General features: G+C 40.8%; 4 protein-coding genes and 1 long non-coding RNA gene across 12 annotated transcripts in view; 2 read left to right on the top strand and 3 right to left on the bottom strand.

Moving 5' to 3' along the window:
* The window catches only part of setd5 (SET domain containing 5), a 41,251-nt gene extending 21,085 nt beyond the window's left edge, over positions 1–20,166 (bottom strand). For 4 of the 5 annotated variants that reach the window (XM_086167736.1, XM_086167738.1, XM_086167740.1 and 1 more), the window contains exon 1: positions 19,744–20,165. The gene's annotated coding sequence lies outside the window, so the exon portion shown is untranslated. Of the gene's footprint in view, positions 1–19,743 lie in introns of all 5 variants that reach the window. The other variant, XM_086167737.1, reaches the window with a different exon arrangement.
* A 3,109-nt stretch (positions 20,167–23,275) lies between these two features.
* Positions 23,276–28,956, bottom strand: LOC147222264 (putative peptidyl-tRNA hydrolase 2). Of its 2 annotated transcripts, none has more exons than XM_086167733.1 (7): positions 28,701–28,956; positions 27,292–27,405; positions 26,255–26,326; positions 26,074–26,148; positions 25,028–25,125; positions 24,244–24,358; positions 23,276–24,154 (listed from the first exon to the last, which is right to left on the bottom strand). In XM_086167733.1, the coding sequence occupies exons 2-7, from the start codon at positions 27,397–27,399 to the stop codon at positions 24,068–24,070; spliced, it is 555 nt and encodes a 184-aa protein (XP_086023859.1). In that variant the 5' UTR covers positions 27,400–27,405; positions 28,701–28,956; the 3' UTR covers positions 23,276–24,067. The 2 variants fall into 2 exon arrangements, with proteins under 2 accessions (XP_086023859.1, XP_086023861.1); XM_086167735.1 differs by having other exon boundaries at positions 26,074–26,145; positions 28,701–28,955.
* A 769-nt stretch (positions 28,957–29,725) lies between these two features.
* Positions 29,726–124,660, bottom strand: plxnb1b (plexin b1b). 3 transcript variants are annotated; one of them, XM_086167730.1, is made up of 40 exons: positions 124,331–124,660; positions 103,961–104,027; positions 91,020–91,096; positions 71,520–71,609; positions 70,098–71,268; positions 65,665–65,847; positions 57,265–57,393; positions 56,868–56,968; positions 55,592–55,724; positions 53,762–53,918; positions 51,208–51,316; positions 49,724–49,832; positions 48,351–49,274; positions 45,903–46,037; positions 45,638–45,760; positions 44,835–44,928; positions 44,544–44,710; positions 43,505–43,656; positions 43,261–43,366; positions 41,189–41,325; positions 40,926–41,102; positions 40,670–40,844; positions 40,338–40,580; positions 39,861–40,040; positions 39,581–39,729; positions 38,620–38,720; positions 38,163–38,380; positions 37,906–38,084; positions 37,768–37,834; positions 37,044–37,190; positions 36,794–36,959; positions 36,048–36,151; positions 35,884–35,968; positions 34,050–34,216; positions 33,797–33,957; positions 33,561–33,708; positions 32,864–32,928; positions 32,609–32,684; positions 32,458–32,532; positions 29,726–32,069 (listed from the first exon to the last, which is right to left on the bottom strand). In XM_086167730.1, the coding sequence occupies exons 5-40, from the start codon at positions 71,256–71,258 to the stop codon at positions 31,965–31,967; spliced, it is 6,708 nt and encodes a 2,235-aa protein (XP_086023856.1). In that variant the 5' UTR covers positions 71,259–71,268; positions 71,520–71,609; positions 91,020–91,096; positions 103,961–104,027; positions 124,331–124,660; the 3' UTR covers positions 29,726–31,964. The 3 variants fall into 3 exon arrangements, with proteins under 3 accessions (XP_086023856.1, XP_086023858.1, XP_086023857.1); XM_086167732.1 differs by lacking the exon at positions 48,351–49,274; XM_086167731.1 differs by lacking the exon at positions 91,020–91,096 and having other exon boundaries at positions 124,331–124,393.
* On the top strand, positions 123,950–128,936 carry LOC147222262 (uncharacterized). Its single transcript, XR_015107738.1, has 3 exons — positions 123,950–124,370; positions 125,133–125,354; positions 126,026–128,936. It is a non-coding gene; the product is annotated as an uncharacterized LOC147222262 (long non-coding RNA).
* Positions 128,937–130,781: 1,845 nt separating this feature from the next.
* ube2v1 (ubiquitin-conjugating enzyme E2 variant 1) lies at positions 130,782–135,391 on the top strand. Its single transcript, XM_086168429.1, has 4 exons — positions 130,782–130,825; positions 132,932–133,080; positions 133,682–133,807; positions 134,435–135,391. The coding sequence occupies exons 1-4, from the start codon at positions 130,804–130,806 to the stop codon at positions 134,573–134,575; spliced, it is 438 nt and encodes a 145-aa protein (XP_086024555.1). The 5' UTR covers positions 130,782–130,803; the 3' UTR covers positions 134,576–135,391.
* Positions 135,392–144,179: the final 8,788 nt, after the last annotated feature.

The raw sequence follows: 144,179 nt of genomic DNA, 5'->3' as shown, positions 1-144,179 counted from the left end.
GGATGAGCTCCAAGAAAACCAGACAAAAGGAAACCTGGTACACAAACAACCGCCAGCGCATTATTGGCGACAGAGAAAGTATTTTTTGCGGTATGGATGAATGGTAACACAGAAGGAAATCCAGATCAATATGGACCGTCCAGAAAAAGGAGCGACTGCCCAGCTTGTACAATGTCAACTCTCTATGACTGAGTGGAGCTGGTGTGATATGATAGTTTTACACAAGCCTTTTCCAAATGTTCTCAAAGTATTTAGATGTATGGTTGGCATTACACAGATACAGCTCCTTACCAGTTTAAGGTGACAAACGTTATGCTTACTTGCTTTAACTGCAAAATAAACCTCAGCTTCAATAGCGAATAACTACAATACATAATTATTATTAAATGTATCAACTTCTAAATTATTGTTGATAAGTTTGAGTCATATTTGAAGAAAAAAAACAAGAATTCCCTGATCCTGGCTTATTAAATGTGGAAAAACTGTCATTTCTTTAGCTCTTAATCATAGAAACTTTATCATCTTTGGATATCTTGTGTTTCGAATCACCCCAAATGTATTCAGTTGATGGACATTTCATAGACGTATGAAGTGATTGATTTATGAGAACAATAACTGACTTAAATGAATTATCTCATAAGGCAATTAAACAAGGCTGAAATACAACATCTAACTCAGTGTGAGGTAAAAAAAGATACAGCAAAATGAAAAATTACCTTCTGTGGTACGGGACATTACTGCAACCATGGTGTAGGCAATATAACCAAAGTATTTTCTCAGGGTTAACTATTTGTCACAGGAGCAATATACATCATGGTACTTCGGTTGTTTGTATGGATTACTGAGCAATTTAATATCGTTAGGCCTTATTTTCAATTACAATTCTTTGTTTTCATCTGTTTTGGAAACAACACATTTGAGATTAAATAATTTCAGTGTCAGATTCCATTTTGCAATATTTGTGTTTTTTTTTGTTAAGACTGACTACAGCTGGCCAACAACACAATAAATCCAGCTGTTGGGAATAAAGTTGGTTTCATTAACAAGGAACAGTAAATATGGAAGAGCCAAAGTCAATGAATGGTCATGTCCAATTATTGTGAAAAAAATATTGGCCAAACTGATCATAATTTGAGGTGAGGTTGGTCAAATTAAAACAACTTTGCACTGCCAAGCATGTTTTTATTATTAATTAGGTTGAGAGGCTGAACTGATTTCAGACTAAAGTAATGTTTTAACTGAGATTAATTTATATTCATTTTGTGTGGTTAACATAAAGGCCAATCTCACTTTCAAGCACCATAGCGACAGACTATCGTTCCAAATATTGGGAGACATACTGTTTTTAGCAATGTGTGACACTTAGGAACCTCTCTGAGGAGTTCTCGTTGAACAATATAGAGAATTCCTACTTGGCATGGCCATCCCAATCACAAACGTCCCCCCATTTTAAACTTTAACTTAGTGATCAAACAGTCAAGAAGCAACCATAATACAGTCTTGCACATAAGCCGGTGCAGCATGCAACATATGTCAATAAGTGCAAAGGAGAGCGCAGTGATGGATAGCGACTGTGTCTACACAGAATTTACACAGCAAATAGTTAAACGACCCTCGCTGCCTCATTCAAGGTCCAAGGATCTCACTTCATACAAGCTGTTGCAATTTACCTTTAAAAATAGTTTGCCTAACTCTGACAATGGTAACATGGGCAATGGGGGTTGCAACAGGATAATCTTTTGATCATTGTGAAAGGTAGTTGTTGCCAGAAGGTGCTCTATTACATTTTATATTTATTGCCATATCAGAACAAGGCAGCAATAAACAACTAATTTTTTTGCGTGTCAGTTTTAAATACATCTTGTGCAACCAAAAATACCGAAGTGCAAATGAACTTTCAATCTGCCAAAGTGGCATGATTTTGGTGCCATCAAAAAAGCAATGGCCCAACAAGGTATGGACACCACTTAAGACCTCTGGAGAGGTGCTGTGACACATCTTGCACCAGTGTTGAGCAGATTATTCAAGTTCTAGAAGTTGGAAGCTGGGTACTACATGGACTGGATGGGATTTCAAGCACATCCCACAAATACTTGACGTGACAAATATCCGGGAATTCAGTGGGCAGGCCATGCCCTTGAACAGATTGTTAATTTACCAAAGGTGTCTCCCTGGTATGCAGCTCTGTTACGGTAGGTGATTCGTTACAAAAGTAACATCTCCACAATTGGCCGGACCCAAGACTTTCCTGCAGGGCATTGCCAGAAGAACCACACTGACTCTACTTCATAAAACCGGGTCACAGCTGTTGTCCTGATGTTCTTATCCCCATTGTGGGCACTTTCAAGGGTGGGCAAGGTCAGCATGGCCGCTCTGACATGACGATCAGCTATACAGCCCCATACACAACAAGCTGTGATGCACTGTGTGTTCTAGAATCTAGATACAGCTTGAACAAATCAGCAATTAGCTTTTCTTTAGGATCTGACCGCAGGAGCCAGCCTTCGCTCCCCAGGTGCATCACTGAACCCTGGTTGCCCATGTACCTGTCACAAGTTTACCGTTTTTCTTTCCTCGGGCTAATCAAGGTAGGTACTGACCACTACAGACCGGGAACATTCCACAATACGCTGCATTTATGGAAAAGGTCAGAAGCTGTTGTCCAGCCATCACAGATTGACCCTAGTCAAATTCACTCACAGTATTTCATACTTCAGATTTTGCTGCATCACACACACAAACTTTGAAAACACAATGTTGACTTGTGGTATGACTATAGTCAGATAAACAATGGCACTTGGTATGGCTAGTGGTATGGCTAATTGTAACTATTTCAAACCATTTTAAGACAGAGAAAGACCAAGTCCAAATCAAAAAGGGGAAACAGGCCTTTACAAAAAACTACTTCGTAAGTGATTGGGTAAACTACGTCTCCATCACAGCAAATAAGCCCCACTTAATCAAAGTCTTACATGAGGCAATCAAGTAAAAACAGAAAAATATCTAAAGGGTCAAAAACCTATGTTCCTTGCACCTTTATCACTCATGCTTCACAGATAATTCTCACTGCTGTCATGCCTCAAACCAACAGTGATAGGCTGAACCACTTTTAGGTGCAGCACAAATGGATAACAAAATGAAAATAGGTACAATTGAGGTACTTATCTCTATGATAACTACACCAATAAAAAGCTAACAGTGTCCTCAGGGGAGGAATTCCACAAGTTATAATTATGGTAACCATAATGTAAAATCAGAATTTCAAACTGTTTCATGTCCATTATGAGAAGTTGTAGCTTTTCTTGCAAATGAAAAAATATCATGCAAAAATCCTCAACCCCACTACTCAACAGTTCAAGCACTGCTAGGAGATTGCCTGGACTGAAAAACTGGGACACATTTGTGCATACTGTACACATTTATTGTAGGGTGGCATTGTCCACACTGGGACACTTTCAGGAGGGATGCTCGACCAAAGTGGGGACCACTTAATTATTCTTGAACTTTTATCACAGGAATAAGGATTTGTGGTTTTGTTTTCCCACTATACTCTATTCTGACCTATGTTCAACCTGAGGTTTTATCTAGTCACTAGTAAATAAAAAATACATACATATATACACATGCATACACACATGACTTGTTGATACACTGATATAAGCTAACGCAAGCTAACTTTTAATTTTGATAACTGTTAATAAAAAAATAGAGTATTCTGTATATACTGGAGTATATCATTTTATTTCAATATATTTTGGTGGTGGGTGGGGATGGGAGGAAAATGTATCCCGTAGGTATCTAACAGGTTTTGGATGGTCCCAACAAAGGCCGATGATCAGAGGCAACCTCTGCTGGAGCAGTGTGTCAGTGTGTGTGCGTGTGTGTGTGTGTGTGTGTGTGTGTGTGTGTGTGTGTGTGTGTGAGACCTGTTCCGAGACCATTGAGGATCATATTCCACATAGCTTGTTTGTGTGTTCTCTGGACGAAAGACATGGTTTTGTCTCAAGACAGAGACATTCGAGTCAAAGTAGAAAGTTGTACCGTGTATAAGAACACTGTGACAATTTTGTCCGTTGTGTGTTAAGAGCTCGACTTTACCACCAATAGGAATACAAATGTCTGATTTTGTGTCTGTGAGAGCTATAGAAGTGAAGATTTGGTTGAAAAACTAAATGAAATGAAAAAAGGAACCTTCAGAAAATATGTTTTTCAACACATCTTTACACAAGTTATGAATATAAACAAGCTGTGCTGTGCAGCTGCACTGTCAACCTCACTCTTACATGCCTGAGCGTCTTTGTCCTTCGGTTCAAGCTTCAGATAAAACATAATATTGTCAAGATAATTTGGTTTGTATGGTGACTTTGCTGTGTGCTGTGCTGCTTGAGAAACACGTTCAGTGAAGTTTAATATGATCCATTCTAATGGATTATTGGTATTATTTTTTTTTCAATTCTCCTGAATTAATATTTACTTGCCTCAATTGTAGTTAGTAGTAGCAGAAACTTAAGTCTACAGCAGTCCTTTTCAAACTGTAGCTAAATGATTAAGAGACCCATGAACAGTGCCAGATACAAAAAGAAGTTTTCACACTTATAATTGCATTATTAAATTATGTATTAATTTACATACATTTCCATAAATTTTAAACCTTGGGTCAAGAGAACCTTTGGCCTCATGCAGGTGATAACATTTTTCAACACATTTTATTTTGCAAATGCTCTGTGCATTTGTTTTTTTTCTGTATAAATTAGGCTTCAAATATGTGAAAAACCATAACCCATAAATAGGGTGAAAAATTGACAATTATTTCTGAAACCAAGAACTGAAATCAAATGGTACAATGCACCATAAAGTATGACAGGTAGTTAAAATTACAATTTTCTCTTTAATGTGACTTTTGTTTCAGTTTTTGTTAAGATTAGATGTAATATGAATTAAGGTCAGGGCAAAACATAGAGGCGAAGGATCAAAATATATTACCGGGGTATGAAAAATACAACCACACCATTTGATACTTGGTGTGCACACAGTCACGCGTGTCTATCAGTTAAATGGTTTTACTTTTTGAAACTTTCTGTCCAGTGTACTGGCAACACATTTCACAGCATCACCCTAGAATCCACATACTTCAACAAGTCAGAGCTTGCTTCTTTGCTAGAGCCAAATTATTCTTTCCCCCAGTGGGCATTGGATAAAAAGCCTGGCTTTGTCCTGGAAAACAACACCACATTACTTAAAAGCTCAATGACAAAGAGCAACAGACAGCTGATCATAGTTGCCTACTTTCAGAGAAGTCCAGTATTTCAAGCCCATGACTGGCTGTTGCTCCTTTTTAAAATCCTATCGTTATAGTTGGATGTTTTTAATTTGGAATGGATCACAAAATGTGAAGTTTATAAATATGAATCTTACTACTTTACTAGTTTAGGTGGAAGAGAATGCAAAAGAAAACCTGCAGGCTTTTAACATTAATGCTTTCTGATGTGTTGTACTGTCGACAGTTGCAACATTTTGTAATCCTCAAACTGGTATGAATCGGCCTGGGATGGGGAAAGCTCATTATGGGGATGAATGGGATTTTATAATTATGTATTTGTTCTCAACTATTGCTTTCAAGATGGCAAAGGACCATGTGTTGATTACTCACAACAATGAAGCATGTCATTACATGCTGTAGCTATAGCGATTAATACTATTTTTAAAACCTGAAATGTTCTAGAGGTAAACTAAGCTAGCCTTCAGTTATGGGGGAAGGATCTCACAAATATGGCATTGGTTAGGAGTTGATAAATAAAAATAATGTACTATCTTTCCATACCCTCACTTTTGTGTCAGTTTCTCGTAATCACAATGTAACCATCACAAAATATTGTTTGCTTTTCTTTTTTTCAAATACCTGAGGTCTTGTTTTATGGTGGAGCTGCAGACTAGTAATGAATTCTTTCAAGGACATTAAACATTGAAAGCATTTCCCGAGTATGCCAGTGGTCACATTGGAGGTCACCTCTCGACGTATCCAGATGATCATTTACCACACACTTATTTGTTTCCGTGCTGAGACTATTCCTGTCACACATAGACATGACAGATAGCCAAGAAAAACAAATTGAAAGTCCATCTAGTGTGGCTAGAGATTTCAAATGCCTACACGTGTGTTCCATCCCACTTAATTGCTTTTGCTCTCGACTGCTTACCAATTCCATCATGCATTCATTTCCTACTGGCAAAACACATTTCATGTCTGTAAAACAACCCAAGAGATATAGTATTTGGCAATAGCTAGAGTAGTGCATACCCATGGGATTTTCTTTCTTAGATCCTCCTCGCAGCAGCACTCTGCATTATCCTGATACGAGAGACACAGCGTTTTCAAGGAGTCATGTCCCAATTAATCTGCAACTCCTAGCTGTACAAAGTTATATGTTTGAGGTCACTGCTGTCCTTCAGACAGCTGCTTGCACAGCCAGACTTCTGAGGAGGCTTGGAGAGCTGCTGTCTTGGACACCACTGAGACTAAAGCAAGCCAATTTCTCAATCAGGAAGGGATACCGGAATGGTGACATTAGCATAGTAGGTCAACAACTAAAAGATTCCTCTTCTGGTGCACAGACCAGCTTTATGTGACTCTTTATGTGACCTGAATAATGTCCAGTTGCCACTGTAACACCATATCTAGCTTAAATATGGTCTGAGCAAGCTTGATCACAACTGGCTTCCAAGGGTATTTAAGACCTGGTGATATCAGCATAGACCAGTGACTGATGTCACTGAGACTACAACATCACCCCCACAACAACTGACACTAAGGGCAACAACTACATCAAGAAATAGCTGTGCCTTCCTCATAACTTTCTAATCAAGCACTGAATAGGGACAAATCCTGGAACTCACAAAGACATCAATGAGACTAGGCTTCAGACAGGGGATGGTGAGTCTGGTCTATCATTTCATTTCATTTCTTTGTTTTAAAAACAAAAAAAAAAGAGAGAGAGAGAAGAGAAAAAAAACAAGGTCAAACAGGAATCAAGTACTGTGTAACGCAGGCAGTGCACCAAGCCACCAAACCATCTGAAGCATCACTATACCAGTGAGTTACCACAATCAGGAAGGGCAAGCCTTGGATGGGGAGCCTCGCTGAAAACGGGGTCCAAATCTTTAGAGAACGATCTGTGATTTCCAAAGTAGGAAAATTGGACGAGGGCTGCTGTAAGACCAAAGCTGTGATACCCGCCCAACCTGGGTGGTCTTTGTCAATGGGAATATCATGTAGACTAAGCAGTGGAAGATGCCCCAAGCAAGACTTAGCCTCCTCATTAGGGTTACATATCACGACCCTGCATAACCCAACACATGCACAAATGATACAAATCACAAGAGACCTGCTAACACTCCCCCCCTCAAAATCTGAACTTGCAGGAGATCCTTTCTGGGTTTAAGGCTGCACTGAGAGACAGTTGGTACACATGGTGACACAGACAAGTTCTGCGTACGCAAATTGTAGGAGACGCGCACACTGGAGTGAAACAGGCCCAACTCAGCAACAATACAGCTGTGCACTGGAAGTCCGTTTTGTCGGCCAAGAGGGGCAAGACCAGAGCACCAACCAAAACGACTGGTCTCTAGTGTCACTGACGGGGGAGTGGAAAACGACAGTTGACCTAGACCGCCAGCAAGATCACCACAACTTCCTTATGGCCTGACATGGTCCTCTTTTTATTTTAATGTTGGGGCAGTCGTCACGGCTGAACTGAGTGTCCGATGGGAGGAGGGACTGGCAGCTAACTTAGGGAGGAGAAAAAGACAAATAAACAATGCTCGCAGTTTCGGGATGAAAAGAGTGGACCAGTGAAGGGTGATTCATTGCTGGTGGTCCTGCAGCTGGCCCAGTGACAGCATTGATGGTGCTTCAAACTGAACCCTCAAGATACAACCAAATCACACATGCACATTGAACAGTATCCACAAGTTAAAAATAAAGCCTTAATTGGTTGCAACAATTAAGTGCTCGAACCACAGTGGGGTCCTAGTTATTACATTCTAAAAAAAATACAGTACATACTCAACTGCAAACCAAGGTAAGATAACTTTTAAAAGCCTGTAAATTAATCTTGTCCTGGTTTGTCTAAAATTGCCAAAACTAAGCCCATTTTACTTCTATGTCTTGCTCCTCTCCCTGTAATCTCCAACTGACCAGGGACAGGAAAAGCATCATTGCAATTTTCTCATGTTACAAGTACTTCTAGTCAATCCAGCAGTCAGCCAGCTTTCTGCAATCAAATTCAATAATACAGCCGGAACATCCAAGCATGTCAATTTTCTTCATCGACTCTAGAACAGAGCCATCCCTCACAACTCAGGGAAACATATGTTCCACAAAAAAAGGAAATACTGCTGGTTAAAGAGAATCTGAAAATGATCATAGAGATTTGATCATTAAATTTCACAGGAAATGATGTACAAAGCAGTTTAGAATGAGGAGCACAAATGTGCTTGCTCAAAGCTGTCCAAATGTGACATGAATAATATTCAATCATCTGCATTAAGGGAAGAGTAGGCATATCACTGGTTTCATAGTCCAATGTTAGCCACAATGTACCAGCAATAATGGTTGTACCACTCAAGTTCCATAGCCGAATGCTTCCATTGTAGCCATCAGGAACTGCAAAAAACAACTATGAGAGTTGCAATGAGCCAGTCGCCTTCTTTCTTCCATCAATACACAAAATGCATAAACACCATGTAAGACAGGTTGGGTGGTGGTGTGAACACAGGGGAAAGATGTGCGCCAACATTAGGCTGGAATCCAATTGAGAAAGATAAGTTGAGTCACCCTTGGGCTAAGTCAGAAATAACATGGCTTGTGCACTTGAAGCTCATTGCTCAAAGAATAGTTATGTCAAATCTGATTGACTAACATTTGCGATCACAGCGCATTTGGTAAAGACAGGTCAATTTCAGGTTTGAACTGCATGTGTGAAAATGGCTTAGAGGGTAAGTAATCATGCTGATCCAGTTACTATCATCCTTTACGTTACACAATTCTTTATTTGAAAACAATCTAGTACCATGTAAATTCTGAATTACAGCTTATCCTGTCATTCAGACCTTACGTTTCTGCTAACTTTCAGATTAAGAGTTATCATTGCTCTACAGGTTTCATTCTGCCATCTATGACTATTTGAAAAAAAAATTCTTGCAACTGTAACAAGTATCAGACGGCCTAACTGTTGGTATCTTTGCATCTCCTGTCCCATAGAGTATCCTTTAATCCTGTTACCCTTATATGAGCAGGTGAACCAATGGAAATACAACAGGTACAAGGTAGAATAATTCACAACAAAGTACAAACTATTAACGGGAAAAACCCGGCACCAAAGTAAAATATTCTACATTTAAGTACTTATCTTTTTGGGAATATTAGCCCAATTCTCATGCACCGAGGATTGCTTAAAAATACAACACAAATCATGGTTAATTATAACACTTAAAACATTTAAATAACTGTATACATCCACAGGGCTTTGGCTTTGAAAAACATGTCCATACTTGAAGTGTCCACCTGTGCTTCTCCAACGGCCACTAATTCATCAGTGCAAGTGAGATTACACCAGCCCCCTCAGTTTGCCCCCGCACAGATGCTGGTTGTACAACGAAGGAAATAAATATGTGTGCTGCTCCCTAGAGCTGCTCAAATGGAGCTGGAGTCTGCTCCAGTAGGAGCAAATCGTACATGAACAGGCAAATTATATGCAGCCAATAATATAACGCAGTCTCTTACCCTCACCAAAACACATTCTTAATTGCCAATCACAAAATTCACTCACAAAACAAAACACACAAAACCAATGGTCAGGGAATTTTATGCTGAGTCATGCTGCCAACGTACCGGTGCTGATGACAGGATCACAGAGAAGTCAATCACAGAACTATCCCTCTATATTTTGAGAAAATAGTAGGAATATATGTTCCCAGCTTTAAAGTGTTCTTTACTCGAATGTATTACAATGGTCTTTAATACAAAACTCCTCAGGGACAGCCGAGTTTTATAATAAGACATAAAAGACTAAGCAACCTTTATGAGATTTCCGTTAGCACGTTCAAATTAAATCTGATGGGTTTCTAATGGCATGATAGACAAATAAAATATTAGAGCCTACCCTAGTACAGTATCACCAACATAAGTAAGGTGGTGAGGTTGGGGAGTGGACCGATCAGTCTTCATTCCGTGGAAGCTTGGCATTCGAAGACCAAGAACCATGGGGAGTAAAAACAAGGATTTTCCTTACATAATGGACATAAAAGTATCATAGCTTTAAATCACTGTAGCTTAAGTTAATTAATTAATACAGTTGGCAAAACTTGACCGTTAAACACTAATATGTTTTGCTTCTGCATCATCCAAATCATGTTTAGAAATGTATAATGAGATTTAAATGTCAACTCCGGGCTTGTTATTGAGACATTGGGAAAGAATGTCATCCACAACTGCCACAGACTCATGTTAAAATTAGATATGTGTGGGCTCTACCTGTCAGCAGCTAGATGTGTAACAATACATCAGTAAGAATTTCATTTCAATCTTATAGGAGCCTGTGGACACATATTTGAAAACATCGATATGCCGTGATTTTTTTTAATTTGGAATCTGTGTTGTAGTAGCATGATACCTATTAACAACTGAACAAAATAACACTTGGTTTTTTTTTTTAATCATAAGAATGTAGATTGGCCATGCTATATGGATTGAACGGTGCTAAACATAATATAGAGTGCTGACTATATTATTATTGCCCTATGAATGCAAATTTCTATCATTTTTAATGTCTATTTCAGACTGTCCAACCTTACATGGTGCTGAAAATTCAGTTTTGTTTTGTTAAAAGAGGTTCTCAGTCACCCAGGTCACAGTTAATCCTTGTCAAAATCTTAACGTAGCCACTAAACTTGATTTCTTCCTTTGAGGACGTTTCACCTCATTCAAGAGGCCTCTTTTGAATCTGCCAAAACTAAATCTAAGCTAAGTAACTGCACTGGCATGTAGCCCAAATTTATGGTCCTTGGGTTTAAAATGTTTATGTCACAATTTTTTGGATGACACTGAAAACCCCAAAATTCTGGGCCAGGGGTGGGCTCGGGGGCCGCATTGACTTTTAAAATTTGACAGACGGACCGGGTCAGCACACGATATGATACATTAAAAAAAAAAAAAATCGCATTTGTTAACAGTAAATATCAGACTCGCCTGACGTTTGCTTTTAAAATAAAATCTGTTTGGTTTTAAAGACTCTGACGTTTGTTTGTATTTCATGCACAAACCGTTTTTTCCCTTGCAGCCTCACGTCCAGTTCATTCATGTGTGTCAATTTGTCCACAGTAAAGGCTAAATCACAAACCCAATCTCTGTCATGTCATTCAGCTCAGGAAAAAACTCAAGTAGTTCCCAAAATGAAATAATCTCCTGTTTGAGCTCCTACATTAATTGATCCAATCATTCACATCAAGGATGAATTCTGTACCAATCTTTGGCGGGCCGGATTAAAAAGACCAACAGGCCGGATGTGGCCCGCGGGCTGTAGTTTGCCCATCCCGGTCTAGGCTGATGTAGGAATTTGAAATAACCCTTTTCATGTTAAAGGTTAACTCAATGTTGTGGGCTTTGTTGATATCAAAAACAGGCATCGGTTTACATTACATTACATTAACATTTCGAGAGTTGACGCTCAAATCAAAATCTTCTTCATGGAAGACCTGAGTTTGCAGCACACAACCCTTTCTTCGACAATAAGGAGAAATCTACAGCGGATACTATCGCAGGCAGACCCGAAAACCATAATAATATATGTAGAAATATGTAGTTATGATAACTACAAATATGTAGTTATGATACGGCGCACACTTGGTTTTCTGAGAGCTCAGCAGGCACTTTAGAGAGAAGATCAGTCTATATTAACTAATTTCACTTTGTTATGTTACTTTAAATTGTCTTTATTAAAATTGAATTTAAAATTCCCCAGAAGCACAAAGCACGTGTTGAACAAAAATCCATCCATTCCTTTACAAGTGGCAGATAAGTGTCAAGTACCATACACAATGATGCTCTGATAAAATTATAGGAGAACATCTCATAGCAATGTTGGCCTTGTGGACAGACACGCCGCAGCTGTGACCAAGCACTACATAAATGTAGTCAGGCTGCAACCTGTACAACTTAGTACTGATTATCATTACAACTCAACAGTTCTTTTAAAAATATATGTTAGCCCATGTAGCATTTAATGACATTTTCAATTGATTCAATTGACTAAATGACAAAAAGAAAATATTAGAAAACACACTTTAAAGAATGAGCCCAAGAATAATTTAATACATAGTAAACATTTAGTGTTTTGCAAAACTTGCTAAAAAAGCTATGAAACTAACTAAACCAGTACTAGGACGCAGCATTCAGCACCATTGGTCATGCCATTTCTTACTACAGGGGTAAAAAGACAAGTCTCAACCTCAAGAACAAAGGCTGCATGAAACAGATACGGCTGCAGCTTGGCATGCAGAAACCCCTCCTGGAGCACACTGATCAGTATGAGGCACCGGCCAACTGTTCAGGCAACAGCGAGGAAATAACAGGACCACGGCCAGGGTTTATTTCCTGAGGAAAAAAAAATAATAAAAAAAGATAGGGTCTGCATGAAAAATATAATAGGTTCTTCTTGGACCAAGGCTTCACCGTCTTTCATGAAACTGGCCTGGTAGCTCTTCATGTACAGCAGCAATGAAAACATAACCGCTCAGCAGCGAAAATGAAGCTGGGGGTTTAATCAACGCAAACTGTCTTCATTATTCACAGGATAAGGTGTTACGTTTGCACCCTAAATGTCCGTTACTCTGAAGATATCAAATCTGTAAACCAGCAAACTGTGGAATACAGCAAATTCATTCCACCACCTTGACAAGTTGGTTAAAGCTATCATACTCATGCCAGGGCCTTCCTTCTTCTCATTAACTTCAACCAAATGCACAGTCTGTCACCCTGTTTGCAAGCATCTGCCTGCACACAATTTGAAATTCATCATACTTCTCTCTGAATTTTCACCCTCACTGTCCTTCATTCTATTTTCTTGTAACTAAGCAACTGACTGCACAGACAATTGCTCAACTGCTTACACCAGCACAAATATGCCTGGTGTACCTGAATGTTTTGTCAAGATTTTCAACTCTACAAATAGTCCCCATTGGCAAAGTTGAAAAATTATTAATTACTCTTCTGTTCTTTGGTTTACAGAAACAGGATTCCTTTTCAAATGCCTGGTTTAAAATGAGATTGGTGCCGTTTGACAGTAAAGTGTAGGACGGGAGGTATATTGAGCGTTTCCTGGGGCCTGTGGCTGTCAGTCGGTATGTCTTAGCTCGAGCGCCGATGCAACTGTTGTCATGCTGAGTGGCCGAGTGTCCTGAGAGCGGAGTCTGGCCCACCATTAACACAACAATGTCCAGCTGCCTGAATGGACCGGGACCAGGCCAGGGATGAGGGAAACACAATGGTGAACAAAGGCCAAGTGGGTGCTTAAAGAGGGGTGGGGGTGAGAATGGTCGACAGCAGGGCCTGCATGACACAAAATCAATCATCTATTTCAAGGCAAACAAGCCAGCCACTGTGGGTCTGAGACTCACAAACCCGAAGAAAGGAAGAAGCAAAACCCATCTGATTCTGCTTGATTTCTTCTTTCTGATCTGCTTTTCTCCCATGCCAGGAGTTCAAATGAGAAACAGGTTACTTGTATAAAAGTATTTTGTTTCTATATATTCATGTCATTTATCATTAATAATGCAATACGTTTTAAGGGACAATTTAAGGAAGTACTACAACACCCCGAATGAGATACATTCTCATTCTTTACAGCTAGCGTGAGGATTACGGTCGTCGCTGAAGATAGAGAAAGTCATTCAGCAACAGCAGACTCCTTCCAGGACATATCTGCGCCCAAAAATGGAGCGGGATGTTTTCCAAGTAGTGGTCTTGCAGAGCCATCTTGTTGTTAGATAAGGTCTATCATAACAGAAACCAGAGACACCCTCATTCTTTCGCCATGTGATCACACTGCATGAGAGGCACATTTACTTGACATTTCCATTTCCTCTTCTAGCAAACAGACTTACCCAGGATGACATAAGGGTTAACCCGGGCTCTACCTCAGAGCACTCAGAGCACAACACGTATGCGAGACCGGCCAATGCTAAATTACTAGGTATCACTACAGGAAACACACGGGCTTGGCAGCCATTTTGAAATTGCTAAAGGGCTTAAGCTGTCTGGTTCTGCTTCAGAATCAGTGAATTAATTTCAAATGTCTGAGAGAGAAAGAAAATATCAGGGAGCTGGGAAAGGAGGGGGGGATATGGATAAAACTGCACTTTATTTTAGAGTCCTAACCTGCTTTAAAAGAACGACTGCATTTCAAAGTATTAAGCCTGTTTAGAAAAAGAGGAAAACAGAACCACCACTTCATCCTTTACCAGGAAGTTGGTGAAGGTGACAGAAGAGGGAACTTATTACCGGGAAAAACCTGGCACCAACCATTCACTTCTTTTGTCTTTCGAACTGCTGATGTAGATTGCAAAACAGGGCAGCTGTGTTGTTGTCAAGTGGCTGTCTTTTGTGCAAAAGCTCTTCTGGTAGTTTTTTTCTGTCTGCTCTGCTCCTTATTCTCTCACTCTGCCTGACAACACCCTCTGAGCAATCACACTTGGAAATGTGCTTTGAGATTCTGAAATCTTTGCTCCAGCTCCCACAAAGCATTGTGGATTGAACATTATTCCCAGGCCTTTCATGTTCTGCTCTGTTGTTTGAAAGAAGCAATGACACAAATAGAAGGGTAGAAAGAAAGCAATGGGGTGGCTTATGTTGTGATGCCTAAAATGGCTGCTCCCACTTCATAAGGTTGGACATAAACTCTGATGTTTGATGAGCATTTAAAGCCAGGTATTTCAAGAAAGGCAGGCATGAGTGTGAGAAAAAGAAAAGGAAAGGAGGAATAAAAAACAAAGGGCCCACTAAAATCATGGAGAGAAAGGGAGGGAGAGAGGTTGAGAGATTACATAGGAGCTTGCTTTGCCCCCCTTTTGGCCTTGCTTTTTACCCCTAGCCTCCTCCATTATTCTCCCAAGAAGCATTGCTTCTCGACACAAAACAGAATTAACCAGGACAGGCCTGTGCAACACTGGTCCTCCAATGATGAGGAAATGCTGCGTCTCATTGGACCAGCTCAAGAGCTCTCGCACCAATTGGAACGCCCAGATGGGGAAGGCGTCAGAGCAACTTGTTTTTTAACCCCATTGTGCAGGAGAGCAAGCCCCAGAACACACTCTGGCTGCAGAGGAGAAGCTGCACAGAGGCGTAGGTACATGGACTGACACCATGTCTGGATTTGAGATTATAAGCTGGCACAGCAACAAAAGACATTAGAAGTAACAAAAAAAGATGCTTTTCACGTGAGTTAACCACTGCAATTTGGATACCACATGATGAATGATCAGCAGGATCTACGTGCATAAAAAATGTACATTGCTTTACTGCTGCACAGAATAAAATGTGTTTGTACTCATCTGCTGGATGAGATCACTGTGTCCACATTATCTAAGGATTGTGCAAATCGTGAAAGAAATGTATGCAATACAGCCTACCCATTCCTTTTAGCTATTTTTGGCCTGAGATAGTGAATATTGCGTACAAACAAATGGGCCAGAAACTCAGTTATATTCAAGGAACCACTGGTATGCGTTGTCCTAAACAGCACAGTCATGTAAGTGCTTGTCTGCTAAGATGTTGACGTTAGTGCAAGGGACACATGAGGGTTCCAGTTTTGTTTCAAACAACAAATGAGTTGTTTCTGCTTTGGCTTACCGAGAACACACTGAACAAGTCCTGCCCACTGCCTCAGTATGACAATTGTCAAAATTGTGAAACCCTTCGTTACTGATTTTGGCCTATCGGCCATTCTCCTAATCAAAAGGTTTGAGTTTGTACGTCGACTCGTGCCACCTATCCCCGCGTGACTTTTTTTTACATTGACATTTTTTTCCCATTCGAAAAGCATTCACAGGGGCTGTAAGCAGCCCCCTTTGAGTACTTGTGAGCAGATGGGGGTAAGCTGGCTTTATCAGTGAAACTTCCAGTGTTTGGGGGAGGAGAAGGCACTGTTCTATGTCTTCCCCCACCTACAATTTTGCCAGACAGACATGGGACTGAACCGGCAGCTTTCACAAACAGGTTGTGACCTTTAAACCACAGCTTCCTTAAGCCATAATACCTGGAGAGGACAAACTGGCACCAGAAGAATATGTAAACTCTATTCGGCCGAGGGAAGAATGAATGACAATGCAAAGAGTGACGGAAGAAAAACAAAATCGGAAATATTGTAACAAAAAAAATTGATAAGGCTGCATTACTGTGTAATAATTACGATTTCCAAACTCAGTCTGTGATTATTGGCTGACGAGCAGGTTAATGGTAAGATAGTTTTTGATACAAAATCAAAACAGGTTAGGGTTATGTCTAAGGTGAATTATCACGGTTAATAAAAGCCCTCTAGTTGAGATTGAATCCCATCAGGGGCTTGTTAATACCAAATCTAAAACATTTGAAAACTGGTTAACATATAACTAAATCTGCCCTCCATGAATGGTACACAGAAATTAAAGTCAAATTTAAAGATTAAAAACTTCCCTTCCATTTTTATTTCTCATAGTAATACTCCCTTTCCCCTCATCTCAGCACTGAGACAGAATCCTGCCCTTTTGAAAAATGGCCAATGTCTTGTTCCACTCCATCTTGTAAAGGCACAGAACAACCAAGATTTTAATTCAGATACACCCTGAACACATCACTCACAAGTCCTGCTTAGAAAGGGGCTCTGGTGATTTGAAGGCCATCTAGGATTTGCAACCATTCTGAATGTGAATGGGAGGGACAAAACATTTCCTCAGTAAACACAAAAACTGGGCCAGGGTAACCTGGAATGTCTGCACATTCCTTACATCTATAAAGTTTCAAGAGGCCCATATTGGGAAAGAAGGCTCTCTCTAGCGCACACACACACACACACACACACACACACACACACACACACACAGACATACACTCTGAGTATGAGCAATAATAATCTATCTCGATCTGAACAAGCCATGCCATTGTGTGCCTTGCACGTGTCCAAATCCTCCTTGTGTCCTCTGTGTACATGTCCTGGTCTCTGTTCGTGAGTAGTTGAACGGTATTTGCTCTAGATAACATGGAGGTTCGGGTCATGGGGAGCGGTGAAGGGGCTCATGTCTCTCCTGGTTTGGAGTGACCAGGTTTGTCGGTTCAGCCCACATAGTCTATTAAAAGATGAGAAACATATTCTGAGAATGTATTTTGCGTTACAGGGGGACGGGATGGCTAAGCACGCCACACTCTTGCTTTTCGACATGTGTCCAATTCTGTCCCGGGAACCTGGCGCTGGCTGAACACCCGGGCAAGGTCAACAGGAAGAGTCTTGCATATATTTTTAACAAGTGGATGTTTCAACCGAGCTTCCTCACATTCAACTGATAAGTCAGCAAAAAATACTTGAAATGCAGAGAGGGTAGAAGCAGTTTCTCCCGATGCCAGTTAAGGGGACGTGCTCAGTTGAAGAGATTGTGTCTAATAACCAAGGCGTGTTTTATTTTTCACGCAGACAGCAATATGGCTCCGGCGCGAACGACTGAATTTTCGACACGTCATGCATAAATATCACTGCAGGGAGGGACGCACATCCAGCGCCACATTAATTGACCCGGCCGCGTCTACGGGTCCTGTCCCTGCGCCGCCTCAGGCTCCCGATGCAAGGCTACGTGGTGCGGCTGAGCCGACCAAAGCCTTTCCTGCAACGATCAGGGCAGCCATTTGTGCTCGGAAAACATGCCATGCCTCTATTTAAAAAAAAAAAAATGGCTAAAAGCACACCGCTGGAGGGGGAGGGGGCGCATAAACACCCGGTCGTTTCCTAACAGCACCTGACAACCTCGGAAATCTCGTCTGTACACTTCGTCTAAACCGAGAACATTTTCTTCTGCTCGGATTGATGGTGAAAGCGTCGGGGCAGTTTGTCCTCCTCCACCTCGACATCCGCGGCCGAATATTCTCATAAACATCGGATATGCGTTTACGTGCATCGCGGCGATGAGGTTTGTGAACTTGGGAGTCAAACTTGTGATTGTAAAATTCGGGGACACAACTCGACCCTTACACGTTGGAATAAAAAAAAATGGAGGCTAAAAAAGGAAACAAGAGCTCCCCTCTAAAATACCACCCATTTCTCTTAACCGCCACCGAGGTTGGGGGTTGGTAGGTGGGGGGAGGAGAAGAACAGCAAGTCACTATCCAACGGCTGTCTTTTTACCGCTCGATCCCACATGAAGAAAACAGATAATGGGCACAAACATGAACCTCGGCTCCCATTCACACGCCCCGGCAAAGTTGGGGATGTTGCCAGCGACCAATGCTACAACATACTCTGGCCAAACACCATCTTGGGAGTCGAATGTCCCTTATAAGTAACATTTAAAAAATGCAATCGATGATCACACAGTCGAGGGAAATGCACAGTCACCTCAATAAAGCAATGTATTTCGATAAGGCTTTCTGTTGGTACGAAAACAAAAATCACCTGGGAAAAAAAAACATCCGAAAAGTTAGCCGGGAAGCTATCGCAGCGGTTGCCTGTGGGTTCTCTGCTAACCTTATCCAAAACGGCAGCTGGTAGCTTTGCTCAAAACGAGTCGCCAAAATGATCACATTTCGAGTCAACCACAGCCGACAAGCTAGAAGGTCCGTGGCGTTAATACATGCCCGTGATGCAGATGTCATTACAGCGGTGTAATAGAGGATATTTTGGGGGGATTCTAATAGATCAAGCGGTTATTTGACAGCGGGGATACAGCACAAAACTGTCTGTCGTGTGGGTCTGATTTTGCACATAATGATGTTTAATTCATTGAATATCAAGGCAAGGTATACCGTGCTGCATATGCTGTTATAGGGGGTTAACGCTGAGGTGTTCTAGTAGCACACAGCTAATCCAACAAAAAAAACCCAAAACCTACTGATTCCTCCGATTCAGATCTTACTATTGAAGCTGTAAGGGGCAACAAATCGTGTTTGCTAATTGTAACGCTGAGTAATCGTAAGGACACCCGAGTGTGACGGGGTAATCCCTGACAGAAGTTAGGTCTGAAGTTATCTCTAAGATTACTCGAGTCAAACTCCTCAAAACTTACAGAATGCTGTTCGGAGCTTTGGGGCCGTGGTCGAGCGGAGTCATTTCGGGGCTTTTATTTACGTGCAACGCGGTGTATTTGTATGTGTGCCCGGACCTCCAACATAGCTCTCAAAAACAACATGAGGGGCTAATCTACAACCAAGAAAGATATTGTCCAGACACAACCAAGGGCAGCCCTGCGAGGCACACCGTCAATAGAAAGGAGCTTTTGGTCAACCCAAGCTAAGCTGACCACAAGACATCCGAAAGATAATGGACGCAAGATAACTTTTTCTAATAGACTTAAGTGGATGCTAAACAGTTAGCCGGCCAAGTTAGTTAGCTTCGCAGCATTGAGGGGCTCCACTGAAAACATGGTTATTAATGTCTGTGGTATTTACTACACTTACTGCCATAAGTTATGCAAGGTAATATTTCCAGCTAAACACAGATGTGAAATACTCACCTAAAGTGGCATTCCAAACTTGTACAAACGAGGCAAATTCATGTACAGAAGGAAGTCCTTAGAGTATCCCAACATCGAATCCAGGCAGACCAGTAGGCCTGAAAGTCAGCCTCGGAGTCTCCTGAATCCTGTGCCCTTAAAAGTAGCTCCCTCTCCAGGGGTAGGAAACAAACTTCTCAGCGTCTTCCACACACAGACGGAAAGTTAAATTCCCTGTCCTCTTCGGGTGCATACATCCATTGAACGTCTACGATAGATCCCCGATGGATAAATCCATTTATTTGAATGTATCGTATATTTACACTCGCTATTTATATTGGGGTATATGCTGCTGTATGTGATACAGGGCTCTGATTCTGTCTCGGATCCTTACATTCGCGGAGGTGCCCATCCCCCCCTCGCCGGCATCGACCGCTGGTCCCAGCGAAACTGACACACAACCACGCCATGGGGTTTCCCTGGCGACCGTGCAGGGGCTCTCTCCTTGGGCGGCCTTTAACGCGAAGGCGCAGCGATTGGCCACCGGGCCTGTCAATCATCTCTAGGACGGCGTCATTGGCGGAGAGTTCGATCGCGGTTGTTTTTTTTTCCCCCCATCGACCACGCATTGCGGGGCGGGCTCTGCATCGAGGACGGGTGCGAAAATCCGGCTCCTTCACGATATGTTTGTACTGGTGGCGCACATAAGGAGATCTAGAAGGGGTTGCTGGATTCTGGAGACTAACCTACACCCAAACAAAGGATTTGGTCATCCTCGTAATTAAACTCGAAAGCCTTGGATTTTTATTTTTATTTTTAAAATACCTTAGTGGAATTATTTGACTTTTATTTGAGGGTTTACATTCTTGTGTCTATTGAGGAAGGAGCGTTCATATCAGCTCACATTCGCAAGCGTTAGCCGCACGGGGTCTCCGGGGCCCATTTGCAGGGACCCCATATGCGGGGTTGGGTTGGCCCAGCGGGTCAGCCCCGCCCACCGGTCTGTGATAGGCGCGGAGAGGCGCGTGAGGTGTCCCTCTCGTAGCATTCGGCTGCTGATTGGTCGAACCTGGCGGACGACAAGGACTCTCACTGGACCGCTCTAGCGCAGGTCCCTCCCACTTCCGCGACAGCAGCGCGGCTCCCGCTCTTCCGGGCTCAGACACGAAATGAGCGACACGGCGAACGCACCTCGACCGGCGGCGCCTCTGTGAATCAATCGCGGGAGTTTTTAATCACAGCGCCGGCCGAGCAAAAAGAAAAACAAAACAACAACTAAACCATTTTTGGTTCAATCTTGGGGTTAAAGTGTTGACTTTAAGGAAATTGGCGACGGAGATCATTTGCTCTTCGCCCACTGCTCAGTCATTGTTATAGCCCGCCACATACTGGATATATAAACTAGACGTCTGCACTGTGTGCACAATTATTAGCCAAGTGAGTATTTTGACCATATCACTTTTATGCATATTCTGCTCAACTCCAATCTGTATAAACATGAGTGCGTATTGGATTTGAGCATATCAGGTGATGTGTATTTGTGTAATGAGGGAGGGTGTGGCCTAAGGAGATCGACACCCCATGTCAAGGAGTGTATTAAGCAGATTTTTTCCTCGGGCAAAAGAGGTATTAAAAAAAAAACCTTTCGCTCTGAAAAGTCAAATTGGCAAAAAAGATATAGATTTCAGAAGGATGCAGCATGCTTGAAAAATCAAAGATAATGGGTCGTGATAATAGAACTGTTAAACTGTATATGCCATATTCTAACTGTAAATCAAACTAACCTAGCTGGAGTACCCAGGTGTTCAGTGCTCAGAGCTCACAGTGCTCACAGCCAGGGTTTGGCAGGTTAACCCTGACCACCATTCATCAAAACACAGATTGAAAGTCAAAAATGATCCATGGGTTTTATGGACTGATGAAATGAGTGACTCCTTACAGACCAGATGATCGAGCCTTTGCTCGATCAGTGATATGCACAAAGCTGGGTGTCGGCTGGTGTCATTCATGAGCTAGTTGGATCTTTTCTGGTTGAAGATGGGACTTCAAATCAACTCCCACAATGACTGCAATTTGTTAGAGCCTGCATCTTTAAAGAAAATGATGATTATGAATGCCAGAAAATGCTCTACCCCGTGAATTAAAGTAGTCCACCACACAGGTTAGGATAAAGGCCTCAAGTTTCTCGTGGCCCATCCTCCTTCGTGGACAAACCCTGTTTAGAACTTGTGGGCTCCTCTTGAACAGGGGATTTACCGTGATAGAAATCAGCACAGCTCCCTACGTTGTTAGGGAGGCTGTGGTTGCTGCTGCACAAATAGTTGATTGCCAACCGATAAAGAAATTCACTGACTCAATGGATGGCAGGCTTGTGATGGTTATTGAAAATATTGAAAAGGAGGGCTGTCTTGGCTGTTTTTTTTTGTCGAAATTATGAAGAAATAACCAAGTTAAAAACAACAGTGAGATGGGAAAATCATTTTTCCTTTAGCCGCCTACTGATTGTGCACACAGAGACATTCTCTGTAGACAAAGACACACTCCTAAAATATACAGGTTTGAGCGCTGTAGTTTATAAAAAACGGATCGTCAAAAATACAAACATCCTTGCTTTGCATCGACGAACAGCGGCGGCAAATGGCGCGTCTGTCTCCGGTGCCATGTCATGAGACCGGGGGGCGCCTAAGATTCTCCGCGCTCATAAACGCACACGTCATTTTGTTGACGGGCTCTATCGTGGCGAACCCCGGCTCGGAGGATCGGATCGTCCCCTCACCAGCCTGTTAAAACGGAATACGAAAAAGCTTGTTTTCAGTCGCCCGGGGGGCAGCAGGCGCAGACAGCAGGCCGGCGGTAAACAGCGCGCTGGAAAACTCGCGGATCGGCGAGTTACGTCATGGAAACTTACATCACACTTCCCCCGGCAGACAGGAGGTGTCAGCGGTCACTTCTTGTACAACCCAATTTTTTTTTAAAATTCAGAATATTTATGTAAACGATCCCCCGGATCCGAGAGCCACACGTTTAACGTCTTTTTAAACGGAGCTTTTATTTCCTATCCATCGAGAAGTCTTCTGCCACGAATGTAAAGCCAGACGCCCCGAATGATTTCCCGGAGCACCGTCAACCCAGCTGTCCCGGGGGCGGGGGGTTCAACTCAGCTGTGCGTTTTACCTTACCATCTGCACCTTTTGTTTTCAAGAAATTCGGTAAAAAAAAAAAAAAATAGATACTCGACCATGTAATCCGAAATAGCCACATTGTTGCACAATGGGGGAGGTGACGCGGAAATGGACATCCTCCAGTTTGCAGATACACGTTTCTCACTGGATGCATGACAGTGACAGGAACAGCGTTGCAGAGAAGATGGCTGACTGTAAGGGGAGGTGAAGGAGTGGCAAAGCCCTCAAATATTTGTTATTGAAAACAGGAAGGGAAAGCGTGTGTACAGATTATTGGTGCGCAGGCTGTTACACAAGGACTCTTCACACACAAAGCATTCAAGCTTTGAATTAAAAAACAAAATCCAAAAGACCATACAGAAGGACAGGGGTCACAGCAAAATCCTTTACTAACATAAATGAAAACTGTGCTTTCTTCTTTTTTTTAAACAAAGAAAGAAAAGAGTAATACAACATAGTTTACATACGGTGCTTATTAGTTAGGGTGGCAATCCAGGGATTATACAGTATATAGGACCAAACACAGAGAAGAGATACATTTTTTTCAACACTTATTTCAGCAAATCTGCAGTTTCTTTGCAAGAAAAGAGAAAAAGTCTATTGATAAATTAATGTTAAACATTAGGGATCACATCAGCTCACAACTTGTTGCTGTTCACTTGGGAAAAGTGACTTTTAACTAGGAAACACGTTACATCATTTATGATGAGTCAACAATACTCCATTTTCTGTTAAACTGACACAGCTAGCAGGGGAAGGGACTAATCCTGGTTGAAGCTGATGGAGGTTCTACTAAGTCCGTCTTCTAAGCGGGTGACTTATTTCCAAACAAAGTGACCGGAACAAACAAAAACCTGTTTGCCCTTGACTTGCTCCGTGAGCAGCTCCCCTCGCTCCCCTGCTCCTGCAATGGCCGACCGAGCCGTTCAGACAAAGAGTGAAAGGGAAACAAATGGCTGAGAGTGTTTGGTTTGTGGTTTCGGACCCCCCCCCCCCCTTCCTCCTGTAGGTCTGAGCTTTTAGAAAAGGTTGTTAAACTCTTGCGTGCCAAGACTCTCTGTATGCTGGAAAACGCTGCCATCAGCTGGTTGCTTTGCGGTACAGCAAAGGTGTACATGTACAATTTTTTAATTTTTTTCTTTTTTTCTTTTGCTCCGGGCCAATTAGAGCAGCTTCAGACTCCCTGTCACGGTGTTCACCGTTTCCTCTTCGCCCATGATAGCCAGGATGGTGCGGGATCCTGCCTCCACCTGTCACAAACATGACACGGGACGTCAAGCACAGTATGTCACTGGCGGCACATCCAAAACAGTGATGTAAGCGAGTGCTTTCCCCCCACCTGGGTCAGCCCTGCATCCTGGACCAGATAGGTGGGCAAGCTGAGGCTCATGGCCAGGGCCTGCAGCTCCAGTAGATGAGCCACGTTAGTGCCCTGGACCACAACTTTCTTGGCTCTGCAGTGACAGCATTTCACAGCAATTCAATTATGTTATACATGACTTATTTAAAATACAGGCACAATGTATGCATAGAATATTATGTAGTAATTAATGTAAAAGCATTGAGTTGATATATAGCGGGTGGCCAAGTGCATCGGTAAACCAGATTCTTTATCTACATTCTTCAGAATTACAGAGACGAGCATTCCAAGGATCAATGATTTTCTTTTCCCACAAACAAACTGCGGGCCCGTCGTGTGACGGGACCTCCTTCTGACCGATGAGATGAACGTAGAGATATAGATTACACCCATCAAGAGAAAAAGTATGTCCATAAAAAGATACTGCGGAGCAAAGTAGGACGGCAGGGTTGCTGCAATTTGCTGCAGCAAAATCAGGTTGCACCTCCAGAGGACAAAAAAAAAAAGATGGGGCTCCCCGGAGGGTGGGGGCGGGGGATCTCTGAACATTTCAGCCTGGGCCCGATCAAGCGCTGCTTTTGAGGTGGAATATTCAAATCAAACATTCACAGTAAGTCTGTTCGCTAAAAATATCTTCTTTGTATGATTTGATATAATTTGTATCACACATTACATCCTGTCGTGACGGCGTGACAAAAGGACAAATCTACTGGAATGATCTTTGAAGGTAAACTGGGACGGGGGAGCTGATTGGATTTCTTACCCGCTGTGGTCCCACTTCCAGGCCATCTCCCTCCAGCTGTTCTTTTCCTGGAGAGCCTGGTAGAGACCCACAGCAGCGTGGCCGACCTGGGCTGCCACCTATGAATACATACCTCTGGTTACAAGCTGACCGATCTACTGATCTTGTCTCCGGTTAGGTTGCAATGTTCCAGCTATGCTCCGACCTCTAGATGAGTTTGAGTAGGGGCTAGAACTAATCACTGTGTTGTAACAGCCACTCCTTTGGTCAATAAAGTCTCCTTCTGGAGGTCAGAACTTTACTGCACAAAATTATTTAATGGCGGTGTCACAGTATTTCTTTTTATGTTCACAGTCTGATTTTTTTTCCAAAATATTTATTTTGGAATTTTAAAACAGAATACTGCTTTTTCCCTCTAAAAAGGCAAAACCAAAAGTAAACCCAAGCATTTGATTTTTTTCAAACTCAGTTATATATTTTTCTAAAATAAATATGGTTTCTCCAGACCAGATCTCTAAGGTGAATATTGTGGGCCCCCCAAGCTGATGTTTTACATTTCTGTTCACAGCAGACAAAGGACAAACACAGCTGGCTATTACACCAACCAGTCAGGGTCAGGGAACAAGTGGAGCAACAATCAAAGACTAAATGTGTGAGAGACATTGTTGGTGCAGAAAGAGAGATAAAACTTGACAGGCAACTTGCACCTGACAAAGTACAACACGTGTTTCTTCTCAGTTTGATTTAAGTGTATATTTGTTCATTTTTACAGTCAAATCTTCCTGATAGTTCAGTCTACTTTTGCAGCAGAAGTCTTGTTTTAAATAGTTCCTTCTGGAGTTTTCTTTGTAACATTCGGTTTTGGTCCTCACTCGCTAACTCCTTTTCAGATGACTGGTTTTAATTAATTTAGCAGAGTGAAGCTGCTGAAAGCAGGACTGAAAGAGGAACTTTAATCTTTATTATTCATACACTGAAAATCTCTTCAGGTTTGCAACCTCGTCACATATGAATTGTCGTCACATATTTCTGCTAAAAGTGCATCTCGTCCCACACACTCCACTGACCTTTCCCACCCCCATGGCGAGGTCCATGTTCACGACAAACACCATCTTGAACATCAGGTCATCATCTCCGTCCTGCTGTGGCAGAGACCAGAGCAGACACTGAGATTTGGCTTTGGACAAACTCCAGGAGGTCTAATGTACCAACGTGTACCTGTTGAGAGTAAGGCTAGCTTATGGGCACCTCATTCTCCAGTTTGTTGAAGTAGTACATGGCCGCCTCCTCAGCAGAGACATTCCGAGTGTGCAGGAGCGCCTGAAAAGAAAACAAAGATCTTTAGACACGTGTTGCCGATGGTGTGACAATGCCTGATAGAATTCTGCAATGTCTGCATCAATGTCACCCAAAAATTCAATTTAAACACGAAAGAAAAATAATTTGTTCTTAAAACTGATTTCACTTAGTCTCATTATTGTCTGCAATCTTATTCCTCTTAAATATATCCTCTGTTGACCTCTGGTGAAACATAGCTGTCTTGCTTGCAATCACGAGGAAGACATGGCCATCAATCGGGCACAGGGAGTCAATGAATGCTTCTGTCACTTGACTTATACCTCTGAACATCTAATTTTTTAACCGTTTTGTTCAATAGTAATCTCCTGCTGCATTTGTAATGAGGGATTATAAAAGTAGAATCCCTGTTCAACAACAGATTTGAGGCCTGAATGACATGACCTGGCGGAACGAAGTTGGACTTTGGGTGTTTTCTGGCTCTTTTTAATTGTCAATAATCAAGTTGTTTAAAATGTGTTAGTCCAAACAATAATTCTTGAAGACGGACCATGTGTTCTGGATTAGAGCACAACTCTACTGCTTATTTTTCCACATTCATAATCTTTGTTCAGTTATTCTGACTATAAGAGTTCAGGTCCATGCTGCGTCCAAACAAAAACAAACCTAAAAAGAAGAGGTATGCTGCTCAGACTTAAAATAATGTATTTTTGGATCATTAGCACCAGGCTATACTTTGGAGACATATATTTTGTAGTACAAGGAAGAATCCAAAGACCACCATGAAAGAAGGGTCTTAGTTTTGTTGTCTGTGGATTCACTGAAATTGATTGTTGTGGTCCAATGTGACAAAATGAGCTGCATGAAATGAACAAATACCCCAAAATTGACCTTTTTTACTTTTTACTACTTGTACTAAATGAGTCTGCTGTCTGTACTCTTCTGTTGCATATTTTAAGTCATTATATTAGGCTTGTGTACCGCCCCACCTGTTTCGCCGCCTCTTCGGGAATGTCCAGCTCTCTAAGCTGCTGCAGAAACACAGGATTAACATCCTGAGGCGCTGAGTCCAGGCCTGAAAGCTCTGATGGCTCCATTCTCCCCTGCATTTAAGTAAACAAATATGCTTAACATCCGGCACGTCTCAAATGCGCATGAAATAGGACACTGTTTATCAACCAAATGTACCACATATCCATTAGAGGAAGACTCTAATTCACAGAGGAAAATCATGCATGCAGTTAATCCTGATGTCAGTACTTAAACATGCTTCATATGATGTGAGGCAGCTGATGAAAGTATTTTGCTTGTCTATGAATTGGAAACTGCCGACGTCTATAAGAATTATGATTTTATGCATTTTGTAATTCTGGGTGATACGAAGCACAATCGAAACTCTTAACCCTCTCAGGCTCAAATGAAGTTGTGGCGTAATTAGCTAAGTAGCCTTTAGCTGTTGCAAATCTGCAACATCTGCCTGGAGAGGGTTAAACATGATCACATTGTAATAACCCCTAGTAAAAATTTAGAATATTTTTGAACAATTTCAAATCCATAAAATATTATCTTTTCAGCTTTGTGAATCTTATCAATTCAGCAATACAGTTCCCTCAAGAGACGTTCTTTTGCGAAGCTGTTCATTCTTGCATAACAAAAAAATGTAAGTATTTTGGAGGAGAACCTTCATTTGCAAGTGAGCGTAAACGCTGTTGCCATGGCAATTCTATATAGGCCAGTAAGAGCACGACATATTAGGGAGGCAGTCTGACCATTTAAAGCTCTTTATGCGGAGAAGCAGAAAAAAATGAGAACAAAAACAAATTCAAACTGGTGCTCGGATTACTACAAAACATCAAATCGAAAATCATATATCGATAAATGTTAGCCTGCGTGTTTCCGATAGCTGCGTTTTGAAAAATGACTCTGCAGTTCACCGGAACCGCTGACGCCTGCGGTTACGTAACACGTAGCGGCTTGCATTAAGACAGTGGCGAATCTGTGAACTGCAGTCGAGAGCACGGAACGTGTATAGCGTTTACGCCGCAGTCGTAAAATCCATAAAAGAGAATTGAATAAAAAACAGACGTCATTGATGCAACTTAATGTGCAACATTAAGCTGTTAGGTAGTTGTTGTCTGAACCCGAGCTTAACACTACATCTGCGTAAATGACAGATGCAGCTAGCAAAGACGTTAGCATGGAAGACAATGTAGCTAATGTTAGCGTGATTGATTTTCGTTCAGAATTCGGTGCAAAGGGACAAAGGCTGTCAATCAAAAACAAAGTAGACAATATGGTAACAGAAATGGTTCCAAAATATGGGTATTTTGGATTCCATAATTTGTATCTATTGTTTCTTTGCTGACTAATATTAGCATACATCGCTCACACAACTTGCCTGTAAGGTGACGGCTGTCCGCGGCCGAAGAAACAAAAAAATACAGCGGCTTGCCGACGACGGACCTTCAAAGTCGTACAATTCAACACACGAATTGTTTTAGAATTACGAAGAGAACTCGACGAGGGTGTCCGTCTGTTACTGCCTTCGGCGTCACTCCATTTTGCATCCCAGTGTTGTTGCTCGGGACGCTGTAAGACCAGAAAGGCGTCAACGGATTTTCTCGCGACACGACCTTGTATTGTCGCGATGCGCGCCCCGACAGGGGCGTGCCCGCGGACCGCCGACGATTCGGCAGTGGTTTGAAAAAAAAAAAAAGCTTCACTGCGACATAATTTCTCGGGTTTTCGACCCGACACAAGACAATGAGACTCACAGAGTACATTTTCCAATTAATAAAGATATTTAAAAATCCAGGTTTAAAATGATATAAAAACTATATATTACTTTGATATTATATTTCGTACAGGACTATCTCAGAAAATTAGACTATTGTGATAAAGTTCTTTATCTTCTGTAATGCAATTAAAAAAAAAAAAAAACTTTTTCATGATATTCTAATATTTTAAGATAGGATTTTTGAGTTTTCTTAAGATGTAAGCCATAATCAGCAATATTAAAATAATAAAAGGCTTGGAACATTTCAGTTGATTTGTAATGAATCCAGAATGTATGACATTTTTGTTTTTGCAATTGCATTACAGAAGATAAAGAACTTTGTCACAATATTCTAATTTTCTGAGACAGTCCTGTATAAATGTTTAAATATAATACAAATACACAAATTATGATATAAATAATACTATAACATAATTTATATGATAAGACACCTTTTTGGGGGCCAAGAGGTGTGATATGTAAATGAAGATAAATTCTATAGACTGGGAGACCACTACAACTGTTTTAAAGCATATATGTCTGTGTTGAGGGTTATTTGATTCACCACCTGTGAGTTAGAAATCTTGTATCAGGACAGGCATAGAAAAATAAAATAAAAAGATAAACAGAAAAAAACCCACAGTGAGCAGTTTTAAGAATACTTTATTACATCAGCATCTGTCTGAATTCGCACCTTCTCAAATTAAACAGGTTAAATCACTACAGTTACATCTGGAATCAATATGTGCAACAATATTAACACACAAAATTAGAAACATCTTTAAAACTGCTCCTTGCAGAGCCTGCTCTACATCGCCTAACAGCTACAGCTCATCTCTGTCATGGACTCAACCCACGGATGATCCCCCTCACCAGCGGCTGGGTGCCTGTGTGTGTGTTTGGAAACATGGTGGTAATGGGCTGATGTGCCAAACACAGCCCGCCGGGGATCCACCTGCATGGCCACTCAGATTTCAAGTCATGGACACAGGCCGCTGTGGACTTGTGAAACGTTGATGTGTTTAATTGTCTGAAAATCAGGATATTAATGGGAAAAGGAGAATAAGGTTCCGGCTCTGGTTTCATATCTAAGGAAGCCCAGAGAGGTCATTACTATAAATCAGGTTTCCCTTTAAGACAATTTGATTTTTATTTTCCTTTCTTGAGCTCTACAGTTATCTGGATAATTTCCTTAAAATAATATCTGTTATCCAGAGTTTATGGGATCTGGTGATATTTGAACTTTGCTGATCATGACAATTAAGAGTAAATGTATAAAAAGAAAACTAAAAATTATGGGTATGGAGGTACGCAGAACAAATACTGCAATGTATATTAGAATTACGAAAAACATGTAATCTATTACAGAAAGTAATTCATGTACTTTAGGCTATCGCGCCTTAATCAGTGATAAATGCTGTAACAATACTCTCCTCTGACTTTGCTGCACTGAGTGACATCTCCTGCAGTTGTATCTTACACAAACAATGTCTTTCTCTTCTCAGCACCCCGAATATGATTCAAATTCTGTCCTGGGGGGGGAATAAAAGTAAAAAAAAAAATCAGACACTGAGAAATGATCGTGTTATTGCGGAAAATCAACTTGTAGAAGATTCAAGACCCCTAAAAGCCAAAGAAATGTACAGCTGTCTCGTAAAACAAATAAAATACATAAATACAAGACCTCTTGAGGCTTCCATAGATTTTTCTTCCCATGATCTTTTGTTTCTATCCACTCAGGTCATCTCCACTTTGTGAAGGGAACCCGCAGACGCAGCCCAGCAACCCGTGAAGACACATCTCAGTTTTTGTCATTTAAATAAAGAGAAACATTGGCAAACTGAGCCTCCGATCAGGATCCACTGAGCCTGCAGACTCCAGAAAGGGAGGATTAGAACCCAGTGGTGGGTGAGCTTTCGGCAGAAGGAACAACGCCACCTTGTGTCTGCACAACGACCAGGGCAAAGAATGATTGCGCATGTTTAAAAAGGAATGTTAAAAATGTAAAAAATAAAAAAAACATAAATGACTAACAGCCACTGTGGTTTGCACGAGTGCTGCCTGTCACTTCATTCATAGCAGTTTTTTCCAGTGACTTGTTCTCTACAGCAACGGAAAGGAAGCCTACAGAAGCGAGAAACAGTCTGTACCGTAAAATGCACACAGGAGTGTGATGAGACATAAAAAATAAAATAAAAAAAAAATTAAATAAAAAAAAAAGCAGACAATTCAATGTACACGCTCGATTGATCCGGGAGTGCAAGTGTTGGCTTAAACGGTGGGAGGTGAATAAATGAATGCAGCGCGGTAGGCTGAGGTAGAGCAGCAGCGTCCCATCAAAGGTCTTTTTTTTTTTTTTTTTTTTTCAAAAGCTGGTGGACCTGAAATGATGTGACCAGGAGTTAGTTCTTTTGAGTGTTTCCTGAATACTGTTGACTGACATCTAAAAACACAATAATCGGCTACTCTTGAGACGTTGCACTTGAAACTAGGGATGCGACAGCACAAGGTGAAGACTGACAACCAGTGAAATGTGGAGAATAGCTCACGTGCACACAAAAATCACCATACATGCGCACGCACGCACACGCGCGCACGCACACACACGCACACACACACACACACGCAAGAAATCACTTTGACCCAACGGCAGCTACAAGCTGTTAGAAGAACAGCGCAGCAGTCTCTGGCATGACCCCAGTGGGCCAGGGTTCGCGCTGCTGAGTCAGAGGTGTCCAAAGAGGACAGAGGGTGCTGGGCCACGATTACGTCGGTGTTACTTCTAGATCCTCAGTCTGGGGGAAAAAAGTTGGAAATCCTCCAGCTCTCTTTCCTGCTCACGGTTTCAGCCTGCAGGGTGCGAGTCTCTGCTTGGACTTTCCTCTGTCACAAGTCTGTGACTTTGTTCTCCACGGCGGCGGCGATCTGCTGCAGTCTGTAGCCCAGCTGCATCTTCTGGGCCGTGCTGTCTTCCTCCAGTGCAGTGATGATCTGTGGCCAAGATGGGAAAAATGAACACCTTTCTTCAACCTGACCATTATTATCCTTGCTTCCCCCACAGCGGGACCGATAAAAGACTATGCTACCTTATCTTATCTTATCTTATCTTATCTCACACATGGACACACGTAGATAAAAACATAACATGCATCCTGACTGATGGTAAGTCTGTGAAAGAAGTCTGAAAACCCATGGTTATCTGAAGCTGTTTTTTTGTGTATGTAAAACACATGTAAATCATAATGCAGGATTAGGATAAAAGTAATAATTTTAGCAGTTTGGAGTTAGGCAGGTCCTGTATGAGAATCTCAGGACTGCTCCTCTGCACATTTTCTTGGTTTTCCATGGCCAAACCCCACCCTCCCCGGGTGACACTCACCTGGTCATAATACTTGTTGATGTACTTGTAGAGCTCGTGCAGTGCCACCAGGTAGTTCAGTTCTCCGGCGTAGTTCTGAAAGACAAGGCAGCATGTTAAGACTTGAATCTGTCCACACACCTCAGGACAGCATAATCAGGTTTGTACTCACTCTGGACAATTCAGCCAAAGCAGAATTCATCTCCTGGTCGCTGGCTGAGATGGTCTGTCGGATGTCAGCGTAGTACCTGCAACCGTGGCAACAACCGTCAGCGACAACTGCCACTTTCAGATACTCCTGAAATCAGTATTTGGTGTATTCCCTGACTGTGAGCTAACTGTACTTAAGCAATTTCTCCCTTGGGGATCAATTAAGTATTCTGATTTTGATTATGACTAATTGTTCTCCGATTCAATGTGACCCTACCTTTCTACCATCTGCTTGTAACGAGGGATGTCTCTGGCATAGAGCAGCTTGTTGATGGGAGAATCCTGTGCAAGGGAAAGGAGAGGCTGAGTCGTGTCCAACATCTGTTTATCATATTAGCGCTCCCCCCTCTTCCTCCGGTCAAAACAACCAAGCATTCGTGAATCAGATGTATTGGAACAGATTGTTTCATCCCAACCGATTCCGACAGTATGCACCCTTTTCCAGATTCCCTGTGGAAACCGTTTGGCTTCAAAAAAACATCTGGCAACAGTCAAGAGCTGGTCAAAATTTCTTGTGGCTCGACTCCTCTTCTAAATATATTCATGATATAATAGTAAAATAAAAACAAAGCTCTTTATTAAAAGACATATTTGTCAAAATCGACTTTGCTTGACACTGAAATCTAAAAAAACACCGGTCACACATTGATGGAAAATACGGTTCTTTAAATGTGGAAACATGTCAATTGTCCCACACAAATTCAGAGAAGCACCTATAACTGATCATACATTCAGAATGACATCTAAAATAAAAGGGTTCAGTATAAACTGTAATACAATTTCATGTCACATGAGACTGGCTATTTTAGACATTAAAATAATCAATAACCCCTCTGTGGAATAACGTTCAGATGTTATTTGAGTGGTGGTTTATGTGTGTGACACAGCCAGGGCTGACAGCCTGGAAGTCTTACCCGCCCAAGTTTGTGCTCGGCGATGGTACAGGAGTCCATGAAGGTCTGGGCAATGACCGACAGGACGGCGTCGACGTGGTCAGATGCCTGGATGTCAAAGATGAACTGCGGGTTCTTCACGATGTTGATCCAGAATCGAAGCGGGAGGCTGCGACAAGAGAGGAAGTGAGACCCCTCTCTCCAAAAGCCAAAAGCATAAGTCAAAAACATGGGCGACGGGGAAATGTCCGGCGCACCTGTTGGTTTTCCAGATATGTATGGTCTCGGGATCGGAGATTCCGTGTTGTCCAGCCTGATCGTCCAGCAGGTCGAAGAAGTATTTGACAGCCAGAGGGACGGGGCGACTGGTACTGAGAATGACGGTGAACAGGTCATCCACGAATTTCTGTAGTGTCCCCTGAATCAAATAGAGTACAAGTTTCATTCACACACCCTGCTTGACAGAACTGAACTGAAAGTGAGCATGTGTTTGTGTGTGTGTGGCTGTACCTTCATGGAAAGCAGGCGGGTCAGGTAAATCTCAGGGATGGCCTTGGCCCTCTCCCTCTCTCTCAGGCTGCCCCGCCTGTGTTTGGGCAGCTCTGGCTCCTCACTGGCCTTCACCAGGTGCCATAACCTCATGCCACCCTCGTCCGCATCCTCCAGCATTGGTGTCTCTGCAGGCCAACAATTCATTTAATTCATTCACTGCTTGACCAGTAATAGCAGCTGAGAACACACATTTGTTATTCAAGATCTTGATTTGTTAATTCCTCATACTATATGTCTTTTGTGTGTTGAGATATGACTAGTTTGACACACAAAAATGTGACTGCCATTGAGGAACGGTCCTCTTTACTTGCATGACTGGGAATTTAATTCAGGAGTAAACCGGCACCAGGGTGCTTTAGAAATTTGAGAACAGTTCTTTCAAACTCGTCCTATTAACTGACTACAGAAACTATGGGTTGTGTGAAAATGGATACACATCATGTTGGTGGAGGATCATAAAATAACACTAAGGAATTCTTGTCGGAATCTTTTCATGGCGACTGGACTTGAATACAGGAGGTCCTCCATAAAGTTAGAGTTCAGTTACTATGGCGCGACGTACCGCAATTTTCGTCGGTCGGAATAACACAAACAAAATCAAAAGTACAACCGGTGAAAGTAAACAAAACCTGTCTTCCTAGCACCGTGCGACGACATGTTCTTCCATTAGTTTCCGCACGGGATTTATTTTAATGTTGCAAATGGCGTATGTCGGAATGATGGAACAAGACTCTCTCAATAAATTTATGGGAGATGGCAAAATACCCACACAACACTGTAGGTTGAGGACATCGGAAACCAAGGACTCCTATAAACCTGAATTCAAGTCCAGGTGCCCTGAAAAGTTTTCCACAAGAACTAACTGTGACCTGGATGACCGAGAATGCTTAGGAAAAAGATCAGGCCTAACTGATCAAATTTGGAAAATACATAAAACATGCACTGTTCCCCAGATATGGCCTGATATCTGTTGAAAAAATTAGCACAGGCACTTTGAATATTATCAAATTGGACATAAGTTCAAACATTAAAGGCCCTCGAGGGAAAAGAGATAGTGGGAAATCCAAAGGTTATTTACACATACAGTATGTTGGAAACAGCACTACAGTAATGGTGAACAAACCGCTTTTTTTTAACCTTATGATTTACACAATGAGCTAGAAAGGACTCTGTTATAATTTTACTGAAGAAAATATATACACTGCTCAAGAAAATAAAGGGAACACTTAAAAAACACATCCTAGATCTAAATGAATGAAATATTCTGATGAAATACTTTGCTCTTTAAACAGTTGAATGTGCTGACAACAAAATCACACAAAAATGATCGATGGAAATCAAATGCATTAACCCATGGAGGTCTGGATTAGGAATCACACTCAAAATTTAAGTGTAAAAACACACTCCAGGCTGATCCAACTTTGATGTAATGTCCTTAAAACAAGTCAAAATGAATCTGTGTTGCTTCCTGAGTGGACACTATGATTTCACAGAAGTGTGATTGACTTGGAGTTACATTGTGTTGTTCAAGTGTTCCCTTTATTTTTTTGAGCAGTATATATGTAAAATGGAATAATAGGTTTCCCCCCTTAGGATTAGTGTGAGGTGACAGAATATGATCAACCAACTACATCCATTCTTTGAGACACCAGAATGCACACCAGCAAAAAGCGAGGCAGGAGAAAAAGTAATGCTTCCATGTGAGTTGGAAGTTTAGATGACAGCGGTGTGGTGAAAAGGGAGGCAGGAGTGAGAGAACTCATGGAGTGGTGAGAATCGGCAATGAACTCACTCTCTCCCGCCACGTAGTCATGACTGTCATGGTGGATGTGTTTGGTGTGGCGTGGGACGAGCGCTGCTGTGGCTCCATCTGGGACCTGAAAGACACACAACACACACAATCAGTCAAGGCAGCAGATGGCTGCGGGAGGATGTGTGTGTGTGAAACGGGCTGACCTTATAGTGCTGCAGTGTGTTGAGCCGCTTCCAATTGCCCTGGACCACTGAGGTCAAGTCTTCGTCCGACAGAATGAGATGACCAGCAACACCTGACCGCCACTCTGAGAAAACACACATGCCAAAACACACCCCCTTCAGTAAGCAGTGTAAAATTCTGTATGTTTACTTCATTTCACTTTTGGGCAATATTTTGAGATATACCTGTACGGTTTGTCAGACTCTAAAACCATATTATAGATGTTTATGAGAATTTATATTAGATAATAGAGATGCACCACTATAATCTCTACATCAAATTCACCGAATAGTTTTTCAAATTGTGAGGAAAATCCAAAAGTAAGTGGGATGCTTAAACAAATTACAGCTAGCAGCAAGAATTTACTTGAGAGTTCACAAGAAATTAACAGAGAATTAAGATGAAATATAAGAAATAAACAAAAAAATTGCCAAGCGGGTACACAAAAATGATCAGATTATCAGATACAAAGCTTGGATCAATAATTTTATAAACTGCAATTTGTATTTTAATGCCAGTGATGCTGCATCACATTGCTCGATTTAGTCCAAACCATTTCCTGAATTCTTGTAAATATGGTTGCAATAAAGATATTTCCAAAATGCAAAGTGCCATTTTATTGCTAGAGCACCAAATCCCTGACGCAACTACTCTTGTCTTGCAGTAGAGGGAGCCACAGCTCTACGAGACAGAAATGCATTTCCACAACGGTGTGCAACATTCTCACCAAGGTCCAGGGAGTCTGTGTGAGGTCGGTGGGAGAAAGAGGTACTCTTGTAGACCTGATCCAGTAGCTTCTCTTTCACCTGTGTGATGGTGTCAATATCCAGCACCTTGCAGGGCAGCGGCTGGGACTCGTTTAGCCCCCCGCCCTGTACGAGCACATTCAGAGTCTGCAGGAGAACAGAGGAGGAGTCACTAGGTGGTCGAGAGGACCTCTGTGGAGGACCGTTTGGAGAGGGGTCATTTGGTCTCACCAGCGTCTTGTACTCCACGTCCTCTCGCAGAAGCCGGTTGTCGTTGAGCGTGTACTTGGCTTTTCCGGTCACGGCGTCCACCGGCCCTTTGTCCACCTGGTGCTTTATTGCCCTGAACAGCATGTAAAGAGACTCTCCCGCGGAGTCCTGCACACGCGCACATGCACACACAAAGAAGGGGTGGCAACACTTAGATAAGAGGGTCTTGATATGATTTCCAATCAAATGACTTTCATCATTACTTTTTTCCCCAGTTGATTCTGCTTTCTCAGCATTTTTCCTTGATTATCTTGAAAACATGAACAAATTGGTTTAATAGCATGAAATTATGGGGGGGGAGAAAAGATTAGCAAGCATTATATGATTTAAAAAGCACTTGTAAATCAGCATAAATATCTAGCAATCTGCAATGAAGTGCTTAGAAATGAACCAAAAAAAAAATCAAGATTTCACAGCAGATCATTACATAAGATTGTTGGACATTTATTCAGGGGTCTACACTGAAAAGTAGAAGAACTCACTTTAGAAAATTGAAACTGTATGGCGAATTAGACTATTTTTGACCACAGCAGAGACACAGAGTTTACCTGCCCCATGATTTTGACAAAAATGTGCACGCTTAAATATAATTTGACAACACAGTAGTGAGGACCGCCGGTATTTGGACTTTAATGATTCCCATTCCCGATCTGTTATCATATGTCTAAAGGATTGACAAACTCACCCTTAGAAAGGCATAAAGGCAAATGGACATCCAATTGGTTAACAGCTTTTCAACCACGGTCTCCGTCCTGCCGAAGAAAGCAGAGTCAGGAACCCGCACTCACATCCGCGGACCAACTGAGACCAACACTTTTCTTACCGTCGCAGCATCAGTTTCGGATTCTTGGCCACGTACTGCTCCACCAGGTCATTGAGGAGGGTTTTCAAGATGTCTGTGAAATATTCCAGCTTGCCGTGCAGCGCCACAGTGAGTAGTGAGGCTACGTAGGCTCGGTCTCTCGGAGAAAAGGTACGCTGACCTTCCAGAGTGTGGATGAACTGAAGGGAGGAGGAGAAGAACACTCAGCTGGTGTGAAAATGGGCCTGTCATCTACAGTCAAGTGGTAGCTCATGTACCTTTGTGAGAAAGAGTTTGCTGTTGAGTAGGTTGGACAGTTGGACAAGACCTTGCTCCACTGTCTGGCGCCGACATTCCTGGACATCGAGGTCTCGCCTTAAAGGGGACTCCCGGTGGCCAGGGAAGAAAATGCGCTCTGCATACATCCGGTAGTCGAGGAAGGGTATTCCAGAACCGACAAGGTCACTGGACATGTCCATCATCTCGGTCATCAGGTCTGGGTCAATGTGAAGGGTGAAAGGTCAAGGGGGGTTTGCTACCACAGATTTCACCAAGTTTCCAGAAGTAATCCAGTCACAGTGCATGCTAGGAAACAATTATACTGGATTGAACTGAGCAAAGCAGGATCAGGGACTTCATGACAATGGTGTAACTGAATGGTTACAGGTCAATCGGCATCAAAATTTGGTAATACACGTTGATTTCTTCAGAAACTTTGCATGCCAATCATTCTACCTGTAAACTCCTTTTTGCAGCGGTCCCTCACACTAGTCTCCAGGTTTTCCAGCTGGATCTGGACCTTCTTGTAGTCCCTCAGGGCCTGCTTGCTCTTCCTCCTGACACACAGATTGGACAGAGGGACAAGGGCAAACAGTTTGACAGTGGATTAGTCAAATCCGAGGAAATTGGTAAAGAACAAACTCATGGAACTTGATCCCACAATCTCCCATGAACTGCCCAGTGCCCGCAAGCTACTATGGAGGAGGGAGACACCATCTCTCAACAACTCATGCAATCTAAGAGCATAATTAGTGACATTTTCACCAAGTATTAAGTGGAAAAAACATCTGGTAAAAAGGCATGTTGCTCTGCAGTGAAAAAAAAAAAAATCAAGAAATATGATCCAGGGTCAGAGTTACGGGGTCACCGCTGATTCTATTGAACATTTTTTTCTTGTAAAAGACTAGGGGATTTTTTTTTTTTTTTTTTTAATAATTACTTCTTGGAATTAATATCTGTTTGTTTTCATTTCCAAATACAGAAAAGAAAGAAGTAAACTATGAACTTTGCTTAAATATTTGGCACAAAAAAATCTGACATTTGAATGTAGAATTTTTCATTCTATTGTTATTATTACTTTTTTGTAAGGAAATTTGTTTTATATTTGTTGCTAATATTGGTAATGAGCTTTTGATGTAAGACTTTATCTTTTTTGACTTTTTTGACTTATTTGAAAGATGTCAGTTGAATTACCTTAGTAAAAAAAAACCAATAAGCATCAGAACAAAAAACTACAATTGAAAATAATTATAACCACAGACTGTATATTCTTAACAAAAATCATATTATTTGTAAATGACAACTAATATATCAGGGTCCCATCAAATGGCTGTCATTGGCTTCTTGAGCATACAAGTAGGGAATTTATATCATTATAAGAAAATGCTCTCGTGGAGAGGATTTACAACCTGCTCACCTGTAAATGAGCACGATGATGAGGACGATTAGGGCAACAATGGACGCCCCGACCCCCACCCCAATCTGAGCCTCCAGAGGGAAGGTGGCTAGGCTCAGGTTGTCATACTGAACCTTACCAAGGGAGAAGTTCATGTTTCCCATTTGAACCTGAAAAACACGTTCACACAAAAACACTGCGTGTCAGCAGATGTAAATATTCCCCGTTTGGGATCAAGAGAGGGGTTCTTAGATATATGTTATTGGGGTGTGTGATTCACCCCCCAGCCCTGTGGACTCACTGTGAATTCAGGCAGGCTGTCAGATCCCTCGCGTTTTTTGCCATTGGCTGCAGAGGCGGGTTGCTGAGGTGGTGGCTCACAGTACAGATGGTTTCTGGTCAGCGTTTTGATCGCACACACCCCATCGCCAACCAACACCACCACCTCATCCTTGGTGATGGCGAGGTCGAGGTTCTCCCCCTGAGAACACATTGTAACAGGTTCTAATGTACATCCGAGGTGGATTTTTTGATAACTGAACGCACAGATTGCCAATTAATCTTGGGCTAGATGACAAAGAGCACAGCAGTGGTGAGACTACCACCAGTCACAGACGCCAATCCTTTGTGATTAGATTGTGGCTATTGTCAATACATTATCAGTGAATCAAACTTCCTGTTCGGACCCAAACAATCTCTTCACATTGACCCAGTTGTATATGAACTACACCAAGTAAGCCTAAATTACAGTGATCTGGTGTAAAACTGGTGTGCTGACCTCCAGCTGGATGAAGCTGCCAGGGTTGTAGCGGTACGCCTTTAGGGGGTCCTGCTGGTTCAGGGGCCGCAGGACTGGATTTGGCTCATAGCTGAAAGCTTGAGGGTTCAGAGTGTTGAAGTCGAAGTGCAAGTTGTCTAGCAAAAACTCCACAGTGACCTTCGACCCCCAGATTGAGGAGTCCACCATGGGAGTCCGGCATAGGATTAAGGAGGAGGAGTTCACCTCGCATCGCTCCATGAACTGATGAGACATTAAAACACATGGTAAGATTCTTAACTGACACTAACATGCACGCACACACTCACACACACACACACACACACACACACCTGTTTTACAGCACAAGATAGGTCTCCAGGACACTCAGGGTCAGGGACCAACCTCCTCTTCCTTCGCCTCCTCTTGCTCTGGCTAACAGATTCGTACGGCGAAACGCTCACCACCATGCGTGGCTCCTGCACCACGTCAAGGTTGTGGCCCGACACGTAGATCAGGCGCCCCCCACTGAAGAGGAATATACGTCCAAACCAGTATGAACATCAGATCTTAGAGTATGCGAGAGGAAGATGAGGGTCTGAGACTCACTTGAGGAAGCTCCTGGCTGGCTTGGCATGTGTGATGTTGGGGTTCTGAGTATAGCGGTAAGATGTTGAATGCAAGTGGCGCTTGCTGTCACCATAATGCAGGGTGACTCGGTGATCTCCTGTCCTGTTGCTGCTGCCCGTCACACACTGGAAACTGGAGCTTTGCACCTGCGAAACACTGAGGGGGTGGGGTAGGGGGAAACATTGAGATCAGAGGTCATGATTGCGTACCACTGGAGTCATAACAGCTGTGTTCTGTCTCACATTTTGCAGGGGACACCCCCGACAGTGACAGCGAGGTCAGAAGGATGGCCTGTCAGCAGATTGCGGCCACTGATGGTCAGAGTTGTTCCGCCAGCTTTGGGTCCACGCTCAGGTACCACTCCCATCACGAACGGGTCCTGAGATTGGATGGAAACCATTAAACCCACATCTCGTATCACCTTATCTAGCAAACCCTGTGTACTGACTTTAGTGGTCAGTACTGTGTCAGCTCACTACTTGACTTTTCTCCCTTTTTTTTAATTCCAAAGTTGCTGTGCCTCTTGTCACAGCACCACATTTTTATTTTGGCTTTGTCAGATGAGGTGCAGTTTGAAGGGTTAAGTTGGGGTTCACAGAAAACCTTGATCACCCCCCCCCCCTCGAAAAAAAAAAACTTTTTGAATTCTTTTAAAAAAATGTTTGAATTATTTGATTAAAAATTCACAAAAGCTCTCTGAGGAGCCTAGTCTTCAAATAATTAGAGCATCTAAGATCTTTTGAGGACTTCATGCAACATCCACAAAGAGGGCCCTGTTTCTTGTGATGGAAAATAAAGACCAACTGACTTGTCCTGAATGGCTGCCAACCTTTTCCGACTAGGAATTCATATGATGACAGTTGAGAGATTTGATCAAGCCATTCGAATTCATGTATTCAGGAATAATGATAATTCACTTTAAGCCTAAAGTCAATCAAAGGGACTTAAAAAAAAATCCTCATCACAATAGGATTTGATCTTGAATTGGGATTGTGGAGCTCCACATTTTCTGTGTTGATATACAGTCCAGAGCCGAGGCATATATAAGAAAATATATATCTTTAAATAAACTGAGCTGAAAACTCAAGTGAGGAAATTTGTGTGACAAAGCAAAATCAGATTGGAAATCTATTCTAACAGAAAAGGCATTTTAAAGTAAAACGCATGTCACTGTGGAAAGATGACAGAAGGCAGTTCAGCCTAAGCACGAATCAGCATTTATCATATTATCATGATAATTGCTTCCCCTTTATTTGATCTGTTTACTGCGATCAAATCACAGTCATATCTAAATGGGAAGCAGCAGTTATCCAATGGGGCTGATCGTGTCTCAGATGCCAGCAGCAAGGAAGCAAACCCCTGATCATCTCCCTTGATCTAAACCACAAGGACGAATGTTGGTGGCTGTTATTTATTTCATTCACTGGACTTGAGTATCAACATAATTAATCCCACCAGTAACACAGATTTGGGTATTTTTTACCAAATACACCAGTAGGCCTAATGCACTAGTAATCGTGAAGATTCATATGAAAAACACAGTTTTTTTAAACTGTGAGGCAACTCCTTAGATTAACAGTGGAATTAGGTGCTCCAGTTTTAGTTGAAAACATACAAAGACTTCAAGCCTTTGAAAAAAAGAACAATTCTCTGATTTCTGTCACACAAATATATTTGGCATTGAGGCTGTGGGCTAGGCACAATAGATTAGTTTGACAGTGTGTTTTTTGTATGGCTTTTAGGTACCTGGATTCCTTGTTGATCACAATACTGTTACATGGATCATGTGTCAGGCAAAACAAGCCTGAAATAACTTTCAACTGTAACTATGTGAACTATAAACACATGAAAAGGGTCTTTCCTTAGAAACAATAGTTTCAGGCTACTTTTTCCAATATAAAATAATTAGTAAATCTGTCTGCCATCCACCAAATGACAACGATTCTTTTGATAACCCATAATATACTTTTTAATTTTCATTCATTGAGTGTCCCTGAAGATATGATTCTGGTCTCGAGGCTTGACCAGTCAATCAAAATTTATGGCCTGTCTTTGATGACCACATGTAAACCTGTGAGTGACGTCAGATAGGCGTTTAGACAGTATGTGCTAAAACCGAGGAATGTCCAACACGCTCTTTGGTACTACTGTTGCTCACAGAAACTATCCAGTGAGAAAATGATTTATTCATCTGATGTTTGTTTCTGACCTTCTCCTCCTGCCGCATGTGCGTGATACTTGCTCTAGCAACAACAGATTTAAACAGAGGGGGTTAATCTGATCTGCAGTCATCTAATCTAACCTAGTAGATTACCTGGTAGCTGAATGTCTGGCTGGAATAACCAAACTCTCCTCCGCTCACTTTCACTGACACAGGGCCCACCTTCTCTCCTCCACTGGCTCTGGTTCTGCACACAATCCTGGGAGACATCAGTGCATCGGTTAGATCCAAAGCAGCAATTTGCACATGAGATTTGCGATGATAAAGGATTTCAGAAAACTCTTTAAGCTTCATTAAGAAGCTTGGAAGTTTAACAAATGAAAATAAAAGGCCTTACCTTGAGGAGACCTCATAGAGGCTGCTGATGACAGTGCACAGCACGTCGGCCACTGACACAGAGTTGAGGATGTCCTCAGGCTTCTGGCCCAAGTTGGAGCCGCTGATGGTCACCATTGTGCCTCCTTCCAGCAGGCCAGACAGCGGCTTGATCTGAGGGATGTAAACAAAAAGCTATTTTGAATAGGTTTCCATAGGGATGAGCACATCAAGAGGTCATTCCGATTTTCAAATCATTTATACTCAGGTGGGGTCACTTTTGGGGGGATGTGACTCAGGAAGCCTCTCAAATTAGAATTAATTTGCAGAATTAAAGGTCGCTACAGCACTAATATTCATAACAGTTCCAATCACTGAAATGGCAAAAAAAAGAATTAAAAGTAAAATAAATTAGAAATAACAAACACATTTTAAGCGTTAAAGGAAACACCACTGAACTCACACTTGAAAATATTCAAAAAAGAACATCCAGTCAGAAAGGACTGGCCAAACTATTGTCCGAGGACAGCCCAGAATTAAAGCGATAACTTTAGATTAGTCTTTCAGCTACAAGCAAGCTAAAATCAGATTTTTAGAGCCTGGATTAGGTTCCGGAAGTAAAGATTTGTTGATTTATATCTTTTCTAATGAGCTATGATCTGGTTGGGCGGAATGAGGAAATGAAGCTGTGCCTGCAGAAGGATGTAAAACTAATTTCTTGACAGCGACATCATCATCATCAGAGGATGGCAAGGCATCAACAGACTGCTTTTCTTGAAAATATGGTTTATCTTTATGACACAATTGGATGGCAACTCAACTCCTACAGTTTGAACAGCCCACCAGCAGTGTGCCTGAGCAGGAAAGTGGCCATGGACAAACATTGCATACAGAGGCAGATAAAATATTTATGAAGCAGGAATTATTATCTGCTGAGAAAAGACAAGCAACTACAGCAGCAGAACAACTCCTGACACAAGACCTCCATGTTGTCTTAGAGGTCTATCTTGGTGTGGCTAGCGCTGAAGACAGGAGTGGAAGGGCAGAGGGTAGGCACTTACAGAGTGGATGACGGGGGCCGGGCACGTCTGCTGCACAGGTTCACTGCAGGAGCCGGAGTAAGTGCAACTGGCCTGGGGGCCACCGCACCACACGCAGCCGTACTTATGGTCAGCGGTGTGGCAACGACTGCAGTCGGAGCGACCCACGGAGCAGTTGTACAACGTCACTGGGGCACGGGACAGACACAGCAGCGTCACACAACAGGTTTTAGACCCATACGCTTGTTAATGCAGCCACAAAAGATTTTCATCGAAGGTCAGGAGACGAAAAAGGGAGGAAAAGAAAATCACCGTAGAGATCGGGGGAACTGTCCACATGAAAGGTGTTCCTCCTCTTTACATACACCATGGCATTATACTCATCCACTGGAGCGGAGTACGTGTACTGGAGAGACAAAAAGCTTTTGTTGAGGATTTATAGCTTAGCGGTAACATTATTTAGGCATTAAATCAAATACTTTTATTGATAAATTTATTTGCAAGACATGTCTGGGTCCTAAAATGAGTATGGTGCAATCAGGAATAAAACTGCTGAGGATCAATATGTGTTGTCATGAACACCCACTGACCAGAGAAGTTTAGATAATTTTGTTGACAAATGTTTAAAGTAATTAAAACTAGCTTTGGAACAGAAAGATTTTCTAAGTATATTGTCACAGTATGACAACAATTGTTATTACCAGTACCATTAAATGTGATTAAAATAATGGTTTTGCTTTCACCTGTTGAACACACTGTATTGTAGTTAAAAATGTAAACCATCATGTGCGCAACGAATGATTATTTTCATTAGTTCAAACATCTTGTCGACAGCTATATGATAATGAAGCGAGCAACAGGATAGATTCACTGACTTGAAAGGAGAGCTTTTTTAATTTTGTTCTTATAGATCTTAAGGCAGCAAAAAAATGGGAGGGTAGTGTCAATATTATAGTCAATGATGCTATGATTCTGATAATATACTTTGAAACCCTTCTTTTTGCAATAATTAGAAAGAATGTTGGCACCAGTTACATGGAGCAGACTAACTTATATGAACTGATCGCCTGTGACACAAGACTCTGTAAGTGAAGAACTGAGCGGAGAGAAGAGACCTGGTGCAGCTGACAGGTGATGTCGAAGTTGGATGGATTCATATCATCAGTCTCCACGTAGGCGTCCACAACCACTGTCTGACCCTCAATTATCAACACACACTCGTAGTCCAGCTCGGTATCCTGCACACAGAAAAGTCAACCATTCAAGTTCACATTCAGATGTCAAACAGAAATCTAAAAGTAAACCCTAGCTGAAATGAGTGAAAGTAATAGTAATCAAAAAGTCTTGTGTGCTGCTGCAGTCACTGTGTGTGTTTTGTACCTGATAGAGGTGCAGGTTCCGGGCCTGAAGTGTGATCTTCCTCTCGACTCTAACAGGGAGCAGAGATGAACCCTGGACCTTTTCAACACATGGGCAAGCTGAAGAGCCCCAGCTCACGTAAGAGCCCTCATCACCCTGTTCAACACACACACACACACACACACACACACACACACACACACACACACACACACACACACACACACACACACACACACACACACACACACACACACACACACACACACACACACACACACACACACACACACACACACACACACACACAGTTTTGATTCATGTTCAATTTTTTTTTATTTGGAATTCACGTTTTGGTGTCCAAGTTGGCTGTAAGGAAACTGTGTGTATGAATGGTTTGGTCCAAATACTGATGCGACAGTTTTTTACAATAGGCTGAAAATTTCAAACACACGACAGTGTGGGAGAGGATGCTGGTGAATCATATTGTTTGCTTATTGCCTGAGGAACAAAACTGTCCTGTCGATGGGCAGGTTCAAACATGTCATGCCTGTATTCTAACGAAACTGGGATCTCAGCAGGGATTCAATCAAATGAACTGAATGCCCACTGACAATCAAAACACAGAGAGAAAACATTGCCTTACATGCAAAGAAGAAAAGTGCAGCCTTGAAAGGAAAAGTTCAGCCAAGACGAAAATTCTGCCATTATCGTACCATCAGCAAGTTCTGAACACAGCCAACACAGTCACTCGCTGGAGTTTCAGTGAGTTTCATCACAAACCGCTAATGGGAAGAGACACAAGCTATCAAACACTGCGTGTCAGCTGCCACCATCTTGCTTAACTCCCTGACAGCCCTGACGTGACCAGTTATCACTCACTCTCACAGATCTCTTCTAGCACTCGCCTCTGCAAAAAGTGGTATAAATAATGTCTTTTCAATTCATGCCTGTTTTTTGTCCCACTTCTAAATGCAGCCACTGTGTTCACATCCTGCCAGATTTTTTTGATTTTTTTTTTTTTTTCTGAAAAATCGGTTTCTGGACATGAGTGAATACCCCTTTCTCTGCATCTCTTTATAGCCTGAATACTATGCCGCGAGGTGCATCTCAGTTGTCTGGTGAAACCATAATTCATACGCCTACAGTTAAAGATCAAACTGATGTTTAGCGCTTAAAAGACCAGATAGGACATATCTTAAAAACAAGAGATGAATTAATATCATTCATAACTCAGACGAGCTGAAACTACCAAACAACAGGATCCTGTCGCGTGAAACTAGTCGCAACACTGAGCGGAAATATCAATCATGCATGCCATTTATTTTCGTTATATATTTATAGATGTTTGGAAAATCAAAGGAAAAAGCTGTTAGAGGATGTGGGGCATTTTGCCGGGTCACTTAATGATTTGTTGAGGATGACAATGATGTAAAATATAACCGTGTCATAATGTGTCGGGGGGAAACTGAGACTGCACAAACACAACTGCTCCAAATGAGAAAACAAAGTTTTTTGAGAAATGCTTTTTGTACTGTAGTCAACACTTATTTAAGTGGACCTTATTGAGGCCCATTTGATTGGGTTGCGTCCTTTGCGTTTTTATCAACTTGATACCTCAATAATTGAATAATAAAAATGATATGAATTATATTCAGGGTGCTGAAACTATGACTGGGTTTATACCAAGGATAAGTTGCAGTCAAGAGAAAATAGGTAAAAGCCAGGGATTTTCTTCTGTCGACCAACCAGTTTCTATGACTGGCTCTCCATTATTTCAGTATTTTTCTTTTTTTTTTGTGGAATTAAAAACTTTTCAACTATTATGTTGGCAGTTAGTAATGGCCTTTTGTATTATGCTACTTGTGTTCAAAATCTGTTTTTACCAACAAATTATTTTGATAAAGAGATGCTCTAACATAATTCAATTAATTCTGCCATTATGTGTTTTGGCGTAAATCGTGAAAAACTCAAGCGTGACATCTAGTGTTAGGTCATTGCTAAAAAATTAGCAATACATTAAAGGTAATTTTCTTTGTTCAACAATGAATGTTAGCCCATCAAAGGTCTTGGCTGTTAGCTGTTTGCCATTAATTCTCAAATCATAGGACAAAAGTAATTGAATTTTAAACCACATTTGGTTTCTTCTTTATTTACTTTTTATTAACCCTGAACTTCAAAATATCAACATGAGAGCTAATCCCCCTCACACGCAAGAGCCCTGCTTCAGTTCAAACTGAAGTTTGGAACCAGTCTCATGAAACAAAAGCAAAAAGACAAAAAGCAAGGTTTCAGATGGAAAACAAAGGGAAAAGCAGGGAAACAAGGATAGATCAGGAAACTGCTTAATCCAAAGGTAGAAGTTTTGAGTTCATTCAGGAGCAGGGAGCTCTGGGAGGCTGGTGAGGCCAAGGAACTAGAAGAGGCAGGAAAGGGAAGGAAGAAGGAGGGAATGAGGCCGGAACTCACCGGAAGGAAGGCGTCAGCTGGATCGTATTGGTAATCCAATTCTGACTCCGTATCCAGGAGGTGGGGGTAAGATGCTGCTTGGTGGTCGACCTCGCCATCACCCGAAAGCACGGTCGCAGCTGAAAAAGTAGAAGTTTCGTTTTCGGCGAGGATGGCTCCCCGAACCTGGACGTTCTCTTCTTCTTTCGGCAAAGGGGGTACTTTGGGATCGGGCTCGCCAACCCCTACTTTGGTTTGACTTTCTTGTGGGGGCAGACCAGTGGGTGGCAGTGTCAGGTCAGGGAGAACGGTGGGCTCAGAGTTGGATGGTTCTCCCATTGGGAATGCCGTGGGCAAAGGGAATCCAGATGAAGTGGGGGTGGGAGGTTCTGCCAGGCTCAGCGTTCCCTCGGCTTCCTGTGAGTCGCTTGGGAGAGACTCTGTGATCACCTCCAGGGTGTAGGTCTCTTGATCAGGGGGAGGGATCACCAGAGGCATTACAGAGTTCAGCTCCTCACTCAGACTGTCTGTGGTGGTAATAGACACCACCTCCGCAGCCACCGACATGCTGGCTGTGACATCAGCTCCCGCAAAGTTGCTTCGAGTCACCATGGAAACCTCCTCTTCTTGATGTGGCATTTCCACCAAGAGGGTGACTTCTGGGGGGTGAGATGTGGTGGGATCTGGTTTGCTGGCAGGCTGTGGAGGCAGAGTAGTAGGTGCGGTCGGCACAGGTGTGGTAGTTGTGGTTGGCAGAGTCGTGGGTGCAGGAGGAAGGGTCGGCTCCAGAGTGGTGGATGGCACAGCTTTAGTCGTGGTGACAGTCGTCACGATGGTGGTTATTGTGATGGTTGTTGCAGTTGTAGTGGTGGGTGCGGTGGTTGTTGGGGTAGAAGTTGAAGTAAGAGTTTTGGTTGTGGAAGGCGCTGAGGTGGGAAGTTTAAACTGCGTATAGGGAGGGTGGGTGGGCAGGGGTGGGGGAAGGGAGAGGCAAGGAAGATGTAAAAAAAAAAACTAATAATGAAAAAGAACCAAAACAAAAACCAATGGAGCTTAAATGAACACACAGAACATAAAACTTTCAGTGGTAGTGTTAATGTCTCATATGACATGAATGCACGCACGCAAAAGCCTTGTGCAAAATGGCCCCGACCCATTCTGACCACTTCAGCAAGTTAAATCTAGCAATAGAGTTGTGACCACCAGAACACATAGATATTCGGTATGTTCTGACAGTTGAAACCCCACAACTCTCCATACCAGTGTTCTCCAAAGTACAAGGACCGAAATTGAAACCTTCACTCCTTCACACATTTAAACCAATAGTTCTCTCTAGAGAATGGTCTGCTCGCAGCCAATGCAGATGCAACATCCAACACCATGCTGTGACTTACATGCTGATTATAGATGATCACCCCCTTCTCACAGGTGGGCTTGTGGGTACAGGAGTGCTGACGAACACACCAGTTACAACCCCATCTGCTCAATACACACCCACGGCAGCTGCAAACAGACAGAATGCAATGTTCAAATTAATGACTTAATGTGTGAGTGTTTGTGTGTCATACCATCAGGGATTGATAATATGAGGTGGGATGACATGCACGAGACATGCACGTTGGTCCAACTGCTCTAAATGACAAGAGGACTGAGCTGTCTAATTGAATTAAACCACAGTTACCTTACAAAGCAATGGTGGGGGTGAGGTGTGTATGGTGATGCATGGGGCAGACACACACTAATCTGATATTGAGACCACTTGTTCAGAAGCCACTGGGATTAAACCTCATAGTAACACAACATACTAATTTACATTTAACAGCAGCCCCTATTTCCAATTTAAGTTCATTCTCAAGTCATTGCGATAATCCGGTTTATATGTTATACAATTTCTATATTATACAACAGTTTCTCTCCACCCATATGATTATGAGGATGTGTTTGACAACATTCACTGGCCACTTCTCCAGAATGGAGAAAGACCACACAAAAGGAAAGCCTGCTGCAGCGAGAAGGCTCACAAATGAAACGTTTCATGGCAGTCAGTGCTTGAAGGACTGCCAGCGAACCGTCAACCCTCAAGGTTTAGCGTTTGAGAGCCCATTCAAATTTTGTACAGATGTTGCAGACAGTGCAAAGTCGTATATGAATGCTCTGACAAGATGTGAGCCTGCCATTGTATCTCGCGGGATTTCCCCGGAGAATACATACATTCATACATGTCTTTTCAGATGAATTGTTGGGACTTTAAAATATTCTGAGGAAAATAGAAATTAGGTCAAGGAATGTGGAAGTGAATTCTTGGGCAGTTCAACATCTAGGGATTAAATATATGTGTAGTTTTATCTTGAGGTTCTGGCTCTTGACCGGATTCATTGTACTACAACTGGAGTCCGTATGGGATTGTGCAGGTTACAAATGAGGCAACTTCGTGGCCATTGATTAGGACACAGATGGCTCTGGAGAGAGTGATGGGCCAGGGTCTGGAGTCGAGCACCAGATTGGCGCAATTATTACACTGGGCTCAGATACATTTCCTAATGAGAACCTGCACCGAGCCTGACACACTGACGTTACAGCTGCGGCTCGTCGAATGACACGGTTATATACGCGAGCAATTAGTGCTAGACTGATTTTAAAGTCTGCAAAGAAGACAAAAAAAATCAAGGCTCTGCTGCTGAGGCAACAAACAAAATGTTTATTCTCCTATTCATTTGTCAAACCAAAAGTTCCATTTTCACAATTTTATTTTCTCTCCTTTTCAGTTTCTAAATCAGATCATTCAGGATACTCAGACCTCCATTTATTCCTCCATGATTAATTTGTGTGGGGCAAAAAAATGTGTATTCATGATGATAAATGATCAGCCATTACTCACAGCATGCTGCCAGACAGTTGCTTCACAGCGGCGCAGTCATAGAAGGTGAAATCCCTTGCCGTGACAGTGACGTTGCCGAAACGGAGGGACAAGGTGACAGTGACGAAATCTGAGGAGAAGGCAGGCAAAAATAACAGCATCGGTGAGCAGAGTGAGGTTATGACCCAGCCCAGGGGAGAGATTGGGGTGTTATTGTCTGTTTGACCTGAGTGTGGATGTTCCACTGAGGGACCAGGAGCCAAAACAAAGAGGCTAATACAAGTTACGTCCCTCCATCCCTAGCCCACAGAGAGAAGACAGAAAGCCAGCAGGCTCGGGCCTTTATGGCTGTATATTCTGGGATGAGGATTCAGTACATTATGGCACTGGGTAAGAAGACAACATTGATGTTTCTGTATGGTCTTTGTCTTGTGTCTGAAGATCTCCATCTTCCAGGTGGTGGCGGATTCTGTAGCGTTGCTCAAGTGTCTTTAAAGAAACGTCGCAATACCAAACGCCTCCAAGTCAAAGGCCTTTGTCTTATGTCATTTTTACACAAACAGTTGAGAGTCTCATGAAGTGTATCTGGTGTTGTATAAATCAACCGGTTCAGTTGTTTATATTTTATGCATAAAATTCTGGACTTCTATCTCTCATTTTTTTTTTTCTATAGCTCATGTCAAGTGAGGTTGTCTTTGCAACTTCATTTTCAACTTCATCTTTGTATTGTTTTACAGCATAATGTCATAGTATTTTTTTCTGTCTAATATTTCATCATTGTAACCGTTTAACAACAATTTTATGAAACGCATACATCATGAATAATGCAACTAGCGCATTACATTTTCGTTTCATAAATCCAGCTTCAGAGAATAATACTTTAGTTAATCTCTTTATATAAAAAGCCCTGGGTAATATATCTTTCACTGGTGCTTTCATACCTTTGCTCCTGGAATGTCTGTGGTAAAAGCGGCAATACATAGCAACAGAAATACTGTTTTTTTCCCCTTGCCTAACCAGACAATTGGAAAACTACGACAATGTTTATTTTCACAACTTGATATAATCGCTGATGATGGGTCAGCTGTCTTATGTTAGGAAGACCTGAAAACCATATATCTCTCTATACTCAAACCAAGCTCAGCAGCTTATTTAGATTCAACTTGGGTGTCCAGAACATTGTAGAATGCAGCTAAATGACTTCATTAGGTAGACACGGTGCTTGTGGTAGACATTGTTTTTTTTGGTAGGTTTTCATGATGAGGCGGGTCGACCAGTCATCTTTGGTTAACAAACAAGACCACCACATAGCTGAAAAGCTAAGATGAAATTGTGAGACGTGCTTTAAAACACCAAAACAGAATAACTGAGAGCAAGACATCAACGTCGTCTTAACACCTTCCCATCTAAGTACTCCGCAAATTAGTCTGAGTGGGTGGTCTGTGGCCATGCGGACAGATACCTCTGACATCTAACACACAACACGATGTAAGGTGGTTTAACCAAGAAAGCCTTTGCCTGAGAACTGGGTAAAGGTAAGCCCATGGCCCATCCTTAAATACAATCCGCATGTCCATATCTCAGGAACCCCCACTCCCAAGACTGATTTTCTCTGAGCCATCAATCCAGAGAGATCAAAAAACAGAAAAAGCTAATTTCAGGAAAACAGCCATAGGAGCCAGTGTGGATGTGTAACACTGAAACACACAAACCACGTCAATATTCTGGGAGCATATGGCCTCTGAAGAGGCTTCATTTTTAACTACAAGCCCCTATAATCTCCTTTTATTATTTCCAGTGACATTGCCTGGCCAACACGCTGCCTCTCAGCTAAACAATCAGCAATGGAAGAAAACCCAACAGACTGACGGGAGCTGTGCGCTTTGAAATACAGATTAGTCCCAGCAGTCGGAGCTGGTTTAAATCAAATGGACAAGGTCAGCCTGGGTCCAGTGCTTTATATACAGTTCCACAGCAAAAGCTAAGTGGAAGAGGCTGAGTGTTCGTGGAGATTACATTTTTTTCTCCTTCTATTTTCTTTGTATTTTTCTGTCACGTTGTTGAGGGGTGTGTGTGTGTGTGTGTGTGTGTGTGTGTGTGGGTGTGTGTGTGTTTGTGTGTGTGAGTGTGAAGCCAAAGAAAAGGAAGGCACCTTAAACACTCACTGAAAAATGGAGACTCTTAAACGGTCCTTCAAAAGCTTGTCTGGTTCTATAGAGAGACATTACTGATTGATGAGCCTGAGTGGGGAAAGGTACTGACCTTCTAAATGACCTTTGATTTGTTCTTCAGAATTTTAAAATCGGGGCTGAGACTACAAAATTATATTTCTTAATAAGAAAGATAGTTTCTGTTTTAAATCTCTCTATAACAAGCAGATACTAACAGAATTTGTATCAAATAATAATTGTGGAGTCAATAAAGTGGAAAACATTTCTACTAACAGAGAAGACTGACCCAGTGACAGATAAAGACATTAGCAGACTTAAAATTGACATATTAGGGGTAACCTGAGCAGATAACCACCATTATTCCATGGATGGTATGTCCTAAAACAAAATGAACTGGGTCTCACCCTGTCCTTGAGGCACCATTGGGACTTGGCTGGTGTGCGGAGAGTGGCAGGTGACCCAAGTTTTGGTGAGTACGGCAGGGCTGTAGCTGTCCTGGAAGAAGCAGGAGTAGGACTCGCCTTTCTCTAACAGTGGAAGCCCAGGGACTGATAGTGACACCTAGGGCGAAGAACATTGCTGTCACTGCCACTTCAGGTTTGAAATTTTAGAGTAGAAACAGGTTTTATACCCTTTTTGTGCAGTGACAAATGGTATCTACCTAAACAGGAATGTACCATAGGTCACTCGACAGAAACCCCTAATAACCATGGTTCATTGAGATCTTTTTTCTCATGCAGACAGACTTGCTATAGCCTGTTAGTTCATACTTGACGATACAAACCCAAAAGGATATGTCTTTTGAATCAGATACACCCGACACTGATGCGATGCTGTGACAACTTCCAACTCACATTGTGTAGACATAGTTTATACATTAAACATTGGGCGTAAAGCAGATAATGTTAGTGTCTCAGTAATGTCAGACAAAGGACAGTAAACCAGATGACATTGTTCATCATCTTTAAGAAGCACACACAGTAGAACATGAGGAATTTAAGAGAACATCCTCCTCAAAAGTTAAGCTTCTTTACAAAGCTGTCATTACAATAACAAAAGCTGATGGAACAAAAACTTTCCATCTTGTTGGCTTTGTAGCAAGATTTGATTTTTCTTATTTTTATTTCTTATTTATGCAACTTGATTTTAGAGGGTTTCTCTCAATTAATGCTGCTAATATGGAAATTACTTGAGAACTGTTTTGCTTTTTCAACTGTTACAGGCTTCCTGCAGGTTTTATTTCCACGCTTCTTTCAAACTCCACCTTTATGTCTGCACTCTTGTCTTGATTCCAAGCCCATCCATCCACCACTACTTTCCACTTCCAGGTTTATTGTCCCTTGTCACTTCACAAGCGCTTGGTATCTGCCGAATTTCATCTCACAAACAACATCATTCCCATTCCTGCTATGGGATTGTGCGGTTGACAGCCTACGATGCATTGCTGTTTGAGAGATTAAAATCAATAGCTTACTCCATTTATACAGTGTTATGATTAGCCTGTGTCAAATGTGATCGAATGAGAGCCCCCTCATAGATTTTTAATTTAATTTCAATTTATAATGATGGATTAGCAGCTGGAATGTGCATGGAAGGACACATTCATGAAAATGACATACACTCAACAGACCCTTGTTAATACGAAGACAGGCAAGATATGTTGTTACTGTAATAAATCCACAAAACACTACTTATCTGATCAGAGACACACCCTCTGAGTAAAAGTGAGATGTCCTTTCTGACAGTATGTGTTTTGTATATAGTGTCTGCTATCTTCGCCCACCGTTCTCATAGATGGCTGATACTCTACTTCACCTCACATATGTAGAAAACACGTCTATCCCTGCCAAGGTAAATTTTATATCCACCTCAGTGTGATACGAGAGTCTGGGATAGCTTATGGCAAGGTGACTCATGGTGGCTTGGGGAGAGTGTTTTGTTGGGCCGGTATGAAAAGACAACATGAGACTGTAGATACCGCTTCGCTGGTATGAACACACACCTCGACCCTATATATCACACAACCTCTCCACAACCTAACATAGGTGATGGAGTAAACTAAAGTGGAAGACTTTGTCAGCTGCTCTATCAATAATACACTCAACTACGCCTGCCTCTCAAGCTTTCCCAAAAACATGTTGGATATGATCTTTGTCTATATTCACTGAATCCACCTACTTTCCTAATGTCCCCAGGCTTTGAGTAGAGTTCATGAGAGTGTGCCACAAACTCACCGTCTTGCTCTCTTCTCTGCTGACATTAGAGGGGTTGAGGTCCTGGATGACCAGACACTGCTGCTTCATGTCGAAGCTCCAAAGCCACTGTCCAGGCTGCTTCCCACGAGCACACTCTGACTGTAAAACACATCTGTGCAGGAAAAATTGAAGCATTTACTGTCAAATTAACCAGTGAAGACTCCTCTCAGTACATACTGCACATCTATAAATTACATTCAGATTGTAAAACAGCACATAAACTCTTTCCTGAAGTGATAGCATGTCTGGTTTCTACTCCAGCTGGACACAAAATATGAAGGCATGTGTAGAACACGTTCTGGAATATACAAAGAACAGATGATGAAAGAGAAACTGATTCAAAATAAGGAGATGAGGGACAACGTTAAGGATTCATATGACAGTCCAGGTGTTATGGCAAAGCAGAGGGAGGAAGCAGATGTGATGAAGTGTAGATGTCTTTCATCCAACTCCAACACAATCCCACCAGTTTTGAGCACAACTTGGCAAAGACCTCTCAGAAAACTAACAAGTTTTGTGAATAAGACAGCCGGAACATGAATATTAACCTCAGCCAAGGATGTGACGTGAGGACGACGAAGCAGAAATATATTCAACTTGGAGCCAGAATGCAATGAATGCAGATGGGATGAGAATGATGAAGCAGATTCCTACCATTACTGTCAAAAAAGAAAGTAAAAGAAAATGTTGACTGTAAAACTAGTACTAGATAAAACTTGACTTTTTTATTGTTTGGTTTTAACACTAATTAAATGGTGGCTCCACATGATTGGATTAGGTTACCTACATTACTGCCTTTGCTGGAGCTCAGTTCTGCTTTTGCTGCCCATGGCATTCTTTGAAATAGAACTTAACAGCTTAAGGGTTTCGCTGTCAGATTGATTCTTATGGCTTGCTAGCTTTCTCTGTGACATACCTTGCGGCTCAACCAAGGTGACGGTTATGTGGAGTTCTCAAGAGTTTGCCTCAAGTGCTTATGTTATTTGCTTTATGCAAACTTGATAACATCCAAACTTGTTGCATTACCATCTCAAAATCTGTGACATTAACTTTGGGACAGTGGTGCAGTGTTTATGTTTACACACCACGTTTATGGTTCAACCATTTAAAGTGTCAAAAGACTCAAACATCTTAATTTTGGGTGAACCTTCAGAGTAGAGCTACAAGATCTATTACCAACAACAATGGACAGACAATCCATTTGTTATGAAAGCAGTTTGACAATAAAATAGTGTTTCTTCTGTGTGAGGCTCACCTTCCCTCCAAGACACACCAGCCACAGTAGGGGTCATGGGCTAGCACACAGGTGTGACAGTCTGTGTTCTGCTGGCATTCAGCCACCGGCCTTTTCTGGAGCTGGGAGCACAACAAAACATTAATATGCAACCGTGCAAATCATCCATACTAAGCCCCTAGATATCTGATGAGAAAGAATGGGTGGCCCACTTTCCGTAGCTGAACAATGCAAAATGAAAATATGGTCATTAGTATAATCCAGATTCTGGGCTCCCCCAGTGGAAGGGAGAGAACTGGGGCAGAAACTGAAGTGAGCGATTTAAGGGTTTAAAAGATTGAATAGACAGAGGAACAGTGTGGGCAGGAACAAAGGGAGGCTACAAGAGATACTCTCTGCTTTGTATGTAAGTTTTTACCATGTTATGAGTCATGATAAAAAGATGCTCCTCTTTCTGGTCCATGATGAGGTCTGGACTGATCGCTGTGTTCTGCTGGATTGAGATGATTGAGTACTCCTCAACCTCACCTTTTGGCCCAAGGAACACCTGAGGACATACATAGTCAAATGAAACCATGAAGATTACAAAAACAAATGTAAACATAATAAAAGTGAAACAACAACAGCAACAACAGAAGGATGAATAAAAAGAAAAAAAACTTTGAACTAATAATATTCATTCATTCAATCACAGTAAAGTTTTTTTTTTTTTTTTTTTCAGAAAACATAACCCAAAAGGCAATTTAGAGTGTTTGCATAAACTCCTTATCTGTATGTTTTACAGACTGTCAGGTTGAATGGTGTCTCCAGGCATGTTAGCCCATGGACAGAAATTACAAGTAAGTAAAGATGCAATACAAACACTCATGAGTCGTCTGACATTATTTCACAGGCAAAGGCAACAAAATTTTCTCAAACAAACCTCCTTCGAGGTTGTTGGCAGCTAATTACACCACAAAAAACAAAATAAACAGTGGCATAATGACTTGAAAGAGAGGATCAGTGTGATGTTATGGAGCTGGAGGCAAGGTGGAAATGAACTGTAATTGTCTCTAACCAGGCTAATTCTTACTGCTGTTTACAGTGTGTCTGTATGTCTGCAACGCTACAGGATCATGTTGGGTGGACAGCCCCCGAGTGTCACGTCAGATCCAAATTTGAACTGATAATCCCAGAGTACAAACACGTAGCTACTGAGACTGATTGTCAGCTTTCGGAAAGCTAAAAGATAGACCTTGAGCGATGACAGTTATATATTCAAAAGCTTAATTTCACAAAAAAGGGTTACTTTCGAATGAAGCCCTGAAGCAACAAGTATCACATAAATGTCAACATGTCTGCAAACTGATGATTGATCAGGAGTCTGAAAGCATCAGTTTACACAATATCAAGACGAACCCTGACGCAGTGAGGAGGCATTGCCAGCTAGCCATTTGACATTGACGTGGTAGTTCAATTCCAATGGAAGAAGCTTCAAGTCACTCATTGTATATCATTGAGACATTTTTGGGCAATTGAAACATAAACATAACAACATGGAGTATATTCTGATATTAACTTGCCACTCAGATGAAAAAAAAGAGTATCATGTGAGCAGCAATTCAATGTGACCCCAAACAAATGAAAAAGGAAATAGACACAGTAAGGAATCAATTAATTAGGACAGGGGAGTGACTCTTACTTTGAGCCTAGCGACGTGCATGGTGACCATACAGATAATGATGGGTAGACACAATATAACATATGTTTACATATGTCATTAATAATATCTACATGCAACAGTTGAAGCAAAGACTTAAGATCGCCTCACTATCAGTCAAGTTAAATTCCAAAGGGGAACTGGGGTAGAAGGCACAGCGACGGAAATTAGCAATTACTCAGACAGTGCTCCCTATCAATTTATTCCTTTACTTGTTCAAACAACCTGTCAAATCCTAGGTCATGCGAAAAGCCCTGTGATCTGTTTAGAAGTGTAGTCAATGCGATCAGGTATCAAATAAAAAGGTAGTGACATGATCTATTTAGATCAATAGAGAAATTGTGAGCTTGAATTTGTTTCGAGAGGACAGATGGATGTGAGAACAAACCTTTTAGATGCAGAGAGTGGCTAAGTGCAATAAGGTTAACCTTTACCAGGCATGATAATGTGTGTAGAAAATTATCAAAAAGCAGCAAAAGACAGTGATGGGTGTGATGATGAATCTGGCTCAGGCGTCAGGCTAATCCCTGCCTTCAGGTATGCAGGGTCTGAGGTCAGCTATGCTGTGCAACATGCTTTGATCAAGGGGCTCTTCAAAGACTGGACTGTTAAGGTTTTAATAACGTGAAGAAGTGTCCACTCAGCCAACTTTTCATTTGTGAGGCTTCACCTCACACGCCAAAACAAGTCCGTCAAGAGGCAAGAGTAAAAACTTGCACAAATATGACCAAGTGGTTGGAAAGAGTAAATGAAGTAACTGAATGTTTTTAACCATCGCAGCATGGTTGCTGCATAAGGTCAGTTTTTTTTTGACATAGCATATAGTCGACCTAAACAAACAAACAACTACAGATAGGCTCTGGTCATTTGCCAAGACTTGATTAGATGGATGAGTGTTCTGATCTCACACTACCCCCTGGGTCTTGGATTATTCCCCCGACACACCATGTTTATCTGCCAGGAGGGCCCATCTCATCCTGCACAAGAATGGAGTACAGTGTGGACTTGCACAGGAAATTTGGGTTGTTTTGCTGTGTGGCACGCCGTACATACGTACGTTCACTCTTCCACCACCCTGTCCACAGCCACAAAACTGATTTTAAACTATATGGCCAAAGGAATGTAGACACCCAGCCTTCTTGAATGAGGCTGGTTTCCGGATGCAGTTGAACCCCATACATTCAGCAAAAGCATACCTTATAATTACAGAAATTACAGAAATCCCACAACTTTGAATCCTATGCTAAAAAAATAAAAAGAACAAAAATGAAAAAAAGGAATCCTGATCAGAAACTGTGGATCAAATCTGATTTACCTTAGGGACTGAATTAAACTCTTGAACAGTGGAAAAAAAAGAGCAAACTGACTTACTCTTGGTCTAACAAATGGGTGCCCTCCATGGCAGACGTGTTTGCTCATTCCGCAGCTGCATGCCAGCTTTTTTTACAGTTCATATTCATATCTATGATCATATTTATAATCATGTTTAAACTCTTCCTATCAGCACATATACAAATGCACAACAAAGTAGGAATTTCACGGTATAGGTAAACACGTTTCTACATTGTGCAACCAGCCCACAAGCTTATTCAGAAAAAAAGAAACAATGACAATTGATAGAATACAAAATAGTAGTTTGATTATGATTAAGACCATCATGATTTCAAAGTAGAACTTTCAGACCCTTTTGTTTTTTTTTTTTTATACAAATGGAGCTGGGGGTGACAAAACAAGACATTGTGTTGAGTATGTGGCATGGAGATACACGTTCCAGAAAAAGGACAATCTGGAGTGTCATTGCAAGTGAAAATATGAAAAACAGGATGAACTCAAGAACAAATGTGCTTGATGTGAGGTGAATGATCTTCAATTTCTGGTTAATCAACAAGCTTGGATGTGACTGCTTTGCTCACAGGCTGATTCTGGGGTGACTTCATTCAATTCCATCACACTAGAGTGGTGGCTCATGACTGCGCCACTCCAATTCACAATTGCTTCTTCTAACAGACGATAGTCTACAGCCCATTAAACACCATTTTATTTGTTCCTCAAACGGGATTCAAATTCAGCACAAAAGATGATGACTCATTCATTAACATTCGTCTGCATTGCGCTGATGGGCTAAAAAAGAAAATATACATTGAGTCCTGTGGGAAAGCATTTTCTGACTTATCAAAATAAATAGCTAATAGTTAGTCTCTGTAATCTATAAAACCATGCATTTAAATGTATCCCTACATAAAGTCCAGAATCACTCCCTTCATGACTGCGAAGTTGTGGAACCCAAGACATTTGGGAGATGAAGCCAAATTAAGGATATCAGTTTACATTCCACACAGTGATATACTGGAGGCAGGCTTGCAAGAGGACCAGGCAGGAAACACTGGGGTTTATTATGAGAGCGGGACTTCACAACTAAGCAGATTTAATCAGCTCAAGAGTCTGAAGTGAGTAATAATAACAAGCACGGCGGCCATTGTGTCGCACTGTATCAGCACAATTCGCAGAAAAAGTCAATAAAACACTGTCTGTTCTCACAGGAACTACAGGAGCATCCATGTAGCAAGAATGTCAGATGTGAAAGTGATTGCTGGTAAATTAACGGGGAAAAAAAGATGAGGACCAGACATTGTATCGCGTATTTGTTCAACACAAAACGGAGCTGCTTAAATTGTCCTCTAGGTCATTTCCACCCGTCTTCATTACATCTGTTAACAGATTACTATTGAATGTGGTGCTGGACTAGTATCACCTTTCACCTTGACAAGATTGCCTCAGGGCAGAGGGAACAGGTAAAAGCTGATGATGGACCAGTCTAGTTTTCGAGAAACTGACAAACTGCAGACAAAAATGTTAAAAAGTTGTGATATTTCACACATATGGTTTTGGACGGAGATCCTCAGCTACAGCACAAGTCATTTTTCTTGGCTTGAGGAGTTTATTTGACATAATTTAGCAGAAAGATTAGTAACCTAAACAGTGAAAAAGGCACGCACAAATTACACAATCTGCGGCCAGCACTTATGTGGTCCGATTACTTGAAGTTTATAAATAAAGAAATTGCGATTCTGCCAATGATTTTGAATGGAGGAAAAGAATTCTGCTTTTTCACCTAGTTGAAACGCACATATTCGGGGCTACGAAAATGTATTAATGGAAACGCTGATGACTGTGATGGACAATGTGTCCATTAAGGCCACTGACACTGACACGTCTGCTGTTGTGACCCACAGCTTCGGATCGCTGTGAATGAGGCTCTGTGTGTGTCTGTTGGGCCAGGGATGACAGTGCACATGCAGAGTATGGAGCTCTGTTAGCTGGTCACCCTGATGAACGGCTGTAGGTTCAGCAGGCTGCATGTGACGCAACCCTGTCAAAATAAGTTAATGGCAGTCATTGTGCAGCTTCTGCTTGTGCAGGGGGCCTCAACCACGAGCCACAGAGTGACACAAAGGGCCCTGTATGTGCAGCGAGTTGGCGATCTGTAAACTCCATGCTGCTCCTCTGAACCTCCATCAGATGCAGCCTTTAGCCCCATACTACATGGGTCTAGTTCATTCATATCCTCGACAACGATTTGGTATAACTGGTGTATAGGCGTGAGCATAAAGCTGGTGAGTTTTTTAACTGGTCATGTAGTTTTGAAGATTTTCAAGCAGAGCTTTAGCTCCATAATCCTTATTGGTTATTGTTGAGCTGCACTAAAAGAAGTTTTGTTTTTGTTTTTGCCACAATAAATAAAAACATTGATATATAACGCTGTTTGCTCAAAGTTTCTTATATGTTGTAATCATATATCATGACAATAAAGTCCTAAGGTGGTTCAAGTGGTAGATCAGTCATCTTGGAGCCAAAAGTTCATGGTTCAATTTTGGAGTTGCTCTGTGGCTGCTCAGCTGGTTGTTTTGTTTAAATGCAGTGGATTAAACAATTTCCTGCAAAGGGGTTCACAATGTCTTAAAAAAACATAGCACAGAAAAACAGCAGAGTGCAGGCTTGTATGCAATTTTAAAACGATAAAAACTGTTTGGGGGTTAAACTGTTGTTAGAGGCAGTGCTATATTTGTGTTAATAAAAATGCCTCCAGAAAGTCCTGACACTGGATGAGAAATTCCCAGTCTCCTTGGTCACAAATGCATTTTGCTTGAGATAACTAGTTGCAATTGGCCCATTAATCAGAGAACCACTGGAAATAGGAACAAATGTGAAGTGCAGCCAGATGGATCTGCAGAGTCGAGTGAAATTGGAGCTTGGCAGATTAGTGTAGTTGCCATGCAACAAATGTTATGGCACTTCTTGAGAAAACTTCACTAGTTGTTGGACAAATGAGTAATAAGCTTAAATGCTCTATTTAACGTAAGTCATAATTAACATGAGATACATCCAATATCTATTTCATGTTTCCAGACAAATACATGGTTAATTAATCCTCTTCTGCATACCTTCTATCCACAAAATTCCTCACGTCTCCTTGTCAGGGTTGGATTAATGCATGGGCTGATTCAGGCTACAATCCATATTCCCTGTTTGTCCAGACCATTTTGAACTAAAAATTCTTTCTCCCTCATTTTTTGAAGAAAAAATTGTAAGCATGTTGAAAAACCTTAGTATATAACCTCCTTCTCCATCAAACCTCCATAATATGTGAATATGCAAGCATCATGCACAGATCCGTGTGGGTTCCAGCAGACGAGATGCCTTCGACTTCAGTAGACAGTCTTTCCTCTATGCTTTTGTTTCCACACCACAGGGTCTGTAGTTTGCTGTGGTCATGGGGATTCAAGAGACTGTTGTGGTGAAATCTCGGGCTTTTTAACAAAGAAGCCATATCCTTGAGAAAAATACCTAAAAACTTGCTTTTGTGTGTGAAAGTAATTTTATTTCTTTGCCAGTTAGTGTCTTTGAATTTGTATATGCAAGAAAATAAAAATAAAGAAAAAAACTGTGGGGAAAAAACAGACCATATTGGTCATAAGAAACCTAACAATGATCAGTCACTGTGACTGGCACACTGTCATACAGAAAACTTGATAACAGAAAAAAAAAAAAAAAAGATAATTGATTACCATGAGACCAGGATCTACTAAGAAATATATATCAGATATCTAATGTCTGCTGAGTCTTTGTCTGGATGAGGATGATAGAGCTACCAGCTGACATTGGCGCCTCCGCAGCAGCTTGCCTCTGGCTGTGGTGGAGATCCCACCAGCTGTTATTGCTCTTATTATGAGCTCCTGTTATTGCTCTTATTATATGCTTCTGTTTATTTTACGCTCTCTTCCTTTTTTTTTTTTTTTTAACCCCAACCAGTCGAAACAGAAGGCCGCCCACATTGAGAATGGAGCTGTTCGGGGCTTCTGTCTGGTAAAAGGACGTTTTTCCCTTGCTGCTGCAGCCAAGTGCTTGCTCATGGGGGAATGTTGGATCCCTGCTACTCATTTCAAAGAGTGAGGTTTAGATGTACTTTACATGAAACGCGTTATGCGACAACTGTGTTGTGAATTGGCACTCTATGAATAAAATAGGACTATGACTGGCTTTGTTGTACTTCATAGCTCTTAACATTTAAAACAGGTTACTGTGTTCTTGCCGTTTAGTTATGTGTCGGTCGTTTAAAGTCACTGCCTGTAAGTGGAAGTGTAGGTCAGCCCTTTGCAAATGTGTGCAAGTAAAATATTTCTCATAAGCTCTAACATGGGAACCATGATCAGAGAGGAGGAAGGGGGCATCCTTCCCTTGCAACAAGTATCCTGGGGGTCTGTGACCACCTTAATCCCTTGCTGCTCCTTGTCTGAGCAAGCCTCAGCATGACCTACGTTTGAACCCTCAAAGACACAGCCATACATGCCCCAAACAAGACCCCGAAGTTCCACCACAGCACCTTTACCACTCCAACTGACAGCCTCATCTCACAGAGGTTTCACATGATCCAAAACACTTCTATCTGCTTGGTGTTGCTGATTGGCATTCAAGCCCCCCCAAACTGAGACTTAGACCACTGACAGCAGGGACATTTGTCATGCGCAGGAGCGTATTTACATCCGCAATCCTGGCCACAAAACGGATATTACAACTAATTAACCCAAAGACAACCGGTTTTGGGTTTCGCTGACACACACATTTAAAAACGGATCTGTGCATGATGTGGAATTACAAGACATGGCTGTTTAGTCCTTCAAACTCCCACATCAATTTGAACCGTTTATTGCAATTCACAAAGTTTAATGAGTTAATTTTTTTTATCCTTTTTTTTCCATGAACCCTGTGCTGCCTGGTGAATCTCTTAATAAGTAAGTCTTTAAGGAAATGGGACAGACTTTTTGTGTAGTGACAGTAAAATCATTACTCAAATAAATATATATACACAATATTCTGTCTACTAAACAGCGAGTGAATTTTTGAAACTTTTTTCTCTATCTTTGATTGTGTTTCGTACCTGGTGGTGTACCAACCACTGATGTAATATACACTTTATGGAGTACCACTGTGATGGCTGCTGTGAAGTGTGAAACCTGACAGCAAAATCCAGCCAGTTCTAATGCATTGATTTTGAAGCATTTTGTTTACTGTTGTGGCAGGAAAAAAAGGCTGGAAAAAACAATTTTGTGTAAAAAAAAATAAAAGCATGAGTATGGGTGTACTGAAACTGCACAGCTTGATTTGTGCAATCACCCACAAGTATCTGTGTACCTATGACCACACTAACTATCTATATTGACTCAAAGAAAATTTAATGTGTCATATTCGAGCTTCTGGGGGGTCAGTAGTTGGCACCAGAGGGAATTGTTCACTAGATATGTTGATACTGTTTGCTCTGTCTGCTATCATCTTTGAATGAAACAAGTCAATATCATGGGGAAACTTATTCGAATCTTTCTTTTCCTTTTTCAACGAGATAGGAGCATGTCCAGAAGCAGCAGGACAGCCTGCTCAGATTATTACTGGATTGTCAAATTCCCCTCATGCTTCTACTAAGGTACTGAGGCTGTTTGGGCTTCTGCTGGGCTGACAGGTATTACAACTGGGTGAGAAAATCCCGCAACTTATCTATGTAGGGGTTTTGATTTTTTAACCAAGACAGTTTCCATGCTCCCTCCATGAAATCGGGGATGACCTTACCTTATGCAGATTCCCCTTTGAGTCTCCCAGGAAGGCAATGGTGTGTCCAGCCCTCACACTGACGGCGACAGCAGTAAGACGTACTGAAGGGGTGTTCAATATGGTTTCGGCTTCCACTGCAATCCGGCTGGCCATCGGGCTGGGGGTGTGGTCCGAGCCACAGGGGTAAGCCTCCAGAGTGTTCTGTCAGGCAAGCCAATGAATGAAACAGAGCATCACCACCAGGGTTCAATTGAAAACGTAATGAACACATCATAAATAAATGAAACGTAAACGTTACATATTTGTCCAAGCCCTTAAAATTAGATGAACAGGTAAACCTCCAGGGTGATTGGGTTGGCACCTAGTGACCTTCAACCCCTAGGAACCAAATATAATATCTATATGGCCTTAAACATTTTTTCCAATCATTTTGAAAATAATAAAGCTTTTTATTGTCTAAGTTATTTTCGTGATTTGAAATCCTGGTCCCATTTAATGGTTGGGTGGGGGGCATTGAACAAGTTGTGATTATCAGCACACAGCTGCAGAGATGCAACTATTGCAGAAATTATGTTTTTGTGCCCTCGTTTTGGTTTTCCAAAGCCTTTGCTATGGTGGATGGCTGTTGTCTCTTATTCCGAACAACTTATTTTGCAAAAAAGACAAAGCAAGCTCACCATATCATCTCTGTTCATCTTTAAAAAGGGACACAGAGGCAATGAACCTGAGATCTATGTCTGTGGAGGCCATAAAGTGCATATATTTGGCTGCCTCTTTACTTTAACAGTTTTCCTGATTTTGGCCACCACGTAAGAAACTTTAAAAGTTTTATAATGAAAACACATGCAATTTAAAATCAGTCCCGCTGTTCTACATTTTCCTCATTCAAACAATACTAAACACTTAATCGTAACAATTAAAAAAGAGCAGTATTCAAACCAAAAAATATAGCCATCTGTGAATGTTGATTCAGTGAGGCGGCACAAAATAGCAAGTCAGACATTGGATGATATAGGCAGGAATGACCAACTGCTAAGATTACCCCAGGGCTACAAAATCATGACCTAAAATTATGACGGACATCCACTTCAAGAACACCGCCTTAATTTGTAGAGGTTGGTCTGTCATTAATGGCATTGGCTGATGGGAAAATTATTATACCGTATTAGCACATGAACATCAGAAATGGAAATCATTGTGTCTTTAAGCTCAAAGTACTAATGTTCACACTGAGGGGTCCTATAACAAGTTTTATTTCTGTCTCTGTTTGCTGTGCCCTGACACTTGAGCATCAGTGACAAGCAGTTCAAGGCAGCAGAAGATTCTACCAGAATCTGCTGCTGAGGTGTTATTTTATCCATTTATTTTTAATTTAATCAGAAGGACCATGGCTCCTTGGTCCTTTTTGAAGTCTTTCTGAAATTGATTCTAATTCAAATTCTTCATTTAATGCTTCTTCACCCGCTCCTTTTTGCCTCTTCTTTTTGGCTAATTTTTGAACATTATCAGAATGGGAAGTGTCAAAAAAAAAATCCAAAACAAGCAAGTTGAAGGTAAAAAAAAAAACAGCAAGAGTAAAACAGAGGTTATGGGTTTGAGTAAAAACACATTGACACATTGTTGATCTTAGTTGAAACTAATAGTGATGTTTCCAACAGTATATTTAAAGAAAATGTCAACACAACACCTTTTGCAAACATATTTTTGAAGTGGCTGCAACACTGCAGACACTTTTACGCAACATGAGACTTGAGGGGTTTGATTTCATGCTTTTCTTTTTCAAGTGTGTCACATGGTAACGAAGAGCACCTCCCAAACAATGAATGAATGACATGATTTTAAAGGGGCCTCCTCCACAATGGTTGTGAGCTCAGTGATATCCTACAAATGAAAATGAAATTACATTCCCGACCTTCTCAAAAAGACACTCTGAAGGAGTCTGATCAATGCTTCAATTCAAGGACCTTGTGACATGAGCCTAGGTCTCAACATGCAGAAAAGCTGTTGAATGTTACTAACAATGGGCACAACAATGACTAACAAAAATAAATTCAGGTTCCAAATGCATCCATGTTCATTTGGCTGATTGGAATTATTATCCACAGAATATGATGCCCAGAGAACACCTTCTGCAGCAGTGACTGATTTGAGGAAAACACTATATCATATTTAAATAATCACATGGAACACTTGTATGGCAAACGTGGCTTATAAATTTACTTTGACACTCTGCACCTAGCAGATACTTGATGATCTTACATATGTCAGCACATATCAAATACATTTGTCTGCCACATTTTAGAGAAACACGAGTACACAAGAAATCTTTGAGGCATCACTTGACATAACAAACTGCCATTTCAGTGTGTTTGTGTTTAGAGTCTTTCAGAGGTGGTCTCTGCAGACTACTTTCTTATCCGTCCTTGTCCGAGCTTGTTAAACATTACCTCCACCACCACCACTGCACCCAATAAGTGTGGCTAATTCCGATCGGTTGATCTCCCCTGACCAGCAATTCTACTCAATTACTCTGCCTGCCCACTCCCTCAAGCTTATCTGTGGTACTCGGCTGCATAGGTTGAAGGGTCAGTGCGGCTCCATCTCCAACACAGTAAGAAGTGATAATACTAGCCCACAGTGAAATATGTTCATGCAGTACAGCCCAGATACACATACAGCACATTAAATTGAGACTTCTAGACTTCATATTATGAGAAGGCAAATCTAATTCAGTCCCTCCTCCACATGATTACATTTGTCTGTTGGGAAAATATCAAATTCAATTTGGCCGTCTTTTGATATAGAGGTCACTCTGCTGGCAGGCCCTGGACAGCTTCAGATACACTGAACCAGATTCGTATGAAGGCAAAAAACAACAAAAAGTCTCCTCTCGAAAGTACATTTGGTTATTTAGAGTCTGTTCTACTCTGCCTTAACTCTTTGTAAAAAATATGCTTTAACACCACTTTTACCTTTGAAATGTTGTTTATGCATGCTAATTTGAATGCGAAAACAGGGCTTTGGGTACTGATATAAAAATAGGTAATCATCATGACCGTGAAATTTTATTTAAAATCCATCAAACATGGAGATACTCTATTATTGTCTGCCTCCAATAAAAGTGGAGTTGCTGTTTACATCTGGTCTTCCAGACTGCTGTTCTGCAGCAAACTTTGTTTTTGTTGAAATTATTTTTTGATATCTCTAAATGCATAAATCAAACTTCTGATCAATGAAGCAAATGTTACTAACACACCAGATTCATTCAAATTAATGAATATTTTCCCAATGATTAGAAAATAACCTCTTGACTTAAGACAAAAATATGTTTTGATCAGTCAGAGAAACCTCAAAACTACAGTCGATGCTAGATTGCAAGTCAAAATTGGAACAGTAAGAGAAAGAATTACCCCACGCATAACTGATATATCACAATCCACGTCCAAAAACAGGAATAGTGAGGTTGTAGCAATCTTGAAATCATTATGTCAGAACCCTCTTTTCCTCAAAATATGCAGCATAACATCTGTTCAGTTGTGGAAAATCAAGGCGGACAATCCGGTTACTTTAAGTATATCCTATAGTGTGAAAGAAATCTGAAAACTGGGCCTTAGCTAAGGATTTACACCGCACTGACATCATTCAATTTCACTATGATAAGTCCAGGAGACCAGGAGGAACAATTGAGGAATTTCAGGTTCACACCAACCTCTGAATCCAACATTGTGTCCCTCGGGCTATAGAAATGCAGTCCTTACTTAACCAGACAATCGTCCTCCATCTTATCACAGCATGATGGTGACTTGATGAGCCAGGACAGCTTTCATAGCTGATGGGCCATCTGACCTCAATCCAAAGATCATATCGTGTCCCAATACATTTTCAATTTCCTGACCTTCAATACTGGCCATTGTGGAATACTGATAACAATAAGTACAAAACTAAAATACATTTATAAATTGCCCCCTTCCCCCCACACATTTTATTTCTATGGATGGGGTGTGCTGGTAGTTCTAAGACATTTTTAAAATGTGAAAAAAAATACATTCTGGGAATGACCAAACATTCTTTTAAGAGTCCTGATAGTCAGCCACATTGAAACAAATATTATGCAATAAATCTACAAAGAAAAAAAAAAAACAAGACGCTGTTGCAGAAGAACAGAATAAAAGCAGTGCAAATAAATAGATAAATTATACTTTCCAGCATCCAAACCTGTTTCCCCCATACATCAACGTGTTTAAGGCTGAGCAGTCTTTCACTGACTGCATCAGCAATGAATAATCTGATATGAAACATATGTATTTCACATGTGACAAGTTAACACAATTAACTTTGACAACGTGAGGTAGTTTGTCTTTTCAAAATTGATATATCCATTTGAAAAAAAATTGACACCCCTGATAACAAAGGATGCAGTAAATAGACAGCAGACAAATTACTGAACTCACCTCCGGCAGGTTGGCACAGTTGGATTTGACTTCATATTCAATGTAGGCCGCCTCAGCACCGGACTCTTTACCGATCTGAGTGTAGCACAGGTCTCTGGTCGAATTAATCCTACGGTCCACATCCTCAAGGTAAAACATGCAGAGGGCTGAGTCTTCACTGGGCCGATTTGATGAAGCTAGATGAGTGGAAAATACGCCAAGAAGAATCTCGGAGCCCTGCCTCACTTGGCCATCCTTGGACAGCCCCAGCTGAACAGCTTGCAGGAAATTGTATATTTTTCCTGCTCTTGAACGGCATGTCAAGGGCACTTCCACATATGAATAATAGGCTTGGTCGTCCAAACATACACGTGAGATATAGGTGCGGTATTCCCTTGACTGTGACTTTAGGTCCCGCCTGTAGAAGAGGAAGTATACATGCTGGCGGTGGGAAAACGAGGCTACAAAATGATGGTCATATTCAGAGAGTCGTCCAGCCACAGCTAACTTAGCAGTTTCCTCATAAGAAAATATGGGCTCCTGGTTGAGGTTTCGTGTGGAAATCGGTGGGTGGCTACTGGTGTAGCCTCGTCCAACAAACAGTACTGGCTGCTTCTGGGCATCTGGCTGGACGATGAGTCCAACAGTACTTACATCGGGGTCATTAGCCGCTACGTACTGGGTATCCACTGGTCTCTCAGTGGAAAACAATACTATGTTCACAGAGTCCAGACTGCGTTTCTGGCAGATTCCTTGGTTGACACTCCCGCAAGTAATAAGTTCCGAGGAGTAAGGATTGACCAGCAAAAGTTTGTTATGATTGTTGGTGAGCTTTGCTTGAGGGCAATTGCCTAGAGTTACAGGAGGCAAGCAGTCCCGGCTGTCTGTTATGGGGCCAGTGTTATCTTGGCGCTCAAGCTGGAGGAACCGATCCAGCTGGAAGAGATGGTTGCGGGCCCCAACATAGACCCAACCCACACTCGGATCAGGATGCAGGGCCAAGTGTTCAAATTCTGTGTCATTCAAAGTGAAGGTGGGATAAAAGCTTGAGGGGGAAGAGTCTGTTCCTTGGACAACATAACTGGACAATGAAGTTAGAGGCCAGTCTGCTACTAGCAGCATGACAGACAGCAGTATTCGCACTGCTAATCTCAGAAGACGACACATCCTCCCGGGAGGCATGGCAGCAGAGCTGAGGGGAAATGACAAGTTGTGAGAAACACCTTATATCCTTACCAAAAAAAAAAAAAAAAAAGATCCTTGGCATGTAACTGATATACTTTCATGATCTCTGAAAAGTTAAAAAGCCACTTGCTCCCTTATCAGAATGCTAATGATTCAAAAGACAATACTGAGTACTTTGAGTGTAAAAAGAAAATAACAGGGATTTAAAATTTTACTATGACTACAACGATAGCAAACACTAAGATATAAACTTCTCACCATTTGTTTTCCGCTGTGTTCAACAGAGGCAATTTCACCTCTTGACCTCTCAGCAGCTCTGGGTTAAAAAGCCATGTTTCTGGACATAACCTGTAACACAATAGGAGGAGAGGTAAGCATACGGTTACTGAAGTTCATAAAGTACAAGTTAACACAGGAAAAAAAGCCCAATACGAAGCTCACGAAGCCAAACTCGTATTTACTGTCCACAGATATTTTTTGCCATCCCTTTTGGAAAGACAGGGGAAGCTCGTTCTGTTTGGAATTCAAGTCAGCTCTACATCTCAAAGGCTACTTCCATTTTTGCATGTTAAAAAACGCCTCAGCAGAGGCCAAGTCAAGCGGTGTCAGTTGAAAGCTTTCAGAGGCACCCAAACTCACCCAGTACACAACCACTTATTGATGGGATACACTTTGGTTTCAGACCTCATGTCAGAAAAACTAGCGTCCGTGAGTGGGAAAGGGCAGTATGAGAATCTGGGGGGGGTTACACCTGTATCTATAGTTCTTAGATTGTGAAATAGAATAAAGTCTCATCCTGTTCTGAATGTTGCCTTACATCAGTCGTCCTTTTTCATAGTTCAGCTTCCTCTTCTATTCCACCCTGCTCTTCTTCTTCTCTTTTGCCATCACACTCTCCTTGCTGGAACAGAGGCAGGATTATCTTCTAAGAGACCGGGCGGACCTCCAGCAGGCTTTTCCGAAAAGGGGAGGTTGGGGAACGGACTGAAAAGGACACTATTCAACCTGTTGAACAGCCCAGTCCTCACCCAGTTTCTAATTCTCCCAGTGTCCCTGCCACACTATGAGTGTTAAAAAGCTTGCTTTGTTGGTGGCAATCTCCTGATTGTGGGAAAGGGGCTAAAGGCCTGGCAATGTGCCAACACCAGAAAGACTGAAAAGGACAAAAAATTAACAATTTACTAGAGCATAAATTAATCATCCTTAATTACAAGTTAATGTGGATTAAAACCAAATTACCTCATTTCCTTTAAAATGTCAGTTTTTTCCGCTCTTGGACATCCCTGCGTATCTACATGCAGTTACTGAGGAGCATAGGCCAAGCAAACTAACTAATTCCTCCAAATCGTTTCATCTAAACTAGGTGAGAGGTTGTCTCCTTTGACCTCTGGGTCAGGAGAAAACAATTTCATTGCTTCGGCAAAGGTTTTGTGATTGGAACTGAACTCTATGGTCAGTGTGACAATTGTGGTCGAGGCTTTACGGCCTGGGGTACCACCAGTTCTGAGCCACCGGAGAGAAGTCAGGAATGAAAGGCATGTGAAGCTCCAGTTCAACAAATACAGTCCTTCTCCTCTTCCTTCATTTGGACAGACAGGCTGTATAATAAATGAAACACAGCGGTGGGTCACTATGATGTGGGAAGGCCTTTCTTCAAAATTTGAATGTATTTATCCAAGAATAACAAGCAAGTAGGGCCCTCATTCATTTTAATTTTGCTCCTGCCAAAAGCTACAAATCTTGACCAAATCCTGCAGTAAACGGACCTGCCTTTACTCTGGGAAGATAGTTAAGTGTAATCTAATCAAGCTCAACCTCATACATGCTATGAGGTGCATGAGAACAAAGAAATGTATTCACTTCATTAGAAATACACTTTTATGACAAATTAAAGCCCTTCTAGGTTTTGTTATGGCTACTTCAGCAAGGCAATGGTGGATAAGATAACAAAGAAAGAATGATGAGAAAACAAACTTCTTCAACCATCTTCTTGTTTTACTTGTAATTAATTGTTAATTGATTTATTAGAGAAGAAATTAAGCATTCATTAACCAAAAAACACAGTTTAGCAAAACTCACAAGAGCAACAGGATTTCAGACTGTTTCAGACTGTTCAGACTGTGTGTGTGTGTGTGTGTGTGTGTGTGTGTGTGTCGGGGGCTATGAAGATAGATAAGTGGTGATAAATTTTTTGGACCTCCTGTATCGCTTATTCATGCCAACAAATTAGTGTTTGAGAGATTGAATTAGGCAGCTAACAATTGATTCACATCCCAATGGCTCAAATTATCCTCTTGAGAGACTGACTGATGGATCATTGTAGGATGGCTTTTGATGAGTTTTGAACTGTGATAAATGAGCTATATTGCTTACAAGATTAAAACGGAATTACAAAGATGCCAAAGAGATTAAATGAACACAAAAAGGCACAATTTGTCGAGACACTGTCCATGGAAAGACCACTGATGTCCTTGAACGACAGGTCTTTATTTACAGTACCAGAACACCAACATCTCATTTCAAAGTGCTTCATATGGTTCATCCCTGAAGTCAACTTAATCCAGAAAAGAAAGTTGGATTCTGCATATTTTCACCTTTTTTCTCCAATATCCCACAAGATACATTCTGGATGAGAAAATACATTCAATGATAATTATGGATTTAAGAATATCGTTCACATTGTACTGCTTCTCTCTCAACTTCTCTAATGACTTAAAGTCAGCAAAAAGTTCTGACAATACTTGGATTGACATTTTAATTTCATTGCGGTTTTGTTTGGTAAACAATGATTGTACAACCAATCCAATCTCATCAAACCGTACTGTTGCTCATCTGTAAACGCACGACTGAAGCTGACATGTAGCAGCAAGGACGAAAAGTAACACAGGACCAGCAACACAGCATGGCCTATAAAATGAGCAGGACTTGAGCCAAAGAACTTCACACCATAACGGTGCATTCCTGAGAGACACATTCAATTGAGTCATCATTTGCTTCACTGGGTCCAGCCTTTCACTCCTTTTAAATCCTCCCATCCTGCTTTGTGGGGGAGACAACAGCAGGGAGGATGAAGCGTGTTTGGGGGAAAAAAAACAAAACAAAAACTACATAGTTACAGGAAGCTTACGGTGAAAGGAGAATAAGGGGGGAGTTGCAGAAGAGTGGGAACAGCAAGGGGACCCACTGCAAACAAGTCTTCGCAAGCCTCAGTGGTGCCCTGGACCTGATGGATTGTGACTGATTATAATGAGAGCGGGTGGGAGAGAGAGAGAGAGAGAGGGAGAGAGACAGAGGGGCATTCAACCATTAATTATATTTCCTACCCATAATGCCTCATTCAACACCTCATCATTCTCAGAAAGAAGACAGGGGGAAATGAAGCTTGTTCTAATTAGTGACATGATTGTGTGCGTAAACACACAACGGGGTAAGAACAAAAATACATGCCTGTAACAAGTCCTCCCCTGCCTCCTCTGCACACTTTAAAACAAATAAACACACTCCAAAATGCCCACAGACATGCACATGCAGCGAGGCCTTGAGTGAAGACAACCATCTGCAATCAGCTATCGTCTTCACATCAACAAACAGTGTTTACAAAGGACACTTTAGTGGTTGTTTGAAACCCCCTGGTGTTCAATTACACAAACACTGGCCATCAACTACTTCTCCGCAGTACAACGGTTGCTGGAGGGCTATGTGAGCCATGTAAACCATCAGGGGTGACTTGTAAACTGCAGAAGCAGGAGGACGCGGCTGCCAGGGTCCGGGGTTAATCTCTTCCTCAACATTAAAATTGTGTCTGCTATATATATCACACTGAGTTATCCACTGGGTGAACTGGTACATTTATTCACCTGTATTTATATCTCCCAAATGACTTGAATTTTTGTAACACCTGCTCAACACACTGGATGGCTCTAACAACGTGTGTCCTTCCACAAAGCCACTGAAAATATTTCAGCGGACAGGAAGAGCATCCGTGACATTCACTTGTTAAAATTTTTCACTGTAGCTGTGTTATGTGATGGGTTCTCAAGCCACCTTTTACATTCTGTGTAACCTGAACTGTACAATGACCTACTATAAACATGTACATATAATACATTTGCACAAAAAAGTCTGCAATAATATGAACACACCAGAAATTTAGAGGAAAAAAACAACTGGTCTTTTTTTGATATTTGTCCTTTGCTCAGCACTACAGTACAACTGTATTGAATGTGGATGATGCCCATTAATAAACCAAGGAAATCATTCCATTTTGAACCACAATTTGAATATCATGGGACAGCGTGCCCTCACGGCATACATCATGCACTTGTGTTCAGTCAGTCAATCATTCTTTCATTTATCATTCCTCTGCTTATCCAAACAGAGTTGACGTCGCAGACTGAGGAGGTCAACCCAGTGACGCACTCTAGCCTTTCCAAGGGGACCCCAAGGCGTTTCAGGCCGTACAGGATAGATAATCCCTCCAGTTTCTTCTGGGTCAACGACAAGGCCTCCTGCCAGGTGGACGCGCCCGAAACTCCTTAAAGGGGAGGCACTCAGGAGGAATCTTTATCAGTTGCCAAAAGCACTTCAGACTTTTTTGATGCAAAGGAGCTACACCAAGCTAACCCATATCCAAGGATTTGTGGCCCAATACCAATATGAATAGATGTGTTCATCTAAAAACTGACCTTTCTTAGGAAAAAACTAAGATGTCAAAATATTTAAGAGTAGATCATTTACAACGGCCCTGGTGGGAATATTGAGAAGATACATCTACATTATCAGGATGTCTCAAACTACATTTTTAGCACACGGGTGAAGCAGCTTTTAGATGTAAGACCAAAAGGTTCTCAGAACAAGCATCACATCCATTGGACCACCTCTGTGGACCAAAATCAGCTGAACTCACAGAGGGCCCACCACGTTTGATGTTCTCATCATTTTGATGAACTGAATTTGAACTTTGATCCACTACACTTACATTTGTTTTTGTAGGTTAATGCTTGACTTGCCCAATAAATCCCCCCCCCCATTTTAAAAATCATAAATTATTATACAATGATGACACCAAAAAGCACTAGTGATTGCAAGATATATAGAAAGAATACATTTGGCATCATACACATACCGCCAGTCAAAACTACCTCCATGTTACACTGAAATTAGACAAAATTTCCCTACCCTGACTCAGTTTCTTTGACAGAAATTTTATAGCAACCCTGCTCTGCTAGGTGATCCATCAATTAATGGTACTGTATTATAGGCAAAAGTGCCATGAATGACAGCTGAAAAAAAAGGAAAATACCAAGGGAAGGAAATTAGTCTTTCAAAAATATATTGTACATCGTTTCACAGTAACTTTTTAAAAGGTAGAAGCAGTAAGTGGCCTGTGTCAGAACTTGAGGTGTATATTCCTTTTCTGCTCACTCGATTAGTTTGGCTTCTGGTCCTGGAGCCAAGCAGCCTGGCTGGAAGGCTCACAAGAGGTTATTTATAGAGAAACCCTCAACAATTGTCACCCATCTAAGTACAAATTCCGCCTCAACTGGTGAACTTTGCAGGGAGAGACGATGAGGAGGAGGAGGGAAACCATTGCTCTCTTCTGCGCTTTCTTCCGGAAAACCTCTTTCCAACAATAAAGACATAACAGTCTCTTGATTTCCACAGGCCGGGCCTTTTAAGGCCCGAGGTCCTGTCGCTCACTGAGATGACAGTGACTCTTTCGAGTCAGGATTCAGTGGTAAGAGGGCCACTTGTCACTGCAGAGGAGCAAGCTGAGGGAAGAAAGTTCCCATGGTTGTTAAAGTTTAAAGCCCCATTGAAACTAGCCCTGGATGACAGAGGCTGAGCCCAAAGACCAGAGAGGAAGGATATCCGGGTCTCAGGGATCATCGCAATGCTCCATGGATATGGCCCCAAGTTGTGTGTGTGTGTGTGTGTGTGTCCTCTTTCCTTCTCATGAATCAATGGGGCGCTAAGGGAGTGTATGTCAGTCATGATGGCCTTTGTCATTGAATGACTCATTGCTCCAGTTTTAATTTTTTTTAAACATCCAAAATAGACCAGAAATATCAGCCACCATAATCACAATGGAATTTGGTTAAAAAAAAAAACAACAACTCAAATTGTCAAAGAAATTACAAATTTCCCTCTCATTCTGACTAAGCAAGTAGACAAAAAAGAAAACAAAAAGATAGCTGCACGATTTTAACAGCATGTTGGTGGTGGAGGAATTTATTCTAACAATGAGAAAGGGGTTTAATTGACCGGGAATCCTTGTTTCATCATTCTATGATCAGATCACCTGAGTAATGCTCCTTTCACGCACACTGCAAACTGAAATCATGCAAGCTTTATACAAATGGACTGTGTGAGTGAAAAGTGAATGTCTTAAAACTCATCAGAAATAAACATTCTATAAAAAAAAAAACAAAAAAAAAACCTCTAGTGCCAAGTCTGATACGACTGATGGACTAATACTGATCAATCAGGATAAATTACAGTGAGTTCCCATGTTAATCACAATTCTTTCATAAGTATATCAAATTCATGTGTGGACAACAACAGCTCTGGCCTGTCAGTCCGAAGTTTTTCAATAATGCAATAACATCAAACATTTTGAATGTCTTATAAGAGATTTAAATCTCTTCAGCTCAGTAAATACAGTAAAATAAGGCATTACTGCATTCACTGAGCTGAAAGGTCTGGGACACAGTTAGCCAAATTCTAATACAGATGTAAACAAAAAGGTCACCTGGGCCACATTGAAGGACCACCTGATCCTTTTATAGCTACTCTATGCATTGGAAATTGGAGCTGCAGTTAATTATTTACACACCAATGGAAACAGCAAAAAGCCTGCTGACAAATATTCCAAAATAGCAATGGGTGGAAACGGTTGAAATCATATGTTATTTATGGGGCGAAAACATTCCCCAGGCATCACCCAGGTGCGTGTGATGTGTGCTTTTCAATTTTAAAATGACAACATGCCTGGCTAAGTTTTGTTAAAAGTAAGCCTCGCTCAACGTCGTTCAGACCTAAATAATGATGTCAGTTCCATCTTCAGTGCATTTAAAAGGTCACTGACAAAGAGTGGATGTGGGTCAGCACAATCCACCACTTTAAAATGAGAGTGAATGGTTTTATGTCTCGATATGTGGCTCTGTCATCAGCTGCGACCAGACTAGGGAGTATCTGGCCTCACGGCCCAAAGTCAGCTGGGATTGGCTCCAGCGTCCCCATGACTCTAACTGCATGATGACGAATAAAGACAAATGAACGAATAAATGCCTGGAAGAGTTTCACTTGATGTGATCGTTTTATTCACATTACCCCTGAAATGCATTGTCACAGGCTAAGTCATTGGTTAAAAATAACTGTATATTATATATTTGCATACATAATTAACACACTTTGTACATCCTCAGTGGAAAATAAGATCTGATCAGTGTCGCTGGGGAACATGTGGAGACACAGTTTACTGCCAAATGTCAACTCATGCACTCAAGAGCTGTCAACTGTGATCAGATCACTCCAGAAGTATATTAATAACAGGATTAAAAATGGTAGCTGACTAACACTGTCAACCTTATAGTGTTGACTGCTTGCCTATTTGAATAAAATGCTAAGCTCAAACATTGGGTCATATTGGGATTGCCTATCATGTATCTGTAAGTAATTAAAGTTTAACACAGTCCCCACTCTTTGTACAATTATTGGCAAGGATAATATAACATTGAATTTGCTAACACTCAAGCTTCAACTGTCTGTAGTCACTGTAAAAGGAATACAAGTGCAGTGGAATTAGTTGTTATGGCCCACGAATATGAGCTAGCAGCATGTCACCAGGAGTATCATAAACCCAAAGCCACAGCTGCCAGACAGGGAGCAATAAAAGTCTTCCGGCTTTATCTGTATCGTAACTCAGGTGCAGACGGGTGCGGCTCTTGGCACACACGTAATATAGCATCGACAAGGGATGTGTGAAGGATCTTGAGGGATTATGGTTTCTCTGCCCGTCATATTTCAGTTATTCAACTTTGGTGTTATTAGGTTTCAGACAAAGTTGGATGGGTCTCCATATTGAGAGACTGAAATAACTATCAAGTGTAATATATTCTCTATTTATGCAAGTGTAGAATAGTTGTACTTGTGAATACCTTTATTTTATCTTAAAATAGTCATAAATCCCCTTTAAAAAGAGGTTTTGCTATATACAAACACAACATTATCATTATATGACAGTGGGTGGCTGTGGTGCTTTGCAGGGTGTGTATGTGAATGGGACAACTAGTCAAGATAGAAGAAACTCTTCAGTTGTGTTGCTGATCGGCGTGTGTAATAAGGGCAAAATTGTTAATTACCATATAAATGGTTTGATGTCTGAAAGACAACGTATATCAAGAGGTTATAATTCAATGACAAAAAAGCATATTTTGCATTGTGGTCCTCACGTCAAGGTTTTTTTCTCCCTTCTTTTTTTTTTTTTTTTTTTTTTTTTTATAAATCGAAACCATGACCAAAACCAAGGTTAAGCCAAGGTTGTCCAAAAAAATGAAAACATTCTTGGACAGCTTGTCTTACAAATATATCACACATTTTATATTCCTGCCACACACACAAATATTCTAATGTCTTTAGTCAAACATTAGCTTATTCATTTTATCATCCACTCACAGTGCATATTCTACACACACACACACACACACACACACACACACACACACACACACACACACACACACACACACACACACACACACACACACACACACACACACACACACACACACACACACACACACACACACACACACACACACACACACACACAGTGTTTTTCTTGATGGTCTATGAAGAGATGGATTATTACATGTAGGCAGCTACGTGATTCAAGCTTGTACTTTGGTTTAAAACTAAAGCAACAGGATAAAAACTGTCAATAACTGGGTGGCATGTAAGTCCAGATATACCACTGTGGGTTTGGTTAGATAAAGTGTGCATGAGGGTATAATTCCTTTGTTTAGGCAGCCACTTTAGAAGGCTGACTCACAATAACATAATAGAAGGGTGGCAACTCACAGAGATTGGCAAACATTGTCATTACCAAGTTAATGCACTCTGCAAAACATGCCATTTATCTGCCGTGAGTGCTGCAACGGCACGCTGAGCCCATTCTTTTATAAACGGGGCGAGATCTGGAGGGGGTCTCTGAGGACCTTGAAAACCCAGATCATAGGGGGGAGCAAAGATCAGGAAACACCTAAGAAATAAACCTTCAACAAGATGCACTGGGTAATTTACCATAATACTTAGTATTGGAGAACAAGCCATGCATTGAAAAGCTTTACTGGTTCAATCCAGACACTCCGTGGGCAGGGCAGCAGTTATCCAGAGGCAAATTACCCAAACACAACCTTTGACACTGGTCTGCTCTGTCCCAGCCCAGTGCATATCCACAGCCAGTTATGGACACAAGCCTTTGGCTACATGCCTTGACGGGCCCCAAGGGTTACCACACTCCCGGCCATCTTGTGCCCACTGGCTGTGTGTTTTGAGAGCACAGTCAACACGAATGTATTAGTAGTGTCTGGACGCTGCTCTGCAAATCTGAGTTGTTTTTTTTCCATATATCTGTAGTTTTCCAGTGGAAGATTAAGTCAAAACTACAGGAGGAATGTAATCCTGAACATGAAAAAAAACAACCCTTGATTAATTTTGGATGATTATTTTTAATCCATCAGGGTAAGTAGTTGCAAGTTTGTGGACTAAAAGATGAGCAAAAATTGTGATAAAACATTTAAGTTTCAGCTGAGGAAAAATAGAAATAAATAAATAAAAGTCTAACATTATTATGGACCCCGCAGCTATTTCTGGACAGGCTGTGTAAAAGCATAACAAATGGTCAGACCTCCGTGATGCTCTCACCTGTTGGAAAGATGTCAGGTGACCTAGATATGACCCTTTTTGGTCCCATAGCTGGGAAATTGCACTTTTTCCATTTAACTTGCAACAAAGTCAAAAAGTGTGTTTGTGTTCAGAGGAAGGTTTTTCTTGCACAGGTGTAGACAAAAAAAAACTTGTCGTTAGAATAAGTCAAATACTAATTGACTGGTTAAGAAGTTAAGACACCAAAACACCTTCATCTTGTTGTGTGAAACATCAGGCCTGGTTTAAAATAAGTAGTAAAGTAGTGGTAAGTAGTAAATAGTAGTAAATTATCTATCATAAGCACTGTAGTCTGCAAATTGAAACCCTCAAATGGTCCACAGTGCAAGTCACTTTTGGAGAAGTAGCACAATACTGCATCTTTAGGACTGTTTTGGGATAGTCTGAGAAAATGAGACATAAGACAAGCTCTCATCTGGGAAATTATAAGGGCCATTTTTCACTATTTACAGGCAGATCCCACCACATCAAACAAGCCAACAACAAGCCTCTATCCAAGACCCTTTAAGTTTAAAAAAAAAAAAAACAAAAAAAAAAAAAACATGAAAATGTAAAAGCAAACACTTGACTTAAATAAGCCCACAGAGGAGGGCTGGCAAACACTGAACAGAGAGCAGAGGATTATTGGGCTGTGCTGGAAGCACACAGAAGCCACAGTGTGTCTCTGCTCCAGTGGACTGTGATATCAGCTGTGATCACGCTCATATGAGCAGTACAAAGTCCAGCAGTAATACACTAGGAAGGCCAAATGTTCACGAGTGCACGCAGCTTGTGTTAGTGCACATTTGTGTTTTCATGAGGCAATGCCTTTGCAGGCAAATTATAGCTTGTGATTTTACATGCTGATTATGGCAGGCAGAACTATGCACACATTATCAAGAAAGAATTCAAAGTCTTCTGACGCAGAGGAAAAGAGGGAATGACGAGTGCTATTTTTTCCTGACTGCTCATTTTCAGTCAGTTAGTTACAAGGCACCAAAATGATGGAATGACAAGAAGTCACAAAATGGACCCACTGTTGTCTTTCCTGTTGGTTATAAACCACCAGAAACCATTAGATTTGCTTTGAATTTGAGTAACATAACTTTCTGACAAGAGAAGCAGTTTTGATTTTGAAAGTATGAAACGCACACATCTCAGTGCAGGATTTGGCTGAATTATTCAAGCATCTTGACTTACCGGCATAGTGCCCCATACTTTTACTGTTCAACACTGTGGCTCTGTGTTTCTGAACAACCACGGACTTGACCACATACACGATGTCAGAAGAGAAAATTTAATCAGGGCCAAAAGTCATATAAAAGACTTCAACGTCAGAAGTAACAGCGCATGAAAAGGGCCATCTTTTTCCCCCAATTTTGCACGAGCCCAGTCATAAAACCATTTCAGTGTGGCATTTGTGTCTGATAATTCATTCGGGGCCTAATGAATATTGTAGCTCTGCACACAATTTTTCTGAGCCGGATGTCTCTTTCAGGCATGCACAGTGCCTTGGTATATCTGTCATCCTGTGTAAGAAAACAGTTCAATTGAGAGCTTTTTCAAGTCAAGGCATGGTTCTCATTCAGGCAATAATCACTGAATCTTTCATGTGGTTTTAAACACACCTTGTCTCTTCACACCCAATTATCATGCCCAACCTGCTCTAGCTCCAATTTCCATTTATGATGACAGAAATATTGCAAAGGGGAATCCATCATCATACCAATTATAATGCATTTATATTGATAGCGTTGCCCAGGTTAAAACAAAGCAGTAAGAGTAGAGGCACCTGAACTTGTCTGCTGACTCCTGACAACAGTTTTACATGTTCACTTCTACACTTAAAGCTGTACAACAGCAAGAACTACTTTGTTGATGATGTCAAGAACTGACAGTTTTCCCCCAATTGGACAATAAACACAACCGACTGCTTCTTGCTAGAAGGGATATTTGTGTCTTTTCACACAATGGACTATACTAGGCACTTAAAAGTGAGATGGAGTCTGTGATGAGGCTAATGGGGAAACAAACAGAATCCTACGAGATGAGTCAGACCAAACTTCAAATTAACCCATGGCGGCATGTGAAACAGCACTAGTTTGATAAACAACATCTTGATCATCCAGCATTTATGTTTGAGCCAAAAAATAGCAGTTCAGGAATAGCGTAGCATCAAATTTGATTTGCTCTGAGTGTGTATTGAATTTCATTTGAGTAAAATACGTCACTTCATTCATGTATATATAAATGGTATCGATCTCTGACACAAAGCCATCGATCATTCACCACACAGTTGGATTGCATCCATTTGTATGCCCCAAACAGTACAAGCGCCACACGAGGAAGGATGTCTGTTGTTTACGGATGCTTGTTCAGCTGTGCTTTTGGCTCTAACAACATTGTCGTCAGGTAGGAAGCTGGTCTGCTATGCTGGCTTGGGATATTGACTCAGCTCAGTAACTACCTCTGTTGATGATTGAAAACACCTTTAGTTTTTATGCTGTAGCACTTCTACCTTTAACTGGCAGAGGTGGATGTGCTGGCACAGGGTTTGTCTAACCCTCAGTGGGTCGCTATGGTTTGATGCAGTGCATGAGTACTTGACCAAAGCTTGGAGCTGCTGCTCCATATTAATGACCCAAGTCACCGAGGACCAGACACGTGGCCCCTCAGGCCTTGACAGCTTGTTAGTGCTCCTTAGCCTTGCAGTGTGAGGTTTCATGTTAGAGCACAATGCTGACTCTGAAGATTGTAACCAGTGGAGCAGCAGCAGTAACTGTGGTTGCCAACATTTTCTGGTTACACAGAATATTGTATCCCAAACAACTATAATATCGAAATTTCATTCTTACTCTGTGTGCGTGTTCATTTATGAGACCAAACTGTCAGCGGCTGATACAAACATCAACGCAAACTGTGCCAACTCATTCACAGTAATCCCCAATATGTTCAGGTCATTTTGATCGAGTCGGGCAAAGATGCATACCCCCTGCTTTTTTTCCGGGCTTTCAGGCTACTTCAAGACCACTGAGCAATTGAAATATAAATTTTAAACAGAGGTTCTTTATCTAGACAGTAAAGAAACACTGACTTTCATGAAATTTGCTGTGTTTCCTGAGAGGACTTGACATGTTCTATTTTAAAAGATGTTTCTTTAGCCTCACCAGGAAGATTTATTGTCTATACGCAAATACATGGCAGAGACGATAAAAACTACACAAGTGAAAGGTCAAAATTTCTTTCTGAATAACACCATTTTAATCAAATTTCACAATCTTTCATACACTGATATTGAATTAAATATTTTTGAGAAGTTATCCAGTCCTGTTGAGAAAACATCAATAGACATTATTATCTCTTTGCAGACATGATAACAATGTGTCTTCCCCACAACTAAATTGGCTATGAGCACTGTCATGCCATAGAGTCAAACTTTTTTTTTAACAGAAATACCATGTTTCTGCATAATGTATTAAAAAAAAAAGAAACACCTCCAAATCCGTGTGTAATTGCGTGTATTCATGTGAGTGTGTGCATGTGTTTGTGTGTCAGCATTGGGTGGAAAAAGAAATATTTTGCCTCCACCAGAGCAGAAACATGATGGCTGGCAGCACAAACAGCAGTTATAATTAGATTGGGTGGTGGGAGAGGCGAAGCAGTCAGGCAGTGGGATGCTGGGAGAGACAGAGGAAGGAAGGTCTATCCTGTGGGAGACAGGGAGATTTTGGGCAACTTGCAAAGACAGCATGAGATAAGTATTCCAAATTGACAATGCGGGACCCAAAATCCTGTTTGTTTCACAAAATAGAGACTCATCAGACATAGCTTTATTTTTTTGAATAATCTATTTTCCATTTTCAATGACCCTATGAAAACTGTAGCCTTTATTTCCTGCTACATGCTGAAAGGAGTGCCAGCTGCTGCATTGTTTTGCTTCCAGGTATATTGGTTGTATGTTGAGAGATGGTTTTCTGTATATCTTGACACTAAGGGGGGATTATTTGAGTTCTCTTTCAACTCAACACCTCACAAAGGGTGAAGCATTTTCCTCCAGCCATCTGCCACTCACTAGTTATTTTCTCTTTTCAGATCTTTCCTTAAGAATATTCCAGTCAACCAGCGGTTACTGAAAGAGTCAAACCAACTCATACAGCAGCAACAATCACTTAAAATCACCAGGTCATATGAATTTCACCAGATCACAATTGGTTGCCTCGTTGCAGAGCTGTCGCCGTGCGATTGGAAAATTATTTAACCAGTAGATAGACACACAGATGGATGGATGGATGGATGGATGGATGGATGGATGGATGGATGGATGGATGGATGGATGGATGGATGGATGGATGGATGGATGGATGGATGGATTTAACAAAACGGCCATTAGTAAATGCCATTTACATTATGGGATTTACATTGTAGTAGGGGCTGGATGAACTCATATAAATCTATATTATATAAAAGTGTATTCGTTTCAACAGATTAAATTATTCAAAGCAACGTTATTGTTCCTGTGAAAAGTTATTGAATGCAGAAGAGTACAAACACACCATTGCTCATCATTGTAGTAAGTACATTGTTCACCTTAAATCCAACAATAAACCCATTGAATGTCTGTGAGGGGCTGCCAAAAAATCGTGATCAAATATCCTAAGGTAGTTTGACATTTTAGACATTCCTAAGAAATGCATTTTACGAAACACAATTATAAGCGAAAATGTTCCTTTTGAATCTCAACTTCAGCCTCAAAACATTGTTTCTTCCTATTTGAAGATATCAATGTGCAATTCACACAACTGCTGGCAAGATGAGCATTCATTTTCATGTTCAAACATTCAGACTAATAGTACAACTGCAAAGCCTAAACAGTCATAGTAAATTTACAAGTTATGAACCAAAGATTACGCTGACGAAACTGCTCTGAAAATTCATTTCGACCCAGTCACTCACATAAAATACAACCCCCCTCCCCTCTGACTCTTTTTGGACTCCATACACATAATCCTCTTTTCCACAGAACACTGCTCTTTTCTAAAAAAGCAGTTAAGTGTGTGGCTGTTGCAACCAGTGAATGTTATTAGTGGCAGTGTGTTCTTGGTGGATGAGCAGGAGGGGTGATTTTGCAATGCATGGATCGCAGGCTTCCACGGAGGCTTTTTGGGCAAAACCTGTGCGCGCACACAGGCAGACAAACACACAAGAGTCCTAAAAGGACTCCTTTCTGTGCTTGTCTGCCCAATAACAAGGGCAGGGTAGCAAGAGTGAAGGGTAAATGTTCGTCTGGCTGCTGTTCGCCGATACTTTTTGAATGTGTGTGTGTGTGTGTGTGTGGGTGGGTGGGTATACGTGTCTGAGTAAAACACCAATACAAAGACACTCTTTGTGGTTCCTAATTCTGGTTTTCCATAATGCTGCTTATTAAAGCATCGGTGTGTGTGTGTTGCTTAGGAAGCAGAGCCTGTTGCATAATATACAGAGGTGAGAACAAGGTGTAAAACCCCTTTTGGGCCCTTTATCAGCCTGCCAGAGTCTGAGGGCTGGAAAGTAACCGAACTTACAAAAAAATGATCACTATCTTACAGGAATTGAGAGGCATTGACAAGTCAAGAACATAAAGATAATGGGATGGTATGAAGGTTCCATACAAGAATCTCATGGAGCAGGGAAAAAAAAAATCACACAGTTTGAGTCATTCGAAAAAATAAGACTAATTATCTGTGAGCTGCAATGTTCAAGTAAGACTCAAGACTAATCAAGTTGGAGGGATAAGATACGATCAGACGCCACAATGCTGGATTTACTGAACCATATGACCTAACTACAACCTCTTAACACAGTCAGAACCACTAAAGCAATATCAACGGAAAGTCAATTAGGATCCTCTTGCTAAGTTAGAGTTGTGAAACAGAGTTATAAACCTTGTATGGGGCTTGAACACCCAGCTCCCCCCGCAGAGCATTGTATGTTTTGGCCTCTATGTAAACTTCCCTCCTGATATCTTAACTGCAGTTGCAACTATTCAAGTGAACCAGGGAATGAATGCGGCCACTATGATGCTGCCATATAATTGTAACACCTTTTATGGGTGCACCATGTACAGTAACATACCACTGAGTGTATCCATGATGTTTGTTTCAGCAAAACAAATGCTCGTTCTTCCTGCTGTAGTTGTTCCAGTAATGTTTCTTTTTTTTTAAAGTTAAATTGTCTCTACAATAATTATTGTGTGACACACATCTACTAAGGTGTAATATGTTCTTTTTTTGATTTTTTTTTTTCTCGACTGGGCTACTCAATTAGATTGCAAACTATGAGAGGTATTCTGTCCCCGCTGTGACAAACTGCTACATACCAGCAACAACTGGTCTAACACACTAACATCAAATTAATCCTGGCTTCACTGCCAGCTGCTAACTGCCATCACAATAGGCATTGGTATCGCTACGCACTCAGTGTAACAACTGAGATATGCAGCATCAAGATATTTTGAGTCCGCCTCCTACAGGCTGAATAAAGGTCATTCGTGATATTCTGAAATTTTCAACTGCAGACCAGAAAACTTGAGCCTTGCAAGACTTTAGCAACCGACAGAGGACAACTGGGGACAATCATGGTCCTGTCACCCTCCGTCACTTCACCAGCCAGTGTTACATACCAGAGATTCCTCTTAGAGGTGCCAGCCTGCCAAAACGAACCTACCAACAGCCTGCTGCAGACCTCAGGGTGGCTTTATGAGCTGCCTCCTATGACAGTTTAGTCAAAATCTCTGAATAGGTTATGAAGGGAGGTGCATAGTCAGTGTGTGTGTGTGTGTGTGTGTGTGTGTGTGTGTGTGTGTGTGTGTGTGTGTGTGCGTGTGTGCGAGAAGGAGAGACAGAGGGAGTCTAGGAAGGAGAAATACGCTTTGTCTATTTCGACACATCTGTGTCGTTTTGTTGGTGAAAGCATTTTTTTGTGCAAAGATATGAGCATATGTGTATGTGGTGTGTGGTATGTGTCTGTGTACGCTTGCATAGACATTTAGTGCCACAAAATGGCATGCAACTGTGTGACAACTTGAGCAGGGTACTCTCATCATAAGAACCATACCTTTATCTGAATCTGTGAGTCATGGCAAACACAAAAATCTGCTTTGCCATCCTGGACCACCCTCAAGGTGGACCTGCCAAAGCAGTTTGGCTCACCCTTTGTGAAGGTGTTGCTGGTTTTATGAAAACATTCTGGTCTGACTGAAGTGACATGCAGGGTAACAGAATGTGGAAAAAAATGTAAAAAGGAGGATTCTGCTAGTTTGTTTCAGGCCATGATCTGAATTGCATTTATATAATATATTTTAAAACGTTTTACAACAAACAAGCTAGAGGTACTACTTAAAAAATGTTGTATTCGTGCCAAGCTATCAGTTGTCAGGCATTGGGACACAACAATTGTGATAACAGGACAAGAAAAAAGATTTTCTAAATTCCCAAAAGTGGAGATAACTGACAGAAAAGAATTCGCTGAAGAATGACTGAACTGTAAAGATATGGAAATGCATTATGTACCTTTTAAACCCCACTGGATATCTGTTTTAGTGTGCTCTTTGTGTTCACTGTAATGATTGTATTTTGGGTTTTTTTTATGAGCATGAAGTCCTCAGGAAATTCAAGTGACATATTTTGAAAATCTATGGAAATTGAGAAAAAAAAAACATGAATTTAAAAGACCTCATATTTGAAATCACCTTTTTTACAAATACATGAAATTAAAGGGAAGGTGCATTTGTTGCAAGATGAGCTGCAAGGAAGAATGTTGTAGCGTCTTAAAGATCAATGGAGGTTGTTAAAAAAAAAAAAAAACAAACAGTAAGAAAGTGAGATGTAAGGTGGTCATGGTATATTTTACTCAGACATGCTACTTCTGATTAAAAGTGGTGTCTTTTAAGAAAACTTTCGGAAACCCCCGAGAAAAATGACATACAATGAATTCTTGTCAAAACCTTATCATGACAGCTTAACTTGAATTTCTTTACTTGAAGATGTTTCACCTCTCATTCGAGAAGCTTCTTCAGTTCTAATGACCTGTGCAGAGTTTCCTAACATAACTGCCAGGGTTGTGGGTGGGTCTAGGTTATGGTGGCTTGACACAATGACATATGGCTTGACACATTGACATCTTCACTGCCAACACCTGAACAAAGAGAAGCTCCACTTTCCTGTTAAAGCACACTCTTCACTCTGGCCATGCAGAACTACTTCATCCTGGCCCCCCAGCTCCACCCCGCACATCACTGTGGCAGCTCTCGGTGTTCAGATTCAACAGGAACATTACCCTGTCAGCTCAGCCTTGCCTCCTTAAGAGGATGTACATTAAAAATCCACCCTTAACTAATGCAGTAGGGATGTAGAAATGGGCTTTAAATTATTCCTGTTTGACAAGACATGAGTAAAGTAGAAATTTCAAGGACCTTTTTTTCAATTTGAGAAGAGGCCTGTATTTCTGTCGAGAAATGAATACACGTTTACATCACAGCATGCGTGGTAATATTGTTTGTATTGTGGGTCCATGTAAATACATATCATAATTCACACTTTCATCTGTCTGATGCTTACAGCCATTAAAGCTTAGGAAGTCAGAGGCTTCTCTTTCTCTTGCAAGGCTGGTGGCATTGATAGGCTTCCTGCAGCCAACTGTAATAAACTAAGCACTAACACTTTTACAGTCTTATTAAGACTAGTTTCAGTACTCATAACTGTGGACAATGAAAAAAAATTAAATATGACAGGGTTTGAAATACAGCTAATCCTGCAATATTTTCTGAACCATTGTGCTGCACATGTAAAACAGTCATTTATGATTCCCTCCTTTTCTCACCAAGGGTTTTCCAGTATAAATTGATGACTACTTGAAATAAAGCATTAATTGCTAAAATTGTGTTTTAACAAGAAAAACATGTTCTTTGACTGAACAAGAACTCAGTAGTCATGTCATCAGCCATGTTGGCATTAGACATTTAGCTTATTCTTTGGGAAACAAGCCAATCTTTTTAAAAGGACAGAAAAAACACGCTGATTTGAGATTCTAAGATAATGGAGAGCTTTGTTTTTGCAGCAGTAATGGTCATGATTTATGACATCTGTCAGTGACTTGGAAAAGGTTCCAGGCAAGAAGCCATCCCAGATAAGAGAACACAAAGACATACAAGCATGGCTGGCTGTAAATGACACTCCAGGGACCGGACAGATAGACTAGTACACAATGAAGCGATTGATGAGGGGGTGAGGGTATGATTTAAAACAAATCCACAGACTTATATCTCCACTTTAACAGCCTCATTCATCATGTGGCTTTAGACTGTACAAGGGTCACTTACCTACCTCTCTGCCCTCACACACATCATCATAACTGAAGGTCAGGGATAACAGCTCCTGTCGTCTCTGCCCTGAATTTACCCACACACGATATAAACAAGGTCTGAGTGACCTGGACATGGAATGCCAACAGCCAGGAGGTGGGAGCTTGTTGGGGTGTGCACTCTTACACGCTAGGTGTGTGCCCACAACTCCTCATATCATCCCTATCTGATTTACAGTCTTTCTTCAGGGCCATTTCTACTGGATGTATTAAAAATTGCAAATCACTATAAACAATAGTTGAAGAGTGACAAAATAGTCACTGAATGACCGTGAATGTCATTTAGTGCAAAATTTTTTTGCAGAGAAGTCATAAGCCATACCCAATACATATATGTTGAATATGTTTGGACATACTGCCTCGTCCTAAATGGCGTTGACTCTGCTTTGTTTGGGACTAGCATTCAGTTTAATGCCTCGACATTCTACTACTAACCTGGTTCAGCTGTTCCAGCACAGACAGGAGGTTGTGTTGTATTCTCTCATAAAGTTCGGGCCAATGTGGGGCTTGAGCTGCAACAAAAGGAGATGAGGATGACCATCATGAAGAGGTTGACTCTACAAAGAAGAAAAGTCAGAACATGTCTGTAAAAGAAGTGTCAAAACTGACCAACAGATAATAGTCAGAAAGCAAAAAGAGGCTTAAGATGGGAATTTGTGTAGTCGTGAATTTCCACTGCAACAAATCAATAGCCAGCATTCAATGTATTGACGCTGGAACGCTTAAAAAGTACCTGAATATTTACAAGGTGTTAAAATGAAAAAAAATAGGTATCAAACCTGAAACAAAACGACAGACTCAATTAAGCGAAAAGGAAAGAAATGAAAAAAACAACTGATTCAATAACAAGATATTATTTTTAAACTATATTGCCCCAATCTGTCTGAGAATAGCAATGGTCAAAGGTAAATATATTCCATATAGAAGAGAAGGTTTCAGGGATAATAAAAATAAATGTCTCAATCAAAAAATGTCATTTATTACTCCTATCCAGTATGCTAACTATTCAAATAGATTTTGTAGCAACACTGCAGGAGTAGACTAAAAAGACCCAGTGTGAGGGATAAAAGTGTGTGTATTTTCTTACACGTATCACATCACAAAATGCTTAACTGTCTTCACAGCAGAAGGAACCACAAACTATACATAAAGTCTATTTAGAAATAATCAAGATAATAATCTTTGTTGAATGAACTGTAAGTGCACTGAACAGCAAGCGTGGCTATAATGAAAAATTAGAGTGAAGGAAACCTTCATTTTCATGTTCCCTAGTAACACCAGAGGCTGGGAATTCACTCAGATTTCATCAAATTCACAAAAGACTAAACTGCTACTAATTTATACTGATGGTGCCACATGGTCCACTGTTACCAGAGGATGTTTGGGTTCCCAGTGGGTGACCCCCCACCAGATTGATAAGCCATGCTTTTTCCACATACAGAAGCAGACAGTGGAGACCTGCTTTGAAATTATCTAATTAGATCACACAATATCAGCTGAAGAGCTGCCTTCACACTGATAAGATGACTGAGGTGCTAGGGTTAGTCAAGGCCTAACACACACACACACACACACACACACACACACACACACACACACACACACACACACACACACACACACACACACACACACACACACACACACACACACACACACACACACACACACACACACACACACACACACACACACACACACACACACACACACGCCTCCTACTTTGTGTCATTACATACTGCTTCCTCTGGCAGCAGAAGGAAAAGCCACTTGGTTAAAAATCCATATTCATAGCATGGAGGTATTGGGGGGGAGGGGTTCTCAGATATTTCCCACTGCAACCAGTCTGAACCAGCCCGCAGTGAGATATACTGATGAATGTCTGGTGATGGAAACTGGGAGAGGATGTGTGTGTGGGGACGCTTGGTAGGCGGAACAAATCTGAGATTTGATTTATGACTCATCCCAACTGGCCGTGCAATCAAAATGCACCAGTACTCCCATTCACCCATTCAACATCTCATCCAACTCCCTCTGTGGCAGCAGAAGACAGGTTCTGTTCGTGTGTGCGTGTGAGTGTGTGTGTGTGTGTGTGTGAGTGGGGACGCTTACTACTGCAATCTCTTACCCCTCCATTTTCAATATACAGTATAAAGAATAAAGGGAGCTTAAGATAGAGGATAAAAAGTCTTATTAGGTGTCATCCAATGCTGGAGAATTTATTTAAATACCATGCATCACATTTCTGAGTCAGAGAGAAATTTTCAATTATTTCTGTTCTCAAAAGTGCTCGATTTCAGTTTTGACAGTTCAAAAATAAATGGGGTCTGGATTTAAAGACCTCTTACATACTGGTGTCTACCAGGATTCAGATTTGGATCAAACTGAACCTGCAAACAATTATTCTTCAATTATAAAACACATGCATTTGAAGATTAAACATAAACCTCCAGACTGTTCAACATCGTTTTCCAATGAATATATGTTTAAGGTGCAGTGGCTGTGATTTTTTAATATTGCAAAAACGGTATAGTGTTTCCCCTCTTATGATGGACAGCGATTTGATGCCATGTTGGCAGCTTTTACAAACACCATTCCTCTACTATTAAGCAAGGTCTCTGGCTCTTGAAGGCTGTGGAAACATACTAAAATGTTCACATCCTTATATGTCGTTGGCCTGAAGCTGTCGATGGGTTGTAACTTTGGTTAAGTGTGATTTCATACAGGGAAAAATTCAAGAGCACCAAAAGCATCAACAAAAGTCATACTGCAGCGGTCACAACCTGGGTTTGACAGTGTTTTTGTTTTCCTATCAGCGTACCTGCCTCGACTGAAAGAAGGAAATGTTGCAGATAATATAAATATTATTCTCCACACACTATCATCATGCATAAAGAAATCTGAATAGAGGAAAGACCATTAAACCAAAGACGGCTCCCCATTCACTTAGCTCTAGAATAATGTTGTAAAACACAGGATATATTTTACTTTAGTCTTGACTAGTAGAATAATGTGTTTAACATCCTGCAATGATTGAATTACACCGATTGTATTTTGAAAGTTTGGAAGAGTCACTTTTTTTTTTTTTTACAGTTTGTCTCTTCTCATTACTGAGTACTGGAGTTGGTTTGCAGCTGTACTGAGATCACCTCGACAAAAGGGTTTTGATCTGAGATTTTGATCAAAATCCAAGCATGATTAGTGGCTTCAGACCTGAGAAAATTAATCTCACAAAGCTGGGAAACAAACCACAGTTCATATGAACTTTCCAAAAATCCTTGAGAGGCAAGCTGAAAGAAGGCTGCTTTTAAATTGTGTGCTGCAAATAATCACAACACTTCATTAGACTTCATCTGATTATCGTGTTATTTTGATGTGACATCACAGCTCAGTCAGCTTTATGCTCTTGTACACAATTAGCCTCATAACCATTTTGCACCCTCCGAAATTCTAAGCGGTCGTTTTACTTTCCATGTGAGGCAGATGGTGTGGCTGCTTTGGCTCTGGCTGCAGGCATCAGACAGCAAACAGTCTGTGTGCCTCTCCTGTTAAACAGACTGTAGTCTGGCTCTGTGTGGCACCTGGATTGGGGACACCACATCACTGTGGGCACAACCGTGAGCCCTTCAGACCATAGTCATCGTGATGCATAGAAAGGGAGATTTTCTTCAGTACAGTACACATCACGTTGCTGAGGAAAAAAAGAAAAAAATAAACAACGCACACCCTTATCCAGTCCTTGTCTTCTCAGCCCCTTGCATACTTTTTAAGTATTTCTAAAATGCCCAGGTTGAGATTTAACCAAGGCAGATGCAAAAATTGTAACTATAAAGGGCTAAATAAAAACAAAAAGTGACTGCCTTTCGAAACTTTTGTATGAGCCAACAGCAGGATCGGCACAGGCAGGTTTGTGTGCAAGTGTAGTCATGCCTACAGATACAGACTCGACAGCAGACAACAATAAATCCTTATCCCCACCCTGGCTCGGTCATATCAAGAACCATATCTCTGCCTGCTCATATTTATAGGGGCAGCATCGCTGAAAGCCATCATTCCTCAACACTCATGGCAGAGAGCAGGGATTACCAACTGCCTAAAGTGGGCCCTCAGCAGTACAGTCTGTAAGAGCACAACTGATACTGTTAGAGAGAGAACAACAAGAATCCGGATATTTTAGCAAGTTGCATGTTCATGCCTGCTTGATAAACTGAGTGAGTTGTCTTCATAAATTTTGCGTACAATGATTTGTACTCATTTCAATCACAGCTAGCTCCAGCTAAAGAGAAGTTTAACACTGAAAATATGTTAGCGTAAAAGATAGCACAGGGTAATGAGTGCATGGCTATGACCACAATAATATATTCATTTCCAAGCATGCTACTTGGCCCAGCTTGCATTTTTTAACCTACAAAAATTGGCAACTCAAAACGTCACAGGCTACTTCTGAGACACTTTCTTCAGAAAAACAAAACTGACATTTGATGCTGAATTCAACCTAGAAGTCAGTTAGCTGGTTCGAGCGCCTACAGATAAGGATCTTAAACCATATGCACAATCTGACAAAATGTCCACTGTCCTCATGAGTTTATTTGCTTTTTCAATTTGATTTATCTCACAAGCAAGCATGTGCCCCATGAATGTGAAGGGTCATCTGATCTGCTGACAAGTGTGCTCAAATGGATGGAGATTAATACAGAGATGCTACTAAATCATTTGAGTGGATGAAGATTATTTATTTTTAAAAATGTTTTCACAGATGTCAGTCCATTTGCCCTTCTGTGTACAAGTACAGAATTTTTTGAACTACTTCTAAATATAACTGGGTTCAAGAAATCCAAACAGTGACAGAGGGTTAAATACAATAAAAACTATCACCTTTTTTCTTTCTTTCTTTAGTCACATAAATCTTCCATCAGAGCACATGTCTGTGCTGACATGGTTTTTCAATCCCTAACCACAAAGAAAAGTTTATTTCACTTTGTCTTCATCTGGAACTTGTAAGAGGCTGAAAATATTTGGCCTGTCTGAGTAAAGCTCCCTGTGTTGTGTGTATGTACTGAAGGATTAACAGTCTATTTCCCTGCTCTCTCTCACACGCTGTTATCAGCAGCTTCAACAGTAGTCATTACTGTGCTCCTCAAATTGAGCAATGTGTGTCCACAAGAGTAATGCTACACAAACAGTAGCACAACATGTGTTATTACACATTACAGAGTTAAATTTATGGGCACTTTAACCTCCCAGTGAGTTACTCCAACACTTTGTTTACACTCGGGCTATTTATGGGACTTGACAGGAATTGCAGAAGTACAAGACACAATTCCAAAAGCTGTTAATTATTCCTCCTTTAGACATGTGTCCCCATGTTCTCACACTTATTTATATCTGCAATGTTGTGTATCTTTTAAATATTTTTCGGACAGTGTGATAAAAATAGGTATCTTTGATTTTCACATGTAGAATATCAGGAAAGGCCTCAAACTTACAGTTAGCTTGAAGACAAAACCTTGATCAAAACAGATGTCACTCAGAAGACATTATTTCTTTCACAAAGAGCGCGATTAGCAACACAAGTTGCCCCCGTTTGACCCTCTAACGTGCACAATGTAGCTGCAATTGCTGGTCACACAGTATTTCAAGTCTCTTATATCAAGGGCACATCTGTTTGGACAGAGCTAGGAGTGGCACGAGTGCTAATCATAATCTTACAGCTTTGATTTTAACACAACCCCCAAAGCCTTGTGGTAAAAGTGGGTATGGGCTAGCAGTAGAGACCACAAAAACATTGTCACAAATCTCCTTATCAGTTAGCGCTGACATGAAGACACACTACAGTACTTCTTTAATTCCCAAATGTCTTCGTTAATTCTGAGACTCGATTGGCTTGCTCTCTGAGCTCTGCAACAGCAATTAGAGCAAAAGAGGAGCTCCACCACATCCAAGCTGCTTCTGTAATCACTTTCCTTGAGGCCACAAGCAGCATATTCTCATGAATTTACAGAATTTGCATCTTGCCTGTGTCAGCACCCCCATTCTCTGCCACTGTTTAATTACATGTCTGCGGTATCCCACTTGTTATGAAACATTAACACTGTATCCAACTAATATCTCTGGATTGAGCATTCTGCTTACAGTTAAAACTGAGCAAAACTTGGATTTTGTCACTTTAACATAAAAATAAACTAGATGAAGGGTTAAATGCTATTAGACAGTCATTAAGCATTGTTATTATAATTCATCCACATTCAGGATCTGAGTGTTTCTTCAGTGGAACAAATCTTGATCCAGAAAAATGTTTGTAGTGACGTGAGTCTGTGTCACACTGATGTTGCGGATAAAATGCCCAGCTGTCGGTGGGGCGTTAAGGGCCACTGTGTTGACTTTCTTCTCCTGCCTCAGAACTCAGAGACATTGAGGCACATTGTCTTCTGAATGAATCTGATACATGGTGTTAAACAACATATTTGCTGAAAGAACAAAATGCCAAAAAAGGGCTTAGAGAAGAGGAGTTTCTGTAGAAAACCAGTTAGAGCACAAATTAGAGCCTGAATTGACTTAAAAAAAAATTAGATGACTAAAAATGGAGGTAACCTGTTAAAATGTAAAACAAAGACATTTCAAAACCAGTTCAGAACTTGTTTTAGATTTTATTAAAATGTATTACATGTTGATAACAAGTGCCTTAGATGACTGCTATGATGCTGCTTCAAACAAAGAGAGGAAAGCTTCCAATCTGTCAAGTGGTAACCCACACAAAGACCCAGCAAAGGTGTCTGTATGTAAATGTGAATGTTTGGTGTATGTGTGTGTGTGTGTGTGTGTGTGTGTGTGTGTGTGTGTGTGTGTGTGCGCGCATCCATGCACGACCGCACGCACCTCTAAGAAAAGCATGCCTTATTGATCAGCCTGGTATGTGTTTAACTGTACCTTTGGGTATCATCTGGTCTCTCCTTCTAATCTGTCCATTGTCTCCTTCAATCTATTCTCCCTCTTCATTTCTTTTCACCAGCCTTCCCTCCATCCATCGTCCTGTCACCCTTCCTGACCAGCCTCATCTTTCTCAGTCTGTTAATTTGGTCTATTACATCTGGAGGGGCGGAGAGAGGGAAAGAGTGAGGAAGGAAAGCGAAGGGTATAGGACAAGGTCGAAGATTGGAATTCTCGAGAAGGAATAGAAATGTCTGGAACAACATCCCCTCCCTTAGGAAATTCAGACAGGGTACTTCAATGAGAGACAGTACACCTTTTGTATAAATCAACCCTTCACTATTTGGAAAAAAAAACACCTTTACACAGTCTCCCTCGCAATAGTTCTCCTTAGTAACCACCAAACACATTTACAAAACCCAACAACAAACCCAAAGCAAAACAACACCAATATTATCTCATTTTAATATATTTGAATAGCAAAAGGCGGAGTGTGATGCAGGCCATGTCCCAGCTGAGAACAAACTCATTAGTGTTGAATCTTATATTCACAACTTCATGTCTCATGCGGACATGCTTCTTGGTTGTTTTTGTGGCCTGTTTGTCTCAGGGGGTTTGGACCAATTTGCATCAACATGGATCAGAGAAAATGCTCTGTGCAAAATCAGAGTGTGATGTTAAAGATGTCAGATCATAAAAAGTAATGATTTCAGCATTTTCCTTTGAAAGCCAAGCAAAATATGAAATGAGAAACTGGGGATGACCCACTTATTTCACCTCTCCATAGCCTCACCTCCATTTATGACAGCGTAGGATTGTAACATCAAAAGAAGTACGGTGTTCTTTAAAAGCACTCAGGCCTGCCCAAGTCAAATATCCTTATGGTCTGAGCAGCTTAGGGGAGGAGGATATATATCACTAAATGGAAAAAAAAGCTGCAGGCTGCTAAGAAGCCAGTCAGAGAATGTCATGCAATGGTCAAGGACTGATTGAGATTCTACACCCTTCTCAGCTCATACGGGAAGAACAAGATGAATGTAGGTGACTCTAAATAAGGACGCAATCAGCCAAATGAACAAGTTGCCTATGCTGTTCATTCCTCTGACTCATTGATAACAGTCAAGGAAACTCAGCCACCGACACACAAACACTGTGGCCAAAGAAGGAGGGATCCTAGAATGACATAATTTGATTATGTTGTGCCGCTTGCAGTCTGAGCTCTAGTGAGCTCACTCCAAGAAAGTCACCTTGTCCTGCTCAGGACTTAGAAGTAACCATAGTCAATGACAAGAAGCATTACATTATTCCAATGTCAACCTGACAAAATAAAAAATCTCACTGCATAAACAAATTATCCAGGGTGCATACAAAGGGCTGTTTCTTTTAGCAGGGGCTGTCTTGCATGATGCAAACACATAAAAGGAAGTGTGGCATGATGATGTTATACTATTTGCATTCATCTAAGCTTTGCTCTTTAAATGTCGTTGTTGGTGTCCAATTAAGCAAATACAACTATCCAGACATTTAAAGTTTACAACATTGTGTCAAAAACACACAAATTAATATAAAGACAGTCTATCAGAACTAAGTGGCACAATGCCCCTTATCCTAACTTACAAATGTAAAAATTTACATCTTTGGAGCTGTATTTGTGGCATTTTTGTGACACCGCAAAATTATATTTAGTACATAAAAACCTGTTTTGTGTATGTTACACTACGCCCTCCCCTCTTTGCAATGCTCTCAATGGAGTCCCCCTTATTATTAAACAGCTGCGATATGTGCTCTCTGAACTCTCCTTTCACATTTTCTCAGCCTAGCACACAGTCCCAATGTGCTTTACAACTGGAGTTACTTCTAGACGATTATTGATTTAAAGGCAGTTATCTATAATTACTGCTTAGAATCAAATCAGGGTGCTTCAATAAAAGTGAGGATTCTGAGGCTTCAGGCAGGTACACATCTGGAAAACCAAGATCAGAATTTCTGTGCAAGGGTGTCTCAAATATTTGATATCATCAAATATTTTATCATCAAGAGCTTTTGGTCCCAAAAAGCAAGCAACTGGTTACTATTTTGGTTAGCCAGCCCTAGCCCTATTTTGCAGGACTCTGGGGATTGGATTTATGATTAGCAGCCACATCCCATATTTTTAATAACCCACACAGCGATAATGACGTGACTACAGACAGACTTAAATCCACCGAAACACTGTCTAAAACATCTGGCATTCCCCTGTGGTCCCCTGCTGGGGAAATTTACAACAATTTATTATTTAAGCTTTTCAGCTAAAAGACAAAATTGACTGTCCATTATGTTAACTGGATTGTGGAGTCTGAGGAACATAGTGGTAAATCTTATATGTAATATTTATTATTCACACACACACACACTTTTTTTTTTTTTTACACCTTTAGCATTTTTTTTCTTTAGTTTCTTTGCAAGACAGTAAGCAAGTAAGGAGAGCCTTAGAATGCTCTAAGCCTTAGATAAAAGGTTCTGTGGCTAATGGACCCTCTAACACAAACTGTAGGTGCCAAATGCATAACCATTACTTGCACTTGAGTTGCGGTGTCTGCAGCTCTAAAAGGAAGGTAGCACACTGAAGTGGTCAGGTAATTTGAACCTGAGGAGTTTGGGAGTTGTGTGGATAAGATTTGCATTAGAATAATTTTCAATGTTTGTGTTCATAACTTAAGTCTGCAAAATCAGTATGGAGTACAGCACACGGAGAACAGGGTACAGTAACGATGATGAACAAAACAATTGTCATCACCGTCATCATTAGTCAGCTACACCATTATTAACTTCAACAATTGGCAGCCCTGTTTTGTATCAGCATTAGTAGAGGCTTTCACTATTCATGTCCTTTTCATTTGGTGTAATGGCATCCGGAAAACAGGCAAATCAAGCAGCCAGGAGCTTCCTGCTACACTCAAAACGAATTCATCCCAAGCACTGAAAAACAACTAAATCATGCATTTGCTCTGATGATACCCATTAATCCTGTTTATCTATGCGGTATAGACTCGTTTAAGCAGGTTTATTTCTTCATCATGCCCCCTAATGAGAATTAAGATGTCTGTCTGATACTAATCCTAGCTTCTCAATCCATCCTTCCCAGCAGTACTGGTTTGAGACCTACTGTGCAGCATACTTGTTATCATTGAGTTATGCTTTACTAAACCACAGCCACATTTGTTAATCTACAGTTTCTAAAAGCTGGTCTATACTTCTGCATAACAGGGGTGGCGCACTTTTTTTGGCTCAGCTAAGACACAAAACCCACTCAGATTGTTTGTATCAAACAGTTAGGCAATACTGTCATTGATCAATACTAGGAGTCAGTCAGTGTATGTTCTTTGATGTGTGGGCCTAATTTCCTTTTAAACATAAATTGTAGAGAACGGTTGTATCTAATGTCACTTTTGGATGAATGTAAGACTTTTGTTTTTTGGCCATATATTCAACTGTAATGACGTGTGATTAATTTTTCATTTGAATTGTTTTTTTTTCTACTGAGTGAGGTTCTTCGCCAGTTAACCACCAAATTTCAAGTGAACTGGTTTGAGGCCGTTCCTCAGATTTTCTTACAGCTTCTGCTGGCAACAAATCCTTTTGCATGTCTTTTTTCTGTATACAGCAGATCTCACAAACACCTGAAAACTTTTCTTAATGTGTTCCTGTGAAGCAGTGACACATCAGAATCTCTCTAAAGGTCCAACAAAAAAAATGTACCCCCGCCTGCAATCAAACTGCAAATCAAAGCAAAATAGAATCAAGAATCGATAAAGTCAAACAGTGGATCCATCTGCAGGTCCAAGCCTGCCTTGTGTATCTTACTCAATCAAATTAAGGAAAACTGTTTGTCGTGTGGCTTCAGGGACCATTAATATCTGATTTTCAGTTTCTTTTGAACTGCCATTTATCCTGTGTCTGTGGCAAGGCTGCTGAATTCTCAACCAAATATTCTGTTCCTTCAAACCCAAACATGTTTTGAAAATGAAACCATCACAGTGAAAGGAGCACACATTTGACAAACACACTAACATCAAGCAATATTTCCTGTATGCAATGGCTCATCATATCTTATATTTTGCCACTGTTTCTCGCATGTGCTGATCAGCAAATTTCAAAAGGGGTGAGGGGGTCATTGGCCAGTTTGATAGCCATAAGGTGCAGCCATAAGTCTTGCTGAGCAACCAATTTAACAGTGTTGAGGCCTTCAAACCAGACTTGTATCGGTTCTGAATACACAGTGAGTCAGTGCTTTGGATCAACAGTGACGAAAGGGTATATCAGCAATAGTTTTGATAACGTAGAATAAAAGGGTTGTTTGTGAAAAATGTAAATGTTCGTAACACATATGCTGAATAAAACCCTAATAAGAGTACAAATGTGAAGTTACTTGTGTACTTGATAAGCAGCTGTTGACAAAAATGTTGCTTTATTTGAGGCATTTTATGAAAACGAGGACTTGTGTTATATCTTCATTATTAATAACATTTTTGTACCCAAAGTTGCTTCGGTTCCATTGTCACAATTCTGAACATTCTGTGGGTGTTCAAAACAAATTAGCCAATTTACACCAGACTGAACATTGTCATCTATACTAAGTCTAATCATTGCAAATTCCACTCGCATCAGTCTTTCTAGAGATCAAAGAACAAGACACAACTTGAAGCACATAATTATTTGGATAGTTGTATATGAAAAAGGCTTATCTTGGGTTATGTCCAAGATAATATTGTTTTTTGAAGACATTTTTAATCAAAAAAGCTAATCTAAATGGAAACAAGAATGAAATAATACTTGTAATATTGCAAAAAGTGTGAGATATGATTTATTTGGCAATTGTGAAAATAAGTTAATATGCTTTATGATGATTAAGGTTAGACATAGCAAGTATTTAATTGACACTGTAAAATAAATTGACTTTTTGACTAAATAAGCTATAGAGATTACATTCTGACCAGAGAGCAACACTGAGGAACACTATAACACGAGGGCGTAAATCCCAATGAAAGCATTAAATTTAGGTTGCTTTTTGGTAACAAGCTTATATCAAAATAGAATTTAGTAGCCATACAAAAATTAAGATGAGATTTAATCTTAACTGAATGAAACGGCATGTCTGGCTCTGTGAGGAAGAGAGACTGAAACTTTGCCGTTGCTCCACAGCCTATATTCACATCCCCGCAGTGGAAGAAAATATATGGCAATTCAGATTTTCCTTTGCAGAAATTCTGAAAAAGAAGTAAAAGAAATTGCAATACATTTGGACCATAACATGTAGCCTTTTCCAGAATTCCAGAATTTTCCCTGGATTTCATCATGTGCAGAGAGCCTGGATCAATTTTCTGGAAAATGTGTACTGGCAATTTCCCATTTAAAAGTACATACCAGGAAGTCTTGTTACAGGGAATCACTACAATCACGCATGAAGATACCCTCAGTAATTTGTTAACTGTGTGCAAGACAGGCTTTGGACAGAAATCATCTTTCAACAGCCTGACATATTCTCAGCTAAAAGCTCAAAAAGCAGGGGGTTAAATGTTGGTCAGAATGAATTCAGAGGGATGTCTGCCGTCTTCATCACCAATAGAGCCCGTCCTCCAGCTGACAGTTGGATGGCCTCTCAGACCACTTGTCCACACCACCACCATGTCATGGTGGAATCAACGGATGGGCTTGGGATCTACACAGAAACTGTTGACAGTGGTATTAGAAACTGGTCTTTCTTCTATTTCAAATGGCTGGCTGAATCCCCAGCCCACAAAAAGTTACAAGACGAAGTCAAACAGTTGAGCCACCAACACCATACAGCTGATCATAACCATAACAGCTTCCTGGCTTTCCCACTTGAGCATGTCTTCCCATGAGGTCTGCCCTTCTCCCCAGCCTGGAAATAAACAGTCCTCATTTCAAAATGTAATCAAAACACTGGCCTGTGTTACAGAGTGGTGGACTTAAAGGAAGGGAGAGTTTATATAACCAAGGTCAGTGGCAAAAAAAAAAAAAATACAATAATCCTTGGCTGAGGGACAACAGTAGGAAGACAAGACAAAACCTGGCTCAGCGAAGGGGAATATGAAAACAGATAAAAGTGGCAGCAGGAGGTGTCTCTTGATGTTTGTATGGCCTGGGCTTCGGGTTTGGCGTGGGGATGTGTAATTGGGAGCAGCCGCTCACACTTTAAATAGCTACTGAGTGTGGTGGGATGTGGTTAAAGGGAGAGGGAGGGCTTGACACCGCAAGAGAAGGAAACTCAAATCCCATGAGCTATTGTGTATTTCACATGAACTGGGGGGAGCTATTTAAATACCAAGAGAGCACTCACATCTGGCTATTTTAGTGAGCAACATTAGCAATGGCAACCATCAGCTTGACATGACAACATCAGACAAACTTTTTGTGCAGTTTTATTATTGGTATATTTTGTTTCCTACCTGTGTGGGTCTAGCGGTCTTTTCCTGCCATTTCCAGTCTTTCCATAGCTCCCAAAAGAGTCAAAGCCTGGAGGAAAATGCAGTGTTAAAATACACAAAAGCACATTTTTCCAGCTTTTCTCTACTTTCAGCCAAAATATAACAATGATTGTGGTAACAGGAAACGTAATGTGCAGAAATATCAGGACTTCAGGAGACAATGGCTGTGATTTTTTCTCTCTATACAGTGACTTTGAACGATCTGAAATGACTACTGCTGTGCAGGTGAGGATCCCCATTCTTTATACAAGCCAACTACTATTTGGTGCAGCAATGATGCTCTTAGACACTGGGGGGTGGGGGAGTGGCAAAGTCACCTTTTGTAAAATCAGACAAATGGTTGGCACAAGAAAGAGGATTCGGTACAAAATGAAACATGATCGTTAAACGCAGTCTGCCACAGATCATAAGGACATCACAAATGAATAATGAATTGATTATTTTCAAGGGGATTCATTAATAATTCGTGGCAGGGTTCAGGCAATTTTGCATCAGACTGAATTTATTGCCAGATGGAATTATGGGCCATCAAATTATTTAAACTTAGAACATCTACACAATTCCAAACCAAGCCCAAATAGCAGAACCTTTCACATCATATTTTTTGTTGGTAAACTGTATTATTATGTGAAATGTTTTGAAAATCAGATTCCAGCATGAAGTGTTTAGTAAGGGATATACGTGTTTACAGAACAAAGGGACAGCATCAGATAGGGGCAACATGAACGATCTCTTTGTGAAGCTTTTTTAAAAATAGTTTTAAGGGTCTTCAAAATTTACTGACGCTGACATCATGTAATTCTACCACCTTTAGTAGTACCTTGTTTCACTTTGCCCTCATACAGCCAGATTAATGCTGAATACATGTAATTCTTGTCAATCACTACAGTTGTTCTATGGCTATGAAGGTAATAATATTTCCTCCCAGAATTACTGTCATGCTCTCAAAATGTAGCCTTAATCCAAGACAAAGATCAGTCGAATCTGGAGTTATTTCAATCCACACTCAAGGTTGTTTGAGGGTTTCCACTCGAGAAATTTCTGCCAGCTGATGCACTAGATCCTTAAGGCAAGATGTACTAGGTCTTGTCTTTTTTTTGTTATTCCCCCAGGTAAGATGTTGGTGCAGACATTTACTAAATCATATTTCATCTTTGACCTCAACACTGATTATAGAGCCTAAAGCTTACGTTGAAAGAAAGCAGTGTAGTGAAATTGCGAGCAAGCCTGATGGACTGATAAAATTCAAGAGCGTACACAGGAAGCATTGTCGTCTATACTCTAATGTTTGTGCCTCCTTCATTAGCTCCCTTTTCAATGATTAAATTTGACCTGGATCAAATAGTGGTTCAGTTTGTGCAAACAACTTCTGGTAGAGCTAACAGAGAACCTCAAACATTCTCCTTTTCGACATACTGGATGTAGTGAAGGATTTTAGCTTAAAAGCAAAATTAAGAACGCTTATAAAAGAGCACTCACACGCAATATCCAGGCGTACTCTCTCATCCTGAGGGCCAGCCACAATCCGGATACATTTAAACCATAATGGTTCCCTTTGTGGCCATTTAAGCGAGCATGTCATGGTTCACATTTGTGAGCAATGTCAAGTTTCACTACTTTTTGCACAATAATAACCAAGCACTGCCAAAAAGACTCCAGCCAAAAGAATAAAAGTAAATCACTCATCCATCTAAAACCTCTACCATTGGTGACCTCTTGGACAGTGGTCCTCCCTGTAACGCCGACATGCTCCATATACCCAAAAGCCTTTGACACAGGATCATAAACATACAAATCACATTGAAAAAAAGAACCTGGAAACAAGACTGTGCAGAGGCCTTAAAAAGACAGCATATTTCTTGGAAAATAGAGAAAAATTCTTCACAGCATGGAAGCTCCAATAGAGCTACGACAGAAGGGGTCCTGATGAAGACATTTTCTGCCATCACAACAAAGTGAAATTGGTTGGGGATATATGTCTCTTGATCTAACAAGGAGTATGAATTCTAGCATGGTGAAACCATAATGTGTTTTAATGTGGTTTTATTTTTTTGTGAGCAACTTAATTTTGGGCCTTCAATTTCACTGGGGCATATAGAAATCCCAAATGTGTCGAAAAACAAAACAAAAAAAACTATCCTTTTGAGGAGGATCAGGGGGGCCACTGTCACCAAAACCAACAGTGCCATCATTCCTGAGGTTGTTAAGCTGTTGGTCTTAAAACTACCCTTGGCAGAAAGCTCTTTGGCCATGGCCGCTCTGTAATTAAATGCTGAAACTTTCAGCTTTTTCCCCTCTCTGTTCCTAGGAAAATACATACAAGGTCTAAATACAACTCCTGCTTTGCCCTGCCAGGCCAACTGGCACAGAGCTGAAAACCAATCCTGCTTCATTCCACTAGGGAATTAACAGGGGTAGCAAATCTCGTCACAAAAAAAAAGCAGAGGAGTAAGCTTGGGGGTGAAAAGTGAAAATAAGAGTGTTGAGCCAGAAGGAAGTGTGTCACTGAGCAGTGGACAGAAAATGCCTTCCCTTAGGAAATTGTAGGCAGAGCATACGGATGGAGTTTTGAATCTGACAGGGGACTAATAAGGGGTTCGGCTTCAGTCTGCAGTTGCAGCTATAGACTCAGCAATGTCACTATGGCTCATTTCCTTGAATCCTGAACACTGTTTATTTTTTAATTACCTTGTGACGCTAATGAGAAAAGATAAACCTGCACACAATAACCTTGTACTTTTACAATTCCCTCAAACTAACCAATAGGCCGTGTTTGGTACTGGTGAGCCCTGCATCACATGGATTATTTTTCACTAAAACTAGACTTAATGGACTGTGATTCACAGAGGATGAAAATGTGCGATGACATGGCTTGATTGTTTCAGGTTAACCCTTGCAATGTCTATGACCAACTCATTAATCTGCTAAAGGCATGCCAGAGGAATAAGCTCATCATCGTAATCTGACAACACATGGCACATGTGAATTCCCCTTACTAGTATTAGTCCTGATTGATTTTGGTCCAGTCAATGAGGAAACACACAAGGGTCATCAGCTAAGCTTCATCTGCCCACTTTAATTACTGATGCTTTTTACACTTGGAAAAATCCTCACTTTTATCATCACTGTCTCATGCTTTCATGCTAAATAGTACTTAACAGCTTTTCTACTTTGTTACTAACCTTCAAAAAAAGAAAAAAAAGTACTTTCAGTGCACTTGTTATTTCTTTCCTAATGTCTGTATAAGCAAGCAACCGGTGTAATTATATACCTGCAAATCATGTCTTTGAAGCAACCAAGGGATAAACTCAATTTAGTGTTTTCCCCCTTTTAGAATAATTTATTTATTAATTTATTAATAATTTATTAATAATAATAAATGTAATTCTTCCAACATCACATCAATGTCCTCACCAAACGATGAAGTACATTCAGAGATGGCCATTATTATGAAGTCTGACAATGAAAATAATTAATTTAGATTATGGGAATGATGATTTGGGATAAAAATAAATAAAAGTAATAAAAAACATCCATTGCTGTTTGGAAAACTGAATGTCACATGGTTATTCACCCAGTTATTTGATTTTGGTAAATGGTAAACAATATAACAAATGTAATAACAAAAAGCCAAAACAGGCGTTGAACCCCACCCTCAAATAAAAGTGGCAGGGACAACACAACACCTCCTGTTATAAAAGCAGTCGTCCTCAACACCAACATTTTTCTTAGATACATTGTAACCCAAAAGTCAGTCACAGTACGCTTTTGAACATGTTTTTCCATGATCCTAAACAGGGCCACACAAATGTTAGAACTGAATGGGAACAATGCCATTTATCTGACTTCTTTTGTTTTTATCAGTGATGTCTTATCTACTGATGCAGATCAACCATTTGACCAACCTCAAGACGATCATTAACATTTACACATATGACAATTGGTATATTTGTTATTCGTTTTGGTAAAATATTATGTAACATCATCACTTCAATTGTGGGCTGCTGCTCCTAAAGTGCATCTGTCCAAAGCCAGCAATCACACACAAGAGGAATCGATTCAAATTTTGTTTGAGAGTTTAAGCAACAACACCTGCTTCCGTCCTCACTTCTGCATTTACTGTCACGCCAGGTCTACGGAGTCTCTGCATGGTGCTTTCAAACAACTACGCATCTAAAACTAAGTTCCCGACAGTTTAATTAAAAGGGGGCAGCCAGCAGCTCTGTGTCAGTGTGCAGCGACCGACCAAGTGCAATCTATTCACTGTCTGATGACCGCACACTGAAAAAGTCAGCCTGACAGACAGATCATCCCCTACGGAAGTTGTGTTACACACATTTCTCAAAAAATAGGATTCTTCAGCCTTTCTGTTAACTCTTGATAATGAACCGGATATGCAGCAGCAGAAGCCTGAGGGCAATCAATGACAAAATTATCTTCAACTGCTGTGTGGCACCAATGAAGCTATCATACAGTATGTAGTTCAGCAGTTCAATGCCAGCCAAGCTCTTTTAAGTTCTTCAGAGTAAATCACAGACACATTGGCCATTAAAAACAAACGAATTATTGCACTGTTTTCTGGTAGATATAAAAACCTGTTCCTTCTCTGTAAAGGGCAATACCTGTGTACAATTAAAGTTGTGGGTGTTTAGTTTTTATTCCTTTCAATAATATATGGCAGATACAACAGGGCTGCAATCAGAACTGCTGAGGCTGCAAAATCTCCAATGGTGAGGTCAGCCTGACAATAGTGGTTTAAATACCTCAATATCATGGGATCTTGTCTCCGCCTTTTTGTTTAATTGATAAATGATAGTCAAAGCTGCAATACAATACAATGAACAGAGCCTACCGACAATGATTAGCTATCAGATATAACTGCCCTTTGGTCAGAAATATTCATTAAGACATTTAGTGAGGATTAATCCAACAAAGAATCACTGTCAGCATTTCTATTTTTTAGCTAAATCTATCTAACAGATATTACATTCAGATGAAACTGTTTTGATGGCTTGATTTTAATTTTAAAAAATGTGACATTTTATATAAAAGGCAAAAGACATACAGAGAAAATAGCACATTTTTACACTGTTGAGATGTTGAGGAATGTATTAGCCACAGGGTTAGATTATAGTCCACTCTTAGAGGATTGATCCGTCCACACCTGTAATCTGCTTTTCCACTCAAACACAATCCACTCAGGAACTGCTAATGTGCCTAATGCTGCTTCTTTCACGAGAACAATGGTTTAGGTTTAAGAAATATTGCAGAGCAACAAAACTGACTTTTGAAAACGTCCTTTTCCGAAGCGCAGAATTTGGTGTCTTGTGAGTGAATGATTTGCAAGGCAACATTCATAAATCAGACAGACCAGACATGTTCTCTACAAACTCTTAAGAATGAGGTCACTGACTTCTGATTGGCTTCTACTACCAAGTAGGACATGGGGTGATTATGGTAATTGGTTTTGTTATTTATGATCGACAGGCAGCAGACTCAATATGTGTAATCAATGTATGCCAGAGGGAGACTAAACATAGACTAACCTTTACTTCTTTACATGTTGGCCCATGTATCAGTGGACATAGACTGGATGTAGAACTGTTACATTCCAGGTCATTCTACTTGAAGCAGGTATTGTTCGTACTTTCAGGCAGTTCGATCAGTCACTGAATGGGACATTCTACATCCCACCTGAGTTCAGGTTTTGCTGCGTTACGAGACACAGAAGATGTTTTAGATGGAAAACGCAACACTTGTCTCACTTTAACACCTAACAGTTGCAATGAAAGTTTTCATTTCCACATCCAATCCATGCAGAAACCATTATTGTAACAAACCCCAGGCTGACTTTGTTTTGCTTTCAAATGCTAGGTGACCTTTGGGAAACAAAAATCACAGATATACTAAGACAAAACAGTGTACTATGTGTCACATATAATAAAATACTGTAATCAATTGAATTTTCTTATTTCTACAAATCTCTGCTCATTATCTGACCCCACACGACAGAACACACTACCTTGCTTCAGAACAAGTTCAATGCCGTGGAACACAAAATATTTTGACTAAAATTCTTGCACCTGATACTACTGCCTGATTTGAGTGTCTATACCAAGCATTGGAGCACATCATGTAATTATGACATCACATGTTTGCTATAGTCAATCAGTATTTTCGAAACAAACAGTTAATGTAAAAGAAATAATGAATAAAGAATAATTAGCTAAAAGCTGTAGGACAGCATAGAAATTAAGACTGTACTTAATCATACTTAAATTAATATAGCAAATTAATAGAGCAAACAACAGTTTTTCAGTAAGCGTGCAGCTTTAGGCTGCTAGCAGACCTATGTATCACTGCCTTACATTCAGTATTGATTAAACTTACCTTTGCTATTGTACATGCTTACATTGTTAATGTTTTAAGGCAGTTTGTTTAAATGGGGTCTAAGAATTAAAAAAAGCAGATTTAATTGAATCCTGGAGTGCTTATGTCCAAGTAATGTCTTCATTCTTTGTTGAACAAACTTGTATGCGCTTAATTTTCATTGTGGCCGAAAGTTATTTATGGAGCTCACAATTAAAACAAGGTGAATGGTTCAGAAGCATCAGATTCATTATGCGTCTGAGCTGTTCCCGAGGAAACAATGTCAAAGTGTTTGTGTAAAACGCAGCTATAATGTTAAAACAGGAGGGGAGATTGTGCTATAAAACTTTTACAACAACCTCCTCTGATTGTCGCTCTTGCTGGGTGAAGTTCAACACTATTCATCTGAACACTGAGAAACCAAATTAGGGAAAACCAGGATGTGTCCATTTATAGAATGGAAAACTTCCATTTAACTTTGTACCAACAAATAATAGGGATATTTGAGGTTTTATTACAGCTAAACTCTGTGTTTGGTTTTGAAATATCAGCCTGCAGCTACTTTTTTATCACCATAGCTTAGTCATGATTTATTAATCATACAATCTTTCCAAAAGTTTAGAGTAACCTAGGAGGGCTAAAAGGTGCTCTGAGGGAGTCTGGCATACAACTGACCAAGGTGGGAGTCTAGATCATTCTTGAAAAAGGATCTTTAAAAATAATTTTACATTTTGAATACAATATATTGCACAATCAAACAATTAACAAAATAATATAACTTTTTTCCCCCCCAAACTGTCTCGTGTTACGAATGGCAAAAAGGACCTAAACTACCGCCTGCAGTATGATTGGCTGTTGACTCCCCGGAACTGAAATTTTGGACCTGAAAAGTTAAAAGAATCTCTGGAATATGGAAAATGTTACTGGCTTGCTATTTTGTACGTCTCACAAGAACACCCATAAAATGTAGGCGCTACAAACCATATTTGTGTCAGCTTGGATTGGCTCCAGCGCCCTGTGACTATGTGCAGGATAAGCCCTATGGAAAATGGATGAACCGTCCAACAGCAAAATTATCCTCTCCATTTCGGTTGCTATGTTAAATGCACACCAGGGAAGTCAATACCACGGCACAGAACCCCTGCTGCAGTTTTGGGATTGCAATTACAGAGCCAGTCGTTCAAAACAAGTATAAAAGCTTACAACAAAAAAGGTTTGGCATTACAGTGTCTCACAGAGAGCCTTGAGCAGCCATCTCCCACACAGACACACAAAACCGACGAATGGTCAAGAGCAGACCGTCTGAGAAGTAGCACTGCTGAAGGCAGTGTCCAGCATCCCTTGAGCTTCAGGCAATAACCACATAACGTTTGTCAGCCTTCTGCTACGTTGGCCATTTTCGCCCTTATACATTTTCAAAATATAGTAGTTCCTTTTTGATTGTTATTGTAGTTGTTTGCAGTTTTTAGGCAAATATACAGTATTATAGATAAGTCTTTCCGATAGATTTTCCATTTTTTAAAAAGTATCTATGAGCGTAAACCAATGTCCTTTTACTTACATAGACACAACACTATTCATGAGTCCACAGAAAAACTGTGTCAGGGGTTTCAGACAAGTTGTTCTTTGTAAGACACCAACTAAATATCTCCAATAGAGCAACACCCTCCACACTAATGCTTCGTGTCATGTATACAGACATTTTATCAAATATTTTCAGTCTAGGAATCACTGAAAGTCAGTGCTGAGCTGCTGGTTGTGTTAAATAAATGTGGCAAGTGGGGGGGGGCACGACTACACATGCGCCCTTGAGAGACCTTCACAGAAAACAGTTCATTTGCAGTCACACTCATGAGCTGAGGTGGACACAGTGGAAAAGATTATTTCTTTGTAAGCGGGGGGGGGCAACTAAAGCCCTCCATTAATATGAAGTGTGTTATTCATGAAAACTGCTCTGGGATCTTGATGGATATATGCACAAGTCTGGCATGTTGCTACAGCTTTTTTGCCGACAGACACACATAAGCTACAATGAATCGTCAATCAGTCACATGTGTGGTTGTGATTTCTTCTTTTGGATTATAGTCCAGCAATGAGGCGTGGAACCACCATCTTCAGGCGGGCTTAAAAGAATGTCTGAATAAAATCTAGCGAGGGCAAGAGTGTGCCCAGTATACACTGCCACACTGTGAAGCTCAATTTACCAGCACGGGCCAAAGGTTGCTAGGAAACACCGAGGGGGTTTTCTCTCTCTCTCTCACACTCACAGACACACACACACGCACACACACACACACGCACACGCACACGCACACGCACACGCACACGCACACGCACACGCACACGCACACACACACGCACACAGGACTACCTCTAGGCTGCTGAAAGCTCCACCGAGAGGAGGGGGAGACACTTTGGGACTATAGAGTCAGTGAAAGTATAACAGAACCTTGTGACCTCTGACCCTGTGGGAGTGCGAAGCAATAGGAAGCATCACGGTATGGCAACACATGAAAGGCATCTTGTAAAAATATTATTCCACTCAAGCAACATAGTGGTTGGCAAATCAGACATGAAAAAAGCAGTGGCTTCCATCGTAAACATACTAACAATAACAATGCGGGACAATGACAGAAAGTTTGCCAGACAAGAGTTTTTTTTGAACAAAACTAACAAATTGGTAAAAAGAAAAATTGACCATGCTTTTAAGAACTCTTAATGTTGCTAATAATAAGAGCTATATTCAATACAATATCATTGTGTCTAGATTTCTTCAACTGGAATGCTCTGTGACTTCAGACAACAAAAAAACATATTGATGGGAAAGGGGTGGTGATTTGAATTTCCTGCTAAAAAGGCAAAAGTGGAAGCACCATCATAGACGACAATGGTCTGCGGCCAGTGAAGCATTTGTGGAAATACATCAGGGTATTACCATCGATCAATCATGAGATTAATCAAAGTAAAATTCATATTCACCAATAAGAACAAATTTGAAAACATTAACTTCCCACACAGGACAGTGACACGCTGTGTTGAGGTAATTGATGAACACTTAACTAGCAACCTAGACAAAAAAGTGGAGTGATTTACATTATATTCTTTGGTATTGGACGAAAGCAATGACATTAAGGACATTGCTCAGCTTTTAATTATAAATCAGAGAGATTAACGAAAATGTAACCATGTCAGCAATCGAAAAGAGGCACAAGCTACCTTGGAGTGCGTTCGCCAATATTACGACAGATGGATCACCAAATCTTGCAGCTTGACCACATAGTGAAGCCAGTTCTGAACCTCGTTAACTTTATTCAAGCGAGGGGACATCACCATCGTCAGTTTATTTATTTTCTTGAGGAAACTGACTGATCACAGGAACTTGCTTTATCATTCTAATGTCCGCTGGTTAAGATTGGGGAAAGTATGTTGACAAGTGTGGGAGCACAAACAGGAGTTTTATTACTTTTTTTGGAGCTACTTGAGAACACTGATAATTTTCCTGAGCTGAATGACACAAATTGGCTTTGTGATGTAGCCTTTACTGTGGACATACATATGTTAACACTGTAATGCTTTTTCTGTCTATGTTAACAAATGTGTTTTTTTATATGTATATCTTGCGCTGACCTGGCCCGTCTGTCAAATTTTAAAAGTCAATGTGGCCCCTGAGCCAAAAAGTGTTGGGCGGCATTTTGATTATGCCGGATACACCACTTGGTGCAGAGACTGGACTTTGAAATACATCACGGTTGAAAGATGTTAAGATTGTTGAAATTACCACACTTGCCTTTTTTGGTAAGGCAACAGTTGTCACGTTGACTGATAATGTAACAGTGTATAGAAAATCAGATGACCTTCACTGCAGACAGTATCCAGTGTTTGTCTGTGTCACATCAAGTGTTATGCCGGCAAGTCGTGTTGTTTACTGGTTGTCTATCAAGGCAGGTGGACACAGAGCTCATGTGGTTTGTTTTCAAATTTACAAGACAAACTGTTAGTGATTTGCAGTCCATGTGTCCCATTCTAGGTTGAAGGTACATTAAGCAGAGATGTCAGTACTTCAAAAATAGTCAAGCTTAAGTAAAAGTCTAAATCAGTGCACCATATTTAGTCACAGTATGAAAGTATTCTGTAATGAAGGTACTTTAAAACAAGACTTGTTTCCCCTTTCACAAGAGGGGCAACACTTGACAAAATTACTATCTCCTCAGATGGTTCATCTCTTATCTGTGAAAGGCTAATACTTGGCAACCAGATACATTAAAGGTGCTCTAATCAAATCACTGCATGAGCACATAAGTCTCTAGTGATGAATGCTTTCCTTACTGTGTGTTCTGCTTGTGCCGGAGGAAAAAGACTTGATGAAATCTGTGAGAGACGTTGCCCTTAAACGGTGTTAAATCTCTGTGGATCATTCAAAGGCCAAAGCAGTCAGCACTGATCTGGAGCCTGCATACCTAAAGCTAGGTAAGGCTGTTTCAGACACCCCAGGACATTGTTCTGGACTTGTGCAGTCCTCCAGCAGTCAGCCAAGGTCCTGAACTCTTGACACGCCTGTCCAACAATTGCCTTTCCTTTCCATAGAAACCCAATTTTCCCAGGACAGAAGGTCCAACCCCCAAGAGCATTTTAGGGGCGGTGGGGGATTGGAGGAGGAGGAGGTCAGTGAGAGCCGTCTTGGGAAAAAGGGCGTTTCTGGGGAAACTGTTCCCATTTGGTTTTTTTTGCAAGGTTGCAACTTGGCAACAGTTGGCTGTCGGCATTCACAAATGCTGTTTTCATGCTTATGTGCGTGTCAGGCACAGCCACACACTCAAATCAAAGTGAAGAACAAAAAGTAGACAAGTGTCATCGAAGCAGATGCTTGTTTTGTCTCTGGAGTCAGAACTGTATGATGTCATGTAGATATTAAATTTCAAATCCATTCATTTCAAATCATAAGCCGGGATGAATGACCACTTGTCTGCCAGCAGCCACACAAAGCAAATACCAATTCATCCAGAGAACAGAATTATGTCAGACCAGCTATATCTAGACATAAATCTTCCAAGTTAACTTTGGAAAGCTTTAATTACAAAGGCGTTTCTTTGATGCCTGGACTCTGGAGGCAGTGGTCCAGATGGCTGACACTCCCTTCCAGCCCAACCCACTCACCTGTCCTCAACGGAGGACTGTCAACACCAGCTGTTTTTAGAACCAGCACATCCACTAACATTTACACAACTCTCTTTCCCTATATCTTTGTCGTACCTCTCTTTCCCTATATCTTTGTCACAACCCTCCTCTCCAGTTGGTTGATCCCTTGAGCCTTCTTCTCACACAAGAAACAAAGGAGGCAAAGGCGAGGCTACCCCGCCCCCCACTCATAGAGAGAAAGCAAAGGGGGAAACAGGACCTGCAAGCTCCCTCTTTTCAATGCTGCTTGGCCCAAGGAAAAACAGAAAGTGTCTGCAGGCTGAGTATCTACATGAAAGATTAAACTTTGCCAAGTTCAGTGACTGTGTCTGTAACACAACTTGACCAACCCTGATTATTCTGTCTACTCTTCCATCTAGTTCTCTCTTAGTGGATGGCAAAGTGTTATTCAATTCATGGTGTGAGAAGAACTTGAACTTAGGATCATCAGCATCATGTTGTTGATTTTTGAAGAGTGAGATTCTATTAACCCTTATTGCTTGTAGAGTAATGGTCCAAGCTTCTTTTTCCCCCGTAACAAATTCAATCGATTTTTATTAATTTACTGTAATGTAAAATGTGAACATTTGTGGACAGTCAGGTAACTATTTCATTATTACAAAAAAAAATAAAGAAAATCACATTCAATACATAAAATTATCTCCCCTGTGGAATGAATGGTCCTTTTCCCACATGTACTTTTGTAGGCCTCATGTAATCTCTATTTAGGACCCCCCTGTTTCTGATTTGCAATTTCTGTTCATCGTTATTTATAATAATTTAGATTTGCAATCTGTGTTAATTTCTATAGACATTATGACTGTCATAAAAGCTAATGACAGATCCATGTAAAATATGACAACACAATACACCCCCACACACACATAGAGCGAAAGAGAGAGAGAGAGATTTCAGTCATTGTCTTCAATTGCAATTTAATTCCATGTAGTTTACTGGATTGAGGGTCAAATAATAAAAGAAGTCTAGGTTATGAAAAAAACAGCATAAGATCCTATTGATGATACAAGAAAAAAAGACGAGCATTAATGTCAAAAGGGCAGGCTGTTCAAAAATGACTGGTGAGGGCGATGAGAGGTGACACAACAAGGTCAGGCTGAAACACTCACACACAAGACTTTATCAGTCTGGAAAAGTTGTCATGGTGGCACAAACGCTATGTAAACAGCTGGTGTTTGTGTGACAATGCAGTCAAACTGGGAGTTTGGGATTAGTCATTTAAAGGCCTGACATGATGGCAAAGTGCAGCAAAGTTTGTGAATATTCGGCAAAAAAGGTCTGACTCATCCTGCAACTTTCTGCGTTATTGACAAACCTGCAGCTTTTTGAGCATGTATTAGAAATAATGCAGCCGAACACATTTAGAGAAGTTGAAGTGCATGAAAGTCAAGTGTACCTACGAGGTGCAGCAACAAATGCTCTCTTTATTCATAAGTTGGCTTATATTGTAGTTGATTATGGCTTATTCTTAGAAAAAAAGGAAAAAAAAAATCAGTCAACCCACATTTAAGAAAGCAACCCGAAAATAGTATAGCACATATATTTAGACTATATTCATTGCAGGGTATCAAGTTTGGGAGTCTTCCACAATTGCAGCTGTTCTGACAGTTCCAGGGGTGACACAAAGCCGCTGTGGTTTAATTTGAGCAGAGAAAACAGTTGCTTTTTATAATAGACTGCTGCTTGCCCAGTTAAATGTTTAAGGTGTGGAAAATGAGAATCCAGACAATTCGGGACTTCTAAGCTGACATTTAGACAGCTTTTAAAGAGATGTGAGAATGGGGGTATAGGTGAGGCTAGATAAATTTATCTATATACCGCACTCCACAGTTGAGAGTAATCTTCTCCTCATAACTGCAGGGACAAAGCCCTTGTCATCCATGTCACACTATATGCCTCCTGCTCTGGGGCTCAATCCCACAGAATGCTGGGAGATGATATGGGTGCACGGTGAGGCATGAATGGCAGTGCAAGAGAATGCGGAGTGAATGGGAGCTGCTGAGAGTCAGCTGTTTCCTAGGAGCCATGAGTTGTGCAAAGGAAGGAGAGGGTGAAATTGCTTGAGATTGATAAATAGAGAAATCATCTGGAAGTCACACTTGAAACTTTCTAATAGAGGAGGTTTTAGACTATTTTACTGATACCAACAGTAAAACAGAAGCAATGTTCCCATAAAGTTGCACACAGTTTTGATTTATATATCTATATGTGTGTGCGTGTGTGTGTGTGTGTGTGTGTGTGTGTGATGTACACACTACAACTTCAGATAAGAAAAAATGTTTAAATGCTGAAAACAATTATTCTCAGCTTAGATAGATTTTAGGGAGTCTAAAAAATAGAGATGATACAAAAATACATTGGATCAACATTATTCAAACTTTGAATGTTACAAATGTGGATTGGCCATCAGCACCTTCATGGGTGTGAAAACATCAAAAATAGAATGAGGCCAAAGTCTTCATTGTTCACCTCCCTGAAGAAGTATTAAATTGCATTATATGCGGAGCAAGACAGGTTTGAGGAACAAGTGCAGCAAAATCATTAGACAGCCAGGATTTATTCAAAAGAAAAGGACCAATACAGTAGTTTATTTCTTTTCTTTTATTTTTTTTTTTTACAAAACTTTGTTCATAAATGAAACAAAGTTTGACATACTTGATGTCAGAAATTAAATCAGAAACAATGGTCAAGGTCTTCTGAATTTTCAGGGATTTTAAATCTCCAGTCCAACAATATCAAAATATACGGTATTTTCAAGCAAATTCTGTGAAAAGTTTTGGGTCAAGTTCATTGTTATATCACGTCATCATTTTTTGATAGATTCTAAGCCATTGGAAGAGAATTTATTTTTCACTGTTCACTGCACCAAATAACAATCGCATGTCATGTTGTAGCTTTTTCAAGCCCTGATTAGTATCACTAGTGAAGGAGGTCTTTAAAAACATCTAATCATTTTCATTGCACTAGATACCTACGGGGACTTTTATAAAAAGTCTTTAATGATCATGGAGTTATTTGTGTTGAGACATGATTTCATATTCATATCATTTTATTTTCTGCAGACATGGCAGACATGTCCTCACATGCACCACAACAGTAACGACTTCCATCTACTTCCTGCAAAGTAGATAATTCACACTGTGTTTATGTAAGCCAGCACATTAATGAGGACACACACACACAAAATCAAGCAAAGCAACGCACCTTTAACAGTGAATAATTCACACTTGTACAAAGAAGTCCACTTGCAGCTTCTAAGAGTTCTCAACAGGGCTTCACAATTGACAGCCCCGTTTGCCTTTGTGTATACATTAACATGTGAATCATGTCTAATCAAATCCACAGAGGGTTCCAGTCCCTGCTCTTGTATCAAAGGAAAGCCTCAGACACTTAAAAAAGACTCGCTGATTCAAATTATAGATGCCTGAAGACAGAGCTGCCCAGCTTGATCTCCAGTCACACTGCTGCCTGCCAGCAAAATGCAGATGGGAAACCAGAACATAGTCCGTATTGCTGCAGCCCAGGGAAATTTCTGGTAATGATTGAAAAAAATTTTTCAACCACCTTTCAGCTTAATTTTTTCCTAACACGATTGCTCATACTAAGTTACTAATTTACTGAAAAAAGGCAAGAAACAAACCTAGATTTTCATGAAATTCCCCATCCACCCAAAAGATTGCACAATTAAAAAGATGGATCTACAAGAAAATTCAACATTTGTAAGCAATTAAAAGGAAAGTAAAAGGAAAGTAGCGGAAAATAAAAGAAACTTGATAATTGGTTGAAATTGTTCCGACACCCCCACTGACCATGTCATATTGGGTATCCTGTGATGTCTGATAATGTAGAGGGTGTCTGTGTGTGTGTGTGTGTGTGTGTGTGTGTGTGTGTGTGTGTGTGTGTGTGTGTGTGTGTGTGTGTGTGTGTGTGTGTGTGTTGGGGGGGGCTAAGATCAGTATTGCACCAGCAGCATATTGTGGGTAATCTTGGGGCATCTGCTGGCTCAAAGCCCCATTTAACAAGCAGCCCACTCTGATGGTGTTACAGCTTTAATGATGGCTGGCATAATCAAATTGACTATTTAATCTGGCCATGAGATTGGTGGGCAGCGGGACCCCTGCAGGACTAGCCAGTCCTTCATGTGTTCAACCAAGGATGCCTCTCCTAATAAGTGGTATTTTGGTCCTCTGAGGATGGGGTGGCGTGGGGGGGGGGTGCTGATGTTACTGTGGGTTTCTGTTTTATTTCAGTCCAGCACCATGTCGCCTCACAATGGGTGGAACTTGTTCAAAGGGTTCTGTTGACAGATTTAATGATAGCTGTTAAAAATATTCCCTTACTACACTGAACAAATGTTTAAATTTTTTTTAAGTAAAAAAGGGAGAGAGTCCAGCCTTCTTAGTCCTAACAGTCTTTAACAGAACGATTAGGTTGGAAATGTTGACTATTTGCATAAACAGTGTCAGTTGATTTATCACAGCGCTTCATGATTAGACTTGTTTTCGTTTTGACGGTGAAGTGATTAGAGCAATGTCATCAACGGAATTTGTATTTATACAACGACACTGGTGATATTCAATAGGAGAAGCAACAGATTAGGGTAAGTTGATAGAAATGAAAAATGGCTCTTGTGTCATTCTTTCCCTCTTTGAAATTCATAAAAATTACCATCTGTTCTGAAAGTTTAAAGTGTCAAAGAGATCATTACAAAGGTCAAACCAAATACATCTGTGCGAACTGTACCTTCATCATTACGTGCCTTCAAATTAACTTCCATAAATATAATTTTTTAATATTTGTTTATTTATATTAGTTTTTTTTTGGTTTTTCATGCATTGTGACGATTTCAACGGGGAATTGAAAATAAGAATAGGCATAACAATATGTACTGTATCTGAGATGCATTAACTACAATAGATCATTGATAGTTAACCTGAAAGCATAAAATGCGTTTAAACTAACCAGGAACTGTACTTAACCCCAAACATTCCTAAAGTAATTAAATAGTTTTACTGGTATGAAATTCATATACTGGTAATCATGCAATATGCAGTTTTCAACTTCTATCTTAAAAAAAGAAGAAAAAAAATTAGTTAAACCAAAATTCCATTGAAGAGATGATGACTTTAATAATGATCAGAATACTTCTTCCTGCAACAAATGATCCTGCAACTGGAACATGAAGCAACTGTTCCATCTCAGGAGGTCTGCACTTGTAAAAAGTGGTGGAAGAGACACTCATCACTGAAAGGACAGCTGTATCATTTGTTACTCAAGTGTGTTGTCACCAGAACATAACAAGACCCTGTGAGTTCACAAATCAAGTTTAGCATGGGAGGTCAAAATTGTGGCAGGTGCAAGTTTTAAATTAAAACAACAAATTTTATGTTTGACACTGGAGTAATGGTGTTTTAAGAGTCTTGTATTAAGGATTCAACAGCATAAAATCTCAGTTCAGGAAAATTAAACGTTCTTGCTTACTAATACAGAAAGGGCTGCATGGCCCTTGTCTGAAAGACTGGTTTTCAAGCAGAGTAACTGATCCAAAACATTTTAATCCAATTTAAAATGTTTCAGAAAAAAGAGTTGGATAAATACTGTTCAGCATTTGATCCTCAGCGAGTTGCATCACAATTTGAAAACAGTCTTCCTGTTTTTGTTGTTTAAGTCAGATTGGCAACATAACACTGTAAATGCACTCATCAGTTGCCTCTGGAGGGGGGAGTTTGGGAACCACATTGAAAAACTTTTAGATAGAAAATGAACATAAAGGAAGTGCTTTACAAATAGCTTCCCACTGAAAGCAAAACACTATGGTTGAGTCAAAATACACGGAGCTACCAGATCTGCTAGTTCCACTTTGTCAAGGAATACAGCTAACATGGTTCTACTGAGGGTTAATTGTGTGTGAGATGGTGAAGGTCCAGACACCATGAGTGTCCCCCAATCAGCCATGCAAGCTGCACAACATTGCAAACAACAGCAGTCAACACACAGGCCCACCTCCTTCTCCTCTTGACCTTTGGCACCTTGGCTGTGACAGTAATGTTTATTAGAGTAGCAATTTAACACATCTGCTGACATGTGTAGAGCTGGAAGAGGCTGACACTATGAACCATTACGCTCGATTATAGTATTACTCTATTGACCAGGACACCGCAAGTGGAAGAGGAGGTAGACACTCACAAAAGGACATTCGTCTGCACTTTCAGTTGACTGAAATCAATTGTGAAATAAAAAAATTAAACGTAATTTCAAGAAATTGATTGAGAAATGTTTTGAAACCTACCAAGGCAATTTCTGATTTCAACAAAGTGACTGAAAAATAAGTAAAATTTGGCAAAAGTATTAAGTAGATGGAAAATGAAAATAGTCTTGATGTTCTACATATGAACATGGAACTGGAACCAATCTGCACCCCAAAACCACAATACAAAAGTTACAGGGTTGTTGACATGATACTCATTTTACAATTTTTATTCTAATTTAAATAATGTTTATCAAAGCAACAAGCCATTGAAAGCTATAGTCCACTGGACTGTCATCCTAGCAATTTATTTTTTTTACCATTTCAGGCCACAAAAGGTCAAGCCTTTAAAAAGTTTATATGTGCTCACAATAATGAGCACATTTATCCACTGGGTTTAAGGTCATCCTTCAGCTCAGCACAGCCCTAGCTCCTGGTGTGACCCTCTCAGTATCATTTTAACAAAGTGTTGCTGCTTTCAAGGGCAATGAAAAGGTGGAAAACGCGTTATTTGTAACTGGACTGACGTGGGGTCACAGACAGCCTTTAAGGCACGGTTAACACAAAACTAGCCATTTCATTTTCCAAGTGAGAAAGTGTAATACCAGAGCTCAAGCTATACACTTTTCCTCTAAAAAAAAAATGTGCTCAATAGGGCATCTTTTATCACACGACCCTACACTTGGATAAAACCGGGCCAGTACAATGGAAGATTTTACCGTTTTTTCCCCCAAGTTTTATTTCTTTAACATTAGGTTCAGTATTTTCTGATATATCTGAGTCACTTTTTATTTTAAACTGCAGGACTTTTTTTCCTGCCACTTGTATGATACTTGATGCAACCATAAAGGGATCAATGTCTGGTAAAAAAAAAAAAGAATCAAATTTCAGTGAGAAATAGTGAGAAATAGCAGCAGAAAACAGCAGATAAGAATTTTGTCTCAAAAATCAGCAAGACATTAGGTAAGATAAACTTCTGGTATCAGAAAAATAGGGAACTTTTTTTTCTCAAATGGTCAATTATTTCCATTGTGTATTTTAGAGGTTAAATATGTGATACTGGATCCCAAGTAGTATTTTCCCTTGTTTATAAATGCTTCTGGAAAAGTGAAACTAAATGTTGTATTATCCTGGAGACTATCAAAGTCTTTCATGTTCTGCATTTGATTTCCATACCTTGGCAGATTTATTTCTAGGATAGACGTATTCATGTTATTAAAGTATTTATAAATGCTTAAACAATCAAGACCAATCAGGCACATTGGTTACCCAATGCCACAAACAGATAAATGACCAGTCATCATCACCATCATTTCCTGTCTTATCCTAATCCGCAATTCCCATAGCAGGCAACAGGAACAGATGGCAAATCATCCGACACCAGCCCAAATTCAGCTTTCACACTGCAACCAGTCACGAAACACGCTCCATGATACTGACTGAATTTACATGGCAACCAAGACCTTGATGTAGCACCTTTTGTTTTACAAAAGCATCCCACCATGTTCAACAACCCCCCACATTCCTTCCGAACCTTCTCACACGGACAGATCATAAAAAAAAATGATCAAGCACATTTGTCCAAGGGTTTTAATCTTCCTCATGAATTAGACCGCCAGGTTCAATCTTAATAAACTGCTAACATCCCCTGTAAAAAGGTAAATTTGCCTATGAAGAAACACAAGAGATTACAGTGACACAATACTGTGTGTGGGGGAAGAGGGGAGTGTTACTGTCCTTCGCAAGCAAACAAATAAGAAAGAGTACAACTGAAAATAAATACTACAATTTCCAAATACACTGTAAACACCTCAACCCACCAATCATTTATGCTGATTCGCTCGTTGTTGTTTTTTTTTTCAACTAAGCAAAAAAAATTAAAAAAATACATGAAAACACACGCAACTTCAGATTGATTATCTCAACATGCAAAAAAGTGATACTTTAAATTCGAAAAAGATACACATTTGCATGAAACCACTTCAAAACACTTTGCAAAAGTTATCTTATCTCATACAGAGGAGTTTCCAAGTCCCTGGCACCTTTTGGGATCCCCGACCGTGAACGTTAGAGATCCCCGCCCTGTGAGAGCCATCACCGGATCATTTCCTGCCACAGATCTTGTTCGCACCTTCCGAACGGGTCGATGCTAATCACCCCTGGTTACAATTTTTTTCATTAACCGAGTCCGGGGGTGGAATTGACATGTAAATACCGAGATAGTGTGTGTGTCTCGGGGGGGACGTGGGGGCTTGCCATTCTGACAGTAGCCCACTTACCGAGTTTAAGTGGTTTTAATGTTATTCTGCGGGGGGTGAGTGTGTGTGTGTGAACGTGGAAAAGTTAGCTTGCTAAGTTGGGGTTCGCTAACGTGGCTAATGCTCGGGGGTTAATTAGACCGTTGTCGCGCAGGTGTGCACGGAGAACGGAGTGCTAAACAAGTAGGAGCCCGGCTCTCCCGAGGATTTCCTCCCGTTCGATGAAACACAAGCTGGAACTCCCGAGCCGGGGCTGCCGCTCACCTTTGCCAAAAGTACGGCCGTCCCTCGCTGCTCCCTCCTGGTAAGTCCTTACTCGCCGCGAGGCGGGCGAACTACTTTCCGTCGCCTTCAAAGATGGTATCCAGTGAGTGCGCTACCGGAGCGGGAAAAATGTTATTCCTCGAGATTACGAGATCACAAATTCCACTGTCGGCCAGTCTGGACTTGCAGATTTTCCAGTCAGCAGCTAAAACTTTCGCCAGTTAACACACCGGGAGGTAGGCGAATTAAAAAAAATGTAGCCGAATCAGGTGCGGTTAGGAAGGCATGTTCGGTTCGGGGTTCCTGCTCATCCCGGTTCCACTCCTCACATGTAGCCGGTGAGTGGGGTCACAATGGTTTGCAGTGCAAACTAAGGCTACCGCTCTCGCTCGGCCGGCGCTGTATGATATTGTGCTGCCTTTACGTGTTCCTCGTTAAACACAGCTAGCGCCCAGTTTGGCATGTACATGTAACGTACGCGAGGAGACGACCGGTTCCGCCCTCGCGTTCTTATCAGTAACTTTCTTACCACTTGATACCACTTGTCATTTTGACTTTAAAGAAATAAACATATACGTCAATCGATGATGATGATATGATAGATTCACGCTTCTAACTTAATCGATCATAGGTGGGATTGCGTTTCTGTGTATCAAGCCAATGCGATGAATGAAATATTAAATAACTGATCTGATATCTGAAAAAAATAGATAAGACTTATATTATGTTCTGTTTGAAACGTCCTGGACAGTTACTGGAAACTTTTTGTCTGATTTTTCCTTCTTGGTAATTTTACCTGCAGACCCAACCCCGATATCGCAGTCCATCAGTCATCATCGAGACAAGTTTCGAGGAGGTGAAAAGCTCCTGCGGGTCTCAACGTTATGACTCATTTCGTTGTCATGTAATAAGCCTCCCAGCACGCTGAACATCCACTGTAGCTGAAGAAACCAACATTTACCATCAGCACCTAAAGCCATCAGGAGATGGCAGTAAAACAATGGGGAAACTGCGCCTCCTGCTGGTAAACATGTAGACAAATGAGCAAGCTTTTCTGACACTTAACAACGTGTTGTGTTGATGTTCACGTTTCTCAAGGACGGAGTGTGTTGCAACTATCTTATTTATGTCTCTTTGAAAATAAGGCTTTTGTCTCAATAATTTATGACAGTGAAACTGTTCGACACATTGCCATTGCCTTGTGTCCCTCAGCACAGAACAAGTAAAGTTCTGAAGCTGATGAGAAACCCTTTTTTTTTAATTTATTTATGCCATTGGAAAAGGCAACAGTGAAAATCTGAGACCAGGCTTTGTAGCGGGGGAGGGAGGGACATCAGAATTAAACTTGGAGCATTTTGACACAATGTACATAAAAAAAAATGTAACAGAATTATACTGGTACGGGGGCTGAACCCTAAAGTCTTGTTCTCAGAGTCAAAAATCAGAAATTCTTTAATCGACAGGTAGTTTCCTAATTCAAGGAATTTGCTGTGGTGAACAACATAGAATATATTTTTTAAGTGAAATCAGAACAAGGGTGATTGTTCTAATTACCCACTTAATCTTTTTAAGAGAATGCTATATGATCCGGGTTTGTGGGATTTTTATTATTTTGATCCAAAATACCGATCATCTGAGTACTGTATGTTTTTATAGAATTTATGAGTGCTGATTGTATGTCATTGTTGTCTACAGGTCACTGTCCTGATCCAACTGATCATCTGCACCTTCCAGTTTATTTTGCACATTACAGTTTAGTCAGTACTTATCCATTTGTTGTATACACATTAGAGGAAGGTCTTTCCCCTTCCTATCATATTATATATGAAGTTTAATTATCAGCAACATTGTATATTTCTTTTCTGTTATGTACAGTGTTTTCTTCAAGTAACTTCTATTTTTACTCATACAGTATAGTCATTGTGCTCTGCCTTTTGTTCTGTATGTCGTGCTACTGCTGATGCCCTTATAATTTCCCAATTTCGGTATCAAATAGTATTATCTATATATATATGAATGAAAAGCAAATGAAAGGCTGGGAAACGAAGGGCAAGAAACGGAATTTAAAAAATCAGTAGGAACCGTTCTTAAACTTTGGAAGAACCTTCGGTCTGTATATTTTTGGAACTTATTTGATTGGAGGCTTTAATTTGATTTGATTTTAAAATGTAGTATATGGCGCAGCGGGAGTTCCTCTCGAGGAGCTATGAATACCTCAGATGAGGGGACATGCGTTTTCATTTGAAAAAAAATGGTCATGAAATAAATTTGATATCTGCAGTTGAAAGTCGAGAATACACGTTTCGAGTTGGTCTTATAAATAGATGGTTAAGTAAGTAAATGAATGAATGAAGCTCAGACCCGCTTTCGTGGGATTTGACGGTGAGTTTCTGGACAGGGTCTGAGGCCGGCGCGTCAGCGTCACACTGCGGATATGCGCGTGTTCGTGGCGCAGACGCAGTGAAAACGAGCCGTAGAAGTGCAGCTGTGAATGAGCGGGTCTGTCCGCCGCACAGTGTGCCATTCATCCCCCACGACACACGCATGCCTTCCAGTGCACACACAAATCCACACACTGTGTATTCGGGAGGGGTGGCGGGGTCCCATGGTGTTTGTCTGTTTATCAAAAGTTCAATTTATTCTTTTTATCTGAATCAACTTTTTAAAACAGAAAAGCAAGAAGTTATTTGTATCTAATTTTTCAAAATTCTTATATTTCAGTAATCTACTCAGAAATTTAAGACCTCAGGAGCTTAGGTGGTAAATTTACGCACTTTGCTTGGCACGTTAGGCCATGGTGCGTCCTCTAGTGATGGAAATTCAATATTGTAGGCAGTCAGCTTCTCCCACAATGGAGGACCTGTAAAATCTACGAGTGGAGCGAAAATATATCACCTTTACGCGTGTAATTAATCCCACGTAAAGTCAGAATTTAGAGAGAATATCAAAACAGCTTACTGCTGCTGCTTTCAATCAAGTTTAAAATTGTAAATCTGTTTGTTTCTGTCATTACATCCATCCAAGTATTTGTAGCTGTGGGTGTTCTGGGCCAAATTTGAATTCAACTGTTGGTTTTATGTTTAAGATCGTAAACCAAAGGAAATTAATTTTGATATATGATCTGTCAAGAAAAAAAAGGGATTATTTCCTACCCAATTACACTTCTCTTGGAAGAAATGTGCATTTGTCTGACCTCCCACTGTAAATAGGTCTTTTGAATATTGCCTCGGTAAGATAACTACAAACGCCTTATTTTTGCCTGTTGTGCCTGTGAAGGTGTGTTTATATAGATAACATGTAAATACGCAGTGTTCAGTGACATCATTTTTCCAAATTATACTTTTTTCAGTTGCAGATAAAAACTATCAAAGTTCAAAGTCAGCTTTATTGTCAATGTCTCCGGATGTACTGGACATACAGAGGAATGGAGAAGATGTTTTTCACAATCCTATGGTGACATGAAATTAACAAAATAATCATTGAGTGCAAATTAGCAGTAAAGTGCATTGTTACATTAAACAGTAAACATTAAATTCTGAGGTATGACATATAAAGTGCATGCAGATACAGACTGATATTTGAGGGTATGAGAGAGTAGCAGCAGAGGTTGTTTTGTGTACAATTCAGTGCAAAGGTAACTAGAATGTTAAAGATTTTTACAATTTTAAAGATTCAAAAAATCTTTCAGCTACCTCTGACTCTGATCCAGAACAACAGTTTGTTGTTGCTGCTACTGCATAACACACATCTCACTTCATCATTTTGTTATATTTGTAATCACAACACAACTCCTCCCTAACGATTTTAAGATACAACACAACAACTATCATTACAACAATAATAATACTTTCATTTATAATTCCCATTTAACCCAAATGCTAGAGGATGGCCATCTGTCTTGACTAAAGGGGCATGGAATGGAAGAGGGAGGGGAAAAGGGCTGAAGAATGAAAGATTAAAACAAACAAATAGCAAGGGTTGGACTGGAAAACAGCAAGAGACACAGGCAAATAAAAGTGAAGAAGCGGTGATGTCAGGGGAGGCAGGTGAAGCACTGCCTCACCTGTCATCATGAAAAACAGATAAAAAAAGCTAATAATGATGACATGAAATAAATAATATTTGTCCACACATCTGTTAAAAATGTATTTACTGTATGATTCCAGTCATTTTCAACATTTTCTCAAATACATCTCACTGAATCTGTGCATTTCTTGATCAAAAAGAGCAGCATCCCATGATGCTGTAGGCCTCACTTCTGCAGTGCTGTCCTGCACAAACTCGTGTGCATGGCACTGCTGTTTCTCAGCATGTCAGCAATATAATGGTTGTAGAAAAAATATATCATATACACTATGACCTTCTTCAGCCTGTGTAATGTCTTTGATGCAAGTTCGTGTAAGAATTAATTTTGCTGATGGGACAATAAACTGCAGAGAAGTGACAAGGTGAGGCATACAGTACTGTGCTGCACCAGAAGGGGGTTTATGTGAGCAGACAGGCACTTGTTGCTGCTGTTCCTCTATGAGCCAAATAGGATAAAATCCATCCATCCATCCATCGACTTCCACTTATCCTGCACTTAGCTTCACAGGGATTCTGGAATCTATCCCAGCTATCACTGGGCGCTCGCAGGTCACATATAGAGGAATTGAACCATGGTTGTGCTGTGAGGCAGAAGTGCGAGCTAACCACTTTACCACCGTGCCTCTGAGACAAGTAAGAAGCAATAAAGTAATAAGTAATAACAAAATAAAGTATTGGGAAAAAATTGACCTCAAGCCGATTATTCTCTTTTTGATTCTCCCCAGAAGAGCAACCTGTTTTAAAACTGATTACACCAGAACACCAGAATTTAGTGCTTTCAAAACAACTAAAGGATTAGCCAAAGGTAAAACATTTCTGGTAATTGTGTTGTACACAACTCTTTACTTTTCTAATAACTCAGAATGAGTATGAATTGTTTATAACACGTGGATGGTGCATAGCAAATTTGCGCTATCCATTGTCTCATGCCACTGAAAAGAAATGTACATTCTGGGCCAAGTATATTGCTATGTATGTGTAGGTGTATGTAGGAGGGAAAGGAAAGGGATATGAAACATTACCAGTAGTCAATATGCATTCTGCCAACTGAATCAGAATCAGAATGGCTATTGATTCCTAAAGGTGAAATTGCTCTTTGTTGCAGTGGCAACTGCTCACAGAGTACAAATAAAAACTACAAGCATCAATAGGAAAAGAAACAAAAATAAACTCAATATAAAAATAAAGGTATATAAAAGTGTATACACATATATTTTCAAGTATATGTAAAATAATTCTAGCTTATTGCACTATTAGTATTTGATACAAGTTATTGTACAGAAGGAAATCATGCGCATGATGAGTCCAATTATAGCCGACTGACTCAGAGTGCCTGAAACTTAGTGCGGGGTTATGGAGTTTGATGGCCACAGCAAGGACTGATTTCCTTTGGCGCTCCATGGTGGATCGCGGTGCAATCAATCTGGTGCCAAAAGAACTCCTGTTTCTGACTAGCATGTCATGGAGTGGGTTGGACTACATATCCAAGATGACCTTCACCTTGTGCAGCATTCTCCTATCTGACACCATCATCAGAGAGTCTTGCTTCACTCACACAGCGCCATGAGCCTTGCAGGTGTGGGTCCGTGGGAGTGTTACAGTGCGATGGCTTAGGGGAAGCAGCACTAACTAGAGACGCTCAACTAAATTCATTTGCATCACAATTTTGTTTCTAGTTTGTAGCTGAAAGGGACATTTTATCTTGCTTACATTAAAGTCATAGCGAACAGACACGTCTACTTGGTTTCACATAGGCACTTTGGAGACATCTTTTAATGGACAACGGAGGTTTGCAGGCCCCTTGAAGGAGCTTCATTCATCAGATTATCGCTTCTGGACATGTGGCCATAACTCCAAGTGAAAGAACATCTGTCCATGGACCGATACTTGTCCATTTTAGGAATTTACTCCCCAGCTTATTATGCTTCTTTCAGAATTTTAGTTAGTTTTAAGTGAGCTCACAAAACCCAGAACAAAAGACAAGAATCTTTTTTTTTCATTTAACATCTATATCTGTCTATTGGGTTAATTTAACAAAACGCAAAATAAGAATAAAAAATAAAGATAAAAAAGGTAATATATATCTCAAGGGATCATGAAACAATTTTTAAAACCGCAATGTCCGTAAAAATTGTGAGACTTGCTTTCGCTGCCAGATTTATGGATGCAGTGAGAGAGGATATGAAGGCAGTTGCTGTGAGGATACAGAGAATAGGTTTTGATGGTGAAGGTCGATTCGCTGTGGTGACCCCCGAAGGGAGAAGCTGAAGGGAGAAGTTGTCGCTTCCAGATGTGAAAACTACAGAGAAACGAAGACAAGTGACGCACGGCGCTTTGACGTCATGGTAGACGTCGTGCGTGCGCGCTCCCGCTCAGCATTGACAAAGATGGCGGCCGTTGCCGGAACAGGTGAGGCAGAAAGCATCTTTTTTCCAAAAAAAATAGTTGAAGGAGTAAAAAAAAGCGACGCGTCGGTTGATACGAAACGGTACTTTTGAGTTTTAGTTAACGTTTCAGGTTCACCGGAAGTCTAGCGAGTCGGAGTTGATAGCACGCTTTGTCCATCAAGGCTCCTCGTTTTGCGCCGTGCTGCTGAGGCTGCCCCGCGGTGTTGGGGGGCAGCCCATCCCATCTGATAGCGACCCCGCGGGGCCGCCAAGAGGCTCGCTGCTCCCAAGCATAGGCTCCGGTGTGAGTGCATTCACGGCGACGTTAAACCCTTGTCCGGGGTCGCGCTGCTCCCTGGGTGACGACGCCCAATGTTAGCCGCTTCCTGGGTTGAAAAAAAGAAAGAAAAAAACAAAACACTGATGTTAGCCGACTGGAAGGTCCGGTTCAACACCATAGAAGAACACACAATTACGACGCCCTAGAGCATCGGGAATGCTAGCATTGAGCGAAGGGAGTTAGTTCTTCGGATTCACGTAAATAATCTTATCGTGGATTTAAAAAAAACATATATATACATTATTCTTCACGACGGTAGCTGCGTCTAAGGTAATATTACCTTATGCCACAGTGGTAAAGCCAGACTGACCAAAATACCGGTTTCGCTTTTTTAAGTAAATTCGCCCCCGATGACCTGCTTTGTCGGCCAGCAATGCCCTCTACTAGCGGATTGATCCAGTGGCCTTGACCCGCCCTGACGGCGCGTCTTTGGGCTTCTCGAACTCGGCAAGCAGCCTTCTCTCACGCAGCCCGGATTCACTATCAACTCCGAGAGCTTGAAAGAAAACGAAAAAAAGCAAAAAAAAAACCAGATCTATAATGACATGAATTTATATTCAAAAGATTTAAAAGCCTTGTCAATTATAAATATTTTTCTAATTTGTTGACTTGTAGTTTAAATGCTAGAATAGTTAATTATCAATGATACACACTTGTTTATTGTGGTTTGTCATTTTTCTACAGTTCAGTATGATAATAATAATGATGATGATAATTATGATGATTATTATATTTAATATATTCATATTACTTCAATTGTTAAATTTACTCTGAACATTTGCTTGTGATTTTAAAAATGTGCAAATCTTCTGAAATTACCCAAATTGCTACAGGAATTCCTGTGTGGTAGAACAGGTAAACTGAAAAAATTGTGTGTTTCCTTAATGTTAATTTACCTGATACTTTTCTGTACTTGTTCTTACATGCTTGCACACATTACTTCACTTCTTCTCCCCACTTTCTGGTGCTCTGAACAGTTGACCATAGGTACTTAAAACCCTACACTTTCTCATCTCTACTTCCTGTAGCCCCATCGTTCTACTGGGGTCTCGTTTGCTCACACTTATACTGTCTTGCTTTGACTAACCTTCAGTCCTTACCAGGGCATACCTCTACCTCTCTTAAGATTTTATTCCACCTGCTCCCTGCTCTCAATAAAGATCATAATGTCATCTGTAAACATCCATTGTCAATGGTGATTCCGGTTTAACCTAATCTTTTAGCATATCCATTACCATAGCATACAAGATGCTGTCCCAACTCAACCTTGAACTCCTTGACGAAACTACAGCACAACTCACCACTGTCTTACGGCTCTTACAGATATTCTGAAACATTTATAACATACTTCTCTGAAACCCCAGACTTCCTCATACCGTACCAGTTTGTGTCTCGAAACCCTGCCATTTTTCTAGATCGACAAAGGCACGATTCTTCATTCTCTACTTTACATCAACATTCTCATAGCAGATACTGTGTGTGTATTTTCCTGGCATGAAACCATATTGCTGCTCACAAATGCTCACCTCTGCCCTCAGTCTAGCATCCACTACACTTTCCCATAACTTCATTGTGTTCCTCTATAATTAGCACAATTCTGCACACCTTACTTGTTCTTGAAAATCAGTATCCTCTAAGTAATCAGATACAGATGAAATTATTGTAGGCCTTGTTATATCAACAAATAGTAGTTGTCAAAATTATCCATTTTAGCATGAAAAAAAATGTTTTCCAACTGTTGATTATACGGCATTGTCTGTCAATTGTGTGTTTTGCACATATCTGCAGGCATTGTAGTCCCTCGCAACTTTCGGCTTCTGGAGGAGCTGGAGGATGGTCAGAAGGGATGTGGAGACGGGACCGTCAGCTGGGGCCTAGCTAATGATGATGACATGACACTGACACTCTGGAATGGCACCATCATTGGCCCCTCTAAGGTGGGCCTGCGAGGAGGGCTGACACTGTCGTCACTACACAACAGCGGGAATCCAATCCAGCATAGATGTAGAAAAGATAATTTAAGTCCATTAATAAGACAGATCAAGCTATACTGTCATTAGTTGCTAAGCTAACAGTAGCATGGGAGCTTATAGAACACAAGATATACCAACATGCAACAAGCTCACAACCTGTGGGTGCAGTTTGTGTCGATGCAAGATGCTCCCTGTCCCTCCTGGCGGCCACAGAACAGCTCACTTAATTCAAGATATTACTGTGTTATCAGTGAGAAACAACAACAGAATATATTTATGGGGAAAAAAGTATTCTGGGAAAATGTAATCAAGAAAATTGATGAAAAACAAGAGTAAATTGTGACAAGAAAACAATTTCGAAAGAACTAGCAAGGGAATGTAAGTATTCCATGCTTATTTAGGGAAAATCCAAATGTTTATGCTGGTACTTCTTGTAGAGAAACTGTAGATTTTTTTCTTGTTACTTTGTTTTTGATATCCTTAGAAATTGGTGTCCGAATATTGTCGTTTCACCAGCTGCAATTTTTATATGTAAGAAGGTAAGCAAGTGTTTTTTTCTTTGCAGACCGTGTACGAAGGCCGGATATACAGTCTGAAAATAGAATGCGGGCCCAAATACCCCGAGTACCCCCCTGTGGTGCGTTTTGTCAACAAGATCAACCTAAGTGGCGTTCATAGCTCGAATGGTGTTGTAAGTATTAAACATCTAACCATTTCACAAGGATTCTTTTTCTGAGAAGAATAAACTTATTTCCATTTTGCTCCCAAAAATTATGAAGGAAGAAGTCTAGTTATAGGCTATAGTCTAGTTATGACTGCTGCTTTATTTATTTATACTTATTTTAAGTCCCCATTACCTTTTAATGTACATAGCTTAAGCTACCACATCTGGTTTGTGTGAATTGTGTGGTATGGCTCTGGTTTTCTGTCTCTTTTTATTTCACTTAAACTAAGCATCACAACTGGCGCTTTATTAAGTCCAGAAAAAGAAAACCTCAAGTTTGAGGTTGTGTTCCGTTATTGTATTAACCGACATAGAAAGACCAGGAGTCACCTCTCAATTGTAATTAGTCATCCTCACACTCAGATTCAGAAAATGTGAACCTGAGTGTTCACAAAATCTCACTCTCAGAAAATGTGTTCCACTGTTGTCAATATCAATGACAACTCCACACGATGATTACAGTAATATTTGATTTATCAAATGAGCCTGTTGCTAACACCAAGGCTGCTATTCAGTCAGCAGATTCATCCCTAACAGCCTCAGAAGGCAGCCTCACAATAAAATTTTAAAAAGACATTGGTCCTGTGCCTTCAGGTGGAGTTGAAGGCGGTGGCTGCTCTGTCCAGATGGAAGAACTACAGCATTCGCACAGTGCTGCAGGAGCTCAGACAACACATGATGACAAAGGAGAACAACAAGCTCTCTCAGCCGCCGGAGGGCCAGGTGTACAACTGAGGCCGCCACCCCCTGCTGTCATACGAACGAACACATTCACACATTCACACACACCGCATTCTGAATGCCACTTCCTCCATATCGCAATTTTATCATCCAGGACGTCTCACATCTGAGCCTCCCGCGGGCCAGCATGAGTGGCATTGAATGGATTGGATGATCTCATTTGGATCGTTACGAAACCATCGCACTGACTTTGTGTTCTTCGTCATGATTGTAAACTAATGAGCTGTCCAAGTGCACCCACGACCTGTTTACGTTTGTACTAAACTCTTCCTAGCTGGTTAAGTTACTGGAGGGATCTGGAGCCTTGGAAAGCTAAAATACGGATGTTAAGTGTTCCGATCATTCCACTTTTTTTCCCTTTTTATACCAATTCCTGTCACACAACAAATAGTTGGCAGCAGTGCTCTTCCTGGTTTCAGGCCATGTTTGCATGTCTGCGATCCCAGCGATGTGAATTTGATTGGTGCATGTCCGGTACGTGGGAAGCGGCGGACAGACCAGCAGGGCTCTGTGGCTCATCACTCATGTTGTGCCATACGGTTCATAGCGCTTTGTGATGATGATTGATTATTTACTAGTGGGGGGCCAGGAGGGGTGGGGCCTCTTGTTTTGTGTCTTGTGATCCAATTTTTCTTTTTTTTTTTTTTTTTGGGCTTCTTTTGGTTCCTTGAGTTTGTGCGTCTCGTCTCGTTCAGCCCACTGAGAGCAACGGATGGCTGTGGATGTTTATTTTTTAACGGGGCTTGAGTTGAATCGGGTGACGGTAACCTGTTGCATGGTTTTATTTGAATTAAAGTTATTACTTTTGCAGTTATCAGTGTCCTGACTCTCAGTAGAGAACTATAATTGCATTTACCTCAGCTGAAATCCTGGTGAAAAACACTTTGCCGGGTGAAATTACTCTTTATGGAAGATTTCTGTTAAGCACCTGAAAAATGCTGAATTTACTCAAATATTACTGCCACGTAATTCTGAAATCTGACTAACGTATCATGAATCACTTTAAAATAAGTCAAAAGATATTAGTTGTGTAAAATTAGAATTTCAGAAATAAAAAATGACTAATTTCATAGTCACGTTGTTGAGAAAATAATCTCACTTTCCTACCTTTAATCTTAATTTTATTTTTTTGTCATACTTTCACAACTTTATTTTTTTGAGTATCAAATTGTTTCTGAGTATAAAATCTGTATGACATCAGAGAGACTATGACTTAAAGTTTATATTAGTGATTTGCACCTTGAATTAATTTGTTACATGCTGAGTGTTCAGCTCTCCTGTTGGCTGACTGACATCTCGTCTTGAGTTTTGCTCTCACAGTCATGTGACCTGACAACGGAGACGTCCACACATCACATTTGGCAGGACACAAAATGTGGAGTGCAAGGATGAAGAGCCCTTGTCCTTCTTCCAGGTGTGACAGCAGGGCAACCGGACACAGCTTCTCAATCTGGCAGCTGTTGACACCTCCTCTGCCATGGGGAGTCCGCACAAAAGAATGCGTGACCCGGGTGCCTTGGGTTTATTTACAGATGGCCGCCCATCTGGGGGGGGTTACAGACGTCTAATTTTGAAAAGTATGAATTCCAGGACAATTGCCTGCAATTCTTTTAAAATGTGATGGCATTAAATAATAGCAGTCCTGGTGACATTTTACCATCACATGAAATGATATAGGCCTCAATTGAAAGTATCCTGAGGAAATTGTTTGTTCAAGAATAACAATATGATCAGATTTGGACAAAAATGATCATAATAAATGGTGGTGTGTAGAAATGATAATTGCAGTCTGAAATTGTATCAATTTAAGTTCAGAAAACCACCTGTGATTGTTGGAAACTAAAAATTTTATTTGTGGTCTGATGTTAAATAGATCGATAACTGTGTGTGTGTCTGTGTGTGTGGCCCCACACTCCATCAGATTAATCCTATCCAGTGTAATGGTCTGGCTCTCCATCAATACAACTCGATCAGAGCGTCAAAGACACAACAGCAAGATTGGATGTAAACAATCTGTGTGATGTACCCGCCATCTGACGTACTCTGTGCTTCTCATGACGCATTTTATTTGATTACTCATTATTTAGATTCTCTTTTCCTGATGGAATACCCAGAGGGTATAACGTTTGATCTAATATACAAACTAACTGAAAGGTTTTGTGTTTCGTAAAGAATTAAATATTAACTTATATAGTTCCCTCATGGTGACTGTTTTTCTACAATTTCAATATTTATACAGCATAACCGAAGAGGCTGTTATTATTATTATTATTGTTTTTATTATTATTATTATTATTATTATTATTGTTGTTTAACACTCAGAAAGGCACCGTATTATGAACTTGTTTCCAAACCTTAAATTCGTACAGTCATATATTTCTTTATTCTCAATTCCCATTAAAAAAAAACAACTCCTCAATTACACAATCATTTTCATCAGGATAGGGAAGTTTAAGACAATGAGCTTTGATTTCAACTTTCACTTGAAATCAGTGATTAATTAACATGAATTCATTTTTAATGGGGCTACAGGGGTTTTGTTTCATCACAAATTGACAACCATTTTCTCCATGTTACAGCTTTTAATGTCACCATAGAAAACCAGTGTTTGTGGTAAAACTACAGCTCTGCATTGCTTTGTGCGGAGAACCAAAAGTCTTTTCTCAGCATAAATTAAGCAAATGTCTAGTCTGCCCCAGGTTATTAAAAAAAATAGTGCATATTAATAGTTAATTCATGTCTGCTAAAGAACAATAGAGGATGCTTTCCTTTTGAAATGGCTTGCTAAAAGGAGAATATAGTCTAAAGAAAATGCCGTACAGCTTTGAGTTCTGTAAGAATCACCCCAATCTCATCTCTGAGGTTCCGACACCGAACCAGCCAGACTGGTTCCGCTGTCATACTGTTCCCGTCTGCTTTCCCGTCACATTAGTTTCCACATCTTTGAACTGAGAAAAAACCGAAGGAAAACCTGTCTGCGTACCTCCGAAGCATTTAAATCTTCCCCTAGGCTAAATTAGCGTCACAATAGAAACGGCAGCGTGAGGGTGACGGGAGCCCGAGCTTTTCCCCTGAGGTGCAGTTTGGATTGGGTCAATGGGCTCAATGAACTCCCCTTGGCCGTGGCAAGAAAGTCTGACTGTTTGGGTATGGAAAAATAACAACTTAGATGTGATTATTTGGGCGGCTGTGGCTTAGTTGGTAGAGTGCATCCCTGCGGTTGGCGGTTCGATTCCTGGCTCTTCAATGCATCTTTGGGGAAGATGCTGAACCCCAAGTTCCTCCCAGTGGCCTCATGCCTTGACCGTGTCTTGGCCCATGTTGAACCCTGGTTTAAGCCGGGATTGTTTCCGGCCCACCGCTTAATCAATCAAAGTGGGCATAAATATATATATATAAAAACTAGTATTTTGTGGATGAACATCACAGTCTTTTTGATTTAAATATTTTGATTAGATATGACTTTTCTTTTTAGTCTTCACCAGAATAATTGGTAATAGGACCCCACCTGCCACTATAGTGCGTCTTTTTTTTTTAAGGTGACGGAATCTCTCCCCAACTACAGCAATGCCCCCCCACCCACACACACACACACACACACACACACACACACTCTCTCTCTCACACACAAGCCAAGCAGATGGCCGTCACACAAAGGCAATGCGAGTAGGACAGCCCTCCCTCTCTCACCAGGGCACCTCGTCCTCCAGGTCGCCCCACACTGAAACTTCTCAAGAAGACGCAATGATTTAGGTGCAGCCCTTAAGCGAGCTCCCATAATGAGAAGAAATTCGCCCACAGGATCTGCTGCCCTTTACCGGTAGACGGCCCCCATTAGGGGCCGGGGCCAAGTAATACCCCTCTTGACGGTGCTGTTGAACCGAGCGACTGTGAACCATTTAGTGTAAGTGCTCTCAATGATACTTGTAGAGACAATATCTTCTGCCCCGACGCCATCAGCTGATTGCGTGCCGGGCAAATGCATGAGACCTGATTGGTTGAGAGAAACTGGCAATAGGTGAATTCACGTGGGCCCCCTGTCAGAGCCAGGGGCGAAGGACATGGGGACAGAGCGTAACCATCATTCAAGACTCGGCTCGACTTCGTCCCTTTATGTGAATATCTGAATTAATTTTAATTTTAATCATTCATTCATTTATTATTTATACATATAGGTGTTAGAGCCTATCCCAGCTGTCACTGGGTAAGAGGAAAAGTATCCCCTGGAATGGTTGCCAGTTGATCACAGGGTCACATATGGAGACATATAACTATTTACTCATTTATTAATCGTTCACATTCGTAATGTTCATATTGTTGTGACTCAGTCAGGGTTTGTGGGTCTGATAGACCCGTTGCATTTTGTGGTTTTTGGTGCCTCACAATCAAATACTTTTATGTTAAAATACTGAACAGATGTTTACCTCATCCCAATTACAAGCAGTATAAACAATATGTATGGTTAATGTTTGCCCTTTACCTGTGTTAGGTCACATTTATAACTTATTAATAAATATGTATTCTAATATATGTTCATCACAGAAAATGAGCCAAAGTCAGTGAGTCTCAGTTTGAAAAATTGAATAATTTTATCATTTTCTTTTAATAAAAAGTGAAAACGGGTCCCACAGACCCGAACACCACACAAGGGTTAACGTGTCATATTGATACATAAAGTCATTCACATGTCATGTGGAGACATACAAACATACACTCTTTATTTGGAGGTCAGTCATCTGGGTCATGCTGAATTCTTGTCGAAATCTTGTTGTGGCAACTGGACTTGAATTTCTTCATTTGAAGATGTTTCATCCCTTATCCAAGATAACTGAAGAAGCCTCTCGTCTTCAAGTGAAGAAATTCAAGTCCAGTTGCCACGACAAGAAGATTTCGACAAGAATTCACCATGACTGGATCATGAATGTCTCTATATGGTCTGTGAATGATAGAATTAGTGGGTGGATATCTCTGTATAACATGAATGATATTGAACAGTTGTCTCTCTACATGACGTGAATGAATGAATTCACTCATTCACACATCATGTAGAGACGTACAACCAATCACCCAGTAAACTGGAGAAACCCATGGAGAGAACATGGAGACTCCACACAGAAAGGCTCCTTGTCGTAATCCAAGCAGAGGCTCTTTTTTTAGGGCACAAAGGAACCACTAACCACTGCACCACCATGACTCGGTAAATTGGTTAATCTATTAATAAAATCGACTAGTCATAAAACTGAAAGATGTTTCTGTTTGGCCTCCTTGGTCTCTTTATTTTCTCTCACACAACCCGGATCGATATTTATCTATTTGTATATAACTTTTTTAAAACGCATAATTTCAGGCATGCTATTTGGATTTGCTCGAACAGCACATTCCAAGGTTTGCATTTGCTGCAGCCAAACTTCCTATCGCTTCGTTGCTCAGGGTGATGGATGTGAATCATTGATCGAAGTGTCAAATTTCTCATAGTTCAATGGAAATCTGATCTGAAGATGAGGAAATGGTCAGGCTCCTGACACGGCGGTACCTAGTAGCGATCGTCTATATGTAACGTGTGAAATGTAGCATACATTCATCTAATGTGGAGTGTTTTAGTTTAACAGATTTTATACTAAACAAAGCACTCTTTACAGTCATTGTGCTCCCTGAAGTCACATTTGAGATGAAATCTCATAAAGGTTCATGATCAATTCAGTTGAAGTGTCTCGGTTCAAGATACCACTTCTGGCCACCTATTCATGCATTCATACATTATCTATAGCGCTGGTCCTCCGGAGCTGGAGTCTATCCTGGACAAGAGGCCAGTTCACCCTGCACGAGTCCCCTGTCCATCACAGGGCTTCAGAGAGAGACAAACGACAATTCGCTCTCTCATTCACGCTCCATTTGCATTTGCGTGTTTTTAGAGAATCCACAGAATTTAGATGCAAAAAAGTGAATTTTAATCTTTTCCACCAAGGGGTTGAAGTCTCTGCAGTGTCAAGATGGCCTGAGAGGTCATTTTATGAGGTAAGCTTTTAACCTTATTAACTCATCTGCTTGCAGAAAGTGGGATGTTGCTGTTTGATCCCCCTGCAGTCAACATCCGGTGCATTTCCCGGTTACTGCTGTGTGTTTTTACTCCCTCCTTTTTTTTCTTTTGCATTCGCCCTACCCCTCCCCGGAGACCCTGGGGCCAGTGACGTTCATGATTGATGACACCCAGGATGGAGAGGAGAGCGATGGACAGAGGCCTTTTATCAGGATTGAGGTCTGACTAGATTAAAATGCAGTTGTACAACATCTCCCCCTCCGAGCCCCTCCGCCCTCATCCCCCCGCACTTCCCCTGTCACTCACCTCGGTTTTCCTTATCACCTCCTATGCTGACCTCTCACCCGGCACCCCCGCTCCGGGTCACATGGCATGCACGTGGCCAATCGTGTTAATGCACTCTGCAGACCAACCAAGGTGTTTGAGACTCCAGAGTTGATGTGCGCAACTGACGGGCAGAGACCCCATTGCATCCAACGCCACCACTTTTACTCTCTTCACGCATCGGACTCATTGATCAAATCCTCAAAATTTCCTCTGGGTTCTCCTATGTCATCCCATAGTTCAAATACATGCACGAGGCCCTATACTGCCTAGATGTGTGAATAAAAAAGTGAATGGATGTTTGTCTCCATATGCTGCCCTGTGATTGACAGGCTTCTGCTCCAGGTCACCCCATCTCTCGCCCAAAGACACATGGGATAGGCTCCAGCCCAATCAATAAGTGAAAATAATTATAAAAAACAGCGTCACGATAAGGGAGGAATTACTCCAGCATGAAATCATGAAGTGAACCAAAAATCAACCAAAAAATGAACAAGATGAGTTTACAAATAAGATAAGAAATTACTATAAATAAGCTACAGTCATTATAGTTAAATAAATATAAATAAATGGCTATAAATAATCATTTGGCAGAATGTGCAGGGTGTGTTCGTTTCAAACGGATTACGGGATCGCTCGCGACTGCTGTCGAATTATTTTACGTCGATGTCCCAGATAGCAAATGCGTGGAAATCAAACGTCGCTGGGGACTGAGCAAAGACAAGAAAACACAGTTGGCTTGGAGGTGTGCCGCACAAACTAAGTCCTGAGCTCCTGCCTGTCGAAAAACACTAAAAATAACATGGCTTTTGAAGAGGGAAAAATTCTCCTTTTCCTTCTTGATTGAGTGGATGAAAAGAAAAGAGACAATCAGAGTCATTCAGTGACAGCAGCTGCCTCATTGTCAGGCGGCAGAGCAGAGGATTTGTTGTTGAAAAGACGCCTCAGTGAAAGGACCTGCGTTTATTTTTCCAAACGACGGGATGTGATTAACTCCTCCGGCGCCAGCCCGGTGGGAGTCAGAATTCTGCCGTGATGACATCACTGGTCAGGCTCCCAAACGCCCCCCCCCACCCCGGATCATCCACAAGCAGGCTGAGGAGGTGTGGGAGGGGGATCTCCTCCTTAACTGCTTACGACACTTGGATCTCCTCAATGGCACCAATTTGGATGAGAGGCATCTGTGGGTCTTTTCAGGCCTCTTCAGTGCTGCTCCTTCGAGGTCAGGGTGAAGATCCTTGGACTCAAAGGCGAAGCTTTCTTCCAAACTGGAAAGGAAAGGAGGCTCTGGCTGAATATTAGATCAGCTCCTCATCCTCGCTGTTACTGAGAGCCTGAGGGGTTTTGTTGGCATCATCCAGTCCATGTTTCTGGACCTGGAGAAGGTTTTGCCTCTGAGGAAGCCCTGGTGTGTGTCAACGCGAGTGCTGAATTTTTTTCTTTAACTCACTCTGCAGTGGATTTGATCAATGAGTGAATGCACATACATCAGCAACAAATGAAAATAATTGGTGTCCGGATATTTTTTTAAAGGAGCTGTTAAAAAAGACACTTTTCTGTTGTCCCTCTGACCTCCAGCTGGGCGGCTGGGGCTCAGTTGGTAGAACTCAAATTATGAATGGGTGAATCCAATATAAAGTGCTTCGAAATCTCAAGGTGTGAAAGTGTTCTAGAAGTTGACGCCATTTATGAGTCACAAGGGAAACCCAGTGTATCCCATCTGGAAGAGCAACATTGAGCAAGGAGGAAACGTATTTTTAATTGGTTTGTGACGAACCCCCCAATTTATGAGTATATTGTTAATAAACTCATTACTAATTTATTTTTACCCCACAATTTTCCAACTTTTTGTATTGTATCTATCTTGGAGATGTACCCTAATGTTTGAACCTCTGCCATATCCATTAACTTAGTACGTATGAACAAAACCATGTTCATAAATACTTTGTTTGGAAATTTCTCCGAAAACGTACTTGATGACTTTCAAGAAAAAAATGTCTTGAACCAGACCGAAATTGATCTAAAATGGGGGGAAAAAAATTAATATAATATAATATAATATAATATAATATAATATAATATAATATAATATAACATAACATAACATAACATAACACAACACAACACAACACAACACAACACAACACAACACAACACAACACAACACAACACAACACAACACAACATAACATAACATAATAGAATATAATATAGAAATGAAATGTACAACAACAATATTACAATCGACGACAACAAATTATAAATTGTGCTATCATCCCCTTGTAGATGAACACTTAGTGAGACACTGGGTGTCAACGTGTGACTGATGGAGCTTTTCGGAGGAAAATCCCAGATTATAAATTTGATTACTGAGCAAAACTGTATGTCGCAGAGCCATCTGTGAGATTATGACCCCGTAACCTTCCATCCATCCAGAGGTCAGCCCAGCAATGGGAGGGACTTCCTCTCTCCAGATGAGGGTTGTACGGTTTTATGGAGGGTCTGCAGGGTCATCAGATGTGTGCATGTGTGTGTTAATATAGAGCAAATGTGACAAAATCAAACTCTTCCATGTTTAACTATGGCTCCGAAAATTGTCTGGAAGAATCAAAATAAGGAAATGCAAGCAAATAATAGTTGAATTTCTGTGAAAATTAATGTATTATTGTCAAAAAGTTATTGGTTCTAAATTACAGTTTCGTACCCAAAATTAGAATCCATTTAATAAAGCTATGCAAATATATTAGACTATATTGACATATTTGTTGCATTGTACATACACATATCCAAATATGTGAGAATTATATTTAATTATATGGTGTTAACTTATAGAGTGCTTTCAGATTTGCATTCATCGTGCAAGACGCAAACCAGGCCATTGGGGGCAGCTTGGGGGTAATTGTCTTGCCCGAGGGCACTTCAACATGCAGGAGGAACCTGGAATAAAACTGCCAACCGTCCCATTCGAGGGAACTGAGCCACATATCTACATTAATGAAAAACATAAAATGTAAGCTAACTACTCGTGTTTTATATAAAATGACAACAAATTTGAAGATGGAAATTACGGTACAATGTAAAAGGAATGCATTTATAGGTATTCGAATATTTTTATTACCTATTAGATTATTCAGTAGGTGATTAAAAGACTAAGAAACAGCTATTCTGGCGCCAAACACCAAAGAATCCAAAAAATACTGATTTAAAAAAAAATTCAAATGAGAAAGGGACTGAGGC

This window comes from Fistularia commersonii, chromosome 21, assembly GCF_037954325.1.
Source record: "Fistularia commersonii isolate RoL2024-O1a breed Wild chromosome 21, RoL_Fcom_v1.0, whole genome shotgun sequence".
NCBI lineage: Eukaryota > Metazoa > Chordata > Actinopteri > Syngnathiformes > Fistulariidae > Fistularia > Fistularia commersonii.
This window is presented reverse-complemented; position numbering and strand designations above follow the sequence as displayed.

Bases quoted from the DNA above. Each gene is read 5' to 3' on its own strand.
- LOC147222264 (XM_086167733.1), bottom strand. From the start codon at position 27,399: ATGGAGCCATCAGAGCTTTCAGGCCTGGACTCAGCGCCTCAGGATGTT. The intron at 26,149-26,254 runs GTGCCCATAAGC...TCTCTGCCACAG, and splicing joins TCAACAAACTGGAGAATGAG to CAGGACGGAGATGATGACCT. The intron at 24,155-24,243 runs GTGGGGGGAAAG...TGTTTGTGACAG, and splicing joins AGGATGCAGGGCTGACCCAG to GTGGAGGCAGGATCCCGCAC.
- plxnb1b (XM_086167730.1), bottom strand. From the start codon at position 71,258: ATGCCTCCCGGGAGGATGTGTCGTCTTCTGAGATTAGCAGTGCGAATA. The intron at 39,730-39,860 runs GTGAGTCCACAG...CGTGTTTTTCAG, and splicing joins ACAGCCTGCCTGAATTCACA to GTTCAAATGGGAAACATGAA. The intron at 36,152-36,793 runs GTGAGAATGTTG...GTGTTTTCTCAG, and splicing joins CACAGACTCCCTGGACCTTG to AGTGGCGGTCAGGTGTTGCT.
- ube2v1 (XM_086168429.1), top strand. From the start codon at position 130,804: ATGGCGGCCGTTGCCGGAACAG. The intron at 130,826-132,931 runs GTGAGGCAGAAA...ACATATCTGCAG, and splicing joins GGCGGCCGTTGCCGGAACAG to GCATTGTAGTCCCTCGCAAC. The intron at 133,808-134,434 runs GTAAGTATTAAA...CTGTGCCTTCAG, and splicing joins TTCATAGCTCGAATGGTGTT to GTGGAGTTGAAGGCGGTGGC.